Source organism: Ornithorhynchus anatinus, chromosome 1 (assembly GCF_004115215.2).
Source record: "Ornithorhynchus anatinus isolate Pmale09 chromosome 1, mOrnAna1.pri.v4, whole genome shotgun sequence".
In the NCBI taxonomy this organism is placed as follows: domain Eukaryota; kingdom Metazoa; phylum Chordata; class Mammalia; order Monotremata; family Ornithorhynchidae; genus Ornithorhynchus; species Ornithorhynchus anatinus.
This window is the reverse complement of record NC_041728.1, coordinates 130019797-130137734: the sequence shown is the minus strand read 5'-3', so window position 1 is coordinate 130137734 and position 117938 is coordinate 130019797. Positions and strand designations below refer to the sequence as shown.

General features: G+C 48.7%; 4 protein-coding genes across 9 annotated transcripts; 1 reads left to right on the top strand and 3 right to left on the bottom strand.

Annotated features, from left to right (window-relative positions):
* Positions 1–10031: 10031 nt before the first annotated feature.
* On the bottom strand, positions 10032–22226 carry C1H2orf72 (chromosome 1 C2orf72 homolog; the record flags this gene model as incomplete). The annotated part of the gene is made up of 3 exons (XM_029062673.2): positions 10032–10572; positions 19524–19637; positions 21671–22226. Coding segments are annotated over 3 exons (762 nt in total), but the record flags the coding sequence as incomplete, so codon positions are not given.
* Positions 22227–39348: 17122 nt separating this feature from the next.
* LOC103165941 (uncharacterized protein C2orf72 homolog) lies at positions 39349–66108 on the bottom strand. 5 transcript variants are annotated; one of them, XM_029072630.2, is made up of 4 exons: positions 51786–52901; positions 50767–50838; positions 43367–43523; positions 39349–39404 (listed from the first exon to the last, which is right to left on the bottom strand). In XM_029072630.2, exons 1-3 carry the CDS (start codon positions 52423–52425, stop codon positions 43411–43413), a joined length of 825 nt encoding a protein of 274 aa, XP_028928463.1. In that variant the 5' UTR covers positions 52426–52901; the 3' UTR covers positions 39349–39404; positions 43367–43410. The 5 variants fall into 5 exon arrangements, with proteins under 5 accessions (XP_028928463.1, XP_028928461.1, XP_028928459.1 ...); XM_029072628.2 differs by lacking the exons at positions 50767–50838; positions 51786–52901 and adding an exon at positions 65244–66091; XM_029072626.2 differs by lacking the exons at positions 50767–50838; positions 51786–52901 and adding an exon at positions 58674–59807.
* Positions 66109–69129: 3021 nt separating this feature from the next.
* On the bottom strand, positions 69130–76488 carry RPL35A (ribosomal protein L35a). Its single transcript, XM_001509090.6, has 5 exons — positions 76426–76488; positions 73830–73872; positions 73443–73595; positions 69556–69700; positions 69130–69200 (listed from the first exon to the last, which is right to left on the bottom strand). The coding sequence occupies exons 2-5, from the start codon at positions 73838–73840 to the stop codon at positions 69177–69179; spliced, it is 333 nt and encodes a 110-aa protein (XP_001509140.1). The 5' UTR covers positions 73841–73872; positions 76426–76488; the 3' UTR covers positions 69130–69176.
* IQCG (IQ motif containing G) lies at positions 76432–117698 on the top strand. 2 transcript variants are annotated; one of them, XM_029071613.1, is made up of 11 exons: positions 76432–76519; positions 81083–81153; positions 85180–85456; positions 93549–93796; positions 98376–98504; positions 103943–104024; positions 109920–110081; positions 111736–111810; positions 113294–113425; positions 114291–114392; positions 117342–117698. In XM_029071613.1, exons 2-11 carry the CDS (start codon positions 81116–81118, stop codon positions 117477–117479), a joined length of 1383 nt encoding a protein of 460 aa, XP_028927446.1. In that variant the 5' UTR covers positions 76432–76519; positions 81083–81115; the 3' UTR covers positions 117480–117698. The 2 variants fall into 2 exon arrangements, with proteins under 2 accessions (XP_028927446.1, XP_028927437.1); XM_029071604.2 differs by lacking the exon at positions 76432–76519 and adding an exon at positions 76717–76748.
* The last annotated feature ends 240 nt before the right edge of the window (positions 117699–117938 follow it).

Below are 117938 nucleotides of genomic sequence, written 5' to 3'. Positions count from 1 at the left end.
AGCGCTTCCTAGGTGCAGAGCGCTGTTCTAAGCGCTGGGGGAGATACGGGGTCATCAGGGGGTCCCACGGGAGGCTCACGGTTAATCCCCATTTTGCAGATGAGGTCACTGAGGCACAGAGAGGTTATTAATAATAATAATAATAATAATAATAATGTTGGTATTTGTTAAGCGCTTCCTAGGTGCAGAGCGCTGTTCTAAGCGCTGGGGGAGATACGGGGTCATCAGGGGGTCCCACGGGAGGCTCACGGTTAATCCCCATTTTGCAGATGAGGTCACTGAGGCACAGAGAGGTTATTAATAATAATAATAATAATGTTGGTATTTGTTAAGCGCTTCCTAGGTGCAGAGCACTGTTCTAAGCGCTGGGGGAGATACAGGGTCATCAGGTGGTCCCACGTGGGGCTCACAGTCAATCCCCATTTGACAGATGAGGTCACTGAGGCACAGAGAGGTTAATAATAATAATGTTGGTATTTGTTAAGCGCTTACTCTGTGCAGAGCACTGTTCTAAGCGCTGGGGGAGATACAGGATCATCAGGTTGTCCCACGTTGAGGCTCACAGTCTTCTTCCCCATTTTACAGATGAGAGAACTGAGACACAGAGAGGTAAAATGACTTGCCCACAGTCACATAGCTGACAGAGCCATGATTCGAACCCATGAGCCTGGGCTCTTTCCACTGAGCCACGCTGCTTCTCAAAGCGCTTACTCTGTGCAGAGCACTGTTCTAAGCGCTGGGGTAGACACAGGGTCATCAGGTTGTCCCACGTGAGGCTCACAGTTAATCCCCATTTGACAGATGAGGTCACTGAGGCCCAGAGAAGTGAAGTGACCTGCCTACACTCACACAGCTGACAAGTGGCAGAGCCGGGAGTCGAACCCATGACCTCTGACGCCAAAGCCCAGGCTCTTTCCACTGAGCCACACTGCTTCCCTATTCCCTCCATTATGCCATTCTACTTCCCTTGTCTTGTATCTTGTGTTCTTATATCTGTGCCCACTTAGAGTATAGTGTTTGGCATTTAGTAGCGTGGCTCAGTGGAAAGAGCCTGGGCTTGGGAGTCAGAGGACGTGGGTTCTAATCCCCGTTCTGCCACTTGTCTGCTGTGTGACCTTGGGCAAGCCACTTCACTTCTCTGGGCCTCAGTTACCTCCTCTGTTAAATGGGGATGAGGACTGTGAGCCTCACCTGGGACAACTTGCTTACCTTGTATCTCCACAGTGCTTAGAACAGTGCTTGGCATATAGTAAGCGCTTAACAAATACTATCTAATCCCGGCTCCGCCACTGGCCAGCTGTGTGACTTTGGGCAAGTCACTTTACTTCTCTGTGCCTCAGTTACCTCATCTGCAAAATGGGGATTAACACTGTGAGCCCCACATGGAGAAGCAGCGTGGCTCAGTGGAAAGAGCACGGGCTTTGGAGTCAGGGCTCATGAGTTCGAATCCCAGCTCGGCCACTTGTCGGCTGTGTGACTGTGGGCAAGTCGCTTAACTTCTCTGGGCCTCAGTTCCCTCATCTGTAAAATGGGGATGAAGACTGTGAGCCCCACGTGGGACAACCTGATTCCCCTGTGTCTACCCCAGCGCTTAGAACAGTGCTCGGCACATAGTAAGCGCTTAACAAATACCAACGTTATTATTATTATTATTATCACATGGCACAACTTGATCACCTTGTATCCCCCTAGGGCTTAGAACAGTGCTTTGCACATGGTAAGCGCTTAACAAATACCAACATTATTATTGTTATTATTATTATTATTATTATTATTATTAACCTGCATAGCCTTAGGAAAGGTAATATTAGGTCAGATTCGTGCTAAATCCATTCTGTGTGCTGCCACCTGCTGGCACTACTGCGAATTTCATTAATCTTTTCCGGGCTCTTTGAGCTGTAATAATAATAACAATAATAATAATAATGGGTGTTAAATGTTTACTCTGTGCCAAGCACAGTTCTAAGCACTGAGATAGATGCAAGGTAATCAGGGTGGACACCGTCCCTGTCCCACATGGGGCTCACCATCTTCATCCCCATTTTACAGATGGGGGAACTGAGGCCCAGAGAAGTGAAGTGACTTCTCCAAGGTCACACCGCAGACAGGTGGAGAAGCCGGGGTGAGAACCCTCGCTCTCCGACTCCCAAGCAGGTGCTCTTAATAATAATGATGATGGCATTTAAGGGCTTACTATGTGCCAAGCACTGGTCTAAGCACTGGGGGAGATACAATAATAATGTTGGTATTTGTTAAGCGCTTACTATGTGCCGAGCACTGTTCCAAGCGCTGGGGTAGACATAGGGGAATCAGGTTATCCCACGTGGGGCTCACAGTCTTAATCCCCATTTTACAGATGAGGTAACTGAGGCACCGAGAAATGAAGTGACTTGCCCACAGTCACACAGCTGACAAGTGGCTGAGCCAGGATTTGAACCCATGACCTCTGACTCCAAAGCCCGTGCTCTTTCCACTGAGCCATGCTGCTTCTCAAGGTAAGAAGCAGGGTAAGCAGGTTGTCCCTCGTGGGGTTCACAGTCTTCATACCCATTTTACAGATAAGGTAAGTGAGGCACAGAGAGGCTAAGTGACTTGTCCAAAATTACATAGATGACAAGTGCTGGAGCCGGGATTAGAACCCATGACCTCTGACTCCCAAGACCAGGCTCCTTCCACTAAACCACGCTGCTTGTCTTGCCACTAGGCCATGCCACTTCCCTGTGCAATAATGCATCTTGCACAGAGAAAACTCTCAAAGCTTGACTTAACAATGTTAAGTGGCAAGAGGCCGGACTTGGGAGTCAGAGGTCATGGGTTCTAATCTCGGCTCCGCCACTTGTCAACTGTGTGACTTTGGGCAAGTCACTTCACTTCTCTGGGCCTCAGCTACCTCATCTGGAAAATGGGGATTACAACTGTGAGCCCCACGTGGGACAACCTGATCACCTTGTATCCTCTCCAGAGCTTAGAACAGTGCTTTGCACATAGTAAGCGCTTAACAAATGCCATCATTATTATTAGTATTAAGGCCTGCTTTTAAGAAATAATAATCAGCTGCCACTCTAACCAGATTGCATTTTAATTTGAACAGTCACGGAGCAAAACGTATTGGATGATTGTGTCAGATCAAAAAATGCCCCCCTTCTCACTCAAATGTTGGATGACACTAAAAAGTCATGAAGATTAGCAATTTTTAAAATACATCTGATGAGTAACCATTTAAATTCCACAATGCATGCTCTAACATCCTCGTCGACCTGCTTCTAAATCCCTGGGGTTCTTCCATGACTTTTGCTGGGGTTTTCTGGGACATCTGCTGTCTCACCTACCAATTTCATTTCCACACCACAGGTGAGATTCATGAGAAAGGAAATTTATTCAAAGGACAGAAGGTCTGAGAAAAGTCATAAATGCCAAAGGAATAATTGGTCCAAAGAGAGAAAACTGCCTTTGTCTGCACACACGCAAAAAAACCTAACGGCAAGCTGAAAAAAAGTCACTGAAATGCTCTAACAGTGATAAAGGTATTTGCTTTATTGTTATTAATAATAATAATTGTGTGAAGTGCTTAACATATGCTGAGCACCATACTAAGCACGGGGTTAGATACAAAATAAACAGGTTGGCCACAATCCCTGTCGCAAAATGGGACTCTCACTAAGTAGGAGGGAAAACAGGTATTGAATTCCCACTTCACAGATAAGGAAACTGTGGCCCTGAGAAGTGACTTATCCAAGGTCACACAGCAGGCAAGGCTGGAGCCAGGATTGGAATTTAGGTCCTTTCATTCATTCAATAGTATTTATTGAGCGCTTACTATGGGCAGAGCACTGTACTAAGCGCTTGGAACGTACAATTCGGCAACAGATAGAGACAACTCAGGCTTGGGCTATTTTCGCTAGGCCAACCTGCTTCCAGAGACCATTCCATTGGCATGACCGTCACATTTATGTGCAGCCTGAGTGGTTTTGATGTTAACCCAACGTAATCAATATCATCATTATTATTTATTTGTAATTCCTCCTGCACTGATGCCTCATGATCGCCTTGAATTCACCCAGTCGAGGAGCACTGCCCAGGAGTTTCTGGTGGTCTTCTGTTCTCCCATCAGGCCACCTTCTCGGCTCTAAGACCACCCAGAGTAGCCGTGGGGTGGGGTAGAGTGGGAGACCAGATTTTGGGGGTGGAAAAGGCTGAAATGCACCCTTCCTTCAGGGGAACACGAGCTCTATCCCTGAATATTTGTCTTTGTCTGCACCCTGGACTCTTTCCCCACCCCCGGCTTACTGGTGTCCATTCAGATTTGGACCTAAACCAGATTATTTTCCTCCCCCCTCAGCAAAACTCACTTGCCCAAGTCAATGCAGGTCAAATATCAGAAACTACCGGCCCCCCCAAAACAAACAAAAAGAAAGCCCAAGGTTTCCAGGCTGCAGCCCAGAAAGGAGCTAGAGGCAGAGGCAGGAAAGCATTCTGGGGAAGAGAGAGCGAGCCTACTTCATTCATCCACTGCGTCGGATTTATTGAGTGCTTACTGTGTGCAGAGCACTGTACTAAACGCTTGGGAGAGTACACCATAAAACTGAAGGTGATTCGTGGATACCCGGGATGGCACCTCTCCTCCCCTCCCCCTCTAATTCCTGCAAACAATCCTCAACTTCCACAGGATCTTCTCTGATCTCCCCCACTAGACTTTACAGTCGTTATGGGCAGGGAACGTACCCGCTGATTCTGTTGTACTGTACTCTCCCGAGCTCTTAGTACAGCGCTGTGCACATAGTAAGCGCTTAATAAATACCGTTGATCAAATGATTGATTAATCTCCGTCAGCCATCTGGGTAGGCCTGCAGGTGGAGGGTTGGGGCAGGACAGGGGGTGGACTAGCAGTCAGTTTCAGTTGTAGTGGCTAAAGCACGAGCCTGGGAGTCAGAGGTCATGGGTTCTAATCCTGGCTCCGCCACCTGTCTGCTCTGTGGCCTTGGGCAAGTCACTTTACTCAGCCTCGGTTACCTCATCTGTAAAATGGGGATTGAGCCCCAAGTGGGACTGTGTCCTACCTAATTTGCTTGCATTCTGGGGCTAAACTTCTCACTGGGCCTCGTTCTCACCTCTCCCACCATCGGCCCACGTCCTACCTCTGGCCTGGAACGCCCTCCCTCCTCAGATCCGTCAATCACACTGTCCTCTTTTCAAAGCCCAACTGAAGGCTCACCTCCTCCAGGAGGCCTTCCCAGACTAAGCCCCCTTTTTCCTCAGCTCCCTCTCCCCTCCCCTCCCCATCACCCCAACTCGCCCCTTTTGTCGACCCACCTCCCTGCCCCACAGCACATTATATATGTACATACCTATAATTCTATTTATTTATATTGATGTCTGTTTATTTGTTTTGCTGTCTAAAAGGATTATAAACCCATTGTGGGCAGGGATTGTCTCTCTTTATTGCTGAACTGTACCTTCCAAGTGCTTAGTACAGTGCTCTGCACACAGTAAGCGCTCAATAAATACGACTGAATGACTCCACCCTACTGCTTAGTACAGTGCCTGGCTCATAGTAAGCCCTTAACAAATACCACAATTACTACTATCAGCCCAAAATCGATTTTTGTCCCTGCTCCAGCTTCTCAATTTTTTTTTTATTATTATGGCATTTGTTAAGCACCTGCTAGGTGCCAAGCATGACACTAAGTTCTAGGGTAGATACAAGCTAATCGGGATGGACAGAGTCCATGTCTCACATGGGGCTCACAGTCTTAATCCCCATTTTACAGATGAGGGAACTGAGGTTCCGAAAAGTCAATGGACTTATCCAAGGCCACACAACAGACAAGTGGCCAAGCGGGAATTAGAACCCAGGTCCTTCTGACTCCCAGGCCCCTGCTCTATCCACCAGACCACACTGCTTCTCCATTTATCTGTCAATGATATTTATTGAGCGCTTACCGTGTGCAGGGCGCTATATCGACAGCTTTGGAAATTACTACAGTATGAATCATATTCGGTGCCCTGCACACAGTAAGCACTCAATAAATACAACTGAATGAATGACTATGAATACAACAGAATTGGTGGACAAGATCCCTGCCCACAAGGAATTTACAATCTAGAGTCGCCCCTTGCCATCACCCACTGCTCCCTAGGCACAGGTTAAATAATTTAACCCCCTCTCTCCTCCCACCTCCCTGCCTACCACACCTATCGATCCAGTCCTGCTTACACACTCCAATGGGATGGGACAAGGTCCACTTTCCTGGGGGATAAGCGAAGAGGGAGAGGAATGTTCACTGGAAACTCCTTTGATGTCTAGGCGGCTCCCAAAGCCACAACCCTGAATGAAGTTTCTCACTCTCTTTCTTGAAATTCCTTCCTTCCTTCTTCCCATGGTGCTGTAATAATAATGATAATAATGGCATTTGTTAAGCACTTAACTATGTGCCAGGCACTGTACTAAGCGCTGGGGTGGATACAAGCAGATAGGGTTGGACACAGTCCCTGTCCCACGTGGGGCTCAGTCTCAATCCCCATTTTACAGATGAGGTAACTGAGGGTCAGAGAAGTCAAGTGACTTGCTCAGAGTCACACAGCAGACAAGTGACGGAGCCAGGATTAGAACCCATGACCTTCTGACTCCCAGGCCCTTGCTCTACCCACTATGCCATGCTGCTTCTCTAATAATAATAATGATGGCATTTAAGTGCTATGTGCAAAGCACTGTTCTAAGCGCCGGGGTAGATACAAGGTCATGAGGGTGTCCCACGTGGGACTCACAGGCTTCATCCCCATTTTACAGATGAGGGAACTGAGGCCCAGAGAAGTTAAGCGACTTGCCCAAAGTCACACAGTTGACAAGTGCTCTGGCTTTCCTCTGGTGTGGGACACAGCTTGGGTCTGACCCGATCATATTGTATAATAACGATGGTATTTGTTAAGCGCTTACTATGTGCCAAGCACCAGGGTGAGCTCCCCTTTTCCCTCTGCTCCCTCTACCCCCCCCTTCACCTCTCCGCAGCTAACCCTCTTCTCCCCCCCACCTTCCCTCTGCTCCTCCCCCTCTCCCATCCCATCCCCTCAGCACTGTACTCGTCCGCTCGACTGTATATATCTTCATCACCCTATTTATTTTGTTAATGAGCTGTACATCACCCTGATTCTATTTATTTGCTATTGCTTTAATGAGATATTCTTCCCCTTGACTCTATTGCCATTGTTCTTGTCTGTCTCCCTCCCCCGATTAGACTGTAAGCCCGTCAATGGGCAGGGACTGTATCTGTTGCCGATTTGTCCATTCCAAGCGCTTAGTACAGTGCTCTGCGCATAGTAAGCGCTCAATAAATACTATTGAATGAATGAATGAATGTGGGACAGGGACTGGGTCCACTCTGATTAACCTGTACCTACCCCAGTGCTTAAGACAGTGCTCGGCACACAGAAAGCACTTAACCAATACCACAATTATTATCTGATGAGGGAACTGAGGCACAGAGAAGTGAAGTGATGCCCACAGTCACCCAGCTGACAAGTGGCAGAGCTGGGATTTGAACCCATGACCTCTGACTCCCAAGCCCGGGCTCTTTCCACTGAGCCACGCTGCTTCTGAACTAGAAGGCTCCATGTGAAGGATTGTTCCCCCAATGAAAAAGCATCATCTCATACCCCGCCATAGGATTTACCCATGAGTTTGAATCCCAGCTCTGCCACTTGTCAGCTGGGTGACTGTGGGCATCACTTCACTTCTCTGTGCCTCAGTTCCCTCATCTGTTAAATGGGGATTAAAACTGGGAGCCCCACATGGGACAACCTCATCACCTTGTATCCCCCAGCGCTTAGAACAGTGCTTCGCACATAGTAAGCACTTAACAAATACCACAATTTATTTTTATTTATTCTCTGTGCCTCAGTTCCCTCATCTGTAAAATGGGGATGAAGACTGTGAGCCTCACGTGGGACAACCTGATGACCCTGTATCTCCCCCAGCGCTTAGAATAGTGCTCTGCAAATAGTAAGCGCTTAACAAATACCAACATTATTATTAGTTCATCCAGCTGCCTTCCCGAACAAAGTTGCCTCTCATTTTTAAAAAATCCATAAAAATAATATTATGGTATTTGTTAAGCGCTTACTACGTGCTAAGCTCAGAAAAAGAAGTTCTACAGTTTCCTACAGAAGCACATTCCGATCAAATAATCATTCTTTTGGACTGTGAGCCCGCCGGTGGGCAGGGATTGATTCCCTCTGTTGCCGAATTGTACATTCTGAGTTCAGAACAAACATTTCTGCACAGACCCACACACCCAGCAGTCGTATTTATTGAGCGCTTCCTGTGTGCAGAGCACTGTACTAAGCGCATGGAAAGGGCAGCAGTGATTCCTTTCTGACTGTTCCCGGATCTCTATCATCTGAGATAGATTGGCAGGATGCGTTGGTAAGTAGAAGTCAAATATCTGAAGTGGCTTGGAGAAGTTTGGCACTTTTTAATTCCCTCTCTTTAGGGCAAGTATTTAAGGTACCATAAAGAAAGACCAAACATTAGCTGTCCTAAGGCAATTTTCTTAATGAAGTTAAAAAATAGAGATAGGGTGAACGGATGATTTCAAGACAGACATCACTGCAGAAAAAGAACAGTAACCACATAAACTGCATCCAAAATTCATTCTTCACAACCACTTTCATTCTTTCCACCACTGTAAAGGCAAAAAGAAAACCAATTTGGTCTTCAAACCAAATAAGAGCATTTTGTCCTGTCGATACATTGCTTCCTAGGTATCCCATTGATCCTCATCATAACTTTATGAGCAGAGCTGAAGTGGGATGACCCTCCCCATTTTAGAGAGGGAGAAATCGAGGTGGAAATGACTTGCGCAAGGTCACATGGCACATCAACAATGGCTCTTTGAATTTCCATAGCACCTTTGCCCCTGGGAGTGCAAAGTGCTTCATACACCCGAGAGCCAACAGCGACACGATTCGGTTGGAGAAACTGAGGCCCGGGAAAATGAAGCTCACCAAAGTCGGTGGAGGTGGTGGAACAAGTTGAGTTTGGGTTCCCCGCCATGCCTACCAGGAATCAGTTAGGAATCACTACCTCTTTCCAGGGATGAGTCCGTGTTCCTTGGTGGTCCCGGGAGACCCAAAGAGATATCTGGAGAAGACAGTGACCACCCCCACCCCAACTCACCTCCCCATCCGACACCTTTTTTTCCCTCTAGAGATGAACAAATAAGCTCAACTGCCTTTTTTCTCCCCCAGAGCCATCCGGAAAACAGTCCTCGGAGCTGGAAACACGATGTCCTTAACATCCTACACCTTTAGAACCATCTTTATTTCCCGTTCAATGATACTTCCGTGCGGTTGGTCCCAGGTTGTAGCTGTGCTGGGTGTGTGGGTCTGTGCAGAAATGTTTGATCTGAACTCCGTAGATCTAGTGAAGCGTCCCTCCCCACCCAACCCCGGCCCCTTTATTTTGTCTCTTGGGCTCGAGAGCTGCTCGGGGCAGCTGCATTCTCAAATGGCTCATTATGCAGGGTAAACATCAACACTAGAAAATGACGTCTTCCTTCTTTTGCGGCTCCCCGGACATTCCCAAGTCCCACGGGGCCTCTCAGTCCCCCACCCTTCTCTACTTTAATAATAATTACGGTACTTCTTAAGCGCTTACTATGTGCCAAGTAGTGTTCTAAGCGCTGGGGTAAATACAAATCAGCTTGGACACGGTCCCTGTCCCACATGGGGCTCACACTCTTCTCCCCATTTTGTAGATGAGGTAACTGGGGCCCAGAGAAGTGAAGCGATTTGTCCAGGGTCACCCAGCAGACAGGTGGCGGAGCCGGGATGAGAAGCCAGGTCCTTCTGACTCCCAGGCCCGGGCTATATCCACTAGGCCACGCTGCTTTCTTGTCCTGGCTCGATCCTCCTTGCTCTGGAGGAAGTGTTGGGAGAAGCTGGAGCTGGGGATGGCTTTGTCCTCTTTTCTCCGAGGGAGAAGCAAGAGGTGTGTGTTTGTGTGTACGTGTGTGTCCCCAAAGTGTCCGCACTTCTAGGTGCCTAAATAAGCTCCTAGGCTTTATTAGTAATTGGGTAGCTCTACAGCCCCTCAGGTCAGCTACCCTATTATTCTTACTGATAATGACGATAATGACCTTGGGAGGTAGGTTAATCTTCTCCCCATTTTACAAATGGGAAAGCTGAGGCACAGCGGGTTAAAACGTCTAGCAAGGATCCCACAGCGAGTCGGGGCTGGAAGGAGAACCCCGATTTCCCAACCCAACTGTTTGTCCTGTCCAACAAGGTTGCGGTCATCCTCACGACAGCCCCGCGAGGCTCCGTTTTACAGATGGGGAAACCGAGGCACGGCGAAGGGAAAAGGTTTGGCCAATCAGGGAGCCCGGGCCGGGCTCGGACGACGCCCGCTGTCCCGCTCCCGTCGCGGAGCCCCCAGCCGTCGGAAGGCGGGCCGGGTTTGGGCCGCCGCGTCCCTGTACGGCTCCTATGCTCTGCTCCCTCTGCTGCCATCTTGGCAGTCTCCGTTGGGAGACACAGCGGTCAGCGCCAGCTCCTCCTCGGGGTCGGGAAGGCCGTCTGAAACAAAGAAGGCAGAGAAGCCGTGGAAAATCCGTGGAGAGGAGACCGTCGAGAAACTGACAGAGGAACACAGCACAGGGGTCAACCTTTTAGGGAATTAGAGAATTCTAATACATTAGAGAATTAGTCAAGGCCTAGTGAGTAGAGCACGGGGGGGGGGGGGGGGTGATACAAGGTGATCAGCTTGTTCCAAGTGGGGCTCACAGTCTTAATCCCCATTTTCCGGATGAGATCACCGAGACACAGAGAAGTGAAGTGACTTGCCCCAAGTCACCCAGCTGACAAGCGGCGGAGCCGGGATCGGAACCCATGACCTCGGACTCCCAAGCCTGTGCTTTTTCTACTGAGCCACACTGGCAGATCCCAGGCCTGGGAATCAGAAGGACCTGGGTTCTCATCCCGCTCTGTCCCTTGTCTGCTGGGTGACCTCAGACAAGTCACTTCACTTCTCTGGCCTGTTACCTCAGCTATAAAATAGACCATGAGCCCCATGTGAGAAAGGGACTGTGTCCAACCTGTTTAGCTTGTATCTACCCCAGCGCTTAGACCAGTGCTTGACATATAATAAGCGCTTTACAAATACTATTATTATCATTATTATCATCTACAGCTACCTACTTGTCCTCCGTCCTCGTTTTTTCGAATTATGTGCTCTTGGATCCGCTCCCTTTTATTTACTCCTCCCTCAGCCCCACAACACTTATATCCAAATCTGTAATTTCTTTATTTCTCTTAATGTCTGTCTACCCCTCTAGACTGGAAGCTGCTCGTGGGCAGGGAATGTCTAACTATTCTACTTCGCTGTATTCTCCCAAATGCTTAGTGCAGTGCTCTGCACATAGTAAGCGCTTGATAAATATGATAATAATAATAATAATAATGTTGGTATTTGTTAAGCGCTTACTATGTGCAGAGCACTGTTCTAAGCGCTGGGGGAGATACAGGGGAATCAGCTCGTCCCACGTGAGGCTCATAGTTAATCCCCATTTTACAGATGAGGGAACTGAGGCCCAGAGAAGTGAAGTGACTTGCCCACAGTCACACAGCTGACAAGTGGCAGAGCCGGGAGTCAAACCCATGACCTCTGACTCCGAAGCCCAGGCTCTTTCCACTGAGCCGCGCTGCTTCCCATTCGAATTCCGGGTTCTAATTCTGGCTCTGCCATTTGTCCGCTGGGTGACCTTAGGCAAGTCATTTAACTGCTCTCAGTTAACTGAAAACCCTCAGTTTCCTCATCTGTAAAATGGGGATAGGGACTGAGTTCAACCCAATTACCTTGAATCTACCCCAGTGCTTAGAATAGTGCCTGGCACTAGTAAGTGCTTAACAAATACCATAAATGTTATTGTTGTTGTTAAATACCATCGACTGATTGATTGGGGAGGGGTCAATGAAGGTACTTGGGGATGCTCACCCCAAGTTCACCCCCTCACTTACTGAGCGAGCACCAACCTTGAAAGAGCATGGGCCTGGGAGCCAGAAGACCTGGGTTCTAGTTCCGCCTTTAGTACTGGCATGCTACAAGGCCATGGGCATGTCACTTTTCTGTGCCTCAGTTTCTTCATCTGTAAAATGGGGATCGAAGCTCTGTTCTCCTGCCTACTTAGACTGAGAGCCCCATGAAGGACAGGGACTGTATCTCACCGGATTATCTTGTATCTACCCCAGTGCTTCCTTGGGCAATTAACAAATCCCACAATTGCCATTATTCTCTAGCTTCCTAGAATGAGGGAGAACTCAGTGCCCTACTAGAGAGTGTGCCCTTGTTTTCTGGCTGTGAGATCGAGTTACCAAGAAATCTCTGCACCCTTGTGAGCAAGGGGGAAAAGGCTCCTTGCTCACCCTTCTTTCAGCACCGCAAGGAAGAAGGTGCAGGCCGGGTGAGTGGAAAGGAGGGCTGACTCTCTCCTTTAGCTTCAGGGCACCAAGTAAAAGACATTAAATAAGCGGTTCAAAGCAAGTTCCTTGAGAAGCTGGGGAGAAAACCCCTCTCCTTACTCCCACGTAATAATAATAATAATAACCATAGTATTTGTTAAGCACTTACTCTGTGCGAGGCACGCTGGGGTGAATACATGCAAATTGGGTTGGACACGGTCCCTGTCCCACGCGGGGCTCACAGTCTCAATCCCCATTTTACAGAGAGGGGAATTGAGGCACAGAGAGGTGAAGTAACTTGCCCGATTTGCAGGCAAGTAGCAGAGCCGGAATTAGAACCCATGACCTTCTGATTCCCAAGCCCGGGCTCTATCCACTACGCCATGGCGTATCCATGCATGGGGAAAGAAGAAAGAATCGAAGCCACTCCCCTGTCCCGGCTCTGCCACTTGGCAGCTGTGTGACTGTGGGCGAGTCACTTCACTTCTCTGAGCCTCAGTTCTCTCATCTGTAAAATGGGGATGAAGACTGGGAGCCTCATGTGGGACAACCTAATTACCCTGCATACCCCAACGCTTAGAACAGTGCTCTGCATACAGTAAGCGCTTAACAAATACCAACATTATTATTACCGTACTTTCCACCTACTTCAAAGCTTACAGGGAAACAGTCCAGGCCCAGATGAGTCACTAAAGGGTGATTCTCAATCTGGGTGGTTAATATTAATCAGTGCATCAGAAAGGGCATCTACCGCTTTATCAGTCCACAGACAAAAGTAGTTCCCAAATTATCTTTGGTCGCCAAAATGACCAAAATTCTTGCATGAATGAGTTCCTATAATACCAGACCAACATACGTAAGACACACAAAGAGTAAGAGCTTGACAAATACTGTAATTATTGTACACACACAGGCTCACGCATACTCTGTCTCCCCCTTTTAGACTGTGAGTCCGTCATTGGGCAGGGATTGTCTCTATCTCTTGCCGAATTGTACATTCCAAGTGTTTAGTACAGTGCTCTGCACACAGTAAGCGCTCAATAAATACCACTGAACGAATGAATACATGCACAGAGACAGACATACACACAAACACAGAAACAAGAGACGCAAATAGTAACTGCTTAACAAATAACATAATTATTTTTATACATACACAGAGACACACAGACACATACGTGCATACAGAGACGTACACACACAAAAAAACAGAGAAGACCCGCACACATAGTAAGTGCTTAACGAATACCATAATTCGTTCATTCATTCAATCGTATTTACTGAGCACTTACTGTGTGCAGAGCACTGTACTAAGTGCTTGGAAAGTACAATTCTGCAATAGAGACAATCCCTGCCCACACCGGGCTTCCAGTCTAGAAGGGGGGGGGGGGAGATAATTATTTCACATACACAGAGACATCCACAAACATTCACATGGAGATAAGACACACATAGTGTTTAACAAATACCATAATTATCATACAAATACAGAGACACACAGACACACACATACACAGACATATACACACAGACAAGACACACATATAATGTTTAACAAATAATAATGATGGTATTTTTTAAGTGCTTACTATGTGCCGAGCACTATTCTAAGCGCTGTGTAGATACAAGGTAATCAGGTTGTCCCATGTGGGGCTCACAGTCTTCATCCCCATTTTCCAGATGAGGTAACTGGGGCACAGAGAAGTTAAGTGACTTGCCCAAAGTCACACAGCTAAGTGGCAGAGCCAGCATTAGAACCCACGACCTCTGACTCCCAAGCGCAGACTCTTTCCATTAAGCCACGCTGCTTCTCCAAATCATTATTAAACTCACACAGGGACACACAGACACACACACACATACAGATGCAGACATACACAGACAAGACACACCCACAGTGTTTAATAAATGCCATATTTATGATACATAGACATGCACACACAGACAAGACACACACATAGTAAGTGCTTAACAGATACCATAATTATAGAGACATATATAGAGACATACACACACACAGACAAGACACACACCTAGCAAGTGCTTAACAAATACCATAATTATTATACATATAGAGACACACAATCACACACATACACAGAGACACAGACACATACATACACAGACAAAACACACACATAGTCAGCGCTTAAAACAATACCATAATTATTATTATACAGAGAGTTCCAGGCGCACCCTCCACCCCCCCACACACACACTCACCCCTATGCTCCCTAATCTCAAATTAGGGAAATAGGAGGATGATAACCTGCCCTGCCTCTGATTCAGTTGGGGAACCAAGTTCTTAGAGGAACAGAAGATGGGAAAGCAGGAAGTGTAGGTGAGGAAAGAAAACACGGCCTGGGTGGAGAGAAAGAGCTGAGTGGGGGAGAGGGAGGGGACGTCAGGGAAAGAATCCTAAAGAGCTGGATGGGGGCGACAGGGTGCAGAATGGGGAGCACGGGATGGGGAGCGCGGGATGAGGAGTTTAAGACGGGGGAGCACAGGATGGGAGCGCGGGATGGGGAGCAGGAAAGCCCAGGCGGCTCAGAGAGCTCAGGGGCAGAGAGTGGAGGAAAGGCAGGTCCCTGTCCATTGTTAGGCTGTTTCTGCGTGCCAACCTCTTTTCCAAGCTCTGAGGCAGATAGGAGGCAATCGCTGCAATCGGATTAGACAGTCCCTGTCCCCCGTGGGGCTCCGAGTAAGAGGGAGAAAAGGGATTGAATCCCCACCGGTCAGATGAGGCAACTGAGAAATTAAGCCCCTGACCCAAGATCACACAGCAGGCAAAAGGCAGAGCTAGGATTAGAACCCAGGCCCTCTGACTCCCAGGTCGGTATCCTATTCACTAGACCTCGCTGCTTCCCTCTACCTTCATTCATTCAATCGTATTTATTGAGCGCTTACTGTGTGCAGAGCACTGTACTAAGTGCTTGGGAGAGTACACTTCCACAATAAACAGTGACATTTCCTGCCCACAATGAGCTCACAGCCTAGAGGGGGGAAGACAGACAACAGTACAAATAAATAAATTACAGACAGGTACATAACTGTACACATGGGAAGCAGCATGGTCTAATTCATTCATTCATAATGGATAGAGCTCGGGCCCGGCAGTCGGAAGGTCATGGGTTCTGATTCCGACTCGGCCACTTGTCTGCTGTGTGGCCTTGGGCAAATCACTTCACTTCTCTGTGCCTCAGTTACCTCATCTGAGAAATGGGGATTGAGACTGTGAACCCCATGTGGGACAGGGACTGTGTCCAACCCGATTTGTATCCACCCCAGAGCTTAGAAGAGTGCCTGGCATATAGTAAGCACTTAACAAATAAAACCATAATTATTATCATTATTATTACTGTTACTATTAGCATTAGTATTAAGTGTTGTGCACGGCATAGTGGATCGAGCACAGGCCTGGGAGTCAGAAGGTCATGTGTTCTAATCCTGGCTCCACCACTTTGCTGGGTGATCTTGGGCAAGTCACTTCACTTCTCAGGGCCTCAGTTACCTCATCTGTAAAATGGGGATCGAGACTGTCAGCCGCACAGGGGACGGGGACTGTGTCCAACTTGATTTGCTTGTGTCCTCCCCATTGCTAAGTACAGTGCCTGGCACACAGTGAGCGCTTAACCAACACCATCATAAGTGCTGTGGGGCTGGGCGAGGGAAAGAACCTCCTCCCAGCTAGAACTGAGAGCGGACAGAGAAAGTGTGATCTTGTCTTACGCAGTCAAGTCGTCTCCGACCCACAGCGACGCCACGGACACAGCTCTCCCAGAACGCCTTCGCTCTCCATCTGCAATCATTCTAGTAGTGGATCCATAGAGTTTTCTCAGTAAAAATCCAGAAGTGGTTTACCATTGCCTTCTTCCACACAACCAACTTGAGTCTCCGCCTTCAACTCTCTCCCATACCGCTGCTGCCCACCACAGGGGAGTTTTGACTCGTAGCTGACTGCCCGTCACTCGCTAGCCACCGGCCAAGCTAGGAACGGAACGGACAGGCCTCTGCCTGACTCTCCCTCCCGTAGTGACTGGTAGAGGACTGGAAACTCTCCAGATGTGACCCCGAGAGGGGACGAGAGTGTGGATCCCACACTATAGTCTGGAATGGTGGGGGGACTGAGGAGTTTTCCCCTCTCAGCAGTAACTTACATCGAGTTGTCTTCAGTACTCACTCAGAGCACCACTAATGGGGAATGTACTCTACCTCTCCTCTGTTCCTGTCCTTGTTAAATGGCCATTTTTACTTACTTTATCCTGTTATTCTTTTTCCACGCTAAAGAATAACGGATATAAAATAAAAATATTAAATATTTATGATGGATAAGGGAAATAGTAGAGTAGGTGGAACCTCCCTTTATCCTTTTTCCAGGATAAAGAATAATATCCTGTTATTCTTTTTCTATTCCTTTTTATTCTTTTTAAAGGACTGGATTTATCCTCCCCTAATAATGACGGCATTTGTTAACGATGGCATTTGTTAATCGCTTACTATGTGTGAAGCACTGTTCTAAGCGCTGGGGGGATACAAGGTGATCAGGTTGTCCCACGTGGGGCTCACAGTCTTAAGCCCCATTTTATAGATGAGGTAACTGAGGAACAGAGAAGTGAAGTGACTTGCCCAAAGTCACACCGCTGACGAGTGGTGGGGCCGGAATTAGAACCCATGACCTCTGACTCCCAGGCCCAGGCTCTTTCCACTGAGCCACGTTCCTTCTCTAATACCCTCTCAGGGTGGCACCTGGACAGTTTCCAGTCCTCTACCAGTCTCAACTACGGGAGGCAGAGTCAAGCAGAGGCCTGTCCATTCCGTTTCTAGCTTGGGCAGTGGCTAGCGAGTGGCAGGCAAACTGCTACGAGTCAAAACTCACCCGTGCTGGGCAATAGCGGCACGGGGGAGAGTCGAGGGCAGAGACTCAGGTTTACTGCGTGGAAGGCGGCAATGGTCAACCGCTTCCGGATTTTTACCGAGAAAACTCTCTGGATCCACTACCAGAACGATGGCAGATGGAGAGCGGGGCGTTCTGGGAGAGATGTGTCCGTGGTGTCGACAGCATGAGACAAGACAGTAAGAATAATAATGATCTCTCCTATGAACCAAAGCTTTATCAAGGCAGGGGAGTTTGCGTTTGCTGACGAAGCTCAGAGTTATGCCACATAGGGCTACCCATAAAGGAAAGATCTACACTGAAGCTTCAGACAAAAGTCGATTCACCTGCGCTGGGCAGCTGCGGCATAGGAAGGAGTCAAAGCCGGATGATCAAGTCATCAAAATGTTGATTCTTTCAATCGTATTTATTGAGTGCTTACTGTGTGCAGATCACTGTACTAAGTGCTCGGTCAAGGACAACGGCAGAGATTCAAGTTTTTACCGCGCGGAAGATGGCAATGGGAAACCACTTCCTGGGAAACCACTTCCGTATCTTTACCAAGAAAACTCTATGGACACACGTACCAGAACAACTTCAGAAGAAGGGACGTTCTGAAGAACGTGTGTCCGTGGAGTCGCTGTGGCTCAGAAACAACTCAATGCATCTGAAGAAGGAATAACAATAATAATCACGGTATTTGTAAGGCGCTTACTATGAGCCAGTCACTGTCCTAAGCTCCGGGATCTATACAAGATAATCAGGTTGGACACGGTCCCTGTCCCACAAAGGGCTCACGGTCTTAATCCCCATCTTACAGATGAGGGAACTGAGGCCCAGAAAAGTTAAGTGACTCGCCCAAGGTCACAGAGCAGACAAGTGGCGGAGCCGGGACTAGAACCCACGACCTTCTGACTCCCGGGCTCCATCCGCTAGGCCGTGCTGCTTCTCACGCCCTCCCCTCCCCGCCTTACTCTCCGCATCCTCACTGTGGGTCAAGGAACAGATCCGAATTATTATCCTAACACCTTTTTCCCAGCACCTTACAGGCAAGGGCTCAAAGAATGTCAAAGCAAGGGGAGGCACATAAATCGTTATTCTCCTGATCCCCTACTCATTCAACCCACTCCCTGGGCCACGTCCTCCCGCGGTCCCGGAATGCCCTCCCTCCTCACCTCCGACAATCTAATTCTCTTCCCCTCTTCAAATCCCTACTTAAAGCTCACCTCCTCCAAGAGGCCTTCCCAGACTGAGCTCCCCGCTTTTCCCTCTGCTCCCTCTACCCTCCCCCCCACTTCACCTCTCCGCAGCTAAACCCTCTTCTCTCCCCTTTCCCTCTGCTCCTCCCCCTCTCCCGTCCCATCCCCTCAGCACTGTACTCGTCCACTCAACTGTATATATCTTCCTTACCCTATTTATTTTGTTAATGAGATGTACATCACCCTGATTCCATTTATTTGCTATTGCTTTAATGAGATGTTCTTCCCCTCGACTCTATTTACTGCCATCGTTCTTGTCTGTCCGACTGCCCCGATTAGACTGTAAGCCCGTCAAAGGGCAGGAACTGTCTCTATCTCTTACCGATTTGTACATTCCAAGCGCTTAGCACGGTGCTCTGCACATAGTAAGCGATCAATAAATACTATTGAATGAATGAATGAACCCACATATTCAACCGGTCACTAAGTCCTGTCAGTTTTACCTTCACATCATAGCTAAACTCCTCCCTTTCCTTTACACCCAAACTACTACCATGCTGATAGGAGGCAGCCTCTATCAATCAATCAATCCAAAGGGCTTATTAAGCGCTTACTGAATGCAGAGCACTGTACTCAACGCCTGGGAAAGCACAATACAGTAGAGTTGGTAGACACGTTCCCCGCCCGCAACGAGGTTACGTTCTAGAAGGAAAAGAGAGGAAAAACCCCAAAGCCAACCAGCCCTTAGCTGAAGCGGGAGGTAGAATCAATCGATCGATGGTTTTTACTGAGCGCTTATCGTGTGCAGGGCACCGTACCGAGCGCTTGGGGGAGTACGATACAGTAGAATTGGTAGACGAGATCCCTGCCCTCGAGGAGCTTCCAGTCTAGAGGGGGAGGTAGATATGGAAATGGATGACGGATAAGGGAAATAGTAGAGTAGGTGGAACCTCTCCTGCAGCCCTCGAGCCCACGCTGAGGCAGAAAGCGGCACTCACCTTCGGTCTGCCGGTTGCTGGTGGTCGTGACCCGGCCCTTCCTCCTGGTCCGGGGGCCCCAAGGAAGGCAGCTAAAGAGGTCGGAGAGTCCCGGCCTCTCCCGCATCCGCTCATCTAAAACACAAAGCGCCACATTGGTCCGAGGTCCTCTCACCTCACTTCCCTCCTTCTCCATCCCAGCCGGCACAGTCCGCTCCTCTGGTGCCGCTAACCTTCTCATCGTTCTCGCCTGTCCTGCCGTCCACCCCTGGCCCGCGTCCTACCGCTGGCCCGGAACACCCTCCCTCCCCAAATCTGCCAAACAACCACACTTCCCCCCTTCAAAGCCCTACTGAAGGTGAACCTCCTCCTGGAGGCCTTCCCAGACTAAGCCCTTCTTTTCCTCAGCTCTTCCTCCCCTCCACCTCCATCTCCTCCTACCCACTTCCCTGCCCCACAGCCCTGTTTTATATATGTGCATATCTATAATTCTATTTATATTATTGCCTGTTTACTTGTTTTGCTGTGTACATATCTAGAATTCTATTTATATTGATGCCTCTTTACTTATTTTGACATTTGTCTCCCCTCCTTCTAGACTGTAAGCCCACTGTGGGCAAGGACTGTCCCTCTCTATTGCTGAATTGTACTTTCCAAGGGCTCAGTGCAGTGTTCTGCACGCACTAAGCGCTTAAAAAATACGATTGAATGAATAGACCACATGATGGAGAGACCACCCTGCCTGCTTAGCCTCAATGGAAGGTCTGTTGGTCTGCTGGGCAAAGCGCAGACTTCAGTGAGAATAACAACAGCAGTGATGGTACTTGTTAAGCGCTTACTATGTGTCAGGCATTGTTTTGAGCGCTGGGGTGGATACAAGGCAATCAGGTTGTCCCACGTGGGGCTCACACTTTTCCTCCCCATTTGACAGATGAGGGAACTGAGGCTCAAGAAAGTGAAGTGGCTTGCCCAGGGTCACAAAGCAGACAGGTTGCAGAGCTGGGTTAGAAATACCATTATCATATTAACAATAATAATTATTGTTCCAGCGTGGAGGGGGGAGAGGGACATGATCCGGGCTGGATGTGCCTCTTCTCCTCCTCTTCCCCTCTTCTCCTTCTCTTCTTTCCTCCTCTTCTTTCTTCCTCCTCCTTCTCTGCCTCCTCCTCCTCCTTCTCTTCTCCTCCTCTTCACCTCTTCTTCTCCTCTCCTCTTCACCTCTTCTCCTGCTTGCCTCCTCCTCTTCACCTCTTTTTCTCATCCCTCCTCCTCTTCTCTGCTCTTCACCTTTTTCTCATCTCTCCACCTCTTCTCTCTTCCTCTCTTCACGTCTTCTTCTCCTCCTCCTCCTCCTCTCCACCTTTTCACCTCCTCCTCTTCTCTGCTCTTCACCTTTTTCTCATCTCTCCTCCTCCTCCTCTCTTCACGTCTTCTTCTCCTCCTCCTCCTCCTCTCCACCTTTTCACCTCCTCCTCTTCACCTCCTCCTCCTCTTCTCCTCCCCACCTCTTCACCTCCTCTTCTCCTCTTCACCTCTTCTCCTACTCTCCACCTCTTCTCCTCCTCTTCACCTCTTCTCACTTCTCATCTCTCTTCCTCCTCCTCTTCACCTCTTTTCCTCCTCCTCTTCACTTCTTTTTCTCATCTCTCCTCTTCTCTCTTCCTCCTTCTCCTCCTCCTTTCTTCACCTCCTCTTTTCCTCCTCCTCTTCACCTCTTCCTCACCTCTTCTCCTCTTCGTCACCTCCTCCTCTTTGCCTCCTCCTCCTTCTCTTCACCCCTTTTCCTCCTCCTCCTCACCTCCTCCGGGCCGGTCCTGGGGGGGGGGGGGTCGGTGTCATCCATTCACTAGCATTTGCTGAGCGTTTACTACGTGCCGAGCACCGGTCCGAGCGCTTGGAGAGTGCAAAGGGGGCAGCGGAGGGAGACGCTGGGCGGCCCGGTGTAATGACGATAACGTTGCTATTTGCTGAGCGCTTACTAGGTGCAGAGCACTGTTGTAAGCGCTGGGGGAGATCGGGTGGTCCCACGTGGGGCTCACGGCCTCAATCCCCATTTGACAGGTGAGGGAGCTGAGGCCCAGAGAAGCGAAGTGGCTGGCCCACAGTCACCCGGCTGGCAAGGGGCAGGGAGAGGGTGGGGAGGGAGAGGGCAGGGTTTGGGGGGCTACCTGCGGGCGGACGGGGGCCCAGGGCGGAGGTGAGGGCGAGGCAGGCGGCCCGACGGACGTCCTGGAGGGAGGCGGGCCGGGCGGGGCAGTAGGCGACGACCCGCACGGGGCCTCCGGTCATCCGGCCGAAGACGGAGCGCAGCCCGGCCTCCAGCCGCCGCACCTGCTCGTCCTCCTCGTCCGGGCGGGCCTCCGGGCGGAGCAGGGCCACGCCGACCAGGGCCGGGCCGCCTTGCCTGCGGGCTCGGAGGTCCCGCAGCAGGTGTCTCAGCGCCCTGCGGGCCCCGGCCCTCCGCAGCCGCCAGGCCCGCACCAGCAGCAGCAGCAGCCCGCAGCGCAGGACACGGCTCCCCGGGGCCCCCTCCGCCTCCGCCCCCGCCTCCGCCCCCGGGAGGCCCTCCGGGAACAGGGCCCGGCCGAAGGCCCGGAGCAGCTCCCGGCTGGGCTCCCGCTCCCACAGCTCGCCCACCAGCAACACCCGCTCCCCGCCGCCCAAAGCCCAGGCCGCCTCCAGCAGCGCCCGCAGCTGCCGCTGCCCGCCGCCGCCCTCCTCCTCCTCCTCCTCCTCCTCCTCCTCCTCCTCCTCCTTCTCCTCTTTCTCCTCCTCCCCGCCGCCCTCCGCCGGGCCCGGCTCCCCGGCCATCCCCGGCCCTCCCCGACCCTCCCGCTGCCCCTCGCCGCCCCCGGCTCCGCCTGCTGCCCCCGGGCCTGCCCTCCGGTCCCGCCCCCGCCCCCGCCCCCCGGACAGCGCCCAGCCCCGGACTCACCGACGGCACTCCCTCCTTCTCCTCCTCCTCCTCCTCCTCCTCCTCCTCCTCCTCTTCTCCTCCTCCCCCTCTTCTTCTCTCCTCCTCCTTTTCTCCTCTTCTCTTCCTCCTCTTCTTCTCCTCTCCTCCTCTCCTTTTCTCCTCTTCTCTTCCTCCCTTTCTCCTCCTCTGTTGCTTTTCTCTCCTCTCCTCCTCTTCTCTTCTGCTCCTTTTCCCCTCCTCCTCTCCTTTTCCCCTCCTCCTCTCCTTTTCTCCTCCTTTTCTCCTCTTCCTCCTTTTGTCCTCCTCTCCTCTTTCTCTTCTCTCCTCTCCTTTTCTCCTTTCTTCTCCTCTTCTCCTCCTCTTTCTCATCTCCTCTCCTATTCTCTTCTCTCTCTTCTCTCCTATCCTCCTTTCCCCTTTTCTTCCTCCTTCTCTTCTCCTCTTCTCTTCCTTCTCTTTTCCTCCTCCTCTCCTTTTCTCCTCCTCTCTTCTCTTCTCCTTCTCTTCTCTCCTCCTCTTCTGCTCTTCTTCTCTTCTCTTCCTCCTCCTTCTCCTTCTCTTTTCCTCCTCTCCCTCCTCCTCCTTTTCCTCCTCTCCTCTTCTCCTGCTCCTCCTCTCTTCCTCCTCCTCCTCTTTCTTTTCTCTTTTCTTCCACCTCAGGTCCAGATCTTCTCCCTTTTCCTTGCACTTAGATTTGCTGTCATTATTCACCCTTCCCTCAGCCCCACACCACTTATGGACATCCATCCGTAATTTATTGATTTATATTACTGTCTGTGTCCCCCTCTAGACCGTGAGCTCGTTGTGGGCAGGGAACACGTGGCGGAGCGTGGTGGACACTCCCAGGTCCGAGCTCTATCCACTACACCGTGCTGCTTCTCACAACCTGAGGACAGTAACCTCAGCCAGAATCTCAGGATAGAAATGAGAATTCGGGTCCCTGGGTACTTTAAAACCAAACCTGTTACCTAACAAGAACTGTTGTATGACAGCCAACTTTATTCTGGGGCCAGTCTGGCAGGGGATGTGCCTGTTTATTGTTCTGTTGTCCGTTCCCGAGTGCTCAGTACAGTGCTTTGCCCGCAGTAAGTGCTCAATAAATAAATACGATTGAAATTGCGCCTTCTGTCATCACCAGGAGGGGAGCATTCATTCATTCAATAGTATTTATTGAGCGCTCACTATGTGCAGAGCACTGGACTAAGCGCTTGGAATGAACAAGTCGGCAACAGATAGAGACAGTCCCTGCCGTTTGACGGGCTTACGGTCTAATCGGAGGAGACGGACAGACATGAACGATGGCAATAAATAGAGTCGAGGGGAAGAACATCTCGTTAAAAACAATGGCAACTAAATAGAATCAAGGCGATGCACCTAGGCCTCGGTGACTCCTAGGCCAGGGATCATCATGTCCTGATCCTTTCCCCTCAGGCGATGCCTCACAAGTATATGAGCTGAGCAGAGTGCACAGAGGGAATGCACGCGTCCGTGCCTGCATGGGTCAGGACGGGAGGCCGGACCAGGTCAATACTTTAGTTTCCCACCTCCACGGCATCAAAATCTAGGGTTCGATGGCATTTCATGTCCTCTCCCCTCTGCATTCCCACCCCGTTTCCCAAGTGAATTATCCTTCAATTTCCCACCATCTTTGGGCACCGTAACTCGTTAAACTAACATCCGAGGGTCTGGATGCCGCTCGGGGAGCTCTCTTGGCATCTACTCCCTTGGGCTGAGTGGCTCAGTGGAAAGAGCACGGGCTGGGGAGTCAGAGGGTTCATGGAGTTCAGGGAGTCATGTGTTCAAATCCCGGCTCTGCCACTTGTCAGCTGTGTGACCTTGGGCAAGTCACTTCACTTCTCTGTGCCTCAGTGACCTCAACTGTAAAATGGGCATTAAGACTGTGAGCCCCAAGTGGAACAACCTGATCACCATGTACCCTCCCCAGTGCTTAAAACCGTGCTTTGCACATAGTATGCACTTAACAAACGCCTTCATCATCATCATCATCTGCAGGTAGAGGACAAGGAAAGCAGGGAGAGTCTGCGTGGCCTAGAGCGTGAAAGGCAAGGGTCCCAAGCCTGATCCTGCTTCTGACCCCGAGGAAGAGGACTGACAAGGTAGAGGAAAGGCAAAATCACCCTCTCTTGTTTCTCCTGTCCTTGCTTCTGGCGACTTAGTTCCCTGCTGTTGGCCCAGGGGAACGCTGCTCTTGGAAACGGGACACCTGAGTTCTAAACCTGCTGGGGCTATGCCATCCTTGGTTTCTGAAGTGAATTGAAGAGGTCACGCAATCTCGTCCCCTGTCAGCTAGCAGGACTTTTCTTTTTGGTCCTGTGTATTTTAGTAATGAGCATATTTACAACCTCAGGGGGAGCCGATTTGGGGAACTCCAGAGAAGAGACTGGAGTATCAATCAGTCAGTAGTATTTACTGAGCACTTACCATGTGCAGAACACTACTAAACACTTGAAAGAGTACAACAGAGTGGGTAGAAACGTTCCCTGCTCACAATCAATCAATCCGTCCATCAATCAGTGGTGTTCTTTCACTCATTCAATCGTATTTATTGAGCACTTACTGTGTGTAGAGTCCTGTACTGAGCACCTGGGAGAGGGCAATATAACAATAAAACAGACTTGGTAGATACATTCACTGCCCACAGTGAGCTTACACTCTAGACGGGGGGACAGACATTAATATAAATGAGTAAGTTACGGATATAGGCACAAGTGCTGTGGGGCTGAGTGGGGGCTGAATATCCAAGGGGCTGAGTGTGGGGTGAATATCCAAAGGGAGCAGGTCAAAGTGCACAGACAGCGCAGAAGGGAGAGGGAGTTGGGGAAAAGAGGGCTTAATTGGGGAAGGCCTCTCAAGGTAGTAGAAAATCAGCCAATCAAAATACAAAGAAAGCCTCGTGGAGTGATCCACTTTCTATCATCGACATGCTAAAATCATAATAATAACTGTGGTGCTCGTTAAGTCCTTTTTTATGGAATTTCTTAAAGCGCTTCCTATGTGCCAAACACTGTACTTTGCGCTGGGGTAAATACAAACTCATCGGGTTGAACACATGGGAGTCAGAAGGACCTGGGTTCTGATCCTGGCTCTGCCACTTGTCTGCTGTGTCACCTTGGGCAAAGTACTTCTCTGTGCTTCAGTTACCTCATGTGCACAAGGGGGATTAAGACTGTGAGCCCCACAAAGGACACGGACCGTGTCCTTCTATCTACCCCAGCACTTTGTACAGAGTCTGGCACAAAGTAAGCGCTTAGTATCATAAAGAGTGGAGCAGCACTTACTCTGTGCCAAACACTGTACCCGAGACACTGGGGCAGATACAACATAAGGAGACGGGACGTAGTACCGTGGCCCTCAAGGGCTCACCATCTAAAGCAGAAGGAGAACAGGTATCTCATTCCCATTTTTACAGAAGAGGAAACGGGAGCTCAGAGAAGTTAAGTGACTTGCCCAGGGTCACACACCGGGCTAGTGGCGGACCTGGGATTAGAACCCAGGTCTCCTGATTCCCCAACCTCTATTCTTCCTACTAGGCCACGCCGCTTCTCGAAAAATGTCTTCTTGCCAAACGAAACGACGTCACTGAGAAACCTGCTTTGTTGCCACTGCACTGTCACATTTAATAATAATAATAATAATTATGGTATTTGTTAAGCGCCTATGTGCCAGGCACTGTACTAAGCGCTGGGGTGGATTCAAGCAGATCGGGTTGGACCAAGTCCCTGTCCCTCGTGGGGCTCGGTCTCAATCCCCATCTTACAGATGAGGTAACTGAGGCCCAGAGAAGTGAAGTGACTTACCCAAGCTCACACAGCAGACGGGGCAGAGCCGGGATTAGAACCCATGACCTTCTGACTTCCAGGCCCGTGCTCTAGCCACTATGCCACGCTGACATTTCTGCCTTGATTACTCCAGCGACGTCCTCGCTGACCTCCCTGCCTCTAGCCTCTCCCATCCATAGCTCACTCTGATGAGCATTTTTCGAGAACATCGATCTGAGCACAACTCCTTGCTTCTCAAAACCCTCCTTGCTTCTCAAAACGATCCATCTGCAACCCGACCTACCCCTCTGATTCCTCTAACGCCAACCTACTCGCAGCTTCTCACTCTCATCTCTCTTGTCATTAACTTCTTGCCCACACCCTCCCTTCTCTCTGGAACTCCCTCCCTTCTCCCCTCTGGCAAACCAATATTCTCTCCATCTTCAAAACGCTACTAAAATGACATCTCCTCCAGGAAGTCTTCCCCGATTAATCTCTCATCTCCCCAGCCCATTTCCCACCACCCCTTCTGCATCATCATCCATGTACTAGAGTCCATACCCCAGAAGCATTTAGGTCTTCAACCCCACGTTCGGTTGCTTCTCTTGCCCGCAGGCAGGCATTCTGTCTACGTACCAAGTGCTTGGTAAAGTGCTCTGAGCACAGAAAGTGCTCAATAAATATCATTTATTGGCTGATATTGCTGGATTCTAGTTCCCTTCCCTACATTTAGGCCTGCCCTGACATCCATGACTCTCCATTCCAGCTTTGGAAGTAGCCTCTCAGCAACTGCTCCTGAAGGGGTGAGGGAGATTACACTGGAGAAGTCGGGGAGAAGCAGCATGGCTTAATAGAAAGGTAGCATGGATCTGGGAGTCAGAAGGACCTGGGTTCTAAATCTGGCTCTGCCGCTTACCTGCTGCGTGACCTGGGACAAGTCACTTCACGGTGCCTCAGTTACCTCATCTGAGAAATGGGGATTGACCATGATCCTCATGTGGGACAGGAACTTTGTTCAACCTGATTAGCTTGGATCTTCCTCAAGCATTTAGTACAGTGCCTGGCACACTGTACGGACTTAACAAATACCACAATTATTATTATCATTTTATACCAACCAAGTCTAAAGAAAATAAAGCTGATTTCATTCATTTGACTACTACTCATGAGGGTAGGGGGAGCTGTGACAAACAGAGGTGAAATCTGGTTTATTTTTCATAGTTTTGTTTGTTTTTTACTGCAGTGCTCTAGATATTCTAGAACCCATCCAATCTTCCTCTACCTCTTGTGCTGTTTAATCCCGATTCTTCAAAACCCAGGCAGCAAAGTCCAGAGCAATTCAATTTGGGAAGGTTGGAAAGGGAAGAGAACAGGGGAAAGAATGTTAAACAAAGCTTGGAGTCCAGGGTCGTAAGGTTTTTCTTTATCTATCTTATTTAGAACCCAAGGATTTGGGTCTGTTATTAAGGAAAACCTGAAACAGCATAAAAGAAAAAAATTCAAATGAAATACTAAGGAAATGCTCTTCCCACTCCCCACCCTCCGATAATACAATAAAAGCGGGTGCGGCTTTTACTGTCGCCGTTGTTTCCAGCAGGAATGTGGGAGTTCTCCGAGTGAAATTAGAGTTTGTAAAACACATTTATTTCCTTCTCCAGATTCACCGGAGTGGAAAACCTCTATCAGGGGGAAATACAAGCAGAGAGGAGCAAAAGTGAACAATGCGGAATGGACCGTCACCTCCATCTTCTGTCTCTCCTGGGAAGCCGGGGAAGTTGGAGATATCCTGGGGGAGTTCTGAGAAGTTCGGTTCCCGATGAACATTAGGAACCATGAGCAAAGTGAGGGCAAAGTTCAAAAAGTTATTCCGCCTTCACCATGTCCTCAACAGCAACAAGCCCCCATGGGGGACTGTGATTCACAAATCTACTTCCTCCTCTTGGGGTGTGTCAGTGTATGTCTTTCATCAATGAGTTCTTGTTGACCTGAGATGGCTGTGAATGCAGCAGAGAAGCCTTTCTTCTTCCCTTGGAATTCCTGTTGTAGATTTCAAGCGGATGGCCTCCCCCCCCCCGCACCCCCCCCCCCACTGGGCTCGCTTGAGAACAGTGCTTGACACATAGTCACATTATTAAACCCGAATGGACATTAAGGCTCTGACAGGATTCTCCTAAAGGGAGTGAAACAGGGCTCGTTAATAATAATTGTGCTACTCCTTAAGCACTTCCAATATGCCAAGCACTGAACTGAGCTCTGGGATAAATACGAGACGATTAGGTCCCACATGAGGCTAAGTACGAGGGAGAACAGGTACTGAATCCCTATTTTGCCAATGAGGCAACTGAGAGAAGCGAAGCGACTCGCCCAAGGTCAGGCAGCGGGCAAGTGGCAGAGCGGGGATTGGAACCCAGGTCCTCTGATTCCCAGGCCCGGGCTCTTTCCACTAAGACCATTTGGCTTCCTTGATTAGCTCTCCCTGGCTGGGCAGAAAAGATTTCCAGGGTTAATAGGAACAGGGCCAAAGGGTTCCCCTTAGCTAAAGCTTTGTGTTTTCCCGGCAGAAACCACTGCCAACCCGTGAGATCTGGGTTGGTTTGTTTGATATTTTAACTGAGTAACCAGAAATTGACTCCCACTTGCTTTGTTTCAGTCTTCCCCCTTCCTCTTATTCAAAACCCATCTCAAAACCTACATCCCTCAGGAAATCTTCTGGGATTAAGTGACTATCCATCCCCTAGCACTACAAAAAATATTAAAAATTAAGAGATTAAAAGAAGAAAGTGGTTCACATTTGTCCATTTTATCTCCAAACAAACACCCCCTTCCGAAGGGCACTCGATCAATATCCTATCACCGACCGAAGATCATTCCTCCGACCCCGGAGTGATTTCTCCCCTCAGAGGCACAGAGGGCAACTGTTGCCAAGGGTGTCGCGAAGGATCGACGCATTCTGTGCTACGACACGCTAATTCAGGTGAACTCCTTCAAGAGGACCCCATAAACGAGCGGTTCATATCGGCTCCCGATCGATCTTCATAGTTTAAATTATGAAGTCGAACGATCTTGTGCCCGGGGGGGTGGTGTCGGGTAAGGGAGTTGGTACTGTCCATGACCCCGCTCCCCCTGTGCTGGGGAAGTTTGTGAGCCTGGTTCCCACCCTACTGGAGGGGGCTGTTGGGCAGCCTCTGCCCCTTGACCCTGCAGCTGTCCAGGCTCGGGGTAGGGGGTCTCTGGCCTGTGGTTTCTTCCTCTGGAATCATATTGGCCTGTGGGGGTGGGGAGTGGAGAGAGACTGGAGGGCGGGACCCAGGCCGAGGTCAGAGCGTGTCAATACGACCGGGAGGGGTCAATCACAGAGGACACGGCACCATGATGCCTCCTAGTTCAACCCCTTCTCCTAGGACTTGGTCGAGATGATGACTGCGTCTGGGCATCGTAGTAGATCAACGCCCCCTTATGCAGGTCGCATCCCCTATCTCTTATTCCCCGCCTGAGGGTTTAAGAAGACTTCAGCGGAGCAAGGCTCGGAGCCCTTCCTACATGAATGGAAGTGTCCGTCTCCTTTACGGTCCCCCAGGAGGCAACTGATCGTCAGCCTAGTGGATAGAGCACGAGTCTGGAAGTCAGAAGGACCCAGATTCTAATTCCCCCTTCTGCCACTTGTCTACTGTGGGACCTTGGGCAAATTAATACACTTCTCCCTGCCTCACTTACCTCACCTGTAAAATGGGGATTGAGACTGTGAGCCCCATTAACCTGATTAGCTCCTATCTACCCCGGCATCTAAAAGAGTGTCCGGCACATACAAATACAAAATACAAAAACAACACACCTGCATCAGCCCTTGGGGTCAAAGGAGCCCAGAGTCCCGTCCCTCTGCCCCGGGGGTTACATGATTCATTTGGAGTCTATTAATTTGTGTGTAGTTTTACGCTATTTCCTAAAACAACTTTCTCAGAGTGGATCACCGATAATCTGAGCTCCTCCTATGCGCCGGTGTCCCCGTGGGCACATTTAGCTGCATGTGCCATATTTCGCTATACTTAGTCCTTGAGGCAGGGAGGCTCATCAAGTCGCAGCACTATGGGTTCTGATTCTTGCAGGGTTTAGCTACTTCTTGTGCTGTTGGGGGAGTAAAAAAAGTCCTTCCTCCGCGCTGGGCGCGGAGAGTAGGGGGCATAGTATTGAGATGGGAGTGGCCCACCACACCCCATAGATGCCTCATGTCCATAAAGAACCCGTCTCGGTGGCGGGCCAGGGCTGAGCCTGCTATGCTTCTTCGCTAGCACGCTTTGGACAAAAATGGTTGAGGGTGGGAAGAGGGAGTGGCCTCCTCACAACCCTGCTGCTGCCCAGATGACCTTGTGGAAACACCGTTTGGCACGGGCCTCTCCACTCCTCCAAAATCAACAGGGGCTACTCATAATAATAATAATAATGTTGGTATTTGTTAAGCGCTTACTATGTGCCGAGCACTGTTCTAAGCGCTGGGGTAGACACAGGGGAATCAGGTTGTCCCACCTGGGGCTCACAGTCTCAATCCCCATTTTACAGATGAGGGAATTGAGGCACAGAGAAGTTAAGTGACTTGCCCACAGTCACACAGCTGACAGGTGGCAGAGCCGGGATTCGAACTCATGAACCCTGACTCCTCATCTTCCTCTGCATACCACGGACACTAAAGCCCTCCACCAACACTAATAATGTTGGTATTTGTTAAGCGCTTACTATGTGCAGAGCACTGTTCTAAGCGCTGGGGTAGACACAGGGGAATCAGGTTGTCCCACGTGGGGCTCACAGTCTTCATCCCCATTTAACAGACGAGGGAACTGAGGCACAGAGAAGTGAAGTGACATGCCCACAGTCACACAGCTGACAAGTGGCAGAGCCGGGATTCGAACTCATGACCTCTGACTCCAAAGCCCGGGCTCTTTTCACTGAGCCACGCTCCATCTTATATCTGTTGGCCCTCGACCATTAATCAATCAGTGGAATTTATTGCGCACTTGCAATGTGCAGAGAATAATAATAATAATAATTACGGGATTTGTTAAGCATTATGTGCCGGGCACTGTTTCAGGCACTAGGGTAATAATGTTGGTATTTGTTAAGCGCTTACTATGTGCAGAGCACTGTTCTAAGCGCTGGGGTAGATACAGGGTAATCAGGTTGTCCTCTGTGAGGCTCACAGTCTTCATCCCCATTTTACAGATGAGGTAACTGAGGCCCAGAGAAGTGAAGTGACTTGCCCACAGTCACACAGCTGACACGTGGCAGAGCTGGGATTCGAACCAATGATCTCTCACTCCCAAGCCCGGGCTCTTTCCACTGAGCCACGCTGCTTCTCTAGAGGTTGGACATCGACCCTGTTCCACCTAGGGCTCACAGTCCTAATCCCCATTTTACAGATGAGGGAATTTAAGGTCACAGAGCAGACACGTGGCGGTGACAGCATTAGAACCCACGACCTGCTGACTTTCAGGCCCGTGCTCTATCCACCAGGCCATGCTGCTTTATTAAGTACTTGGGAGAGTACGATACAATTGGGAAGACACGATCCCCGCTTACAATCTAATGGGGGAGCGGATATCAACTACAGATATCATTACAATTACAGATATTCTAGCACTGGAATCAATTCCTTTTTTTTTTTTTTCCAAAATGGTATTTGTTAAGCACTTACTCTGTGCCAGGCACCAGGCTAAACACCAGGATCGATACAGGATCATCAGGTTGGACACTGTCCCTTTCCCACATAGGGCTCACAGACAATCTCCATTTTAGAGATGAGATAACCGAGGCATAGAGCAGTCAAGTCACTTGTCAAAGCTCACACAGCAGACAGTGGCGGAGCCAGAATTAGAACCCAAGTCTATGCTCTTTCCACTGTACATACTGCTTCTTAATTCCTCTGCAGAGACTCTCAGTCTCAAAATCTATGGACTGAGGTTCACTCTCAGCAGGAGACTATCACCGTCATGGATTATTTACTCTGGCTCTTCAGCTATTTCATCCTGGCATTTGATCCTTGCTCTTCCTACTGCTGCCGCTATTTGTAAATGTATTTATGTCTGTCTGTCTCTTTAGATCTTGTGATCCTGGTGGGCGGGGAGCCTTTTTTTGTTTGATTGTTTCTGTGGCAGATTCTAGACATATGTCATAATTACCGTTCAGAGTCATCCTTCTCCCCTCCTGAGCCACCCGGGGAGCTGGGGCTTCATTCGTATGTCACAGAGCCCCTTAATAAGCACATGCTGACCTCCCAGTCTTCTGTCTTTCCTCATTCCAGTCCACACTTCACTCGGCTGCCTGGATCATTTTTCTACAGAAAAGTTCAGATCATGTTTCCCCACTCCTCAAGAACCTCCAGTGGCTGCCCATCCACTGCCGCATTAAACAGAGACTCCATACAACCGACTTTAAAGCATTCGGTCCCCTTGCCCCCTCCTTCTTCACCTCCCTACTCTCCTACTCCCAGCCAGCCCACACACTCTACTCCCCTAATGCCGACCTTCTCACTGTACCTCGATCTCGCCTATCTCGCCGCCGACCTCTCACTCACATTCTGCCTCTGGCCTGGAACGCTCTACCTCCCCATACCAGACAATTATTTTCCCTCCCCTTCAAACCCTTATTGAAGGCCCATCTCCTCCAAGAGGCCTTCCCAGACTAAGCCCACCTTTCCTCTTCTCCCGCTCCCTTCGGCGTCGCCCTGACTCGCTCCCTTTATTCATCCCCCTCCCAGTCCCACAGCACTTATGTAAAGATCTGTAATAGATTTATTTATTTATATTAATGTCTGTCTCCCTCTAGACTTTAAGCTTGTTTAGGGCAGGGAATGGGACTATGTTATATTGTATTCTCCGTAGTGCTTAGTACAGCGCTCTGCACATAGTAAGTGCTTGACCCCCCCCATCCTCTGCTCCTAATAATAATAATAATATTGGTATTTGTTAAGCGCTTACTATGTGCAGAGCACTGTTCTAAGCGCTGGGGTAGACACAGGGGAATCAGGTTGTCCCACGTGGGGCTCACAGTCTTCATCCTCATTTTACAGATGAGGTAACTGAGGCACAGAGAAGTTAAGTGACTTGCCCACAGTCACACAGCTGACAGGTGGCAGAGCTGGGATTCGAACTCATGAGCTCTGACTCCAAAGCCCAGGCTCTTTCCACTGAGCCACGCTGCTCTTCCCCTTCCCTCTTCCCCTCTGCTGAGCCCCCTTTCCCTCTGCTCCTCCAACTCTCCCCCACTGTGCGCCTCCCCCTTCTCTTCCCCTCAGCACTGTGCTCATTTGTATATATTATTTATTACCCTATTTATTTTGTTAATGAGGTGTACATCCCCTTGATTCTATTTATCTTGATGATGTTGTCTTGTTTTTGTTTTGTTCTGTTTTGCTCTGCTGTCTCCCCAGATTAGACTGTGAGCCCTTCACTAGGCAGGGATTGTCTCTATCTGTTGCCGACTTGCTCATTCCAAGCGCTTAGTACAGTGCTCTGCACATAGTAAGCACTCAATAAATACTATTGAATGAATGAATGAATGAATGATAAATACGACTGACTGACTGGTATAGTGCTCTGCAAACAGAAAGTGCTCAGTAAATACTATCAATTGATTGATCGGTTGAGCCCTGCAGTTGCCTGGGAGAACAACACTTTGACAACTGTTTGACTTGTGGGGACCACAAAAGTTTATCGGCCTATGCCCTCGTCCCCAGAGCCCACAGGGTCCCCAGATCTATATTTGAGATATGGTCCGTTTGACTTACATTTTAAAGTCAACAGCCAGACGAGATGCAAACATGGGAAAAGAGAGGCAAAGGTAGGCAGGAACTAAGGCGTACTTTAGGCCCGAAGCCAGCAATATTACAGGCTTGGTGTTGAGCTGAGGCCATTCGGCCTTGAAGGCCTTATGTTGTCGGGGAGGGATGAGGTTTAAGCCTGCCTCAAGGGAGGGGAAGGAAATGGCAGAGACTAGGGTGGGCCAGAGGAGATTATTCCCAGACAAAGGGATCAATTATTCTTCCAATCTCACAGAACCTTCCCACCATCTGGGGCTCTGCAATTTACATTACAATTATCTTTATATTAATGTCTGTCTCCTCCTCTAGACTGTAAGCTCGTTATGGGTAGGGAAATTAATTCTGTTGTACCGTGATATCCCAAGCACTTAATATGATGCCCTGCACATAGTAAGATCTCAATAAATCCCATGGATCGATTGATCGATCAGGACCCAAATCCTGAATTAGGCATTATCTCGGGCCTGGGAAAGGGATGGTGACTAAATCCCACCTGTGTGTTCTTTCCCAGAGCTTAGTACACTGCTCTGCACACTGTAAACCCCTAGGAAAAACTAATCAATCACTCACTGGCATTTATTGAGGGCTTCCTATGCACAGAGCACTGTTTATTAATAATGATGATATCTGTTAAGCACTTACTGTACCAAGCACTCTTCTATACACTGGGGTAGATACAAGGTTATGAGGTTGTCCCACATAGCGCTCGCAGTCTTAATCCCCAATTTATAGATGCAAGAACTGAGGCCCACTGAAGTTAAATGACTTGCCCAAAGCCACACACCTGACAAGTGTTAGAGAAGCAGCGTGGCTCAGTGGAAAAAGCCCGGGCTTGGGAGTCAGAGGTCACGGGTTCTAATCCTGGAACTGCCACTGGTCAGCTGTGTGACTTTGGGCAAGTCACTTAACTTCTCTGTGCCTTAGTTACCTCATCTGTAAGAATGGGGATTAAGACAGTGAGCCCCACGTGGGACAGCCTGATTACCTTGTACCGGCCCCCCCAGCGCTTAGAACAGTGTTTTGCACATAGTAATTGCTCAACAAATGCCATTATTATTATGATTATTGTGGCAGGGCTGGGATTCGAACCTATGACCTCTGACTCCCAAGCCTGTGCTCTTTCCACTAAGCCACATTACTACCACTATCACTGGGGGACCTTCCTCTCTCTGTCCTTCAGATCATTGGCCCGAACGTCCCATCCCGTGTCCCCTGCCACCTTTAAGACAATTCAGGTCTCTGGATTGGTTTTTCTAACAGATCGAAGGGGTGTTAGATGATTCCGCTGTTATCTCAGAGCTGGCTCTCTACCTGATCACTGCATCTGGTTATAACAGAAAATGAGAAGTTTTGAAAGGCCGCATCCCCAAGCCCGGGTGTATTGACATCCTCAGGGGGGAAAGCAAACAGGAAAGGGAGAAGCAAGGACATCAATCAATCCATCCAGCGGCGGCAGGAGAGGCGGAGTGGAGTCTGGCAAGCTGTGGAGAGCTAGCTGGGGATCCAGAAATAATAATGTTGGTATTTGTTAAGCGCTTACTATGTGCAGAGCACTGTTCTAAGCGCTGGGGTAGACACAAGGGAATCAGGTTGCCCCACGTGGGGCTCACAGTCTTAATCCCCATTTTACAGATGAGGTAACTAAGGCCCAGAGAAGTTAAGTGATTTGCCCACAGTCACACAGCTGACAAGTAGCAGAGCTGGGATTCGAACCCATGACCTCTGACTCCAAAGCCCGTGCTCTTTCCACTGAGCCACACTGCTTCTCCTATGTGTGGCTCACCTCTCCCCTAGCTGTTCCCAGGGAGATGGCTGCTCACGAGATAAACATGCTGCCTTGATTCCAAAAGCTTCCGCTCACTGGAGGGCCTTTTCTTTCCTGCGGTTGCATTAGCATTTCTGTAGCCCAACCGAAAGGCCCAAACTAGGGAGGGTGGGAGTCAGTCAGTCAGCCAGTCGCATTTATTGAGCACTCATTGTGTGCAGAGCACTGTATTAAGAGCTTGGGAGAGTACAATATAATAATAATGATCCCAGTTCTGCCACTTGCCTGCAGTGTGACCTTGGGCTAGTCACTTCGTGCCTTAGTGGAAAGACCCCGGGCTTGGGAGTCAGAGGTCGAGGGTTCTAATTCCAGCTCCGCCACCTGTCAGCTGTGTGACTTTGGGCAACTCACTTCACTTCTCTGTGCCTCAGTTACCCCGTCTGTAAAACGGGGATTACATCTGTGAGCCCCACTTGGAACAACCTGACCACCTTGTATCTCCCCCAGTGCTTAGAACAGTACTTGGCACATAGTAAGTGCTTAACAAATACCATAATTATAATAATGTTGGTATTTGTTAAGCACTTCCTATGTGCCAAGCACTGTTCTAAGCGCTGGGGTAGACAAAGGGGAATCAGGTTGTCCCACGTGGGGCTCACAGTCTTAATCCCCATTTTACAGGTGAGGGAACTGAAGCACAGAGAAGTTAAGTGACTTGCCCACAGTCACACAGCCGACAAGTGGCGGAGCTGGGATTCGAACTCATGAGCCCTGACTCCAAAGCCCGTGCTCTTTCCACTGAGCCACGCTGCTTCTCTATTCTCTGGGCCTCAGTTACCTCATTTGTAAAATGGGGATTGAGGCTGGGAGCCCAACGTGGGAGAGGGACTGCGCCCGACCTGATTTGCTTGTAACCACCCCAGTGCTTAAGTACAGTGCCTAGCACATAGTAAGTGCTTAAATACCACAATTATTATTATTATTATTATTACTACATATCAATAAACAGTCACATGCCCTGCCCACAATTAGCTAACAGTTTAGAAGTGGTCCTAAAAGCATTTTAAAGCATCCAATCATCCTGCCTCCTCCTACCTTACCCAGCTAGTTTCCTACTACTGCCCAGCCCTCCCACTTGACTCTTCTAATGCCAACCTATTCCCTGCATCTCGATCTCATCTATCTCGCCGCCACCGCCGACTCTTCACCCACGTCCTGCCTCTGGCCTGGAACACCCTCCCTTTTCATATTCAGCAAACTCTGACGATGTGGGACCTGATTATCTTGACTCTATCCCAGTGCTTAGTAGAGTGATTGACACACAGTGCACGCTTAATGAATACCACAATTATTATTTTTATTTCAGTCTCCTGAAATGAAGGAAAAGAGAATGCAGAACTTGTCTTCCTCCAACTGGTTAAAGAGGGTTTCCTTTTCTCCTTCTTTTCTCTCTCCTCTCCTCCCTCTTTCCCCTCCCACCTGCACCCACCCCAAGCCATACACACATCAGTGATGCGCAGCTTTAGCGAATCAACTTTAGTGAAGTTGATTCTCAGTCAGAGAAATGACTTACGAGGCACTGAGAAGAAAGTGGAGGAGAAAAGAATCAAGATTAAAAAATGATTTGCCAGAGGAATCCAAGGATTTTGTTTAAAATATACAAATGAACACAAACTGATTGATAAAGAAGCAGTGATAGTGTAAATGAAGCAGTGGGAAATTGGATCAGGTGAGTGTCTTCAGTCTATCCCATTTCAGTCTAGTTCTCATCGAAATTCTCCAGTTAAGGAAGAGGTAAACGGGGCCTGCCCTATCCAGAGAGAAGGCCTTTAAGGAGGGCTTTCCTGGAAGTCAGAAGGACTTGGGTTCTAATCTCAGCTCCGCCTCTTGTCTGCTCTGGGACCTTGGGCAAGTCACTGAACTTCTCTGTGCCTCAGTTACTTCATCTGTAAAATGAGGATTGAGACTGGGAGTCCCAAGTGGGATAGAGACTGCATCCAAGCCAGTTACCTTATCTCTCCCCCAGTGCTTAGCACAGTGCCTGGCATATAGTAAGCACTTAACAAATATTATTATCATCTGCTGTGGAGGAAGAAGCCCAAATATTTTATTTCCCAGCCCGGACTGCACCTCAACTGGCCCATGAGAACAACAGGGTGAGATAGCGATGTGGCTCACTGCAATCCATCTCAGAAACACATATCCAGTGTAAGTTCTGCAGATAGTGTACTACTTGCTTCCTTATCCTAAATTTTAAAAAAAAGTTCGCTAGCTAGAGGCTTGGGAATTTGATTGTTTGATCCCTGAAGAATGGGAGGCAGTATTTGATGGCATCTTTAATGGCCCTCTTCAGGAATTCCCCTGTTCATTCCCAATGCTAAAAACGATGCCCTCAAAATTCCCTGTCTTGTTCACTAAAGGACTGAGCCTGCAAGACTTTGTTTACCTTGCAATATTAGACAGGCATAAAGACGAATGGATTTTCAGTCCCTCACAGATCTTTTCAGCCACACTGAAGGCAGGCAGGGTGAGTAGGTTGGCGTTAGACGGGTTGCAAGGCGTTTCCGTCTGATGCCGAGATGGATGGAGAACCCCTGGAGTTTTTTGAGGAGTGGGGAGATGCGGACTCCATGTGCTTTTTGGAAGAAGGATCTGGGCAGCAGGGTGAAGTCTGGATTGGGGTGGGGAGAGACTGGAGGCAGGGAGGTCACTGAGGAGGCCGATGCAGTAGGCAAGGCAGGATACGGTAAGTGCTTGGACGAGCGGGGTAGAAGTTTGGCAGGAGAGGAAGGGGAGGATCCTAGAAACGTTGCGAAGGAAGAAGCGACAGATTGAATACTAAGAAGCGACAGATTGAATACTTGGGGTTGTGTGAGAGGGGAGAGATGCATTGAGGACAATGAGTAATAATGACAGTGAGGCAAAGGAGAAGCTGACAAAAGGGACTCAGGAGAGGCCCAAGAGATAGGAGGAGAACCAGGAGAGGACAGTGTCAGCGAAGCCAAGGTTAGATAGTATAGTGATAATCCAGCCCTAATAGCTGTGGAGGCAATTTCCCACATCACCACCATGAAGTTGGTCCCAACCAACTGAACAAGGATGAAATATTAAAAGGGACAATATCCGCATTATCTTTGGCCAAGGGACTCTGGGGGAGAGAGATGGTTTGAGGATGCATTCGATCCTGACCTGCGGCAGGTGTTAGATTACCAAAGTAGCCACCTGACCATGTGGGACCTGATGATCTCGTATCCATCCCAGCGCTCAGTACAGTGCCTGGCACATAGTAAGCACTTAACAAATAACATAAAACAAACTGAGTGATAAAGTTTTAGGTGGAAAGGAAAACAGAATGGAAAAGGAGGACTGGTTTTCAACAATTAAGAACCCTTGGGTCTGCCTCTCCCAACGGAAATGGGGGTAACTCCCAGGGGGTGGCTTAGCATTTCCTATGACTTTCTCCCGGGATGTGGGCAATGTTTCCTTCAGGCTCGTCCACGGTGAATAGCAAATATCTCACACACCTACTCCCGTAGTCAGTCACCAAGCCTCGGGGTAAAACCACACAACAGAAATAATTCTGATTTGGAGGAGTTTATTTTGATGCACATGAGATCCTTGATGGACAACGGATCTGCAAGAAAAATGAAAAACAAAACCACCAGATTAGAGGTGAGCTGGTAACAAGAAGAAGTCAGACAACTTCTCCTAGAGTTTCTAAGGTTCTCCCATTTTCCAGATTCTCACTTCCTGTGATTCCTCTAGATGATTCCAATCCACTCTAGACTATAAGCTCATTGTGGGCAGGGAATGTGCCAGCATACTGTTACACTGTACTCTCCCAAGCGCTTAGTACAGTGCTCTGCACACAGTAAGTGCTCAATAAATATGATTGAATGACTGAATTCCTCTAGACTGTAAGCTTGTTGTGGGCAGGAAATGTGTCCTTTATATTGTTATATTGTACTCTCCACGTGCTTAGTACAGTGCTCTGTATAGAGTAAATGCTCGATAGATAAGATTGATTCCTCGTCCAGAGAATAATGCATTTCCTAGACTGTAAACACCTTGTGGGCAAGGATCATGTGTACCAACTCTGTTGTAGTGTTTTCTTTTCAGCACCTAGTTTTCTGCACACAGTAAGTGCTCAATAACCATCACTGGTTATTTGATCCATTTTGAAGTCTTTCCTCTTTTCTCCATCTTTCCTTTCCTTACTTCCCCTCCCTCAGCTGCAGCCCCCTTCAGTGTTCTGCCAACACGATCCCACCTCAGGAAAAGCTCTCTGGCTTCTCCAGAGTCCTCAACAGCTGCCTCTCCACGTCTCCATCCCGATTCCCTCCTCCCATACAAATCTCCCTCGCCCCCCGTCGCGTCATTCTGCTCTGCGGCTAAAAGGCCGCGCCGAGGCCGAAAGCGGAGGCCTGGGGAAGGAGGTCTGGGTGGGCCCCGCTGATGAATGGGATAGGGGGAGCTTTGGAAAAAGACCTCGCTGAAATCTGGAGAAGCAGATCCACCTTACCATCCCCTCTCCACCACCCCCTCACCCACAACCTGCAGCGTTTCGCCTCGGGCATGTCCACCTTCAGGCATGATTGAGTCTAGGACCTAATCTCAGGTAGCTGGTTAGTTGGTCCAGGGTTATTGTCTAAGGGGGCAAGGAAGACATTCAATCTGCAGAGCCCTGAGGCTGGCGCTGACAACCTCTTCCTGTAATCCCCTCGGAAGGGGCCTGTCCTGGATCAAGATATGTTTTGGTTTTTATTTTTTGCTTTTTTAAATGACATTTGTTAGGCGCTTAGTGGGTGCCAGGCACTGTATTAAGCACTGGGGTATACAGTAAATCAGGTTGGACACGGGTTCTGTCTCACATGGGGCTCGCGAACTTAATCCCCATTTTACACGTGAGGCCCCGAGAAGTGAAATGACTTGCTCAAGGTCCCACAGCAGACAAGGGGTGGAGCCGGCATTAGAATCCAGGTCTTTCTGACTTTCAGGCCTGGGCTCTATCTACTAGGTCCCGCTTCTTCCTTCACCTGGTTTGCACCAGTTGGTTTCTCACCATCTTTCAATAGCACTTATAAAATGCCCCTGGAAAATGGAGCCAAGCGAAGACATTGCAACTGTCCACATCCACAGGGGAAGGCGACCTGCCAACTCCCTTGCCCTGAAACAAATACCCTAATTATATCACAATTATCATTAAGCACTTCCTGAGTTCAGGACACTGTGCAAGACTAGTAAGTAGGAGATTAGTTATGGCCCCTTTGCTTCGGGAGGGTCCCAATCTGAATATTAAAAGGGGGACGGGGATTGGTGACGGACCCCTATGGTGAGATGAAACAAAACACTAGGACAAGATGTAGGGTTGCCGGGGGCTCCCCTTTCTCTTGCAGCTGATTCCTGGGGACACCGACTATTTATTTATTTATTTCTATTAACTCTCAACTCGTTCTGGACAGGGAATGTGTCTGTTATATTGATATATTGTATTCTCCCAATTGCTTAGTACAGTGCTCGGTACAAAGTAAGTGTTCAATAAATATGACTGACTGATTGAGCCACTAAACATGAGGTGGTTTCACCTTCACACCCCTGGAAACTGTCCCTGCACCCGATTCCCAGGAAGGTCAAGGTGGCCAGTGGTACCTGGAAGCCAGAAGCACACTGTCTCTTGATGTGGGGAGAGTGGAGGGCGTGGGGCTCCCAGGTCTGCTGGCCACCGTTGGTGCTCCAGCCATGGGGGGAGGAGGAACGGAGGCCGACGGGCCCATAACAACTCACTAGCCAAGGGCAGCCCGGGCTGTCATTTCCCACCTCCAAAAACCCTCCAGTCTTAATCATTATTATGATGCCATCGACTCGGGGCTTGCTTTATGTCAAGCACTGTCCTAAGCACTGAGGTAGAGATAAGTCAATCCGGTAGCCTTGTCCCACATGGTGCTCACGGTCTAAGTCGGAGGGAGAACAAGTATTGAATCCCCATTTTACAGATGAGGAAACTGAGACACAGAGAAGATAAGTGACTTGCCCGAGGCCAGAGAGCAAGCACTTGAGACAGCCAGGATTAGAACCCAGGTCCTCTGACTCCCAGGCCTGTGCTTTTTCCAGTAGACCACGCTGCTTCTCTTAAAATCACACCTCATTCAAGAGGCCCTCCCTCATTTTTCCTATCCTCCTTCCCCTGCACGTGAACTATGCACTTGGCTGGGTATCCCTTAATCACTCTGATACTTTGCCCAGCCTCGCAGCACTTACCTACATATCCTTCCCAGACTGAGCCCCCCCTTTTCCTCTGCTCCTCCTCCCCTCCCCATCGCCCCGACTCCCTCCCTCTGCTCTACCCCCTTCCCCTCCCCACAGCACTTGTGTATATCTGTACATATTATTCTATTTTATTAACGATGTGTATACCTATATTCTATTTTGATAGTGTTGATGCCTGTCTACTTGTTTGGCTCTGCTGTCTGTTTCCCCCTTCTAGACTGTGAGCCCACTGTTGGGCAGGGATTGTCTCTATCTGTTGCCGAATTGTACTTTCCAAGCGCTTAGGACAGTGCTCTGCACACAGTAAGCGCTCAATAAATACGATTGAATGAATGAATATCCTTATCTACTATTTCCCCTGTCATTAATTCTAATGTCTGTCTCCCCTTGTAAACTGCAAGGTCCTTGGGGGAAAGGATTGTGTCAATCAACTCTACTGCACTGTACTTGTCCAAGTGCTTAGCACAGTGTTCTGTACACAGCATTCCATAAATACCAGTCAATCATATTAACTGAGTGCTTACCAACAATAATAATAATAATGGTATTTGTTAAGTGCTTCCGATTAGACTGTAAGCCCATCATTGGGCAGGGATCGTCTATCTGTTGCCGAATTGTCAATTCCAAGCGCTTAGTACAGTGTTCTGCATATAGTAATAGGTCAATAGATACTATTGAATGAATGAATGTGCCAAGCACTGTTTGAAGTGCTGCAGTAGATACAAAGTAATCAGGTTGTCCCACGTGGGGCTCACAGTCTTAATCCCCATTTGACAGATGAGGTCACTGAGGCCCAGAGAAGTTAAGTGACTTCCCCAGTCACATAGGCGATCGGTGGAGGAGCCAGGATTAGAACCCATGACCACTGACTCCCAAACCCATGCTCTTTCCACAAAGCAACGCTGCTGCTCAGTGCTGAGCACTTTACTGAGCGCTAGGGAGAGTATGATATAACAACAGACACACTCCGCACCCGCAACCGGCTTACAGTCTAGACCGACTGACTGATACAGGGACCCAAGGGAAGGGGCTGGTGGGGAGGGCTGGAGGCCGGAACCTCCGCAGGAGAGGAGAGAGAAGGGCTCAGTGGAAAGAGCACGGGTTTGGGAGAGGTCATGGGTTCAAATCCAGACTCTGCCACTTGTCAGCTGTGTGACTGTGTCACTTAACTTCTCTGTGCCTCAGTTACCTCATCTGTAAAATGGGGATTAAGACCGTGAGCCTCATGTGGGACAACCTGATTACCCTGTATTTAACCCAGTGCTTAGAACAGTGCTCTGCACATAGTAAGGGCTTAACAAATAGCAACATTATTATTATTATTACTACCTTTGGGGTGTGGGTGGGGAAGGGTGTGGGGGGGTCCGGTCCCCCTAGTGCTCGCTGGTGTAGTAGGCTGCCCCGGCGGCCCCCGCAGCCACGGCTGCTGCTCCGAGGGCTGTGAGCACCACAGCTTTGGACGACATGGCCTCCAGCAGCCGGTTTCCTAAAAAACCAGAGCAGAAAGAAAAGGGGTTTTTTGGTTTTGTTTTGATTTTTTATCTTTAAGGGGATGGGGGGACGGGAACCGGCGGGGCGGTGAACACGTCAGACCCCTCGGTGGCCCCTGTCAGCTCCCACCTTGTCTTTACTGCTACGGATGATTTTTAGATGCCCCATCCCCACTTCGAATCCCCGCAATTAGGGTCCGACTCGTCTGCAAGGAAGCTGAGGCAGGGATGGTTTCAGGCGGCTAAAGGGCCGGTGCCTCGGGACCCCCTCCGGTAGGGAGGAACTTTCCAGAGACGGCAACCAACGTGGCGTCCCTCAACGACAGCCCCATCCCCGCCACCCTCAGGGATGGCAGAGGGAGGGAAGTGACCCGTGAGCGCAGACTAAATCGGAGTCACCGGGCCGGAGCGGTCTGAGGGCATGGCGTGGTGGCGGAGAAATTCTCTTCCACAAGATGTTGCCGACTATGTCGTTCCATTCTCTCGTGAGCATCTGCAGCGGGGAGTGCTGGCCTCCTGCACGACGTGCGGGGCGGTTCTTCCCCATTTGACAGTCTTCATCCCCATTTGACAGATGAGGTAACTGAGGCCCAGAGAAGTGAAGTGACTTGCCCACAGTCACACAGCTGCCAAGTGGCCGAGCCGGCATTCAAACTCATGACCTCTGACTCCAAAGCCCGGGCTCTTTCCACTGAGCCACGCTGCTTCTAAGGCCCCAGTACCCAGCACCCTGGAATTAAGCAGCTATAAGAAAGATGGGAATATGCCAAGGGGAGGGTCAAATACTGGCTAATAATGACATTTGCCCTTCCCGACCTCCCAGTGAAGTTGTGAGGTCAAAAATGAAGGAGGAATGTGAAAGCGTTTTGCAACTAAAAGCTGTGGGCTTTTTTGTTTGTTTCTTGTTTTAAAAAAATCTCCCTAATTGGGGCTACAGAGGAGGTAAAATGAGAAGGTTTCAGAAAACCAACACATCCTAGATCAAGACCTTACCGGTGGAGAAAATTAGTAAAGGGTTAGCTTCTGAATCCCGAAGGGACTTAGGGCAATCATCCTGGAGATCATGAAAGCAAAATCAACCATCCTTGAGACCATAAGGTCGTCATGGGCAGGGAACGTGCCCTACCAACTCTGTTGTATTGTCCTCTTAAGTGTTTAGTACAGTGCTTTGCACACAGTAAGCCCTCATAAATACCAATGATTGATCCACATTCAACCTCAACAATCTGGATTGGTTCCACAACCTTGGTTGGTGCAATTCAGAGCTTTTTTTTTTGCAGGGAACGTGCCCTACCAACTCTGTTGTATTGTCCTCTCAAGTGTTTAGTACAGTGCTTTGCACACAGTAAGCCCTCATAAATACCAATGATTGATCTGCATTCAACCTCAACAATCTGGATTGGTTCCACAACCTTGGTTGGTGCAACTCAGAGCTTTTTTTTTTACCTCCAATGCTAATAAACACCTTGCAAATGCCCCTCTCTCCCTCCCCGGACTTCACAACACCCTGGGGCTCCACGGATGTAGAGCCGGCCAAATAATTTAAAGGACCCAGAGGGAAATTTTGGCCCAGTAGAAGCTGCTCTGGCTGTAGGGACTCTAGGCAGGGAATGTGTCTGTTCTATTGTTATATTGTACTCTCCCAAGCGCTTAGTACGTTGCTCTGCACACAGTAAGTGCTCAATAAATATGATTGACTGACTGAATGAATGAATTCAGAATGACCCATTCAGCTTTTCCTGTCTCTAACGGTGGACTTCCCTCCTGCACTAGCTAGTGTCAATATTTAACCTTCCCAGGATAAACCCTAACTATTTCTCTTTATACACACTCCGGCTCTACTGCTTCTGGAGTTTTATCAAAGATCCACATAGGCTAGGGAGTTAACTTTGAGTTGGAAGGCTCTATTAGATCTCTGGTGGCCACAGGATCATGAAATAAAAACCCCAAACTTAAAAATGAGGAAGAGGAAAAGCACAGTCTTAGAGGGCTTGACCAGCCTTCCAACCCCTCCAAACTCAGCTTCTTGGTGAGACAAACTCCAGGATTGTTCTACCTCTCACTGACCACAATTTTGTCTTGCGCTTCCTGTTTGGGCCTCACTTTTGGCCTCTGCCAAGACCTTGCTGTGTGACTTTTATCCTCTGTGCTCCTTGCCCCCAGGAAAAAAAGCCAAAACAAGGTTATGAGGCAAAGGAAAACAAAACTGAGTTAAGGTGGATTAAAAGAGAAGACACAGAAATAGAACGAGATGGAACGAACATACGACAGAAGGCATCGATGACAAAAATACCCCGTCAAGATGTTTTGGATTTGGGAAAAACCTGCTATTGCTGTGCTGGATATAATGGACTTGCAAATTATATCCGATCGATGGTCTAAAAGCATGACTGAAAGTTGTTGAAATAGTCGTATGGAAACTACTCCATAGAGATGACTTCTCTCTGGAAACAAGCCCCTAAAATTGACAAATAATAAGGAACGTCTTTTCAAAATCAGCACTTTACAGATTGACCACGAGTTTGAAGCCTGCATCTGGCAAGGCATTCAACAACTAAGGATTTCCATCTGTGATACACTGTTGAGGGTGTGACTGAATGAGGAGCAGCATGGCTCGGTAGAAAGAGCCCGAGCTTGGGAGTCCGAGGTCACAGGTTCGAACCCCGGCTCTGCCACTTGTCAGCTGTGTGACTGTGGGCAAGTCACTTAACTTCTCTGTGCCTCAGTTCCCTCATCTGTAAAATGGGGATGAAGACTGTGAGCCTCAAGTGGGACAACCTGATTACCCTGAATCTACCCCGGTGCTTAGAACAGTGCTCGGCACATAGTAAGCGCTTAACAAATACCAACATTATTATTATTATTATTATTCTGCTACCCAGGTAGCAATAAGTCCTCTGAGAGACTGACAGAGTGTGGTACCAATATGGCAACTAGCAGGAGACCATACTGAAGGTCAACAGAGCAACTGTACTGGCCAATCATCTCTCTGGCTGGGAGTCCTGGATTTTCCACAGGTGCCACTTAAGTTTCAGATACCCAATCGGTTTCACCATTGCCGCCCAACATAAATAAATGCTTTTTATTTAATGGTACTTAAGTGCTTACTATGTTCTAGGCACTGTACTAAAGGGTAGACACAAGCTAATGACACTCCCTGTCCCACATGGGGCTCATAGTCTTAATCCCCATTCCATAGATGATGTAACTGAGGCACAGAGAAGTTAAGTGACTCACCCAAGGTCACGCAGAAGAATAGTTGGGATTAGAACTCAGGTCTTCTGACTCCCAGGCCTGGGCTCTTGCCTCTAGGTCAAGCTGCTCTTGCTTGGAGAGCTCATCCACTTCTATGGCTTCCACAACCATCTCGATGCAGATGACTCCAAAATCTACCTCACTAGGTCTGATCCCTCATTTCCTCTGCACTATCATTCCCTTTGCCTCCAGGGCATCTGATGTTTCACAGGCACCTCAAACTCAACACGCCCCAAATTGACTCTTACTTCCCATGTTCTTTCCTCTCCTTAATTCTACTCATCACAATTGATACCACCACCATCCTCCCCATCTTTGGAGCTCTCAACTTGGGCATGATCCCCTGAATCCTGCCTCTCTTTCAATCCCACATTCAGTCACCATATCCCGGTGCCTCTTCCTCCACAACATTTCCAGGCTCCACCCCTTCCTCTCTCCCCAAAATGGCCACCCAGCTGGTCCATGAGCTTGTCATATCCCAGTTTGATCACTCAGATTTCCTGAAAGCCTACTCCGTGCAGGACACTGTCCTAAGCACAGAGTAGGAAGCTCCGAGGAGAAGGAAGAAATTGCCCTAAGCACTTGGGAAAGTACAATATAACAGAGTTTGCAGACACGTTCCCTGTCCACAATGGGCTTTCAGTCTAGAGGGAGAGAAAGACACTAATATAAATAAATAAGTTACGGATCTGTCTGTAAGTGCTATGAGGTTGAGGTAGGGGTGGATAAGGGGAGCAAATCCAAGTTTAAGGGCAACACAGAAGGGAGTGGAAAAAGAAAAAATGAGTGTCTAGTCGGGGAAGGTCTTTGGAAGAGACATGCCTTTAATAAGGTGCGGAGAGTGTCTGTCGAATACGAAGAAGAAGGCCGAAGAACAACAGGGGGAGAACAAGATCTTGGCGGCAAGATGAGGAGTTATTTTAGACATGTTAAGTTGGAGGTATCGGGGGGACATCCAAGTACAGACGTTCTGAAGGCAGGAGGAAATGCGGAAAAGGATTACTGCGTCAGCTTCTCCGCTCACCTCCCCGCCTCCAATCTCATCTCTCTCTAATCCATACATCCCATTGCCACCCGGACCATTTTTCAAAATTATCGTTCTGCACCTCTCCCCACTCCTTTCAAATTTCCATTTATTACCCATTTCAATATGGATCGAGCAGAAATTACTAATCCTAATCAAACTCCTAAGGCACTCAATCAGCTCTCTCCTTCCTACTTATCTACTCTAATAATAATGTTGGTATTTGTTAAGCGCTTACTATGTGCAGAGCACTGTTCTAAGCGCTGGGGTAGATACAGGGTAATCAGGTTGTCCCACCTGAGGCTCACACTTAATCCCCATTTTACAGATGAGGTAACTGAAGCACAGAGAATTTAAGTGATTTGCCCAAAGTCACACAGCTGACAAGTGGCAGAGGCAGGCAGAGCCATTCTCTTCTCATATTAGCCCTTAGCACACATTCTGGGATTTTCCATAAAAGAGTTCAATAGATATTGAAAGATCTAGATGGTACAGAAGTGTACATAGTTGATATTGCTTTGGGGTGATGACTAGAGGAACATAATGGGAAATTTGAAAAGAACTGATTAAAACAGAAGCCACTGAATAAAAAGAAATTTACATTTAGATCAAAGATAACATCATACTAAAGGGAAAAATGTTCATAGATGGTGCAGAAATGGGTCAAAAAATATAGATTACAAAAATATCTGTTCCAAAAGACAAGGGAGGGTTACAGAAGGAATGAAGTCATATTTTACTTTGTCATAAAGTACACTCTTAATTTGGATCAAGAAGACATTTAATAATCGTGATGATAGTATCTATTAAGCGAAGCGCTTATGTGTTCTAAGCGCTGAGGTAGACCCTATTTATTTTGTTAATGAATTGTACATCGCCTTGATTCTATTTAGTTGCCATTGTTTTTACAAGATGTTCTTCCCCTTGACTCTATTTATTGCCATTGTTCTTGTCTGTCCGTCTCCCCCGATTAGACTGTAAGCCCGTCAAACGGCAGGGATTGTCTCTATCTGTTGCCGACTTGTTCATCCCAAGCGCTTAGTACAGTGCTCTGCACATAGTAAGCGCTCAATAAATACTATTGAATGAATGCATGAATGAATCCAAACTAATCAGGTTAGACACAGTCCCTGTGCTCAACAGAGACGACTTCAACCCTTGCTTGTTTATTACCATCATCATCGGTGATATTTATTGAATGGTTACTGTGGGCAGAGAACTGAACAAAGTGCTTAGGAGAGTACAATATAACAGAGTTAGATGATTATTCTCTGCACATGCTGATCTGAAAACCCGATAACCAAATTTCAGTTAAAATTTGTAAGACATACTTCCATAATTGCAGGGGTTATTTTTTTAAACAAACCTAGCCAATATGAAGGTGTGTTCTGCTCCAGGTAAGCCATTTATAATGACAGATTCTACTTAGAAGATGGCAGGTTTTTTCTACTAACTTGCATCTCTCTCACAAAAATAGATGTTCTGAAAAAAAATTACGACGACATAAAAATGGGAGGGTTTTTTTTTGCAGAGATGATATATTGAGTTTTAACACATTAAAACTTGATTCTGTTGGGTAGGCATCAGAGAATTCTATTTACTCATTAATTGCAAAAGATGGGATACTTTCCAGAGTTAACTGTGCCTTGGTTCCTAATACCTTTAGCTTAGACATGTTAGTGCAATTATATGAGGGTCACTTAAGTAGGGAGAGGTGTGACTGTGGGCAAGTCACTTAACTTCTCTGTGCCTCAGTTCCCCCATCTGTAAAATGGGGATTAAGACTGTGAGCCCCACGTGGGACAACCTGATTCCCCTATGTCTACCCCAGCGCTTAGAACAGTGCTCGGCACATAGTAAGCGCTTAACAAATACCAACATTATTATTATTATAAAACCTGATTTGTTTATATCCACCCCAGTGCTTAAAGTAAACGCTTTGTGCACAAAGTAAGCGCTTAACAAATACCATGATTATTATTATGATTATTATTAAAGCCACATGAGATATACAATATACTGGTTATAAATTAATAGGGAGAGAGAGAAAATGTGAAACATCAAAAATACCAACTGCCCATTAACGGTTAAGTCAGTAGGTCAAGCGATACTGACGCCTTAGTCAGTAGAAATCGACTTGTTTGAACATGCGGTGTGGGAGGGTTTGGGGTGAGGGACTGGGGTGCAGAAGGGGTTGGGGTGCGGGAGGTGACACCAGAATTTGACAAGGTTCAAATGGCAAAAGGTCCCTTCTAGAGAAGGAATAGAACATATTTACATGTGTTTCTACCCGAGAAGAACAGAGCAACAAGCATGAACAAGATGTGCGGAAAAAGCCGGTTACAAGAGAAAGAAACACGGTACGCAAGGAGAGCATGAGACAACGTGAGGGCTGATGACAACTCAGAGCGAGAACTACGTCAGGGCAAGATACTTGAAGAGTTAGATTTCAAACTGAAATTATTTAAAGCCTTTCAAATCTATGACTATTTATGAGCAAAGTCAAGGGGTCTCCTTTGAAGAGTCTCTCTTTAGGAAAGGAAAGATTGAGAAGAGGGTTTTCCACCTTCTTTAGGAAAGGAATGATTTAGAAGGAGGTTTTCCACCTTTTTTAGAAACCACTTTCAGGGTTAAGATTTCCGACGAAGTACCGCCTCACCAATCCCTTCCCCACGTCGAGAGGGCCGATGTCCAGGCCCGCCTCCGCCTCTCCACGACACACACTTCCACTCCGTCACAGAAATATTCAAGCCAATCCCTCCTCCCAGCGGGGTAGAATAGCAACGGTGCACAGCTGCAGCAACCACAGCACCCGAAGCGGCGGCTGCCACAGCGGGAAACCAAAGAAAGCCACTCCTCATCTCCACGCTCTCCTATCAGCCACCCTGCCCTGGTGCCGCTTCTGCTTCTCGCTGGGCCCACGGAGCTCCTGTTTATTAGTTATTTGTCTGTCGTGAGACCTGTGCAGCCTATAGTGCTCTGAAGTCTTTGAAGTATTCCCGGGGGTTCTGTGTCCTCTGACAACCTCTGATCTAGGGGATACAGAAAAGGGAGACGGAGGTCAGGAAAAGCAAAGCAAAGGTTGACGCGTGTTAACGTAGTCGCTGTTTACTCCATTAAATAAGCGCCTTTATAAAACCGGTCAGTTGCAGAAAAACCTTCTCCACGTGCTGCTCCGTAAAGGCCCAGAAGCCCTATGCAGCGTGGCTTACTGGAAAGAGCCCGTCCATCAATTAATCAAACGGTTGAAGGTTCAGAGAGTCTCGGCCCAGCTTTAAAATCCGCAGCAGACCTAGCTCCAGGCAATTAAAAAAAAGTACATTCTGGAAATGCCAGAACTGTAATATTCCAAAGCTCAACGAGTTCCCAGGAAGGGGTCGGGCCTTACAATTTAGGTCGTACCCCAAGCTCCCATCAGGCAGCTGAGAAAGCACCCCCCCTTTAGTGCAACATCAGAGAAGCAGCGTGGCTTAGTGGAAAGAGCCCGGGCTTGGGAGTCACAGGTCGTGGGTTCTAATCCCGGCTCTGCCACTTGTCTGCTGTGGGACCTTGGGCAAGTCACTTAACTGGGCCTCAGTGACCTCATCTGTAAAAATGGGGATTAAAAAATGAGAGCCCCACGTGAGACAACCTGATTACCCTCTATCTACCCCAGCGCTTAGAACAGTGCTCAGCACATAGTAAGCACTTAACAAATACCATTATTATTATTATTATTCTCTTGCCCTAAGTGCTCGGGAGGGTGCAATGCAACCCAGCTGGTAGTCGTGACCCCTGGCCTCAAGACTTGGGACCCTTCTCTCAAGTGACTCTGGCCTCCCCCTTCGGACGGGTTTAAGACGGCACTTCCCCCAAGGCCCTGCTCGGTTGCCTAGGTCTCACACGTTCGTGGCCTTCAAAAAATCGACCAGAGGGCCCAGTTCCCCCCTCGGCTCCTGAAGCGCCCCCCGCATCTCATGGCCGCTGGCCCGGCCCTCACCAGACTCCTCTTCCTTGGGGTCAGACGGCCGCCCGTCCCGGGGCACCCGCATGGTCCGGCAGGCGGCCTTCATGATGTGCAGGGCCCCGCGGGGCTCGTCCGGGACAAACGCCTCCATCTCCATCCTGACGGAGTCCAGCTCGGCACCGCCGCTGAGGTCCGGGGCCGGACCGGGGGGCTCCCGGCAGCAGGGTTCGCCGAGCAGCCGCAGCAGCAGCCGCTGGGCCTCGTCGGCCTCGGCGGGGCTGGACGGGCGCACGAGGATGGCGATGAGGGCGGCGGGCGCGTTCCGGCTCCCCCGCTGCAGCTCGCTCAGCCGCTCCTGCAGCCGCCGTCGCTGGTCCTGCAGGCTGGACGTCCGGCACAGCAGAAAGATGTGTCGCGTGGCCGGCGAGGGGACGGGGGCCACGGCGGCCGCCTCAGAGTTGCCGCAGATCTCGTGCAGCTTCAGGAAGAGAGCTTGGGTGAAGCTGCTCAGCACCAGGCATCGCTCTTGCTCCACGATCTCCTTCGCCAGCTGGATTTTGGTCTCCCGGTCTAATCCATCCAAGCCGTCCTGGGACTCGCTCGGGCACCGCTGGGCCTCCGGGGTGTCGTGGCCCCTAGGTGGCTGCTCCTCTTCCTCCTCCTCTTCCTCCATTCCCTCCGACCCCCCGAAGGGAAATGTGGCTTAAGACCCCTCGTCCGCCCTCCCCTCACCTTCCGCCCATGTCACAATGCTTCCCGGTGGGAACGATCCCCTCCCCCTGCTTCCTACTCCCAGCCAGTCTCCCACCAGGCCGATCTCCCTTTCCCCGCCCGCCGAAGAAAGGCTTGGCTTCCTTAAGGTCCCCCCCGGCCCACACGGCTCCGATTCGGCCGTCGGCCTGCCCCGGCAGAGGTGCCGGCCGGAGGGCCACGCGAGGCCCGGAGCTGAGTCAGGCGGCCCGCTCAGTGACGGTGAAGGAAAACCGCGGCCTGGAATTCTTCCTTCCAGGGTTCTAGATGTCTTCCTTCTCCTTCCCTAAGCTTGCCCCTCCTCCTTCCCCTCTCGACAACCGGTCCAGCACCTCCCTGATCTGCCCTGAAGTGAATCGCTCATTGACAGATGAAAACGGCAGAACTGTTTTCTTTGCGAACGAGGGAAAATCACATACGATGGGCACGAGCGTGGACAAGGCCCTCCGGAGAACCCGGCAAGATATTCTGATGCCTGTGATGTCACAAAGTCAGTGATCAATCCTTCTCCCCCATTTGGCTTCCGTGCTCTGGGTACTAAGCCTGACGTGCCTCAACCTTACTGCCCTCTTCCTGAGAAACTTTCCAACAACTGACTTGGTCACAGACCAGTTAGGATGCAGTCCCCCTCTAGACTGTAAACTCGGTGCAGGCAGGGAACCCAACTCCATTGCATTGTATTCTTCCGTGGTTAGTACAGTGCTGTGCACACAATAGATGCTCAATAAATACCACTGTTGATGAGGAGGAGGAGGCAGGGAGGTGTGGCCCTTCCTTCAAGTTAACCATGCAATTTCCATCCACCCAATTAATCAATCCGTGTCTCCTTTAATGGAAAAATGATAGCTCAGAGGCCATTTCCAGATTTCACTGTTCCAGGAATTTATCACCTTGTTGTCAGTGACGCCGCTGCTGATTACGGTGCTCTGTCTACTTGGAGGATTGGAGTGTAGATCCCTTACTAGACAATTGGAAGATAAGTCTTTTAGAACACGTGTTCTATCTTCACAACATCACTAAAATCCACCCTCTCCTCTCCATCTAAACCTGAGCCGCGTCGATCCAAGCAGTTATCTCACCCTGCCTTGACAACCGCATCTGCCTCCTCTCTGACCTCCCAGCCTCCTGTCTCTCCCCACTCCAGTCCTTACTTCACGCCGCTGCCGAGATCATCATTCTAAAAAACCACTCAGTCCACCTCTCCTCACTCCTCAGGAGACTCTGGTGGTTCCCATCCACCAAGGTCACACAGAAGACAGAGTCAGGATTAGACCCCCTCTGACTCCCAGGCCCACTTTTCATACAGTTAGAAAAGTGCTTTTAAAACCTCTCTGTCTAAAATAGACCTCAGACCCTCTTTTGCAGAACTATTATAAATACTGATACGATAAGATCCCCAAAAGGACATTTCCTGAACATCGGAAGCGCATTACATTCTGTCAAAAGAAACCCGGTTCTTCCCATCCTGCCTTCTCACTTCTCTGAGATTCATTCATTCAATCGCATTTATTGAGCACTTACTGTGTGCAGGACACTGTTCTAAGTGTCAGAAAGGACAATTCGGCAACAGATAGAGACAATCCCTACCCAAGGGGCGCTCAGTCTAGCACCAGAGGATGATGTGCAAGGGAGGTGTGAATGACAGAGTAAAGACATTGGTGACTGGGCAATAGCATTAATGGTCTTCTCTGAGCGCTATCTCTGTGCCTACACTGCACTAAGCACTGGAGGGAAAAAACCCTGGGGAAAATCAGATCAGGTCCTTGGCCCTCGGAGGGCAACACAATCTAAGAACAAAAGGGGGAGATGAGACGGGCAACGACAGAGAAAGAAGGATGAAAAAATAAGAAGCGCCAAAACCACACAAAAGATAAACAACAAGAGGGAGAAAGCAGCTCCAAGAGGGCTTCTCCAACTCCGCCGTCACTTTCCCAATTCCGTCACCCTTCCGGGTTGCCCTCTGTGCTTGGTTCTGTACCCTTTAATCACTCCCCTCCCTCAGATCTCCAGCACTCGGGTATGTAGCGTAGTTTGTTCATTTATATTAATGTCTGTCTCTCCCCCTCTAATAAGAATAGTGTTGGTATTTGTTAAGCACTTACTATGTGCAGAGCACTGTTGTAAGCGCCGGGGTAGATACAGGGTAATCAGGTTGTCTTCATCCCCTTTTTGCAGATGAGGTAACTGAGGCACAGAGAAGTTAAGTTACTTGCCCACAGTCACACAGCTGACAAGTGGCAGATCCAGGATTCGAACCCATGACCTCTGACTCCCAAGCCCGTGCTCTTTCCACTGAGCCACGCTGCCTCTAGCATCCTCACTGTGGGCGGGAACGTATCGCCCAACTGCTTAGTCCTGTGCTCTGCACACAGTAAGCGCTCAATAAATAGCATTGACTGGCTAGAAGGAACAGCTTTTTGAGCTCTTCAGTCACAGCCCCAGCCAACCATCTTTGCCCTTGGCCGGTCGGGGAGGAACTAGAATCAATTGCGGGAAATCCGTGAGAAAATGTTTTCTCAAACAAATTCTGGAAGAAGGGAGAGACTTAGCTCATCAGTATACAGTGAACGTTTGTTTCCAAGTTGATGAGGCAGAGTGAAAGACGGCAAAAAGTTGGAAGCAGGGAAAAGAGACTTGGAGGACAGCCAAGATGTTCTTCACCAGAGCAATCATCACTTATTTACTGAGTTTATTTATTATTATTATTCATTTACTGGTCATTTACTGAGTGCTGACTGTGTGCAGAGCACTGTATTGAACGCTTGGGAGAGTACGATACACCAGAGGTGGCAGGGATGTTCCCTGCCCACCATGAGCTCACAATCTAGAGGGATGGAGGAGAAGCAGAAATACCCAGGAATAATGATGATGATGGTATTTGGTAAGCATTTACCCTATGTCAAGCACTGTTCTAAGCACTGGGGTCGATACAAGCTAATTGGGTTGGACACAGTCCCTGTCCAACGTGGGGCTCAGGGTCTTAATCCTGAATGGCGCGTAGTAAGAGCTTAACAAATGCTACGATTATTATTGGCTTAATAAAAAATACTACAACAAATAATGAAATGGCTAAAAGGCAGATAAAGAAACCACAAGCTAGAGAACTAGCTCCCGGAAAATCCCGAGTCACCTGGAGATCCCTACAAGCGGGGCTCCCGGGTACGGTACGTTGTTTCGAAGACATCTACAATGCGACCGCTTGGGCTGGTCCAGTCTGGGTTTCTCATGATGAGCCCCATGAAGCAGCGTGGCTCGGGGGAAAGGTCCCGGGCTTGGGAGTCAGAGGTCGTGGGTTCTAATCCCGCTTCTGCCACTTGTCAGCTGTGTGACTTTGGGCAAGTCACTTCACTTCTCTAGGCCTCAGTCCCCTCATCTGTTAAATGGGGATGAAGTCTGTGAGCCCTACGTGGGACACCCTGATTAGCTTGTACTACCCAGCACTTAGAACAGTGCTTTGCACATAGTAAGCGCTTAACAAATGCCATCGTTATTATTATTATGATGTGGGACAGGCACTGTGTCCAACCTAATTAGTTTGTATCCACCCCAGCACCTAGTACAGTGACCTCCTTCTTACCAAATCCAATGGCTCCTACTCTATCCTAATCCTCCTAGACCTCTCAGCTGCCTTTGACACTGTGGACCATCCCCTTCTCCTCCACACCTTATCTCACCTTGGCTTCACAGACTCCGTCCTCTCCCGGTTCTCCTCCTATCTCTCTGGCCATTCATTCTCGGTCCCCTTTGCAGGCTCCTCCTCCCCCTTCCATCCTCTAACTGTTGGAGTTCCTCAACGGTCAGTTCTCGGCCCTCTTCTGTTCTCCATCTACACTCATTTCCTCGGTGAACTCATTCGCTCCCAAGGCTTCGACTATCATCTCTACGCAGATGACACCCAAATCTACACCTCCTCCCCTCTTCTCTCTCCCTTTCTCTTACTCTGAGCCAAGCAATCATTCATTCATTCGGTCATAGTTATCGAGCGCTTACTGTGTGCACAGCACTGTACTAAGCGCTTGGAATGTACAATTCGGCAACAGATAGAGACCATCCCTACCCAACAACAGACTCGCAGTCTAGAAGGGGGAGACAGACAATTATATTTACTATAATTATAATTAATAACTATAATAATTATAACTACAAGTAATTATAACCGCCATACCTAATTGTAACTATAACGTAACTAATTATAACTATAACTTGTCTAATTATAATTATAACGAAAAGTATAACTTGTGACTAATTCTAAAGAATTCTAACTAGAACTAAAACTATAACTTGTCACTAATTCTAACTATAATTGAAACTATAACTTGTCACTAATTCTAACTGTAACTGATTATAACTGTAACAAAAACTATCAGGAAAAGTGTAACTTGTCACTAATTCTAACTATAGATAATTCTAACTATAATGAAAAGTATAACGTCACTAAGACTAACTATAGCTAACTATAACTACCTATAACTATAACAAACTAACTTGTCACTAGTTCTAACTAAAACACAAACTATAACTTGTCCATAATTTTAACTATAATTCTAACTATAGCAAAAACTATAACTTCTCACTAATTCTCACTATAAGTAATTTTAACTATAATGAAAACTATAACTGAAACTAAATTGTCACTAATTCTAACTATAACTAATTTTAACTATAAGGAAAACTATAACTTGTCACTAATTTTAACTGTACCTAATTCTAACTACAAGGAAAACTATAGCTTGTCACTATAATTCTCACTATAATTATAACTATAACAAAAACTATAACTGAAACTATAACTTGTCACTAATTCTAACCATAACTAATTCTAACTATAATGATAACTTGTCACGCATTCTGACATAACTAATTCTAACTATAACTTGTCACTCATTCTGTCATTCTACCTCTAAGGAAAACTATACCTTGTCACTCATTCTAACTATAACTAATTCTAACTGTAACTACAACTTGTCACTCATTCTAACTGTAGCTAATTCTACCTCTAAGGAAAACTATAACTTGTCACTCATTCTAACTATAACTAATTCTAACTATAACTTGTCACTCACTCTGCCATTCTACCTCATAACTTGTCACTCATTCTAACTAATTCTAACTATAACTTGTCACTCATTCTTACTGTAATTCTACCTCTAAGGAAAACGATAACTTGTCACTCATTCTAACTATAACTTGTCCCTCATTCTAACTGTAACTAATTCTACCTATAAGGAAAAGGATAACTTGTCCCTCCTTGTGACTTTAGCTACTTCTCCCTATAAGGAAAACAATAACTTGTCATTCATTCTAACTATAATTCTAAAAAAAACTATAACTTGTCACTCATTCTAACTATAACTAATTCTAACTATAACTTGTCACTCACTCTGTCATTCTACCTCATAACTTGTCACTCATTCTAACTATAACTAATTCTAACTATAACTTGTCACTCACTCTGCCATTCTACCTCATAACTTGTCACTCATTCTAACTAATTCTAACTATAACTTGTCACTCATTCTTACTGTAATTCTACCTCTAAGGAAAACGATAACTTGTCACTCATTCTAACTATAACTTGTCCCTCATTCTAACTGTAACTAATTCTACCTATAAGGAAAAGGATAACTTGTCCCTCCTTGTGACTTTAGCTACTTCTCCCTATAAGGAAAACAATAACTTGTCACTCATTCTAACTATAATTCTAAAAAAAACTATAACTTGTCACTCATTCTAACTATAATTCTTACTATAACTTGTCACTCACTCTGTCATTCTACCTCATAACGTCACTCATTCTAACTATAATTCTAACTATAACTACTTCTAACTATAACTTGTCACTCATTCTTACTGTAATTCTACCTCTAAGGAAAACCATAACTTGTGACTCATTCTCACAATAGCTAATTCTAACTATAACTTGTCACTTATTCTAACTGTAATTCTAACTATAAGGAAAACTATAACGTCACTCATTCAAACTATAACTTGTCCCTCATTCTAACTGTAACTAATTCTACCTATAAGGAAAAGGATAACTTGTCCCTCCTTGTGACTGTAGGTACTTCTCCCTATAAGGAAAAGGGTAACTAGTCCATGATGACTGACAGAGGTGAAAAGGGCCGGGTGCCCGTGTGTGTCTCCCCCTCCCGGGAAGTGTGCGGTCCTTACCGGCGCCGTCCGGAGGGTGGTGAGGTGTCGGGGTGGTCGGTGGGGCGGTCGGCCCGCCCTGCGCTTCTGCCCAAAGTGCGGCCTGCGTCTCCTCCCAGCTGTGTGCCTGCACCGCCGGCCCTTCCGGACTGGGCGACCGCGCCTGAGCCACCGGGCCTTCGGGGGCAGGAGGCAGCGCCCCCGGCGGCGGGGGCGGGAAGGGTGGCCGCTGGGCGCCGAGGGGCGTGGGAGGCCGGCTCTCGGGTGACCCCTGCCGCGGGGCCCGGAGCACCAGGTCGACGGCCCTGCCGGCCCTGAAGACGGCCGTGTGCAGCTCCGGGCCCGGCCTGGGGAAGGCAGACACCAGCAGCCCGGCCATCAGTCGCCGGGCCTCCTCTTCCTCCTCTTCTCCTTCCTCCGGGTCGCCCCCGGGTTCCGCCACCACCACCCCGACCAGCTCGGTGGGTGGGAAGGCAACCCGGGCCCGCACGTGCCGCAGGATGTGGCGCAGACCAGGCCTCTGGGCGCGCAACGACGAGGCCCGGCTCAGGAAGAAGACCAGCCGCGGGCCCGGGGACCCCGGACGCCCCGGCTCCGGCCCGGCGGGCTCGGGGACGGCCACCGTGGGCGCCGACTCCGACCGCCGGGCCTCCGGGCTCTCTTCGGCCTTGCGCTTGGTCCCCCGACCGCCCGGGCCGCTGGCCCGGCTGTCCGGCCTGCTGTCAGCCTCGCTCGCCGGGCTGCCGGGCCCGACGTCGACGGCTTCCCCGGAGAGGCTGCCGGGCCGGCGACCGCCGGCGGAACTGGCCGAGGGGCTGCCGGGTCGGCCGTCCGCTCCGCCGCCGGCCGCCGGGCCCGGAGGCGGGGAGACGGCCCGGTCCCAGGCTTTGTGGACTCGGGGCCCGATCTCCTGGGCAAAGTCCCGAAGCAGCTTCGTCCCCCGGTCTTGACCCCACTGCTCCCCGACCAGCAGCACCTGGCCCTGGACCAGTTCCACCAGCTCTTGGGGCCGCTCGTCGGAGCTCTCCCCCGGGCTCGGGGACGCCGCGCCGTCCGACCGGGGCGATTCCATTGCTCCTCCACCACCCGGCCCCTGGTCTTCTCTCCCCCACCTTGTGCCACTGGGGAGGGGCCGATCCAGCCACCGGTAGAGATTATGCTCCCCCTCGCATGTCACAATACCCTCTCTTCCCTCCCCCCCCACTGTAGGGGACCTCAACTCCCCCCTTGATGCGCCCCTTCCCACCGCCCTCCCCCCCCCCCCCCATTTTGTTCTCAGAAAGTTGTCACGCGGAAGGTGCGGACCGGAGAACTTGTGCACGGGGGCCACCCTGGGGCCCAAGAGAGTTGGGCCTTGTGCACCGTTAAAACAGCGGTATTTGATTTGGGGACATACAAAACAGTGCTCAAATGAAAAGCCACACCCTGGTTATCGTATGCCACAAGCTAGGAAAAATCCCTGACAACATCTCCAGGTCCAGTTCCCTCTGCTCAACACTCTTCTCCTAACCTAATAATAATTCTGGCATTATGTTAAACCCTATGTTCCAAGCACCATTTTAAGCGCTGGGGTAGATGCAAGGTCATCAGGTTGCCCACATGGGGCTCACAGTCTTCATCCCCATTTTACAATGATGTCACTGAAGCACAGAAGTAAAGTGACTTGCCCAAGGCCCTGCAGCAGACAAGTGGTGGAGCTGGATTAGAACCCATGTCCTCTGACTCCCAAGCCCGTGTTCTTACCACTAGGCCGTGCTACTTCAAAGCAGAGTTCCTCGTTACGGGGTCGAGTTTCTCCTCAGGGCTCCCGCTAGGACTGGCCAGGGTCTTGTCACGGTTCAATACCAATATGGTAGGACCCAACCCTCTCCCCTTCCAGGATGTAATAGATGTAATTAATTCTGAAGTAGGTTTTACTGTTACTAAAAATAACGCACCCATGTAGATCCCAGAACCGATTCAGTTCTCCAGACTATTAAGCGAATCCGTAAGTTTCTCCGGATGGTAGTTTTACACCTAGATAAAACACATTATGGCTTTTATGAAGTGTGAAGCACCGGGATACACACAAGGTTATCCGATTGGACACGGTCACCGTCCCACATGGTGCTCACGATCCAACTTGTCCCCATTTTACTGATGAGGAAACCGAACCCCGAAGAGGTTAAATGACTCTCCCAAGGTCACGTAGCAAGGCGTGGGGTTGAACCTAAAAGGGCAGTTCCACTAGGCCCCGCCGTCTCACACGGAAACGTTACGTGCTATAAGTGACGTGACGCTGATGTATGAATAGTGAACACCTTACTGAGTGAGAAAGAACTTCTTTGGTCCCAGGCAATAATAATAATTATACTTGTTAAGCACTTACTATGTGCTAAGCACTGTTCTAAGCACCAGGATAGATACAAGTTAATCAGGTCGGAAACCCTGTCCCCTTTGGGGCTCACACTCTTAATCCCCATTTTACAGATAAGGGAACTGAGGCCCAGAGAATAATAATAATAATGATTTGTTAAGCGCTTACTATGTGCCAAGCACTGATCTAAGTGCCGGGGTTAGATTACAAGGTCATCAAGTTGTCCCACGTGGGGCTCACAGTCTCCACACCCATTTTACAGATGAGGTAAGTGAGGCACCGAGCAGTTAAGTGGCTTGCCCAAGGTCACCCAGCAAACAAGTGGCGGAGACGGGATTAGAACCCCTGACGTCCCAGCCCGGATTCTTTCCACTAAACCACGTTGCTTCCCAAAGTGAAGTGACTTGCCCAAGGTCACACAGCAGATATGTGGCGGAGCTGGGATCAGGAGCCAAGACCTTCTGACTCTGACGAAAGCCACACTGCTTAGTTCCTTTAGTTCACTCTCTCCATAGTCCCCTGGACCTTCAGATGGACAGCAGAGCTTGGACTCTACTTGTACCTTAAGTATACATAAGTGCTCAAGTAGAGGTTGAAAACGTGTAATTTGCCACAGAAAGTGCTTGGGAGTAAAATCTGTGTGTTGACAATCCAACGAGACAATAAATTACCAGTAGGAGGAAAAAGAGGATGGGAAGAGATGCATGCTTGAATAATAGAGCACATAAAACCCTAAGAACTAAAATGTGGGTGGTTACGAGTGCAAAGGTGCTGAGGTGATAGTTGAGAGGGTTGTGACCTGGGGAGGAGAAAATTAATCAGGGAAGATCTCCTGCCGGGGGGTTGGGATTGGACTTCAGAAGAGCTCTGAAGATGGGGAGAGTTAAGGTCGCGCAGATTCGAAGTTCCAAGTAGGAAGGGCGGGAGCAAGGGGTTGGAGATGGGATGAGTTGAGAATGAGAATCCAGTAAGAACGTTACCTTAGTTGGGGCGCAGCGGAGGAGACGACCTTAGATACAGGGGAGAAAGCTTAAGGCCAACTGTCAGGAGCTTTTGCTTAATAAGGAAGGAGTAATCAGTAGATTTTTTTTGTTGTTTTTAGAGTAGAGAGATGTGAGCAGAATGCCGTTTCAGAAAAATGATCCAAAAGGCAGAGTGACGAATGGACCAGAGAGGGAATGATGTGAAAGAGGGAGAGGCTGATAGAGTAAGCTAACTGGGATATGATGAGACCCTGGTAGTAGTAATAATAATAACGATGGTATTTATTAAGCACTTACTATGTTCATTCAATCAATAGTATTTATTATTTACTATGTGCAGAGCAGTGTACTAAGGGCTTGGAGTGTACAATTCGGCAACAGAGACAATCCCTGCCCAATGACAGGCTCGCAGTCTAAATGACGGACTCCCAGTCTATGTGCCAAGCACTGTTCTAAGCACCAGGATAGATACAAGGTAATGAGGTTGTCCCACGTGGGACTCACAGTCTTCAATCCCCATTTTACAGATGAGGAAACTGAGACCCACCCAGAGAAGTTAAGCAACTTGCCCAAAGTCACCCATCTGGCAAGCGGCAGAGCCGGGATCAGACCCCATGACCTCTGACTCCCAAGCCCGGGCTCTTTCCACTGAGCCACACTGCTTCTGAAGAGGGAGGGGCAGAGCGGGGAAATGTGGCAAGATTTAGCTACAGACTGAATGTGAATATTGAAAGTGTGAGCACTTAGGGATAACACTGAGACTAGAGATGGCCTCGTGGTTGATTAGGATGGGAAAATTGGGTGGAGAAGTGGATTTGGGAGGAAAAAGTGAGATCGGTTTTACACCTCGTGCTTAAGGTGCCAGGAATCAATCAGTAGAATTTTCTGAGCGCTTCCTATGTGCTCTGTTCTAAACATTTGAGACACGAATAAGGAGATGCACTGTAGGTGAGAGGAAATGTCAGATTGTAGAACAGGTGAGAGGTTGGTGAAAGTGAGAAAAATCTGGGGATTAAGACTGAGCCCCACCTGGGACATGATTAACTTGTCTCTTCCCTGGTGCTCAAAACAGTGCTTGACACATAGTTAGCGCTTAACACATACTATTGCTTTGTCTCATGCTGTCAAGTCTTCTCCGACCCATAGCGATGCCACAGATACATCTCTCCCAGAACGCTCCGCCTCCATCTGCAATTGTTCTGGTAGTGTATTCATACAGTTTTCTTGGTAAAAATACGGAAGCGGTTTACCAATGCTGCCTTTTGGGGAGTAAACTCGAGTCTCTGCCCTCGACTCTCCCACGCCGCTGCTGCCCAGCACAGGGGAGTTTTGACGTGGAGCAGTTTGCCTCCCACTCGCTAGCCACTGGCAAGCTAGGAACGGAATGGGTAGGCCTCCATCCCATTGACTCTCCATCCCGTAGTCGACACTGGTAGAGTGCTGGAAACTCTCCAGGTGAGACCTTGAGAGGGGTAAGAAATACTATAATCGTCGATATGAGGGGTAGGAATAAGTGGAATCCTTCCCTCTTCTCCAAAAGGAACAGATGGAAGGAAACAGTGGAGGCTACACATTGTCTTGAATAAGCTATGTTTTAGTGACGGTAAGGAGGAAGAGGGGAATGGGACTGCCACGGGTCGTGGATCAAGGGGAGCTTCCTAAAGAGGGTTACGAAAGGTCTATCTAGATGGGGTTGTAAGGAGGGAAGTGGATGGAGAGGGTGGCAGGAGGCAATAGAGACACTGGGATAACAGTGAGGTATGATGGGCACGGGGGGCACGGCTGGTTTGAGGCAGAGGGAAATACTGGCCAAAGGTGTGCCAGCTGGCCGCTATATTCACCTCTTTAGGGTATACTTAATCCAAACAACCTGTTGGAAATTGCATCGTAAGACTCACCACGCCCAACCCTACCTGCTTGTGCACGACTGTTTCTCCTGACACGGCATCGCTCTGCGTCTGGACAGATGCACATTTTCAGAAGGACGTTCCATAATTCCACAAGAACATTTTATTCACAAATGCATAAAGCAAGCACACACAGCCTGCCATCGGTCTGGGGTCTCCTTGCAGAATGTATGTGTGCCAAGTGAGTTTTGGATTGGGTACACATTCCTTTCTATTATGGAGGGAGGAGGGAGGGAAAGAGAGAGAGAGGACTCTGGAGGTTTGCCACATCTCAATCTGCTTAGTCCCTTGTGATAATAATAGAAATGATGGTATTAAGTGCTTACTATGTGCCGAGCACTGTTCCAAGCCATGGGGTGGATACGTGGTAATCAGGTTGTCCCATGTCGGGCTCACAGTCTTAATCCCCATTTTCCAGATGAGGTAACTGAGGCAAAGAGAATGAAGCGACTTGCCCCGGGTCACACAGCAGACGAGTGGCGGAGCCGCGTTTAGAACCCGAGCCCGTGCTCTTGCCACTAGGCCATGCTGCTTCTCATTGTTCCCATCGTGATGGCTTTTAGGGAGGGGACCCTCATGGCCCAAACTACTCCAGCCTCCCACCCGCCCCACACAACCTCCCTTCCTGCCTCGTGAATGGTTTGGCCTACCGCTTGCTCTCACCCGCTTGCCATCGCAGCAAAGCCTCACCCCTAGAGCCCTTCGTCCTCCGGGATGAGAACGACCTCTGTTATCACCAGCTTCCCGAGGATGAACAAACTTCCCCCCAAACGTCAGAGTCCTGAGAAGTCAAACATCTTGGAAGGCACAATGGGGTCACATTTCGGGCATAGCCTAACTCTGCGTTTCCTCCCCCAGGAAGTGATGCCTGCAGTCAACGCGGCCGGGAAATCGGCCCCGCAGAGCTCTAAGGCGAGACGAGGGCAGGGGGCGGGAAGAGTCCGGCCAATTTAGGATTCTCAAAACCTCCTGGATATGGGGAGTACAGACGGTGGCCTGTACCCCTCTAGACTGTAAACTTGTTGTGGGCGTGAACGTCTGCCAACTCTGTCGCACTCTCCGAAGCGCGCAGAACAACGCTCCGCATGGTAAGCGCTCAGTAAACAAGGATCGATGATGACGACGAGGGGAAGCCCATGTCCAGCTCCACCCTTCCCGATTGGCGCCTGCTCTGAGCTCCCCTTAATGGGAGACGGTCCCTGTATTGTCGGTCGCCGGGTTCTCTGGGCCAGAGCCCCCTACCTCCGTCCTGTTTGGTTTCGGGTCTCGCCTCGAGCCCCGGTCCCCCCACTCAGAGCGGTCGGCCTCCCCCTCACCAGGCCCCCGGCCCCCGGGTCGCACTCACTGTTGGTCGAGATCTCCGACTCCGACGGCCGCTCCTCCACCGGCGACGGCGTCGGGGCCAGGGAGGCCGACCGGTCCAGGGACTGCGTGGACGACGACCGCGTCTCCCACGCAGACGAAGCCCGCGAGCCCGAGGTCCGCGACAGGCACAGCGACGACTGCTTCGACTGCAGCGCCTGGTTGGCGCGACAGGCCGCCTTCATGATGTGGAGGGTGCCGTGTTTCTTGCCCGGGATAAACACCTCCACTTCCACCTTGATGGAATCCAGCTCCATATTCTTGCCCAGGTCCGGGGCGGGGGCCAGGGGTTTCTCCAAGAAGATGGTGCGCAGCAGGGTCTGCATCAGCTGCTGGGACTCCTTGGCCTCCTGGGGGCTCGCGGGGTACACGATGACGGCGATGAGGGCGGTGGGTGCGTTCTTTCTCCCCTGCCGCAGGTCGTAGAGCAGCTTTCTGAGGCGGCGGCGCTGGGCACGCAGGACCGAGGCCCGACACACGAAGAAGATGAGCTGGGTGTAGTTGGACGGATCTAGGTCCCTGACCGGAGCCGGCGGGGCCCCGGGCTTGTTGTCGCAGACCTCGTGCAGCTTCGGGAACAGCTCCCGGGCGAAGTCACCCAGCAGCTTCTGGCATTGTTCTTTTTCTACGATTTCCCCCACCAGCTGGACCTGTTCCTCCCCGCCTATATCGTTCACCAGGCATTGGAACTCTTGCAGGACCTGCTGGGCCTCGGGAGCGCCGATGTCCTGAACCGGCCGCTCCCGCTCCTCCTCCATCGCGCAACTCGGCCAGGGTCCTCCGCAGCCAATGCCCACCCCGTGCCCACCGCGCACGTCGTGTCACAATGCTTCCGGGTAGGGCTGGCTGACCACCCCCACTCCGGGCCTCCCCCGAACACCCCTGGACAGCTCTTTCCACACCCCAAAGGAAATTTGGATTCCTTAAATCCCCACTCCCCACCCATACCCGGTCGCTATTTCTCCCTTTCAATCTCCTGCTTTTGAACCTGGTTGGGGTCCAGAAAGGGAGGGAAACTGTAAAGCTGGGATAATGCAAGATGTATGCTGCCGTTTCAAGAAAACACAGCGCTAAATCCAAGCCCATGCTCTTTGAGGAATCTGAGATACCTCTTCAGAGGAAGGCAGGTTTTGATCTCCGAAAAAGAATAATCGACAAAAGCCTCAGTTGACTGTGGGGAGTCCCCCTGGGAACAGCGGTATTAAAAAGCGGAAACCTTTTCTCTTGCTCTTGAAAGAAATGGACAAGAGGAAGATAAAAAGACAGACTGGGGATTTAAAGCTAAATTCAAATCACACACAAGTGCACCCAACGTACAATTCATCATTTTCCAACACCAAGTGCCACTTTGAGTTTTATGTTACTATTGATTGGTCTACATTCTTCATGGGGGAGGTTTTACAGAGAAACTGAGGAACACAGGGAAGTGACTTTTTTGAGGTCATCCAATCAAGTCGTACTGGCCCAGGGCTTGTTCCAGGAGTAGTAGAGAGCGGAGCTGACCACATCAGTCTTCTGGAGGTTGGGAAGGGGAAGGTGACGAGGGTGGATTCATAGACTGCAGGGCCAAAGGAGGAAGGAATACGTACCGTAGCCCTAGTGGGAAGCAGGTGCCCAGTGATTCAAAAGAACGGTTACCTAGAACTAAATGTTGTCTCCGCAGTGCAATCCCTTGCGCCGGTAATATCTGAAACTACCCCAAAGCTAATCACACCATTCTAAATGATGCTGACAGAAACACCTCCCGTCAACATCGGGGGAAAATTAAATGCTCTGAACCCTGATATCTAAGTCGTACTCCAGAACGCAGCAGGGGTTCCTGTCCCTGTGATGTCATAAGTGATGGAGGAGCACGGCACAGCCACTTTGATGTGTGACCTTGGGTAAGTCACTCTCACTTCTCTGTGCCTCAGTTACCTCCTGAAACTGGGAAAAGCACCGTGTCCAACCCGATTTGCTTATATCCACCCCAGCACTTAGTACGGCACCTCTCACATAGTGTTTAACGAATGCCATAATTATAAGTCAATGGCCAACGCTGCTTCAGTCTTCCCTTCTTTAGCTAACAGTCAAGTTTTTGCTACCTTCACTACTGAGCATATTTAATGAACACACACTGTGTGTAGCACTAAGCACTTAAGGGAGTACAACACAAGAGCTTACAGTTTGGCAGGAAATGGGGTGATAGCTGTATATAGTGAAGGGGGTCAAAAGAGTCTTTAAGGACAGGAGGCCAGAGAGTATATTTGAAAGAGGGCAAGGAGCCACTGGAAACTGCTGTTGAACAGTCAACAGCAACAAGTATCTCTATAACAGGAACAAGTATTTCTAAGGCAGTGCTAGGAGATAAGGGCTAAAATTTCTCCCCCTCCCTCCCTGACTCTATTTACCCACAGACCTCCCTATCAGCAGTAGTAGGCAATAGTATAAGCCTCCATTATATGTGAAGCACTGGGAAGGCAGGATTCAGAAGTAGGGGGGATCCCGTGGCCCCCAGGACGCTAGTAACCTAAGAATACAGGGAAAGGGGGGCGGTGTTTTGGTGATGACAGTCATATAAGACCTGGGATCTAGTATTATATAATATATACAATATTATTATATATATTGGTTCTAGGTACTATAATCAATGGTATTTATTGATCACTGACTGTATGCAGAGGACTGTACTCAGCACTTGGGAGTACAATCTAACAGAGTTGGTGGACGTGTTTCCTTCTTTGTCATCTGTAAAATGGAATTTGAATCCCACTTCCTTATGTAGCCCCATGTGGGTCTGGGCATAAGCCTAATCTAATTATCTTGTATCGCTTAATAAGTGCTTAACAAGTAGCCCAGTCAATTATTAAATCCACTGATTTTGCAAAAGCCAAGTCACCAGTCTTCTGGACTGTGAGCTCCTTATGGGTAGGGAATGTACTCTCCCAATTGCTTAGTACAACGCACACATTAAGCGCTCAATAATTACGAATAAATGAATCCCCCCCCCACACCAACCCAATTGTCCTTTCTTCTGCCCTTGGAGTCACAAAGCTGGAGTCAGGCAAGTACCTACAACTTTCCTTAATTACCAAAGAGGAAGATCCATTGTGGACCAAGAATTGCAGGTCAGCCTTACCAGGTCTTTCTTTGTCTATAACAGCCTCATCCATCTAAGTCTCCGCTATTTTCTTCTGCAAGGGCAAGATAGATGCCTGGATGATTCACGGGCTTGGCAGTTCTTGGGACGACCTTGGAAATTTAAGATCCAACTCCTGGCCGCGCTGCATTCGCTGCAGCAGCCTTTCCCACTACTGACACAACCCCTCTGGGTCTTTTGGACTTTCTCACAAGCACAAGCCCCCAACCTCCTAAGTTTCCAGGCCATTTTTAGATTAAGGGAACCCGGTGTCACCTTCTCACGGGGCAGCCCTTAGACTGCGCCCCACAGTAGAGGCTCGGAAAACGTTACTGATTGTTCCCCACCTTGAGTCTCCTTCAAAATCACACACAAACTTCCCTCAGCAGAGGAATGGCAACGATTCAACAAATCGTCATCCATCCCCGCCTACATCAGGATGCTTAGGTACATAGCACAGTTGCTCTCCCGTCCTCGAGTGAACCACTCCAACACTGTGCCTCCCTTAAACTCCTGAGAATTAGATCAAACAGGCATTTAACCTTCCCATTTTGCCAGGTTGGGGGGTAGTTTTATCTTTATAGCTCTACTGACCATAAATCAAAGTTTTATCACTAATACATCTTTTCCCCTATAACTGCTAGTACTCTCATGAGCTTGTCAATTCCACGTTGGCATACACCTTGCTTTCGGATGCGGAGTTAAAGAAATATACATATATATATAATACATATATACATACATATACACAAAAAGAACAAATTCCAGAATTTTATTAGTGCAGTTTTCAATAAAACTCTAGATCCTTGAGGGATACAGCATCTGGAGGAAAAAAAACACCAGTTAAGGAGGAACATTCTGTGGGGTTGAGGCATCTTTTCAAACATGCCCAAGTTAATCCCAGACACAAATATCACATTCCCCAAGTGCTTAGTACAGTGCTCTGCACATAGTAAGCGCTCAATAAATACGGTTGAATGAATGAAAGAAAACGGACAGCTGGGCAACTGAAGTCCAATCACCCAATCGCTCAAAAGGTAGAGGAACACCCCTCCTCATTGTAGAGCCGAAATGGTTTTGGCCCAGATAACTTTCCCACACTACCCTTTTGCTGGAATCACTCATTTCAAACTTCTTAACGTTTGGCTCAAAGGTGGGAAAGCAAGATCACACTCACCACACGAATTCTGTGTCCAATAGCCTTGGCAGGCAAGTTGCTGCGAAACTTGGCCCGGACCATGCCGCTGTTGCCGTGAGCCCGCGTCACCTTGCCCCAGATCACTCGTGTCCTATTGGGCTTGCCACCAGGAGTCACTGTATTGCTAAGGAGGAAAAAAAAAAATGGCACCATGAATGGCATAATAGATTGAAAAAAGCATTTTGTTTAGCCTGCTCACAGATTCCCAGGTGAGAGATGTTGAAGAATGGAAATGTGTTGAAGAACGGAGGCGGGAGGAATGGGGCAGCCATCAAACCATGGAAGTTCAAAACCAAAAAGAAACCTCTCTTCATTCAGTCGTATTTACTGAGCACTTACTGTGGGCTAAGCACTGTGCTAAGCACTTGTGAGAGGACACTATACCAAAAGACACATTCCTGCCGACAACAAGCCCAGCAGGGGATCCGTTACCACAGGAAACCATGAAGGCCAAAAATAGCAGGATTCAAGATGATTTCTCAATTCAAGGGAAAGCGTACCAATGTGATTGCCTCCGGAAAACCGGAACTGTTAGGCATTATATCCTTAGCCGTTTAATCAGCGCCAAGAAAGGTAACTATCGACACTTCCTCTAAGCAACTCAATGTCAAACCAGACAAAGAATATCCAAGCAGGATGCGTCATTGGTCTCTCCCAGTCATGACAAAGCTCTTTAAAGTTGTCGCTTAGTGCCCCAGAAATCCTCTCCTTGCCAAATCACCACATTCCCTTTAAATTTCTTAAGTGCGTGCCCACATAGTGATCGGGCAGATAAGAGAGCTAAGGCACTCTCATCATTATGACCATCGAAGCATCCGACCGGAGCACTGAATTAGGTGACTAGTACGTACAAGTAGCGGGCATTTACTCTGCCTGACGCTCAGTTCTGCCAAAATACAGAACTCCTCACTTTTTAGAGAAACGTTAGGACATCTCCACATTAGAGGAATTGGACACTTTTGTTTTATTCAAGAGGACAAAGGAAGCCAACAGAATTGTAAAAGGGGAGGTGAGCAGCGGTTTAAAAAGTTGACTGCTGGAATAAGTGTGTAAAGACACTTGCGTCCTTCTGTATCCCAATTCCTGAACACACCTCTCTCTCCCAAACATATGTTGGATTTTCTGGAGCCATTCCTGCTGCATGACCTTAGGCAAATCAACTTCTCTGTGCCTCAGTTCCCATATCTGGAAGCTGGGGATTCAGTACTGGTTCTCCCTTCCAGAGACTGCGAGCCCCCATGTGCAACCTGATAGCCACCACCTGGGTGCCCATGTCTTTAACTGAATTTAACATTAGCCTGCTTTCATTGATCACCCTCTCTTCACACTACCACCTGGATCCATTTTTCTGAACCGTTCTGTACATGCCTTCCCACACCAATGAGAAACTCTTGACCCAATGGCTTTAAGGCTCCTCATTAGCTCTAATAATACACCCCAGTTTTCACTATTCATACCTCAAGCAAACTCGTGCCTTGCTCTCCCCTCTCCAACCTTCTGCTCCTTCCCCAATCCAAATTCACCAGAACACCGATTTACCCATCTTTTGAGCCCTTCTGAAGACTCATCTTCAAGAGATCACAGACTAATTTTTTCTTCCCCCAAGGATACACCCCTGTCATTCCCCCATCCATCTCAGCAAATGTGTAGCTGGCAAAGCAGCATGGCTCAGTGGAAAGAGCCCAGGCTTGGGAGTCAGAGGTCATGGGTTCGAATCCCAGCTCTGCCAATGGTCAGCTGTGTGACTGTGGATGTCACTTAACTTCTCTGTGCCTGTTACCTCATCTGTAAAATGGGGATGAAGACTGTGAGCCTCAAGTGGGATTACCTGATTACCCTGTATCTACCCCAGTGCTTAGAACAGTGCTCTCCACATAGTAAGTGTTTGACAAATACCAACATTATTATGGCCTAGTGGAAAGAGCACAGGTCTGGGAGTCAAGAGAACCTGGGTTCTAATTCCGGCTCTCCCACTTGTGTAAACTTGTAAGTCACTTATCTGCCTCTGTTACCTCACCTGTAAAATGGGCATTCAAACGGTGAGTCCTATGTGGGACACACTATATCCAACCTGATTAAGTTTATATCTGCCCTAGTGCTTAGTAGAGCCTGACATATAGTAAGCACATAACAAATGCCACTAAAAAAAAAAAGAGGTGAACCACAACCATACAAACACTCATCCTAACCCTCCTGGATTACTGAATCAGCCTCCCGTCTCTCCCCACTCCAGTCCATACTTCACTCTGATGCCCACATCACTTTTCTACAGAAACGTTCGGGTCACGTCACCCCGCTCCTCAAAAAACTCCAGTGGTTGCCCACCCTCCTCCACATCATTGAAAAACTCTTCACCAATGGTTTTAAAGCAGTCCACCCCCTTACCCCCTCCTACCTCACCTCACCACTCTTCTACAACCCAGCCAGCACACTTCACTCCCTAGCCTGGCCAAAGCCCCATTTTTCCTCACCTTCCACTCCCTGCGTTGCCCTCACTTGCTCCCTTTATTCCTCCCCGCGTCAAGCCCCCGTCCCAGCACTTATGTACTATCTGTAGTTCGTATTGTCGGTCTTCCCACCTCTAGACTGCTGTAAGCTCGATGTGGACAGGGAATATGCCTGTTTACTGTTGTGTCGTACTCTCCACTCAGTAAGCAATCAATAAATATGACTGGATGAATATGAGAGGATGGCATAATGGATAGAGCACAGGGCTGGAAGTCAGGTCACTGGTTCCTGGCCCCTCCAGTTGTCTGCTGGGTGACCTTGGGCAAATCACTTCTCTGGCCCTCAGTTGCCTCATGTGTCAAATGGGGATTGCGCGGACTGTGAGGCCTATGCGGAACAGGGACCGTGTCCAACCTGATAAACTTGAACCCACCCCAGTGCTTAGAACGGTGCCCGGTCCATAGTAAGCACTTAACAAATACCATTATTGTTTTATGTAGCACTTTGGTGTGACATTTCCTATTACTTGAGCACCCACACCTCTGACCATACTTCTTTCTTCCCTGGCTATCATCCAGACTGCAAGCTCCTTGAGGGTAGAGGAAGATTGATTCTGATGATCTGTGAGTCCAGAGGGGGGAAAGGCAGCTCAGCAGTAAGAGGACCTCAGACCACATCACAAAGCTGCCAATGACCTAAGTAAAGACTCTTCCTGCCACCTCCCCGCCGGCACCTAGCAAGAGCTTCCAAACACGTGGCTGGGAACCTCTCAACCAGGTGGGCTCAAGTTCATCTGAAGAGAGCCACCGCCTCTTTAAACTCCACCCTCGCTATGGAGATCTGTCCTCCTAGATCAGAGAAGCAGAAACATATCCTTTAAGAGGAACCAGAATCTGAGCATTAGGTACTGCCAGAGGAAAGAATCATTCAGCGGTATCTGATCGCCTACTCTGTGCAGGGCATTGTATTAAGTGCTTGGGAGAATACAACACAACCAAGTTAGTAGGCACCGGCCCTGTCCACATCGAGCTTACAGTCTACAGGGAGAGATGGACATTAACACGAGATAAGTACAGACATGCACATAAGACTACAAACTTCACCAACATCGATAACGGCCGGGGGGAGCTGAGGGTGGGGTGAATCCTAAATGTCCAAAGGGTCCAAGTGCATAGATGCGGGAAAAGAGAGCTTAATTGGTGAAGACCTCCTAGGAGATGTCGCCTCAACAACGCTTTGAAGATGGGGAGAGTGGTAGTCTGGTAAATACGGAGGGAAAGAGAAGTTATAACAATAACTTTTATTATTATAGTGCCCCTCGCATTAATTACATGTCACAGGTATCCCCAGCTTCTCAGAGCCAAGTCTGAACACATATAACTCATAAGAACGGAGGAAGGTAACTTTCAGGCACTTACTTCTTTGCTTTGTAGACATAGGCACATCTCTTGCCTAAATAGAATTCGGTTTCATCTCGAGCATAGACACCTTCAATTTTCAGAAGAGCAGTGTGCTCTCTCTGGTTTCGGAGACCTCGTTTGTAGCCGGCAAAAATGGCCTTGGACCACAGTCTAAAAAATACAAGCCTCAATGTCAATTCACGCTGCTACAATGAATCTTATTTTAAGACAAACCCCCCACCCGCCATCCCAAATACACAAGACTACAATTTCCAACCTTCCATAAAAGGGGCCTACAAAGGCATCTTGGGTTTCCTTCGGTATCAAGATCTCCATTCTCCCATCCCAACATACCCGCTAACACAGAAAATTGGTCCTAAAAGATTATGATGCTGATTTCCATACCTTCCAGACATTTTACTGTCTTGAAATCCTGCTCCCGGGAGGCCTGAAACCAAAATACAAGAGATTTATTTGGATGCGGATCTCCACATACTAAAGCAGCGTGGTTCAGTGGAAAGCGCACGGGCTTGGGAGTCAGAGGTCATGGGTTCTAATCCTGACTCTGCCGCTTGCCAGCTGTGTGACTTTGGGCAAGTAACTTCACTGATCTAGGCCTCAGTTACCTCATCTGTAAAATGGGGATTAAGACTGTGAGCCCCACGTGGAACAATCTGATCAGCTTATACCCCCCCAAGCACTTAGAACAGTGCTTTGCAGAGTAAGCACTTAACAAATGGCATTATTATTATTTTAAAATGCAAAGGTGTTTCTTGGAGGCAGAACCTGCACTAACAGAAAAGGACAACGATCCGGCAGAGACTCTGCAGCAAATATAGTTATGGGGAAAATAGAATAAAGCATGTGTTGGCAACTACATTCTCCAGAAACTGTCAGGGCGCCCCCGGGGAGAAATGAGACATTTCTGAAGGCCACTTCAAAAGAGGCTGCGGCAAGAATTCGTTGGAAAATGGGGCAACTGTTGCTGGTCGTGACCAAAAGGCAGATGGACGCCAAGAAAGCGGGAGACAGACTCACCATCTAGAGACAGGAGGATCTCACATGGACCGCCTCCCAAGCTCTACATAATAATAACAGCAGACAAGTGGCGGAGCCGGAATTAGAACCCACAACTGCGGGTTCGCGGGTTTCCCCCGGCCTTGCCACTTAGCCACGCTGCTTTCCATGCCGCAACACGGTCGGACGAAGCATCGGGGCAGGGGCACAAGGGGGCAAAGCCGACGGGTGGCAAAAGGGCACAGCCTTGAAGAGGGAAAAGCAGTGTGACTTAATGGAAAGAGCCCAGGCTTGGGAGTCAGAGGCCACTTAAGCTTCTCTGTGACTCAGTTACCTCATCTGTAAAATGGGATGAAGACTGTGAGCCTCATGTGGGACAATATGATTACCTTGTATCCCTCTCCCCCCACCCCCCAGTGCTTAGAACAGTCTTTGGCACATAGTAAGCGCTTCAAATGCTGTGATTATTATGGGGTCTAATCCCGACTTCTCCATTTGTCAGCTGTGGGACTCTGGGCAAGTCCCTCAAATCTCTGGGCCTCAGTTCCATCATCTGTAAAATGGGGATGGAGACTGAGCCACCCCTTGTGGGACAACCTGATTACCTTGTAATAACAATAATAATAATGGCATTTATTAAGCACTATGTGCCAAGCACTGTTCTAAACGCTGGGGAGGATACAAGGTGATGAGGTTGTCCCACGTGGGGCTGTCTTCATCCCCATTTTCCAGATGAGGTCACTGAGCCCCAGAGAAGTGAAGTGACTTGCCCAAAGTCACCCAGCTGACAGGCGGCGGAACCGGGATTTGAACCCCTGACCTCTGACCCCCAAACCCGAGCTCTTTCCACTGAGCCACACTGCTTCTCTGTATCTCCCCAGCGCTTAGAACAGTGTTAGGCACACAGAGAAGCAACGTGGCTCAGTGGAAAGAGCCCGGGCTTGGGAGTCCGAGGTCATGGGTTCGAATCCCGGCTCTGCCACTTGTCAGCTGTGCGACTGGGGGCAAGTCACTTCACTTCTCGGTGCCTCAGTTCCCTCATCTGTAAAATGGGGATGAAGACTGTGAGCCTCACGTGGGACACTCATTCTCCTGTATTTACCCCAGCGTTTAGAACAGTGCTCTGCTCGCAGTAACCACTTAAATACCAAAGCACTTAAATACCAACATTATAGTAAGCACTTAACAAATGTCATCATTATTATTTGAACTCCTGACCTCTGACTCCCAAACCCGAGCTCTTTCCACTGAGCCACACTGCTTCTCTGCATCCCACTCAGTGCTTAGAACAGTGCTGAGCACATAGTGAGCGCTTAGCAAATACTATCATTATCATTACTTGAACTCCTAACCTCTGACTCCCAACTCTGTCCTCTTTCCACTGAGCCACGCTGTTTCTCTGTATCCCCCCAGCGCTTAGAACAGTGCTCTGCTCGTAGTAAGCGCTTAATACCAACATTATTATTGTAAGCACTTAACAAATGTCATCATTATTTGAACCCCTGACCTCTGACTCCCAACCCCGGCCTCTTTCCACTGAGCCACACTGCTTCTCTGCATCCCCCCAACGCTTAGAACAGTGCTGAGCACATAGTAAGCGCTTAGCAAATACCATCATCATCATCATTTGAACCCCTGACCTCTGACTCCCAACCCCGTCCTCTTTCTCCTGAGCCACACTGCTTCTCCCCAGCGCTTAGAACAGTACTGGGCACATAGTAGGCGCCTAAGAGATGCCATCATTATGACGGTTGTTTCCTGGAGGAGGGGACGGGGCCGGCGAGGCTTTCTGGGAGCCGCCCGGCCGGGGCCTCCCTCTCCATCCACCCGATATCGCCGTCATCCGTCCATCCTCGCGCCCGATATCCACGGGCCTTGCCGCCGGGGAGGCTGCCGAGTCGTGTCGCCTCGCTCCGGGGCCGCCGGGGAGGGAACGGCCACGGATATTTGGGGCGAAAAGACGCGGGCCCCCGCCGCCACTCACCGAACCGGGATCCAAGATGGTGGAAGAGAGGGAAAGGAGGCCAGCCCCAAGGCCTTCTGGGAGAACCTCCCTCCCTCTCGAGGACCCCGCTTAGGTAGGCGCGGCGATCGCCGCAACGGCGATGATGAACGCCTGTCACCCAGCAAAATAACCCTCCGAAAGCTTCCCCTACGCCTCCGCTAGTCTCTCACATCCCGCTGCTTTCCCCCGACGGCGTGGAGTGAGACTCTGGTGGGGGCGATGGGGGAAAGGCAGAGCGTGGGACGGCGGGGCTTAGAGGACCCCGCTGGAGTCGGGGGTTGCTATGGAAACCGGTGGGCCAGGTACCTGGGGCTGAGGGCTCAGTGCCTCTTTCGGGGGAGGCTCAATTCAGCGATTAATCCAGCAATCTGTTGGCTTTTGGAGGACAGAATAATAATAATAATAATAATAATAATAATAATAATAATAATAATAATAATAATGATGATGATGGTATTTGTTAAGCGCTTACTCTGTGCCAAGCACTGTTCTAAGCGCTGGGGGGGTTAGAAGGTCATCAGGTTGTCCCACAGTGGGGCTCACAGTCTTCATCCCCACAATAATAATAATAATAATAATGATAATAATAGTAATGACGGAATTTGTTAAGCGCTTACGATGTGCCAAGCACTGTTCTAAGCGCTGGAGGCGGGGGGGTACAAGGTGATCAGGTTGTCCCAGAGTGGGGCTCGCAGTCTTCATCCCCATTATAATAACAATAATAATAATAGTCATGATGGCATTTGTTAAGCGCTTACGATGTGCCAAGCACTGTTCTAAGCGCTGGGGGGGATACAAGATGATCAGGTTGTCCCAGAGTGGGGCTCGCAGCCTTTATCCCTATTATAATAATAATAACAATAATAGTAATAATAATAATAATAATAGTAATGATGGTATTTGTTAAGCGCTTACGATGTGCCAAGCACTGTTCTAAGCGCTGGGGGGGATAGAAGGTGATCAGGTTGTCCCACAGTGAGGCTCACAGTCTTCATTCCCATTTTATTATTAATAATAATAATAATAGTAATGATGGTATTTGTTAAGCGCTTATGATGTGCCAAGCACTGTTCTAAGCGCTGGGGTGGATACAAGGTGATCAGGTTGTCCCAGAGTGGGGCTCGCAGTCTTCATCCCCATTTTAATAATAATAATAATAATAATGATAATAATGATGATGGCATTTGTTAAGCGCTTACTATGTGCCAAGCACTGTTCTAATCGCTGGGGGCGATACAAGGTAAACAGGTTGTCCCACACAGGGCTCACAGTCTCAATCCCCATTTTAACAATAATAATAATAAGGTTGGTATTTCTTAAGCACTTACTATGTGCCAAGCACTGGTCTAAGCGCTGGGGGAGATACAAGGTAATCAGGTTGTCCCACTTGGGGCTCACAGTCTCTATCCCCATTTTACGGATGAGGTCATTGAGGTCCAGAGCAGTTAACATAAGAATAATAATAGTATTTGTTAAGCGCTTACTATGTGCCAAGCACTGCTTTAAACGTACAGTTTAGAGTCAGAAGGTCATGGGTTCTAATCCCAGCTCCGCCATTTGTCTGCTGTGGGGCCTTGGGCCAGTTGCTTCACTTCTCTGGGCCTCAGTTACCTCATCTGTAAAATGGGGATTATAAGTGTGAGCCCCACATGGGACAGGGACTGGGCCCAGCTTCATTCATTCAATCGTATTTATTGAGCTCATACTATGTGCGGAGCACTGTACTAAGCACTTGGAAAGTACAGCAGTAAAGAGAGACAATCCCTGCCCACAAAGGGCTTACAGTCTGGGGGAGGGAGACAGACATCAATACAAGTAAACAAGCATCAATATAAATATAATAATATAAATAAATAGAATTATAGATATATACATATAGACATAAGTACTGTGGGGCGAGGAGGGGGATGAAGAGCAAAGGGAGCGAGTGGGGCAGCAGAGTGAAGTATGGACTGAAGTGGGGAGAGGCAGGAGGTTGGGAGGTCAGAAAAGAGACTGATGCAGTAATCTAGTCGGGATAGGATGCGTGATTGTACAACTTGTATCTTCCCCAGAGCTTAGAACGCTGCTTGGCACGTAGTAAGCGCTTAACAAATACCATAATTATTATTGTACTCTCTAAGTGCTTAGGAGAGTGCTATGCACACAGTAAGTGCTCAATAAGTACGATTGACTGACCCCTGACCTCAAGGAGTTTTACAATCTAGCCGGAGATGGGACACTAATATACAGAAGGAGGAAAAAGGAAAAGGGGATAGTACCTGAGGTAATAATAATTTACAGATGAGGGAACTGAGGCACAGAGAAGTGAAGAGACTGTTCCAAGGTCCCACATCAGACAAGTGGCGGGGCAGGATTAGAACCCATGACATTCTGACTCCCAGGCCTGTGCTCTATCCACTACGCCATGGTATTGCTTAAGTGAAAGTTTTGGGAGAGATGTGCTTAAATGCTATGGGAGATTGCGAGATTGTGCTTAAGTAGCCCAAAAGTGTTGAATTGGCAAATGGGGGCATAAATAATAATAATAATAATGTTGGTATTTGTTAAGCGCTTACTATGTGCCGAGCACTGTTCTAAACGCTAGGGGAGATATAAGGTCATCAGGTTGTCCCACGTGAGGCTCACAGTTAATCCCCATTTTACAGATGAGGTAACTGAGGCCCAGAGAAGTGAAGTGATTGCCCACAGTCACACAGCTGACAAGTGGCAGAGGCGGCATTCGAACCCATGACCCCGACTCCCAAGCCCGGGCTCTTTTCCACTGAGCCACACTGCTTCCCTATATATATAGGGATAAAAATATATAAGTGCTGTGGGGGTGGGTTGAGTACCTAAATGCTTAGGAGGTACAGAGACTCAAGTACATCGTTAATGTAAAAAGGAGGGAAAATAGAGTGGGGAGATGAGAGGTTAGTCAGGAGAGGCTTTCTGGAGGAGGTGTGGTGTAGGGAGGATTTTGAGGATGGGAGAGAGGGTTTGGTGGGTGTGAACGGCTGGGAGTTCTCAGCAGAAGGGACAGCTTGGGCAAGGGGTTGTCGGCAAGAGACAAGAGTTGAGCAAGTTGTTGTTCGAGGAGAAAAGTGTGTGGGCTGGGTTGTAGTGAGAAAGGCGCATGGATAAATGATGGCGGGGAGAGAGCTGATCTTTTTAAAGCTGATAGTGAGGAATTTGTGTGATGCAGAATAGATAGAGAAGCAGCGTAGCTCAGTAGCTCACAGCACTTGTGTATATAATAATAATGATGGATTTGTTAAGCGCTTACTGTGTGCCAAGCACTATTTTAAGCAATGGGGGAGATACAAGGTAATCAGGTTGTCCCACGTGGGGCTCACGTTCTTCACAGTCATGAGGTAGCATGGCTCAGTGGAAAGAGCCCGGGCTTGGGAGTCAGAGGTCCTGGGTTTGAATCCCACCTCTGCCACTTGTCAGCTGTGTGACTTTGGGCAAGTCACTTCACTTCTCTGGGCTTCAGTGACCTCATCTGTAAAATGGGGATAAAGACTGTGAGCCCCACATGGGACAACCTGATTATTTTGTATCTACCCCAGCGCTTAGAACAGTGCGTGGCACACAGTAAGCCTTTCACAAATACCATCATCATTATTATAATTATTCGAACCCATGACCTGACTCCCAGGCCCATGCACAGATCGTCATCTTCACCCAACTCTGGGAGAAGCAGCGTGGCCCTAGGGGAAAGAACACAGGCCTAGGAGTCAGAGCACCTGGGTTCTATTCCCAGCTCTGCCACTTATCTGCCAGGTGACCCTGGGCAAGTCACTTCACTTCTCTGTGCCTCAGTTACCTCATCTGTAAAATGGGAATTAAGACTGAGCCCCATGTGGGACAAGGACTGTGTCCAACCTGATTATCTTGTACCTAACACAGCCGTTAGTACAGTGTCTTAACAAATGCCATTAAACAAATTAAAAACTCTAGGACTTATTTACACCTTCCTCGGCACGTATATAATAAATCTACTCATTTATTTTATTCACACAAGTGTAAGAATTAATTATAATAATAAATAAATAGGGTAATAATATGTACAAATAAGCACAGTGAAAAGACTTTGTCAGTTTTTTATTCTGTACTTCCCAAGTGCCTAGTGCAGTACATTACAACAAGAGGATGCTGAATAAATGCTATTTCTACTGATTTGATTGTAAATTCCTTGAAGGCAGGGATCGTGTCTTCTAACTTTGTCGTACTCTCCCAAGCCCTTAATAAAGGCTCCCAATCATTACTATTATCATCGATGGTACTTGTTGAGTGCTTACAATGTGCAGAGCACTTTACCAAGCACTTAGCACTATTGATTGATTGACTGGAATCAAAATCCACAGTAGGATTCTAGGTGTAATGGTAGATGACGTTGCATAGTAGTCATTACTTTTTGGTAGCCAATTTTATCAGCTTCACGTCTGAGAAGACTCTATCAGAGGATTTCAGGATTTTTTTCCATCCCACTGTATGAAAAGAAAAGAAAACTTTTGAAGAATTAAAGTACAGGAGAGGAAAAAAAAAGAGTATCTTGAAAACTTTGCAATTATTCCTTTTTGGGAAGGACAAAAGTGATCTCATTCATTCCTCCCTCCATCAAATTTACCCTAATTCTGTCTTCCCATTTCAGGCGATTACATGTACAGGAAGCACTGAAGCCACCATGGAAAGCGACAGCCCAGAACGCTTAAAACCCAAGGAGTATGTCTGAATGCCAATTTCTTTCATTTTGGCCGATGCTGATTTTGCCTTATAGATTTTACCTTCTGGCCGGCAGTTCTAGTCTGCATCTAATTTAGCAGATTCTCTTCGATGCTCTACGGGCTTATAGTAATAGAAAAAACAGACAAACAGAAGTATCTCATCATCATCAATCATCAGTGGTACGGATTGAGCACTTACCGTGTGCAGACCACTGTCCTAAGTGGCTGGGAGAGCGCAATACAATAGAATTGGTGGACAGAAGGGGGGAGAGAGACGCTATTATAGATAATGGATAATATATAATTTATAGACATGTACATAAGTGCTGTGGAAATACTCAGGCTTTGCAAGTACCATAATTATTATTACTGTGCGCTTCCTATGCGCCAAGCATTGGGGTAAGCACACTCACTCAGACACACGCACCACAAACCTGCACACGTAGAAAGTCAAATCCTGGCAGGCACTTCCTCAGCAAAGGGAGGGCAGAAGAAACAGGGAAAGGATGTTGCCATTTTATTGGTTGAAATCCTGACATGACTTCTATTTATTTATTTGTGTAGTTCTTCGTTTGTCTCCCCCTGTAGACTGTAAGATCCTTGTGGGCAGGATCTATTGTGCTCTCTTGTGTTAATATATTGTGTTGTATCTAGGGTGTTGTACTTTCCCAAGCGGCTAGTACAGTGCTCTGCACACAGTAAGCCCTCCATAAACACCACTGATTGATTGATTGATTGAGAGGAACCAGTATAGAACTTCATCATTAACATACATTGAGTACCTGGTGATACTGGAACAGCTCACCTACTACTTTAAGCACTTCTGTGCCACTTTTCTATACTGCGAGCAGAGCAGTGAATGAAGGACTTGGGGGGAGTGTAATAAAGGTGAAAGAGATGATCCCTGCCCTCAAGTTACCTTCCCTCTAACGGGAGAGTCAGAAACAGAGTAAATCACCCATGGAAGGAAAAAGCTAATGGATGGATAGATGAATAAGGCAAGAGGACATTTTTAGGGACGCCTGAATAACCAAGTGCTTAAATAAATAGCAGCAAAAGTACGTACGAAAGAGCTATGAGAGGCAGTGAGTCAGTCAGTTGTATTTATCGAGCCCTTACTGTGTGCAGAGCATTGTACTAAACACTTGGGAGAGTACAATATAACAATATAACAGACACATTCCCTGCTCACAGACAGTTTACAGTCTAGAGTGGGAGACGGGCATTAATATAAATGAAATTACAGACACGTAAGTGCTGTGGGGCTGGGGTGAGGAATGAATAAATGGAGCAAGTCAACGTGGTGCAGAAGGGAGTGGGAGAAGAGAAAAGGAGGGTTTATTCAGGGAAGGCCACTTGGAGGAGATGTGTAGAAGCAGCATGGTTTAGTGAGGAAAGAGCACAGGTTTGGGAGTCAGAGGTCGTGGGTTCTAATCCCAACTTTGCCACTTGTCAACTGTGTGATTTTGGGCAAGTCACTTAACTTGTCTGTGCCTCAGTGACCTTATCTGTAAAATGGGGATGAAGACCGTGAGCCCCTTGTGGGACAACCTGTTTACCTTGTGTCTACCCCAGCGCTTAGAACAGTGCTTGGCACGTAGTAAGCACTTAAGAAATACTACTGTTATTATTATTATTAATAAGGCTTTGAAGGTAGGAAGAGTAGTTGTATGTTGAATAGGAGGAGGGAGGGCATTCCAGGGCAGAGGCAGGATGTGGGCGAGAGGGCGGCGAGATAGAAGAGATGGAGGTACAGTGAATAGGTTGGCAATTGAAGAGCGAAGTGGGTGGGCTGGGTTGGAGGAGGAGAGTAGTGAGGTGAGGTAGGAGGGGCCAAGGTGATGGAGGGCTTTAAAGGCTCAGAGGCCTTCCTGCAGGTTGAGTGGAGAGTTGGGAGGATGTAACCTGGGCTGAAGACAATTAATTGGGGAAGGTGGCTTCCTGGAAGAGGCTTCCAGGGAAACAGCATCATCTAGTGGAAGGAGCACGGGCCTGGGAATCAGAAGACCTGGGTTCTAATTCCGGTTCCACCACTTATCTGCTGTGTGACCTGGGGCAAGTGCCTTAACTTCGCTGGACCTCAGTTTCCTCAATGGCAAAATAATAATAATAATAAAATGGGGATTCATTACCTGTTCTCCTACTTAGACTGTGAGCCCCATGTGGGACAGGGACAGTGTCCAACTTGATTAACTTAACATGAGCAAGACTGAGCTCCTCATCTTCCCTCCCAAACCCGATCCGCTCCCAGACTTCTCTATCACCGTGGATGGCACGACCATCCTTCCCGTCCCGCAGGCCCGCAATCTCGGTGTCATCCTTGACTCGTCCTTCTCGTTCACCCCACACATCCTATCCGTTACCAAGACCTGCCGGTTTCACCTCTACAATATCGCCAAGATCCGCCCTTTCCTCTCCACCCAAACGGCTACCTTACTATTACGGGCTCTCGTTATATCCCGGCTAGACTACTGTGTCAGCCTTCTCTCTGACCTCCCTTCCTCCTCTCTCGCCCCGCTCTGGTCTATTCTTCACTCCGCTGCCCGGCTCATCTTCCTGCAGAAACGATCTGGGCATGTCACTCCCCTTCTTAAACAACTCCAGTGGTTGCCTATCGACCTCCGCTCCAAACAAAAACTCCTCACTCTAGGCTTCAAGGCTCTCCATCACCTTGCCCCTTCCTACCTCTCCTCCCTTCTCTCTTTCTACCGCCCACCCCGCACGCTCCGCTCCTCTGCCGCCCACCTCCTCGCCGTCCCTCGGTCTCGCCTATCCCGCCGTCGACCCCTGGGTCACGTCCTCCCGCGGTCCTGGAACGCCCTCCCTCCTCACCTCCGCCAAACTGATTCTCTTTCCCTCTTCAAAACCTTACTTAAAAATCACCTCCTCCAAGAGGCGTTCCCAGACTGAGCTCCTCTTCCCCCTCTACTCCCTCTGCCATCCCCCCTTTACCTCTCCGCAGCTAAAGCCTCATTTTCCCCTTTTCCCTCTGCTCCTCCACCTCTCCCTTCCCATCCCCACGGCACTGTACTCGTCCGCTCAACTGTATATATTTTCGTTACCCTATTTATTTTGTTAATGAATTGTACATCGCCTTGATTCTATTTAGTTGCCATTGTTTTTACGAGATGTTCTTCCCCTTGACGCTGTTTAGTGCCATTGTTCTCGTCTGTCCGTCTCCCCCGATTAGACTGTAAGCCCGTCAAATGGCAGGGACTGTCTCTATCTGTTGCCGACTTGTTCATCCCAAGCGCTTAGTACAGTGCTCTGCACATAGTAAGCGCTCAATAAATACTATTGAATGAATGAATTAACTTGTATCTACCTTAGCACTTAGAACAGTGCTTGACACATAGTAAGTGCTTAACAAATACCATTATTATTATTATTAGGGATGTCAGAAGGCTTTGGATATGGGGCAGGCAGCACAGTACAAGCTGGAGAGCTTCAGTGCAACCTCCATAGCAGGGGTGGATTTCTGGGACAAACTTTATTTCCAAGTCCAGAGAAATCCCACAATTCTCCACATGGTTCGGATGAAACCAGAATAATGGTATTGATTGCTTACTATATACTGTACTAAGCACTTGGGAATATACAACCCAACAGAGCTGGCACATTTCCTGCCCACAGCGAGTTTACAGTCTAGAAAGAGAGAGAGACAGACACCAGATTTCTGGCAAGGCTTGAAGACTTCCAAGCAGGGATGAAAAGATCTCCAATTGGGATTTCCTGGCCCATTAGTTCTTCAAAACCCAAAATCTCAAGTCCCATCCCCTTTCACTTCTCCCCTCAGAAACCTTGTGCCTTTGGCTCCCGGGCTCACCATGAAAAGCTGGCAGCACCTTTAAGGCCAAGTAAATCAGGTGCTACTCTTTCCCAGCTGGGTCACGGTCGGTACTCCCTCCCACTTTAGCATTTAGGTTGAAGAGCGTCTGCAAGTGTGCAGTAATCTGAGTTAAATTTGTCCGAGTTCATCATGCAAGAACTCCTCAAACTCACGTACTTTTCTGGCTCCTACTAGCAAGGGACCTCAGAAAGCAGCCACTTCTTGGAATGCTCCAGAAGCTGAGGGGGCAACAAGCACATCAGACCCTTGCCCTCCTCCCGACGATCCCGATAGCCAAGAGGCTGTGGAAGGGACCCCTTCTTCCAAATCGTCAGGCACCCAGGAGGAAACGGAAGCACTCTCTCCCCTGGATGTCTTGAGGATCTCTGCTGTTCTGGAAGACACCTTGGGTCAGCTGTCCATCCTCAGCTTCATCATGCCCGCTCCACATGAATGTGAACCAGGGGACGCTGTAAGTGCCATGATTTTTCTTGTCTTAAGTCCCATTTCCCCCAATCCGTTCTAGTTTCCTTTCCTTCTAATAGTCTTTCAGTGTAACCGTGTCATGAACTTCTCGCCTGGACCTGAGCCTCCTCATTACAGACCAAATTTGAGGTCCACAGTTTTCCTCATGCAGCTATGGGCCAAAATGCTCATGCTCAGAGGCATTCCCATATTTACCCTGGCCAAGTAAAATGATTTATTCAAGAATGACGGCAGTGAAAGATGCCATTCAGATTTTCTGCATTCCCCAGTGCAGGGCAGGGAGGAAAATTCCCCGCCTTCCCCTCTGCAACCCCCATTTCATTCATTCAATCGTATTTATTGAGCACTTACTATGTGCAGAGCACTGTACTAAGCGCTTGGAATGTACAAATCGGCAACAGATAGAGACAGTCCCTGCCCATTGACGGGCTTACAGTCTTGACTGAGGGTAATGCTGTGCTCTTTTATTTATTGTTCACCTTGGGGCGTTTTTGTAGTGGTGTAACAAATTTAAGAAGAGGAAGAGTTATCTTGGTTCTACCCTGTTGAAATTCAATCATCGGGGATCGAGCAGAAATGCCAATTTATGATACCTTTGTTGAAGATAATAAACTTAGAAACGGTTCAGGAAGAGAGAGAGCGAGAGAAAGAGTGTAAGTGAGACCCACCCTACCGAATCAGTAGAGAATAATGATGATATTTGTTAAGCGCTTACTCTGTGCCAAGCACAGTTCTAAGCGCTGGGGTAGATACAAGGTAATCAGGTTGTCCCATGTGAGGCTCGCAGTCTTAATCCCCATTTTCCAGATGAGGTAACTGAGGCCCAGAGAAGTGAAGTGACTTGCCCAGAGTCACACAAGCTGATATGTGGCGGAGCTGGGATTAGATCCCAAGACCTCTGACTCCCAAGCCCTGGCTCTTTCCACTAACCCACATTGCAGTAGAGAGGCAGCCGAAGGACCAGAGTTCTAACCCAGCCCTGCTAATTGTCTGCTGTGTGACCTTGGGCGAGTCACTTCTCTTCTCCAGGCCTCATTTGTCTCATCTATAAAATGGGGAGTAAGACTGTTAGCCCCATGTGGGACAGGGTCTGTGTCCTCCTGATTGTCTTATACCTACCCCAGTGCTTAGTACAGTCCCAAGAACATAGCAAGTGCTTAACAAATACCATTTAAAAAAAGAGCCCAGGTCTGGGAGCTGCAGGACCTGGATTCTAATCCAGATTCTGCCACTTCTCTGCTGTGTGACTTGGGGCAAGCCACAACTTCTCTATGCCTCAGTTACCTCCCCTGTAAAATGGGAATTCAGTAGCTGCTCTCCCTCCTACTTAGACTGCAAGCCCCATGTGGGACCTGATTATCCTCTACCTACGCAGCGTGGCTCAGTGGAAAGAGCCCGGGTTTGGGAGTCAGAGGTCATGGGTTTGAATCCCGACTCTGCCACTTGTCAGCTGTGTGACTGTGGGCAAGTCACTTCACTTCTCTGTGCCTCAGTTCCCTCATCTGTCAAATGGGGATTAACTGTGAGCCTCACGTGGGACAACCTGATTACCCTGTGTCTACCCCAGCGCTTAGAACAGTGCTCTGCACGTAGTAAGCGCTTAACAAATACCAACATTATTATTATTATTACCCCAGCTCTTAGTACAGTGCTTGGCACACTGTAAGCGCTTAACCAAAACCACAATTATTAGTATTTCCAGGACCCATTGTCCCTCTCTACTCCAGGCCACTTCCTTCATTTCTTCTCATTCTTCCTGGTTCCGGGACTTTCTCCCTCCCTTTTTCCTACTATTTCCTCCCCCATTTTCCCTTCCCCTTGCACCCACCATGCCACACATGTCCATGTGTGGCTCTGTGTGCCTCCCGGTGTCCCTGGGACCGCGGGTGTGTGCAGTCATGTGTCATATCTGCACAAAAACTTTTTTTTAGGGGATTAGTTAAGTGCTTACTATGTTTCGGGTGCTGTATTAAGCCCTGGGGTAAATACAAGATAATCGGATTGGACACAGTCCATATCCCACGTGGGGCTCACAGTTTTAATCCCCGTTTTACAGATGAGGTAGCTGAGGCACAGAAAAGTTAAATGATTTGCCCAAAGTCACACAGCTGACAAATAGTGGAGGTGGGATTAGAACTCAGGTCCTCTAACTCCCAGTCCCATACTCTTTCCACTAGGCCGTGCTGCCTTTTTTTTTCAACTGGCAATTATAAAGACACTGAAGTATCCGAGAACAGCACCTGAACAGCAGTGCAGAAGAGGACATTGCTGTTCCGAAAAGAAATAGGAGCTAGGAGTAATTTTTTAGGGCAATGATTTCCTATCGCTTCAGAACTGTGCAACACAAAGGAATCTTTCTCAGTGGCGAACCTCCTCCAAACCTAGTTTGTGTTTCTAAATGCATTTTGGTTTTTCCTATGTGTAAATATTGCTTTAGAAATTTTAACCGTTGAGTTTTATTAACTTAGATTTACAATTAAATAAGTGCTGAAAAAGTACAATCTAATAATAATAATAATAATCGTGGTATTTGTTAAGCACTTACTATGTGCCAAACACTGGACTAAGGGTTGGGGTAGATACAGGATAGGCAGGTCCCACATGGGCCTCCCATTCTAAGTAGGAGGGAGCACAGGTATTGAATCCTTATTTTGCAGATGAAGGAAGTGAGATAATAATAATGTTGGTATTTGTTAAGCGCTTACTATGTGCAGAGCACTGTTCTAAGCACTGGGGTAGATACAGAGTAATCAGGTTGTCCCACATGAGGCTTACAGTCTTAATCCCCATTTTACAGATGAGGGAATTGAGGCACAGAGAAGTTAAGTGACTTACCCACAGTCACACAGCTGACAAGTGGTACATAGAAGTGACTTCCCCAAGGTCCACAGCAGACAAGTGGCAAGGCCAGGATTAGAATCCAGGTCCTTCTGACTCCCAGGCCTGTGCCCTGTCCACGAGTCCATGCTGCTTCTGTCCATGGGCATTTCCCGTGAACTCTAGTCGACTGATCCTATTTATTGAACGCTTACTGTGTGCAGCACACTGTACTTATATGTATATACACACACACATATATATATACACACACATATACACATATATATACATATATACTACACTATATACATAATAGTATAATATATATTAGTAGTAGTATAATAAAAAATGGTGGTATTTGTTAAGCACTTACTATGTGCAAAGCACTGTTCTAAGCACTGGGGGATACAAAGTGATCAGGTTGTCCCATGTGGGGCTCACAGTTTTCACCCCCATTTTACAGATGAGGTAAAATGAGCCACGCTACTAACATATACTCTCTCAAGCATTTAAGTATGAATAATAATATATATATGAGTGGCTTAATGGAAAGAGTACGGACCTGGGAATCAGAGGTGATGGGTTCTAATTCCCGCTCTGTCCCTCATTAGCTGTGTGACTTTGGGCAAGTCACTTACCTTCTCTGTGCCTCAGTGACCTCATCTGTAAAATGGGGATTAAGACTGAGCCCCACGTGGGACAACCTGATTACCTTGCATCTACCCCAGTGCTTAGAACAGTGCTTGGCACATAGTAAGCGCTTACCATACACCATTGTTTTTATTATTATATAACAATAAAGGGGCACATTCCCTGGCCACAACAATCGTACAGTCTAGAGGGCACTGCAACTCCTGTTCTGAAGGAGTTTTATGAAGGTGATGATGACCCTTTCGGCCATAGAATAAATAACGTTTTCATTTCTCAGCGAAGTAGCGCGGCGTAGTGGCTAGAGCACGGGCCTGGGAGTCAGAGGTCATGGGTTCTAATCCCGGCTCTGCCGCTTGCCTGCTGTGTGACCTTGGGCAAGTCACTTCACTTCTCTGTGTCTCAGTTGCCTCATCTGTAAAATGGGGATTGAGACCCTGAGCCCCACGTGGGACAGGGACTGTGTCCAACCCGATTTGCTTGTATCCATCCCTGTGCTCAGTACATTCATTCAATAGTATTAACTGAGCGCTTACTATGTGCAGAGCACTGTACTAAGCGCTTGCCACGTACAATTCGGCAACAGATAGAGACAATCCCTGCCAAATGACGGGCTCACAGTCTAAACGGGGGAGACAGCAAAGCAGAACAGAACAAAACAAGTAGTCTGGCATAGATATCATCAAGATAAATAGAATCAGAGATATATGCACATCCCTAACAAAATAAATAGAGTAATAAATAATCTATTCAAATATGCACAGTGCTGAGGGGAGGGGAAAGGGGAAGAGCAGAGGGCAGGAGAAGGGGGAGGGAATGGGGAGGGGAGGAGGAGCAGAGGGAAAGGGGGGGACTCAGTACAGGGCTTGGCACACAGTAAGTGCTTAAAAAATACCATTATTATTATTCTTAAAAGTGGGTCTTGGAAAGGCTGCTTGTAGCTCATGGATGGTCACTGCAGCTCCAAGACAGATATGAGAGATGCTAATTCACTATGAGGCAGCACCAACAGAGGTCAGTCTGTGCCCAGTCACCCGGAAGAGTTGTCAGGAGCCCACATCCCCGCTCTCATCTGCCTGAAATTGTTGACTATAATAGAATCCGGGCCTAATAAAGGGCCCATCAATTACCCAAATTGACCTCGGCTCTCAAGCAAGGTGGTTTTCATGCCCTGGAATGAAACTGCTGAATCATCGGAAGGATAGACCTTTGCTCCCTTTTGTCAAGGTAAGAGCAGATACTGGGAGAGAACATGGTCAAAAGTAGGGAGGCCGGGGGAGATGGGGAGGAAGAGGAAGGCGCCCAGTAAAGCGGAGCCTCTCAGGCATGAGTCAGAACGAGGGATCGGGCCAGAGCTCCATAAATTCCCGGCCCGCTCTACCTGCCGGCCACCTACTACTTTATTACCCTATTACCCTGTGTTTACCCCAGTGCTTAGAACAGTGCTCGGCACATAGTGAGCGCTTAAATACCAACATTATTATTATTACTTCCCCAGACTTCCTCCTTGGTCCCAAGGGTCTTGCACATTGCCGGGCATCCGGTGTTTCCTCTGGAAGCATTTTTTTTTCCAATTGGGGTAGGCCCGGAGGCATTCGGCCCTCTGACTCAGTCGAGGTTGTCCCATCAATCGATCGTATTTATTGGGCGCTTACTTTATGCAGAGCACTGTATTAAGCGCTTGAGAGATTGCAATATAACAGAGTTGGTAGACACGTTCCCCACCCACGATGAGCTTACAAACTAGAGGAGGAGAGAGATATTACTATCAATAAATATATTCCAGATATGTACGTAAGTGCTGTTGGGCTGAGGAGGGGGTGGATAAAGAGAAGCAGCATGGCTCAGTGGAAAGAGCCCAGGCTGGGGAGTCAGAGGTCATGGGTTCTAATTCTGGCTCCGCCACTTGTCACCTGTGTGACTTTGGGCAAGTCACCTCACTTCTCTGTGCCTTAGTTACCTCATCTGTAAAATGGGGATGAAGACTGTGAGCTCCATGTGGGACAACCTAATTACCTTGTATCCCTCCCAGCTCTTAGAACAGTACTTGGCACATAGTAAGTGTTTTACAAATACCGTGATTTATCAGAGCAAATCTAAGTCCAAGAAGATACTCTCTTCAGGAATCCCTTCCTCTTACATCCAAGGATCCCTACCAATTTGCCCCTATTTCCTCCCAACCCTTGATTTTTCAAGTGAAGGAACCAAAAGAAACCTGTTTACCAACTGTTACAATGACGATCACTCTTCGGAAGGTGTGTGACCTTGGGCAAGTCACTTGACTTCTCTGTGCCTCAGTTACCTCACTTGTAAAATGGGGATTGAGATTGTGAGCCCCATGTGGGACAGGGACTGTGCCCAACCTCAGTTCCCTCATCTGTAAAATAAGGATTACGACTGTGAGCCCCACGTGGGACAACTGATTACCTTGTATTTACCCCAGAGCTTAGAACAGTGTTTGGCACGTAGTAAGCGCTTAATACTATCATCATCAACAACCTGATTTGCTTGTACCCACCCTAGGGCTCAGTACAGTAAGCACTTAATAAATACCACAGTTATTACTGAATGCTCCTGTAATTTGATACAGGTCCAAATAGATAAGTAGGAATATTAGAGAATTTTTTTCACAATTTAAGAGCTCTCCATGCTCTGGTCCTCTTACTGTAATTATGAGGTCTACGTTTTTTATGTTGTTTTCCTGTTCTTACTGTTTCATGTTTCCTTATCTGTCTGTGGCCAATCCTCCGCCTCTCCCCTTAGTCTTTGTTAGATTAAGGCAGAAACAAAGACTAATTCTCATTCACATGCATTTTTTTTTCCCAGTGCCTGTGCGTAGTAAGTGCTTAATTCATTCATTCATTCGATCATATTTACTGAGTGCTTACTGTGTGAAGAGCACTGTACTAAGCACTTGACAAGTACAATTCAGCAATAAAGAGACCATCCCTGCCCACAATAGGCTTGTGAATGAATTCTTGCCGTATCATCCACCCTGGAGGAAGCCACTGGTTGATTATGTTGTTCTTTTTTTTCTGAAATGCCTTACTAGAGTTGTCCTTCAGTTTGAGGAAAATGATGCCAAAAATGACTCTATTGTAAGTGCCTAAGGGTTATACCAACATTTATTGTGCATCAGGGAGAAATGAAGTGTCCTTTCTGGTTTTCCCCAAGTTTCCCTCCACCCGATCTGCTTTTGTTTTCAACTTTGTGTAAATATTTCTTCTTCACAGATCTTTCAGTGTGGCCAAATAACAGGTCCAATGCATAGGCTTATTTGCTGATTCTTCCGTACAATCCCAAGCACTCAGCACAGTGCTGTGCACCACAGTAGGTGCTCAATAAATACTATTAGCTGACTTCTAGCTAATTTTCATTCTAACTATGGAAAACCCATTGATTCTTTTCTCTTTGCAAATATCTTCCTGGCTTTAATTTAAAATATACTGAGGAACATTTAAACCTTTTGCCAAATGTTCTTTCCCGCAGAGGAAAAAGGGGTTATTATTTATCTAAGGGGAAAGACTATAAAATAAAGAGTTCATGTCAGCGGCTGAGATCTTCCTGAGCTACGCCACAGCACCTGAATTATTTTGGGATTTTCTGTGAGGGGTTGGTGAACATGTAAAGGCATACTTTTTACATTATGAGTGCTAACGGTAAAGAAAAACTTTCACTGCGAGCAAATAAAATGTTTCACAGAGGTGCAAAATAAAATATGATACCACTTCAAATGTGCAGGATTTAAAAATGCCCCGGACTATTTTTTAAATTCAAGCCAAAAATAGGATATTTGCAAAGAGAAAAGGGGCAATCAGTTTTCAACAGTTATAATGAACATTAACTATCAACTCATCGGAGATGTAGCATGGAAAGAACGTGGACCTGCGAGTCAGAGGACCTGGGTTCTAATCCTCGTTCTGCCCCTTGTCTGCTGTATGACCTTGGGCAGGTCCTTCACTTCTCTGTGCCTCAGTATCCTCAACTATAAAATGGGGGTTAAATCCTACTCCCTCCTATTTAGAGCATGAGCCCCATGAGGGACCGGGACTGTGTGCACCCTGATATACATCTCTATCCTAGTGCTTATAACAGTGCTTCATACATAGTAAGTGCTTAACAAATACCATAAAAAAGAATCAATTATTTTATATTTCAGGTCTATTTGTCTTCCTTGTTTTCAGTCAGAGCACTTATAACAGTACTTGATACATAATAATAATAATGTTGGTATTTGTTAAGTGCTTACTATGTGCTGAGCACTGTTCTAAGCGCTGGGGTAGATATAAGGTAATCAGGTTGTCCCACATGAAGCTTACAGTCTTAATCCCCATTTTACAGATGAGGTAACTGAGGCACCGAGAAGTTAAGTGACTTGGCCAAAGTTACACAGACGGCAGGTGACGGAGCCAGGATTAGAACCCATAACCCCTGACTCCTAAGCCCATGCTCTTTCCACTGAGCCACGCTGCGATACATAGTAAGCGCTTAGCAAATATCATAAAAAAAGAATCAATTATTTTAGATTTCAAGTCTCTTTGTCTTCCTTGTTTACAGTTTCCCCTCTCTTCCTCTCATGGCCTCACACCACATCTTATCTATTGCTTTAGAGGGGAAGCGGAGAAATGGGGGTAGACATTCCAAGCCGCCTAGTCACGGGAAACAAGCCAGAAACCCCAACAAACTCCTGGAGAGAAAGTGTTCCGGCAATGTCAGCCAAAGGGCCAAAGTCGACCGTATTCAGCCAGAAGGATCAGGAGGCGAGTCAAGCTGACCCGACGGTTGACCACCTCATCAACAGACCCACAAAGCAGACCATATTGACCATGGAGACCCTCAAGAAAGTTCAAGCCGATAGGTAAGAGAGAAGGGGAACAAATTCGGAGCTTTGCTAATAACTAGGGCGGGGAGAGGATTGATAAATGGGTGGCTGGGGCCACAGAGAGGAGAGAGGCTGCCCCCGAAATAATCAGAGTAATTATTATTATGATATTTGTTAAGCACTTACTGTATGTCCATCTTAACTTCTGAGGGAGTTAGGTTGGCCACAGTCCCCATCCCAAATGGGGCGCACAGTCAAAGTAAGAGGGAGTAAGATTAAATCCCCATTTTACAGATGAGGTAACTGAAGCTCAGAGAAGTGAAGTGACTGGCTCAAGGTCACCCAGCAGACGTGTGGCAGAGCTGGGATTAGAACCCAAGCCTCCTGACTTCCAGGCCTGTGCTCCTTCCACTAGGCCAAGCTGCTTCTCTAAAGTGAATCAATGACTGGTGAAGGTTATAAACTCCCGTGAGGCAAGAATTGTGTTTAACTTGCATTGTAAGGCAGCTCATAGAGGTGATTAATCAATGAAGAATCACTGGTTCGGGAATTTCTCTGCCCCAGGGGTGATACACGGGATCAGCACAAGCGAGAGAAAGAATGCCTGGCTGAGGTGAGGATCAGTAATGTGGTAGTGGCTTTTTTGAGGGTGGGCTCCCAAATCCAATACCAGGTTCTAATCCCCATAGCTGTTTTCAGCCATGGGAATCCAAATAATAATAATAGTGGTATTTGTTAAGTGCTTCCTCTGTGCCAGGCACTCTACTAAGCGCTGGGGTGGATACAAGCAAATTGGGTTGGACACAGTCCCCGTCCCACAAGGGGCTCACAGTCTTCACTCCCATTTTACAGATGAGGTAACTGAGGCACAGAGCAGTAAAGTGACTTGCCCAAAGCCACACAGCAGACAAGTGGCAGAGTCGCGATTAGAACCCCTGAGTCCCCGGGCCGTGCCACTACACCAGGCTGGGACGCTCTTGGTTCCAACTAATGCCCCTGGGGATTGCAGCCACCATCCCATGACTTTTCTATTTAGGCTCCCCACCCCCTGCTCCCCAAGATGCCCAGGAAACATTCGGGGTTCAGAGCATTGGTCCTGCCCCTCCCAAGACCAGCAACTGCAATTGGCAGGAAATGCCCAGTGGCCGCCAGCCAGCAGCCCCGTGAACGCGATTCTCTCTGAATTAGCAAGTTCATCACACAGACAAGACCGGCACTCTTCTTTGTTATCTGTTTGAACAGATATGCTGCATTCACTTAGTCTGGACATTTCAGCCTCAACAGTAATTGCCCAACAGAATTTTAAAGCAGATTCCTGAGCTCGCGCTTCTTCTCATTTACAATCGGGGGCTCTCAATCCCTCTGAAATGCTGCTCTGCTTTCCTGCCATTCTCAGCTCCTTCCTCGGTTCATCACCCTGATGAAAATCAGCCCTCCTGTTGTACACCGTTTTCTAACTTTTTTTCCCTCCCGGCACCAGGCATTTGTCTCTCCTCCACTCCTTCCCATTAGATCGGTAAAATCCTTGATGATAGGGACCGTGTCTACTTTCTCTAGTGTACTTTCCCAAGTGTAGTCTGACCAGAATAAGCTCTCAATACGTACCACTGATTGATGGATTGATTTTAGGCTTTGGGGATTTTATAAACTTCTCTAGCTCTTGCCCTTTCCCCTTGGGAGGGTCCTGAGGAGTGAGCTGATTTTTTTTTGGAGGGGGAGGACTCCTTTAATGGCTTTTTTTAAGTGCTTACTGTGTGCCAGGCACTCTACTAAGTGCTGGGGTAGATACAAGGTCAACGGGTCCCACATGAGGCTCACAGTATTAATCCGCATTTTACAGATGAGGGAACTGAGGCACAGAGAAGTCAAGTGACTTGTCCAAGGTCACAAAGCAGACAGGTGGCATAGCCGGGATTAGAACCCAGGCCCTTCTGATTCCCAGGTCTAGGATCTATCCACTAGGGCCTACTGCTTCTTAGTTTCAGTTTCCAGTTCCAGAAACTTCTAGCAATTTCTACCTGACTTCATGCGGGGTTTAGTTTGGCCTAAGCTGACACGGGGTTGCTGTGATGAGACAGGAAGTTTTCCTTAGAGTGCCATTCAGCTCTGAACAGGAGGGGTCATTTCAGGGCTCCAGTGAAGGTTTGGTGCCCCTCTGGAAACCAAAAAGAAAACTTACTCGTTTCAAAAGGGATGTGATTTTTGTAGCCTGGACATTGGATAAATCAGTATTTGAGCCAGAAACTGTCTCAAAGCTATGACTCTAACTAGACTTAAATGGAGCACAGAAGAGGAAATAGACATTTTCCTTATAAAGTGTTCCAATCAATCAGTGGTAGTTATTGAGTGCTTACTGTGTACAGACCACTGTACTAAGCTCTTGGGAGAGTACAATAAAGCAGAGTTGGTAGACAGGTTCCCTGCCCACAGTGATCTTATAACCTAACCAGGATTGGTCCTTTTCATGTTCAGGGTGACAGTTCTTCTCCAAAGCTGTCCTGAAGTGACCTGAGTAATAAATAATATTCTTGGAATAGTCCCCAGCCTTCATCGTTCACTTATATTTGGCAGATAGCTCAGTCACAGACCCCAGGGTGCTGTATAACCTTGGAAAATGCATTTCTTCAGCACTTTTCCAGAAGTAGGATGCAGTGCAAAAATTGAAGGAGAAAAAACAAAACAAAAAACATTTTTTTTCCATTGTATTTATTGAGCACTTACTGTGTGCAGAGCTCTGTACTAAGAGTTTGGGAAAGTACAATACAGCAATAGAGACAATCCCTTCCCACAACAAGTTTACAGTCTAGAGGGGCAGAGACAGACATCAATATAAATAAATGACAGATATGTAAGTGCTGAGGGGTGGGGAGGGGGGGGAAGAACAAAGGGAGCAAGTCAGGGTGGTGCAGAAGGGAGTGGGGGATGAGGAAAAGTGGGGCCTAGTCTGGGAAGACCTCTTGGAGGAGATGTGCCTTCCGTAGGGCTTTGAAGGGCGGGGAGATTAACTGTCTGGCGGATTTGAGGAGGGGCGGCGTTCCAGACCAGGGGTAGGACGTGGGCCAGGGGTTGGCGGTGAGACAGGTGAGATGGAGGCAGAGTGAGAAGGTTAGCACTGGAGGAGCAGAGTGTGCGGACTGGGTTGTAGGAGCGAAGTGAGGTGAGGCAGGGGGTGGTGAGGTGATGGAGAGCTTTAAAGCCAATGGTGAGGAGTTTTTGTTTGATATGGAGGTGGGTAGGCAACCACTGGAGATTTTTGAGGAGAAGGGCGACATGCCCTGAACGTTTCTGTGGAAAGATAATCCGGGCAGCGGAGTGAATTATGGATTGGAGTGGGGAGAGGCAGGAGGTTGGGAGGTAAGCAAGGAGGCTGATGCAGTTATCTAGGCGGGATAGGATGAATGATTGTATTAAGGTGGAAGTGTTTTGAATAGAGAGGAGGAATAAAGAAATGAACGGTTATTCATCGCAGCAGTGAAGAACTTGAAGAGGTCAAGAATCTGCAACAATTTGGTGTGGACTATATGTTTTTCACACTGTGTTCATGCAAGCTTCTACTTAAGTGCTATTTCAGCCTGGAAAAATACAAGGGGCTGAGCTGCTCGGTTATTGTAACCAAAGAACACAGGTTTCTATTTCAAGACCTCAGTATATTAAAGTTTTATCTTCAAAGTTGACTGAATACGATAATGATAATAGTCATAACTGTGGTGTTGGTTAAACGCTTACTCTGTGCCAAGCACTGTACTAAGCGCTGGGGTAGATAGAAGATATTCAGGTTGGTCACAGTCTCTATCCCACTTGGAGCTCACAGTCTAAGAGGAAGGGAGAACAAGTACTGAATCCCCATTTTAAAGATGAAGAAACTGAGTTGCAGAGAAATTAAGTGGCTTGATCAAGGTTCCACAGGAGGCAAGTGGTGGAGCCGGGCTTAGGACTCAGGTCCCCTGCCTCCCAGGCCCATGTTCTTCCTTTAAGGAGGCCACTCTGCTTCCAGGAGCCACATTAAATATTGGAAAACCTAAGGTAATAGACAATGCAGACAATTGTTTTGCTGTTTTGTTGCCTGTCTCCCCCGTTTAGACTGTGAACCCGTAGTTGGGCAGGGCCTGTCTCTATCTATTGCCGAATTATACGTTTCAAGCATTTAGTACAGTGCTCAGCACCCAGTAAGTGTTCAATAAATACGATTGAATGAATGATACAGAAGCAGTGTGGTCTAGTGGAAAGAGCATGGACCTGGGAGTCAGAGGACCTGAGTCCTAATTTCAGCTCTGCCCCTTCTCTGCTGGGTGACCTTGGGCAAGTCACTTACCTTCTCTGTGTCTGTTTCCTCATCTGCAAAATGGGATTCAACACCTTTCTCCCTCCTACTTAGACTGTGAACCCCATATGGGACCTGCTTATCTTGTCTCTACCCCAGCGCTTCATACAGTGCTTGACACAGGGTAAGTGCTTAACAAATATGACAGTAATTATTATCATAACTGACGTTGAAGATTAGTGAGTGTTTTTCATTTTTGAACCGCTTTACCAAGACAGTCACGAACTGCGACCCCTCACCAAGGCAGAGGAACCATATTAACGTGTTCTGTTCCTCTCTCATTCTCCCTGGCAGGCAGTTTGCAAGTGATGTGATCGCTGAGACCCTTCAGGAGCTGCAAGTTTCGGGCACGTTTACAAGTCTCGTGAGAGCTCTGGAGAGAGAAAAAGAGAAGAAAACCCATTTCCATGACATTATTGTCAGGTCAGAGTCATAACAGATGTATCTATTTTTCTCTATGTGAAGAGGCTTAGAGTGTCCTGGCTCTGACTTTTATAGGAAAGTCTATTGCTTGGGTCATGGGAAGTTGATTGGCCGGCTGGATTCTTTACTCCATCAAGGCTCTCACGGTGCAAACGATTCACTCCATATAGCTAAGCTTCAGTTTCCTCTTCTAACAGTAATAATAATAACAATTCAATTGTATTTACTGAGCGCTTACTGTGTGCAGAGCACTGTACTGAGCACTTGGGAGAGTACGATATAACAGACATTGTGGTATATGTTAAGCACTTACTATGTCCCAAGCACTGTATTAAGCTCTAGGGTAGATGCAAGATATTCAGATTGAACAAAGTGTCTGACCCACATGGGGCTTGCAGTCAAAGCGGGAGGGAAAACAAGGATTTCACCCCTATTTTGCTAATGAGCAGCAGTGTAGTCTAGTGGAAAGAGCACGGGCTGGGAGTCAGAAGGTCATGGGTTCTAATCCTAGCTCTGCCACTTATCTGCTGTGTGACCTTGGGCGAGACTTCTCTGTGCCTCAATTCCCTCATCTGTAAAATGGAGATTAAGACTGGGACCCCTATGTGGGACATGGACTATGTCAAACCTGATTGTCTTGTATCTACTCCGGGGCTTAGTACGGCACCTGACCCATCGTAAAAGCTTAGCAAATACCATTAAAAAAAAAGGATGAGGAAACTTAGGCACAGAGTAGCTAAATGACTTGTCCAAGGTCACACAGCAGCCAGTGACCCAGGAATCCTGACTCCCAGGCCTGTGCTTTTTCCTCTAGGCCACGCTGCTTCCTCTTCTGTAAAATCAGAGTTTTCCCTTCCCTTGTGGAAAATTGTGAGGATAATTTGCTAATTTCTAAAAAGTGCTCTGAGACCCTTAAAGAAAGACTTTCTAGAACCCTAGGCATAATTTTTTAAAAAAAGCACTTCTAAGAAAAACCAGCATTTCATAGCAACTTCTGTTGGGCAGAATCCCAAAGTTCTTGGTCCAAGATGAATATTTAGCACCACCTAAAAGCTCGTAGACCAAAGGCCCTCGCACAGAGCCTTCATTAGATGACCCCCTCCTAAGGATTGCGGAAGGAACCAGCCACTTTGAGCATAAGTTTTCCTCTATTCTTTTGCAAAAGTCATGAAGAAATATATGGACTGATATATAGGAAAAAACTATTAAATCATCGGTTTCTCCTTTGCTATCATGCCAAGATACAGGTTCAGGTTTCTGTTTCAATTGGAAATTCACACAGATCATCTTCCCTCCTGCCTGAAACTCCCTGTAATTTCATATCCGACAGACTACCATACTTCCCGTCTTCAAAGTCCTACTATAGTTACATCTCCTCCAGGAAGCCTTCCTGACTCAGCCCCTCACTCTATTTTCCCTCCCTTCTGTGTCATCTCTGGTTTTGTATACCTTAGCACTCTGATACTCACCCGTTCCCACAGCCCTTATATACATACTCCTCTGCTTCCCCTATCTGGAACTTATTTTAACATCTTTCTCACCGGCTAGACTGTAAACTGTTGAGGAACGGGATTGTGTCTGCCAACTCCACTGTGCCCTTTTAGCTGCATAGAGGAGTGTTTAATAAGTACCACTGATTGAGTGATCCGCAAAGAAAAAACTGGAAATATTTTTGTGTCATCTAAACCTTTAATTGACTCTTTTAATAAGGTCACTTTGCATGCTCTGTGATGGATGGGGGACAAGCTCATTAAAAGAGCTTTACCATTCAGCTTCCAAAAGGAATTGTCCTTGACCAGCTGGATTTTGTAGCTAGTTTGAAACGGTTACTCTCTCTAATGATGACGATGATGATGATGGTATTTGTTAAGCGCTTACTATGTGCCTAGCACTTTCTAAGGGCTGGAGTAGATAAAAGGTAATCAGGTTGTCCCACGTGGGGCTCATAGTCTTAATCCTCATTGTACAGATGAGGTAACTGAGGCCCAGAGAAGTGGTTTGCCCAAGGTCACACAGCAGACAAGTGGCAGAGCCGGGATTAGAACCCACATCCTCTGACTCCTAAATCCGGGCTCTTCCACTAAGCCTCGCTGCTTCTCTGAGGTGCGCAGAAGTGTCACATTTGGCAGCCCCAAAATATATGGTTGGAGATACTGAGCCTGTCAACCAATCAGTGGTATTTGAACAGTTACTATGAGTAGAGCTCTGTACTAAGCGTTTGGGAGAGTACAATACAACAGATTTGGTAGACAGGATTCCTGCCCACAAGGAATTTACAGCCTAGTGGAGAAGCTTTCAGTCTAGCTGCAACCCACAGAGGTTTGGGTCCCCTGGAAAGCATTGGCTCACCCTAGGGTGGTCTGCTCGACAAGATGACACCCGCTTAGAGACCCTCCGGGGCAGGAGTGACTCGGGATTCCTCCCCAGCAATTCCCAAGTGTTCTGGGATTGACGTCCATCCTGAACCATCCAAGACCCTTGCCATAGTTCTTGTCTGTCCGTCTCCCTCGATTAGACTGTAAGCCCGTCAAAGGGCAGGGATTGTCTCTATCTGTTGCCGATTTGTCCATTCCAAGCGCTTAGTCCAGTGCTCTGCACATAGAAAGCGCTCAATAAATACTATTGAATGAATGAACTCAGCCATGTAGCAAGGCGCCCGAACTGAGAGGCAAGCCTAGCCTGAGCTGCTCTCCCTTAGGGCACCGCTCCCCTAGGGCCGGTCCAGAGGAGGCAATTGCCCAGGCCCCGAGGGCAAATCACTTTACTCCTCTGGTCCTTAGTGACCTCATCTGTAAAATGGGGATTGAAACTGTGAGCCCCACATGGGACAGGGACCCGATTTACTCATAACCACCCCAGGGCTTAGTAGTAATAATAATAATGGTATTTAAGGGCTTACTATTCATTCATTCAATCGTATTTCTTGAGCGCTTACTGTGTGCAGAGCACTGTACTAAGTGCTAGGGTGAATTCAAGCCAATTGGGCTGGACCCGGTCCCTGTCCCATGTGGGGTTCACAGTCTCACTCCCCATTTTACAACTGAGGTAACTGAGGCCCAGAGAAGTGAAGTGACTTGCCCCAGGTCATACAGCAGGCAAGTGGCAAAGCGGGGACTAGAACCCATGACCTCCTGACTCTGAGGCCCTTGATCTATCTGTAATGCCATACTGTTTCCCCAGTACCTGGCACATAGTAAGTGCTTAACAAATATCACAATGATTATTATTGTTGTTGTTGTTAGGGAGCTTCACTCTCCTGGATAATGAGCCTCATGGCAGCTTCTACCATGTAGAGTATCAAGGGAAGGACTTGCCCAAGTCACCGGTGTCCCCGACTCCCATAGGGCCCCAGGGGACACCCCCACATTCTGCCCTAGGGCAGCTTTCTAGGATCCCACTTGCCAGAAGAGTGAGGGAGGTCATGGCAAAGTGCCTTTTATGAGCCCCGCTGCTGCCCAGCATCAGACTGAAGGGAAGAAGGGAGGGAGGAGAGGTTTTAGAGCGGAATTTCCACTCGTTAAAGTAATAATAATAATAACGTTGGTATTTGTTAAGCGCTTACTATGTGCAGAGAGCACTGTTCTAAGCGCTGGGGTAGATACAGGGTCATCAGGTTGTCCCACGTGGGGCTCACAGTCTTAATCCCCATTTTACAGATGAGGTAACTGAGGCCCAGAGAAGTGAAGTGACTTGCCCACAGTCACACAGCTGACAAATGGCAGAGCCGGAAGTCGAACTCATGACCTCTGACTCCGAAGCCCAGGCTCTTTTCCACTGAGCCAGGCTTAACTTCACTCACCCTCTGCATGGGCCACTGGGACCCACACCAGGTTTTTGGCCCGAGCCCTGGCTACAGCCCCAAAGGGACAACCCTCCCTAAACCCTTGAGGTGTTCCTTGGTCTGAGCCACCCCAGGATTGGGGGAGGCTTTTTTGGTGTTGCTCAACCACTGAATTTGGAAGCCGGGCTCCTCTCTGTCCTCAGAGATAATAATAATAATAATAATGATGTTGGTATTTGTTAAGCGCTTACTATGTGCAGAGCATTGTTGTAAGCATTGGGGGAGATAAAGGGTCATCAGGTTGTCCCACGTGAGGCTCACAGTCTTAATCCCCATTTTACAGATGAGGTAACTGAGGCACAGAGAAGTGAAGTGACTTGCCCACAGTCACACAGCTGACAAGTGGCAGATCTGGGATTCAAACCCATGACCCCCGACTCCCAAGCCTGGTGCGAGGAGGGAAACAGTGTGCCCTAGTCGATAGAGCACGGACCTGGGAGTCAGAAGGATCTGGATTCTTATCCTGGCTCTGCCACTTGTCTGCTGTGTGACCTTGGGCAAGTCATTTCACTTCCTCTCTGCCTGAGTTTCCTTATCAGTAAAATGGGGAGTAAGACTCTGAGCCCCATTTGGGACGGACTGTGTCCAACTGATTAGCTGGCATCTACCCCAGTGCCTGGCACATCGTAAGGGCTTAACAAATACCATAAAAAATATATGTATCGGGGTAATTCATGAAGGAGGCTGATTTCCATCAGAGAAGCAGCATTGGCTTAGTGGATAGAGCACAGGACTGGGAGTCATAAGGGCCTGGGTTCTAATCCTCGCTCCACCACATGTCTGCTGTGTGACCTTGGGCATGTCACTTAACTTCTCTGGGCCTCAGTTACCTGATCTGCAAAATGGGGATTAAGAATGTGAGCTCCATGTGGGACAGGGACTGTGTCCAACCTGATTAGGGGAAGCAGTTTGGCTCAGTGGAAAGAGCCTAGGCTTCGGAGTCAGAGGTCATGGGTTCGACTCCCGGCTCTGCCACTTGTCAGCTGTGTGACTGTGGGCAAGTCACTTAGGTTGTCTGTGCCTCAGTTACCTCATCTGTAAAATGGGGATTAACTGTGAGCCTCACGTGGGACAACTGATTACCCTGTATCTCCCCCAGCGCTTAGAACAGTGCTCTGCAGATTAAGCACTTAACAAATACCAACATTATCATCATTATTATTATTAGCTCATATCTACCCCAGTGCCTAGAAAAGTGCTTGGCACATAGTAAGCACTTAGCAAGTACTAAAGGTATTATTATTATGATTATTACTGCACGCTTTGTTTGCATGACCATAGGATCTGAGTGGCATTCATCACTGAGGTCCAGAATTCTGGTTTCCACCCACATACATGGGTTTCAAGATGAAGGGATGGATGTCCTCTCACAAGATAGGAAAAAAAACAATGCAGGGTCTGCTCAGTCGTGGTAACAGGGCGGTTTTCTAACGGGCAGTGAGGGAAAGGGTACGAGCCAGAGGGCTGAAGAACAACACTGACTGGATCAGAAATCAAGATGCTTCCTTTCTGAGGACCGTAAATAAAATCAGACCCTCATTTCTCCTCCAGTAGCCAAAGCAGCCACTCTTCCCCTTGCCCCTCCTTTTTCCTCCAGGGAGGAACAAGGAAGGAAACAGATACGATCACTTCAGAAAGAGCTACAAGACGTCAAAAAAGAACGAGAGATAAAAGTCCAGGTAAGAATCCCTTCAGGTAAGCAGGGCCGCTCAGGGGCCGAGGGGAGCTGAGGTGATCCGATGCGGTTCCCTCCCAACCTGATTTTTGGTCTTGGTTGGAGAACCCGCTCTCGTAAATGTAAAAACCTGAGCCCGGTTCTTTTGTTGATGACTTGGCTGGGACTGGGAATCGGAATTCTAGAGTTTACAAGCTCAGTTTATGGAGCCAACTGTACTTGTCTCCATCAGAGTCTATGGGCTGAAACAGTACAAGGGCGTGAGTAGGTTATCTGCCCCCAGAAGTTACAGGAACTCACTTGACATTTGGTTTGCAAGAGCTCCAGCATTTATTCAAAGACAGTAGTTCTCTGGGGGTCCTCCCGTGTACCTGTCTCTTCAGCAGTGACCCACCGAACCACCCCTGAATGAGTCCTGGGACATCACTCCCCCCATCAGCTTTTGGCTCCCGTCTTTGCAGCCCCTCTTGCTCTCTGGCCCTCCTCAGCTTTATCACATTGACTGGTTTGCATTCATAATAATAATGTTGGTATTTGTTAAGCGCTTACTATGTGCAGAGCACTGTTCTAAGCACTGGGGTAGACACAGGGGAATCAGCTTGTCCCACATGGGGCTCACAGTCTTCATCCCCATTTTACAGATGAGGTAACTGAGGCACCGAGAAGTGAAGTGACTTGCCCAAAGTCCCACAGCTGACAAGTGGCCGAGCTGGGATTCGAACCCATGACCTCTGACTCCCAGGCCCGGGCTCTTTCCACTGAGCCACGCTGCTTCTCACAACATTCATGTTTTCTCTCCTGGGAAAATCCCTCTTCCTTAGATTTCCCTTTGCGCTTTGCCAGGGATAACAAGCCTTTTCCCCTCCCCCTACTCTCCCATCATTATCAAATTCTCTTTGCTCTTCTTTACCAACCGGCAACAAGAGAGCCATTTATGCTCCTTTCCCCGCCAGCCCTCTGAGAGAATATTATTCTCTGCACTTCTATAACCGTTTCAAGATCTGGCACTATGCTAGTTACCTTCTTCCTTTCTCTTTTTATTATGGCATTTGGTAAGCACTTCCAGGTGCCAGGGACTGTACTAACACAAGCTAATCAGGTTGGACACAGTCCCTGTCCCACATGGGGCTCATGGTCTTAATCCCCATTTTACAGATGAGGTAACAGAGAGAGACGTGTAATGACTTGCATAAGGTCACGTAGCAGACAAACGGCAGAGCCGGGATTGGAACCCAGGTCCTTCTGACTCCGAGGCCCGGGTTCTCTCTCCACTAGGCCTTGCTGCTCCTTCTCTTCCTCCTTTACCCTCTCACCATGGCTCCTTAAAAGCACATTGAGGATGGAACTTTCTCAGAATCAATACCATTGCTCCAGAGACTGATGGTTTTGGTTGGTACTCTCAGCCAAGAGAAAAATGCAAGGTTTACTTGCCAAGCAGGCGGGGGTGACCCTGGGGAGGTGTCCGGGGGTGTAACCTCCGGGGGTGGGCCTCCTCCCCTGATCTTTAATGGAGATCAGCTGGTGTAGGTCTAGAGCAGGAGAGAAACATCCCTGGCCCCGAAACAGAAAGGCCCTGACTGGCTCCAACAAGGCCCAAGGACCCCCCCCCAGCTCGTCCCCCGGAACCTCCCCCGGGCTGCCTGAGTCGGGAAGAGACGAGGGGGATCACAGTTCTCAGAAACACTCGGGCCGGGGGGTAGGGAAGAGTGGGAACAGGGTGAGGAGAGTCGGTGCGGACTTGCGGCCGGACGGACGGTCACCGGAAGGTCACCTCTGCCGCCGAGCCGTGGGCGGGAGTGACTCGCCTGATGTCGGTTCCTGCCCTTGGGCTCTAGTTGATCCCTCTGCCACAGTAACTGAGTGCTTGGAGGAACATTTTCTCTTGGGACAACGCAAGGCTGTAATTGGCCAGAAAACCATCTTCCCAATATATCCCCTCCACGATTTTCTCTGTTTCCCTCAATCAAGGAGGATTTCTGAGATAGGAATAATAATAATCACTGTGATATTTGTTAAGCACTTACTATTCATTTGATCGTATTTATTCAGCGCTTTCTGTGTGCAAAGTACCGTACTAAGCACTTGGGAGAATATAATATAACAACAGACACATTCCTGCCCACAATGAGACGTTAATATAAATAAATAGATAAATAACAGATATATACATATCTGTATAAACATATGTGCAGTGGGGATGTGCCTAGCACTTTTCTAAGCACTGGAGTAAATACATGGTAATCAGGTTGGACACAGTCAGTGTCCCACAGGGCCTCACAGTCTTAATCCCCATTTTACAGATGAGGGAACTGAGGCACAGAGAAGTTACATGATTGCCCAAGGACATACAGCAACAAGATAGCAGAGCCAGGATTCAAACCCACGTCCTCTGACTTCTAGCTCCATGGCTCAGTGGAAAGAGCCCGGGCTTGGGAGTCAGAGGTCATGGGTTCGAATCCCCATTCTGCCACTTGTCAGCTGTTTGACCGTGGGCAAGTCACTTGACTTCTCTGTGCCTCAGTTCCCTCATCTGTAAAATGGGGATTAAGACTGTGAGCCTCACATGGGACAATCTGATTACCCTGTATCTCCCCCAGCGCTTAGAACATAGTAAGCGCTTAACAAATACCAACATTATTATTATTATTACTAGCCCTCGCTGCTTCTCAGATGAGAAAGGGCAGTGGCGACTTCCTTCTCCAGTGCAGAAAAATGTACCCAAATCCCAGCGATTACACTCATGTCTCCACTGTGTGTCAATCAATCAGTCAATGGTGTTTATTGAGCACTTACTGAGAGTACAGCATTGTCCTAAACTCTCGGGCGAGTACATGTAACCAAGCTGGTAGACACGTTCCCTGCCCCCAACGATCTTACAGTCTCCTACCGTGAAAACAGAAACCCATCGGCCCTCGTCATCATCAGAGAGCCTCATTAGCGCAACCCGACTCTCTCCGTTACAAAATAGCTCATCTCCAAAGTCGAATAGCCAATTTGGGCCGTAAGGCGATCATGGGACCTGGAAACTTAAATTCTGGATGCCCGACAGGAAACCCACAAAACACATCATTCCGAAGGCCTCAGTCATGTGCAAGAGCCTTCTCGACACCAGGGGAGCAAACGTTACCGAAGAGGGAGGGGCCGAACGCCGTCGAGCCAGATTTTCCTTTGGTCTGTGGAAAACGCTCCTACGGAGGAAAGCTTTTTCCGATCAGTCGCACACCCCACCAGCCCATAACTCAGTAATTCCACCTCGGTTCTTTCCCGGAGCACAGGGACCGATGAAAGACTCCGGAGGCGGTCCCATGACCGGATCCCGTTTGAAGGCCTTAGTGTTTTGATTTAAACGTACCAGCCCCTTGGCGTTTCATCCCTTCCCCTAAACCAAGCCTCTTTGCTGAAAAACAGGGTACGAATTTGCCTGGAATCGCAGCAAACAGGAAGGAACCTGGGGAATAATCAGAGGCACATGGCAGCGGTGGCTCTGAAGTCAGCTGCCTCTGGCCCGGCCGGTTAAATTGTAAACTCGTCTTTTATGACTTTTTAAGTGCTTGCATAATGTCCTGCCTTATGTTTTCTTCATTTAAGAACCTCCCTGAGTTTCAACTCTGCGTTTCTCATCTTCTCGGCGTATCTTCGGGAAAGCAAATAAATCCAGCTTGGAAAAACACCACCCGACCGTCCCTTGCTCTTTGTTTTCTACCCGCTTTCTCTTGCCTGCAGCGGGGCACAGTAGAAAACACCAGGGCCATTCAGAGTCTCTTTCTCAGGATCTGAGCCCCTGCCTAAGGCCGACTGAGATCCCACAGCAGAAGTCCCCCAAAAACCAAATAAAGGGAAAACCGGCTTCTCTTCTTGATGTTAGGGTGGCTGGCGTTGAATTTGGTGCCCTGCACCCAGGAGGGGTTTAACAAATACCATCAACTGACTGCTTCTCTTGATGGTAAAGTGTCGGGTGCTGGATACAGTGCTCTACAACTCAGCCTGCACACTTCACTCCTCTAATGCTAACCTTCTCACTGTACCTCTATCTCATCTATCTTGCTGCTGATCTCTTGCTCACGTCCTGCCTCTGGCCTGGAACGCCCTCCCTCTTCATATCCGACAGACGGCGACTCTCCCTCGCTTCAACCTTTATTGAAGGCGCATCTCCTCCAAGAAGCCTTCCCTGACTAAGCCCACTTTCCTCTTCTTCCTTCCCCATTCTGCGTCACCCTGACTCGCTCCCTTTATTCATTCCTTCTCCCAGCCCCACAGTCCTTACGTACATATCTGTCATTTATGTATATTAATATCTGTCTCCCCCTCTAGGCTGTCAGCTTGTTGTGGGCAGGGAATATGCCTGTTTATTGTTGTATTCTCCCTTAGTATAGAGCTCTGCATACAGTAAGCACTCGATAAATGCGACTGACTGACTGACCCAGTAAACGCAGGATGAATACCACTGATTGATCGTTTCTCTTCTTGATGTTAACATGTCCAGCGATTAGCACAGCGCGCTACACCCAGCAAGCGCTCAATGCATACCATTGATGGTTTGAGTAGTGGGGAGCTGGGGGCACGACCCCAAGAGAGCTGGCGGCGACTCCTTCTCTAGGCAGTCATCCATACGGACTGGTACAGGGGCAGCCTTGCCAGGAAGATGGACCTTCTCAACTGGTCTGACTCACGTCGGTTTGACACCGGAATTCCAAACGGTGTCCTGAAATTTTCCGAGTGGATGGGCCGCACCCCTTCTTTACATCAAGAAGAGAAGCGATCCGTCAATCGGTGGGATTCATTGTGCGCTTACTGGGTCGGTCAGTCAACTGAAAGAGGGGGGAGGTCCTGACCTAGGTGACCCCTGGCAGCTATTTTTTAGCCCCGGTTTCAGTCTTCTCTCTGCTCCCCGGATCCAGTTGGTGAAGGACTCACTGACCTGCCTTTCCTTGGTTTCTCTCCACACTCACACACCCGTTGATCAGTGTTATTTAGGCTCAGTGGAACGAGCACGGGCTTGGGAGTCGGAGGTAATGGGTTCGAATCCCGGTTCTGCCACTTGTCAGCTGTGTGACTGTGGGCAAGTCATTTAACTTCTCTGTGGCTCAGTTCCCTCATCTGTAAAATGGGGATTAAGACTGTGAGCCTCATGTGGGGACAACCTGATTACCCTTTGTCTATCCCAGTGCTTAGAACAGTGCTCTGCATGTAGTAAGTGCTTAACAAATACCAACATTATTATTATTTATTAAGCGCTTACTGGGTGCAGGACAGTGCCCCCAGTGTTTGGGAGAGTACAGTGCCACAAAGTTGGTAGACCCGAGCCCTGCTCTCCAAGAGCTTACTGTCTAGCTGAAACCGGCCCAGAATATAAAAGGCGGGATATATAAATATAGAAATATATAAGGGAGCGGCCATGTCAAAAAAATCAAGCAGGCAGATTCCATGATGGGGAACAGCCGCTTAGATACTGTACAGACATTTAGAGTTACTTCGGACAAGATGGTCGAAATCCCTTCGGGAGGTTAAGTCCAAATGCAGCCCAGGGAGGGAGCTGACAGTTATCTTCCAGATTCAGAGAGGTTCTCCGAGGTAGATGAAGGTTATTTGTGGGAGCTCTAAAGTGTAGAAGTTGTGCATTCGGGGAAGGAACCTCAGAATCCCGTTTTCCAGAAGCAGATCCTTCGTCTACCTTCCAGTTCGTAGAATTGGCCAAGATGACAAACCGCATTGCCCACGCACTGAGACTGCGCCACCCCCACCCCACCCCCATAGTCCCCGAAGACCCAACGAGGATGGCCTTGGTTTGGGAACTCGGCCTAACCCACGCAGCCGGCAAGTCTGAGTGCCCACCGCTGGCACCTTGGCCTTAGCTACTGAGCTACGACTTTCCTCACCAGAGCCCCGGCCTTTCCTCCAGAGTCAGAAAGAGCACATCGCGTACCTCAAGGACCAGCTGCAGGAGATGAAGGCCAAGACCAACATGGAGAGCCGGTACGTGAAGAAGAGCACGGAGCTGCAGATCACCCAGACCCGGAACAAATGCGACAGGGCCGAAGAGAACCTGCTGGATGAGATTGAGGTGAGCGGGGAGGGAACCGGCGAGGACTGGTGAGCCCCTCGCCCAACCGAAGGGCCTGTCCGTCGTATATATTGAGCACTTACTGTGGGAGGAGCACTGTACTGAGCGCTTGGGAGAGTACAGTGCAACAATAAACGGACACATTCCCTGCCCACAACGAGCTCACAGTTTAGAGGGGGAGAGAGGTATTACTATAAATAAAATTACAGGTGTGGACGTAATTGCTGTGGGGCTGGGAGTTACGGGGTGGGAGGCCGAGGAGGAGCCCCGTAAACTCGGCTCTAGACCGTAAACTCATTAGGGGCAGGGGACGTGTCTGCTAATTCTATTGTGTCGTACTCTCCATTTACCGTTGGAAACTTGCCACCATTCCCCTACCTCCCTTCCCCCCGCCCCCTCCACCCACATATTTGACGGTAATAAAAAGGACAGAATGAGGGCTTGGGGTGCGTACTTGGGAGCAGAGACGCCGGCGGGCTACGGCCTGGCCTCCCGCTCTCTCTAATGACTCTGGGAATCGACCATGTTTATGGCATCGGTTTCCTTTCGGGCCATGTCATCCTGGTCCTAGAGGAGCCACGTGCCATTACTGTCTGTAATTACAAAGCCAGTACAAAGCTGGGCAACGACCCGTGTGTCGTCGCCGCTCGACTCTCTAATCCGGCAGCTTCCCCGCGTCCAGGGAGGAATGCCCAGAGGCGGAGGAGCCAAACTGAGTCTCCTGGGTGCGCGCCCGAGAGAGCTGCTCCCAACGACAATCACGGAGCGAGCGTGGGCCCCACGGAGCCTCGGTAGGAGGCGGAGAGGCTGAGGGTGCACTAGGGAAACTTCCAGAAAAGAGGGAACCTTCCCCTCGGCGCAGGCTCAGATATTAGCGGGACAGAGCAGACCGGCTCTCTTCTTGCTCCTAAGCTTCCTCCACCCAGCCCATCTCCTCTGGGCAGCTATCTACCTCCTGGGTGACCTCGAGCGAGTCGCTTTACTTCTCTGTGCAGTTCCCTCATCTGCAAAATGTACCAGTTCTCAGATTTAGACTGTGAGCCCTGTATGGGATCTGATTATCTTGAACCCACCCAGCGTTGAGCACAGGGCCTAGCCCCCAGTCAACACCGGGAATAACGTGATTTAGTGGAAAGAGCCCGGGCTTGGGAGTCGGAGGTTGTGGGTTCTAATCCCAGCACAGCCACTTGTCAGCTTTGTGATTTTGGGCAAGCCACTTAACTTCTCTGGGCCTCAGTCACCTCATCTGTAAAATGGCGATGAAGACTGTGAGCCCCACGTGGGACAATCTGATTACCTCGTATCCACCCCAGCGCTTAGAACAGTGCTTAGCCCATAGTAAGCACTTAAAAAATACCGTTATTATTATTAACAAATGCCACAGTGATTATTACTTGCTACAGCTCGTCCGTCTCAGTTCCCACTGGCTGCTTGCCCCTAGTCCAATATCTCGCATTTCTACCACCATGGGGCCCTTTGTTCTGAGGCAGCCCCTGCCCTGGGCAAGGTTGCTGAGATCTGGGACCTCAGCGGGCAACGAGAGTGGTGGACACGCTTCCCCACTGCACCAACTAGAATCTCCAACCGGAGCCCCCTAGCACCCAGGCCTTACCAAGAGAGCACCCTAAATTCCACTCATCTGTTCTTCTTACAGAAACTGAAGGTCAGGACCGACGAGGAGACCCGTGTCCACGCGGAAATCGAAAACTTCCTTAAAAAGGAGCTGGTGGTAGGTAGTGAAAGTGTTTTGAATTAGCAATCAATCAGTGGTATTTATTGAGCCCTTTCTAATAATGTTGGTATTTGTTAAGCGCTTACTACGTGCAGAGCACTGTTCTAAGCGCTGGGATAGACACAGGGTAATCAGGTTGTCCCACGTGGGGCTCACAGTCTTCATCCCCATTTTACAGATGAGGTAACTGAGGCACAGAGAAGTTAAGTGACTTGCCCACAGTCACACAGCTGACAAGTGGCAGAGCTGGGATTCGAACTCATGACCTCTGACTCCAAAGCCCGTGCTTTTTCCACTGAGCCACGCTGCTTCTCATACTGCGTGTAGAGCAGTCAATCATATTTACTGAGTGCTTACTGTGTGCAGAGCACTGTATTAAGCTCTTGGAAAGTACAATTTGGCAACAAATAGAGACAATCTCTGCCCAACAATGGGCTTGCAGTCTAGAATAATAATGTTGGTATTTGTTAAGCACTTACTATGTGCAGAGCACTGTTCTAAGCGCTGGGGTAGATACAGAGGAATGAGGTTGTCCCATGTAAGGCTCACAGTCTTCATCCCCATTTTATAGATGAAGGAACTGAGGCCCAGAGAAGGGAAGTGACTTGCCCACAGTCACACAGCTGACAAGTGGTAGAGCCGGGATTCGAACCCATGGCCTCTCCCAAGCCCGGGCTCTTTCCACTGAGCCACACTGCTTCTCAAAAGAAGAGTGTTGTACTAAGCACTGGGGAGAGTACAATATAACAGACACATTTCCCGCCCACAGTGAGTTTATGATCCCGCGAGGGAACACTTTACTAAGCGCTTGGGATTGTACAACTCCATGGAGTTGATACATATGTTTCCTGCCCACAAGGAGCTTACAGTCTAGAGGACATTTAACAAGACCAGCCACCAACCAAACCAGTCTTCGGCAAATAAGCTGGAAATCAATGATCGCATCTCAGTGGTACCTCTACTGCCATTCAGGTTGTCTCACTTATGCAGAGGGGGTATTTGTTGAGCGCTTACTATGTACCAGGTGCTGTACTAAGCACCGGGGTGGATACAAGCCAATCAGGTTGGACACAATCCCAGTCCCCCCATGGGCTCACTCTCTCAATCGCCATTTTACAGATGAGGTAACAGGCCCAGAGAAGTGAAGTGACTTGCCCAAGGCCACACAGCAGACGAGTGGCGGCGGAGCCGGGATCAGAACCCATGGCCTGCCAACCCAGCCTTCCAAAGGGAACGAGCCCCTCCAGTCCAGGGGACCAGAGCTCCCAGGGCAGGCGGGCCGGGGATCAAAGCCGGGAGAGCAGGGGAAGGGCAGAGTTGGAGAGCAGGGTGGACTTTTCACGGCCATCTCCCGGGAGCTGGACCGGCTCCAGAACTTCCTCCTCATCCTCAGCCGCCACCATCCCCTTCACCCGACCCGCCTTCTTCCCCCGCTTCCCGCCTCCCAGAGTCGCTAACCCTCAGTACCGCTCCCAAACAGAAGCTGGAGGAGAAGCTGGAGTACTGGATGGAGAAGTACGATAAGGACACCGAAGCGAAACAGAACGAACTGAACAGTCTCAAATCCGCCAAGGCCACGGACCTGACGAACCTGCAGGAATTGGCCCGGCAGGTGAGATCGTAACAGTCCAGCGAGGCACCGTCTATGTCGGGCACGGGGCGCCCCCCTCAACTGATAAGGGCGGTATTTGTTAAGCGCTTACTATGTGCCAGGTGCCGTACTAAGCGCTGGATGCCCTGCCACTGTATAGGAAGGGGCAGTCATTACCGGGGAGCGTCTGGGTTTGAGATGGGCCAGGCGTTATTCCTCTTCTCTAATGTTCCCCACTTCATGGTCAGTGAGCGAGATCCTTCCTTCTTTTCCTCTCTGCCCAGCGCATCCACTCTTTTCTCTCTGCTGGCCCCATGAGTCTTTGACTTTCGCCCCCCGAACGCAGAAACCGGGAGCCGAGAGGAAACCTGTGTCTCCTGAGGAATCTGCTCGTGGGCTGGGGGTGTGAGCCCGTCGTTTAAGAATAATAATAATAATGTTGGTATTTGTTAAGCGCTTACTATATGCAGAGCACTGTTCTAAGCGCTAGGGGAGATACAGGGTCATCAGGTTGTCCCACATGAGGCTCACAATCTTCATCCCCATTTAGGGAACTGAGGCACAGAGAAGTTAAGTGACTTGCCCACAATCACACAGCTGAAAAGTGGCAGAGCCGGGAGTCGAACCCATGACCTCTGCCTCCCAAGCCCAGGCTCTTTCCACTGAACCGCGTTGCTTCTCTGTTTAGTTTAGACTGTGGGCCCGTGATTGGGCAGGGACTGTCTCTATCTGTTGCCGAACTGTCCACTCCAAGAGCTTAGTATGGTGCTCTGCACATAGTGAGCGCTCGATAAATACCACTGAATGAATCCGCCGCCAGGCCCAGAGGCCGGGGCGTTCGCTGCGGGCCGGACCGTGACCTCGGATTCACGTTGTGTCTCTGCAGTTAGTGGAGTTTGAACAGGTCATCATCGAGGACCGGCTAGAAAAGGAGGCGGCCAGGAATAAAATTGAACAGGATGCCCGGGAGCTGAAGAGCATTATTAAGGTACCAGCCACCCCGACACGCAGACACTCCCGTCCTTTTTAAACAGGCAGAGCTGAGCTGGGTCTCCGGGAGGGGAGAGGGTGGGTGCTCTGTGTGACTGTCTGTGTCTGGAGCCACCTTCCTCCCTCCCCCAGACATTCTCCTTGGCTGGCGACATTGCTGGCAGTCAGCTCCTTGGCAGGACTTGCGCGCTGACCTCGGTTTCCACAAAGATCGGACGATCTCCCATCCTAAGGCCGTTCCCGTATTCCGGCTTCCCTCGGCGCAAGTTGCAGGGACGGCACCCAGGGAGCAGAGGCAGGGATAGAAGGGCACGGAGGGAGAAGGAAGGTCGGAAGGAAGACGGCGACAGAAGGCGCCGGTCCCCCGGGCCGGTACCATTGCGGAAAACTGGGGATTTGGGTGTCAGTCACACACCGGAGAAATGAGGACATTCGAGGGACTCGTCCCTGCTTTGCATGACTGCTCCCGGCACAAATCACTGCTGGGCAGAAGAGCTCAGGCTGCTTTCAGGGCACCAACGTGAGAGCCGAAAAGGGCAGGGATGATGTTGGTATTTGTTAAGCGCTTACTATGTGCAGCGCACCGTTCTACGCGCTGGGGTAGACACAGGGGAATCAGGCTGTCCCACGTGGGGCTCACAGTCTTAATCCCCATTTTACAGATGAGGTGACTGAGGCACAGAGAAGTTAAATGACTTGCCCACAGTCACACAGCTGACAAGCGGCAGAGCTGGGATTCGAACCTATGACCTCTGACTCCAAAGCCCGTGCTCTTTCCACTGAGCCATCCTGCTTCTCAGGGAGTGTCCTGCGCCACCCGGAGCAGGCGGGACTTGGGGAGGGCGGGGCCACCGTCCCCCACTGTGGTGCCCGACTGGCGGATGGACCCGCAAACTGCCCATCCAACCTTGGCAGCCCTTTAAAAGCGGTCCTCAGGATAAGTGGCAAAATGTCAAAAACAAAGCCAAACCTCAAATAGGATCAGCTGACAGAGACCTTTTGGCAGGGACCAACAGATCACAAATCCTGGAAAAATCCCCGTGGCTAATAATAATAATAACGGCATTTGTTAAGTGCTTACTATGTGCTGAACACTGTATTCAGAACTGGAAGAGGTACAAGAGAATTAGGTGAGTCACAGTTCCTGTCCCACGTGAGGCTCACAGTCTAAGTAACCTCTTAACCACTAGACGGTAAACACGTTTGGGTCAGTCAGTCATATGTATTGAGTGTTTACTGTGTGCAGAGCACTGTACTAAGCGCTTGGGAGAGTATACCACAACAATATAACAGGCACATTCCCTGCCCACAGTGAGCTTATGCCAAGGGGGGAAGATAGACATTAATATAAATAAGTAAATTACAGATATGTACATAAACACTGTGGACAGGTCTACCAACTCTGTTATACTGTACTCTCCCAAACGGTTAGTACAGTGCTCGGCACACAGTAAGTGCTCAGTGCATACAATTGACACGGGTATCATATCCCCGTTTCACAGACGAGGGAACTGCGGCCCAGAGAAGTTAAGTGACTCCACCGAAGTCACACAGCAGGCAAGTGGCAGAGCCGGGATTAGAACCCACGACCTCTGACTTTCAGGCCCCTGTTCTTTCCACTTAGGCCATGCTGTTTTTCACGGCAGATAAGCCGGCTGCGTTTTTAGTTCCCTGAAGAATGAGGGCAGGAGTTATTGAGAGGTGACACCCTACTAAAACAAACCCTACACATATAGGCTTCAGAAGGAGAGAATTCCCTATGTGAGGGAGGGAGGAGGGAGAATTCTGGTCTTTAGGTTGGAGTCAGAATTAGGTGGAGTGGAGAGAGAGTTGAGGTGGGCGAGGAAAGAAATCATTTTTAAAAGCAGCGTGGCCTGTTGGAAAAAGCACTGGCCTGGCCGTCAGAGGACCCACACTCTAATCCCAGCTCCGCCGCTTGCCTGCTGTGTGTGACCTCGGGTGAGTTCCTTAACTTCTCTGTGCCTCGGTTTCCTCATCTGTAAAATGCCTGTTCTCCCTCCTACTTAGACCGTGAGCCCCACGTGAGACCGGGGAGTCTGTCCGACCTGATATCTTGTATCTACCCCAGCGCTGGCGCATAATGATGGTTTTTGTTAAGTGCTTACTATGTGCCGAGCACCGTTCTAAGCGCTGGGTTAGCTACGACGCTATCAGATTCTCCCACGTGGGGATCACGGTCTTAATCCCCATTTTACAGACGAGGCCCAGAGAAGTGAAACGACTTGCCCGAAGTCACACAGCTGACGAGTGGCGGAGCTGGGATTAGAACCCAAGACCTCTGACTCCCAAGCCCGGGCTCTTGCCACTAAGCCACGCTGCGTCTCCTCAGCATAGTAAATATTCAACCAATACCATAAAAATAACAATAATAAAGACATCGAGACGAAACCTAAATGGGAGTAGGGGGCCCTCCTACATTAGTCCTTCCCTCAGAAAAGATTCATCGGTATTTCCCACGTAGCCGTAAGTCCACGAGAGTCGCTCTGTCCCGTCCCTTTATGTGGGTGGGGGCCGTTCCTGGCTCTGGCGCCCCATCTCCGAGGGGCCCAGCGGCACGCTGCTCTCGACCCGCCCCTGGCGTCCCCGCGACTACGTCGGGGGGCCTGACGGGTGCCCCGGGAATGGACCCAGCCCAGGACGCCGAGATTCAGTTCCGAGGGAAAAGGAAGATTAGAACCAAAGACGTTTTCCTGAGTGTAACTGGCAGGCGAGCCGTCCGAGGGTCCAGAGTCCCGGTCTGCGTGGCTCGGTGTCCCTCCGGAGTCACGGGGTATGGGGACAACCCCAACCAGGCCAGACCAGATGGTGGCTCCTTATTTTGCCAAGAATTGCCCCCTTCTGCACAAAGAATGGGGCCTTCTCCAGAGTTGCCCCCACCACCGACTGCGAATGCTCATTCCTTCTGCTCCCTCTCTCCCTCTTCCAGCTCCAGGCCTGGTGGCGAGGCACAATGGTGCGCCGAGAACTGGGGAATTTTAAGCTGCCCAAGAAGGGGAAAGACAGCAGCAAGAACGGCAAAGGCAAGGGGAAGGGGGCCAGGGGCGGGGCCAAGAAGAAAAAGTGACGGCGGCGGCGTCTGGGGGAGCCGTGGGAACCCCTTCTTCACGTCCGCCCAGCTGCCTCTTCTTCCCCACGGTCCGCTCTGGGCAGGCAGCCCTCCGGCGTGACACCGCTGTTTAGAGAAGTTCCTTAAGTCGATCGTCTGAAAGTTTACCCCTAAAATAAGTTGATTTTTCAAACAGGAAGTTTAGGACCAAAGTTCAGGTCCCGCCTTTACTCGGAATCGGTTATTTGCCTCGATTTCTTCCCCCGACCTTGGGAAATGAATTTGAGGTGGTCGAAAGCAGCGCGGCCCCAGGCCGGCAGCCTGAGGAACAGCGCCGGCCGCGCTCTCTGGGCCCGGCCACGGTGACGCATTACGACCGTCGAGCGGCTCCCGACTCGGTTTCCCCTTGATCCACCGCCGCACAGCAGAACGAAACTCCCCGTGGAAATCTGAACGAAGAAGTGCGGCCTCACTGTA

Bases quoted from the DNA above. Each gene is read 5' to 3' on its own strand.
- LOC103165941 (XM_029072626.2), bottom strand. From the start codon at position 59,724: ATGGAATCGCCCCGGTCGGACGGCGCGGCGTCCCCGAGCCCGGGGGAG. The intron at 43,524-58,673 runs GTAAGGACCGCA...CTGGTTTTTTAG, and splicing joins CCACCCTCCGGACGGCGCCG to GAAACCGGCTGCTGGAGGCC.
- RPL35A (XM_001509090.6), bottom strand. The intron at 69,701-73,442 runs GTAAGTGCCTGA...TTTCCTCCTTAG, and splicing joins TATGTCTACAAAGCAAAGAA to CAATACAGTGACTCCTGGTG. The intron at 69,201-69,555 runs GTGAGTGTGATC...TTTTTCCTCCAG, and splicing joins TTGGACACAGAATTCGTGTG to ATGCTGTATCCCTCAAGGAT.
- IQCG (XM_029071613.1), top strand. From the start codon at position 81,116: ATGGAAAGCGACAGCCCAGAACGCTTAAAACCCAAGGA. The intron at 98,505-103,942 runs GTCAGAGTCATA...TTTTTCCTCCAG, and splicing joins TTCCATGACATTATTGTCAG to GGAGGAACAAGGAAGGAAAC. The intron at 113,426-114,290 runs GTGAGATCGTAA...GTGTCTCTGCAG, and splicing joins TGCAGGAATTGGCCCGGCAG to TTAGTGGAGTTTGAACAGGT.